The 130,474-nt window shown below is 43.8% G+C and overlaps 4 protein-coding genes across 7 annotated transcripts in view; all 4 read left to right on the top strand.

Annotated features, from left to right (window-relative positions):
• The first annotated feature begins 19,703 nt into the window (after positions 1–19,703).
• LOC115413833 (leucine-rich repeat-containing protein 57) lies at positions 19,704–28,034 on the top strand. 3 transcript variants are annotated; one of them, XM_030126946.1, is made up of 7 exons: positions 19,704–19,843; positions 21,337–21,384; positions 21,529–21,621; positions 22,069–22,204; positions 22,599–22,867; positions 23,701–23,908; positions 23,940–23,998. In XM_030126946.1, exons 3-7 carry the CDS (start codon positions 21,538–21,540, stop codon positions 23,981–23,983), a joined length of 741 nt encoding a protein of 246 aa, XP_029982806.1. In that variant the 5' UTR covers positions 19,704–19,843; positions 21,337–21,384; positions 21,529–21,537; the 3' UTR covers positions 23,984–23,998. The 3 variants fall into 3 exon arrangements, with proteins under 3 accessions (XP_029982806.1, XP_029982807.1, XP_029982808.1); XM_030126947.1 differs by having other exon boundaries at positions 21,337–21,480; XM_030126948.1 differs by lacking the exon at positions 23,940–23,998 and adding an exon at positions 27,482–28,034 and having other exon boundaries at positions 21,337–21,621; positions 23,701–23,886.
• Positions 28,035–29,697: 1,663 nt separating this feature from the next.
• tyro3 (TYRO3 protein tyrosine kinase) lies at positions 29,698–70,491 on the top strand. The gene is made up of 19 exons (XM_030126945.1): positions 29,698–30,046; positions 35,580–35,763; positions 57,483–57,583; positions 57,704–57,874; positions 58,633–58,719; positions 58,949–59,064; positions 59,153–59,333; positions 61,415–61,557; positions 61,647–61,785; positions 61,874–61,997; positions 64,350–64,444; positions 65,223–65,318; positions 65,607–65,687; positions 65,970–66,062; positions 66,147–66,268; positions 66,895–67,004; positions 67,275–67,434; positions 67,880–68,016; positions 69,203–70,491. The coding sequence occupies exons 1-19, from the start codon at positions 29,983–29,985 to the stop codon at positions 69,606–69,608; spliced, it is 2,610 nt and encodes an 869-aa protein (XP_029982805.1). The 5' UTR covers positions 29,698–29,982; the 3' UTR covers positions 69,609–70,491.
• An 8,434-nt stretch (positions 70,492–78,925) lies between these two features.
• Positions 78,926–119,385, top strand: mgaa (MAX dimerization protein MGA a). Its single transcript, XM_030127207.1, has 26 exons — positions 78,926–79,780; positions 87,564–88,691; positions 90,862–92,653; positions 93,816–93,936; positions 96,217–96,315; positions 98,118–98,234; positions 98,532–99,439; positions 102,219–102,495; positions 102,887–103,014; positions 103,095–103,187; positions 105,713–105,755; positions 106,311–106,615; positions 106,705–106,968; positions 107,052–107,436; positions 107,516–107,788; positions 108,005–108,654; positions 111,072–111,194; positions 111,891–112,002; positions 112,093–112,307; positions 115,208–115,278; positions 115,954–116,053; positions 116,633–116,744; positions 116,859–117,236; positions 117,450–117,581; positions 117,733–117,813; positions 118,329–119,385. The coding sequence occupies exons 2-26, from the start codon at positions 87,637–87,639 to the stop codon at positions 118,943–118,945; spliced, it is 8,451 nt and encodes a 2,816-aa protein (XP_029983067.1). The 5' UTR covers positions 78,926–79,780; positions 87,564–87,636; the 3' UTR covers positions 118,946–119,385.
• Positions 119,386–120,290: 905 nt separating this feature from the next.
• mapkbp1 (mitogen-activated protein kinase binding protein 1) overlaps positions 120,291–130,474 on the top strand; it is a 26,713-nt gene continuing 16,529 nt past the window's right edge. For both annotated transcript variants that reach the window (XM_030127209.1, XM_030127208.1), the window contains exons 1-4: positions 120,291–120,701; positions 123,356–123,447; positions 129,534–129,596; positions 129,927–129,984. In XM_030127209.1, coding sequence (XP_029983069.1) covers positions 120,579–120,701; positions 123,356–123,447; positions 129,534–129,596; positions 129,927–129,984 — 336 coding nt within the window. In that variant the 5' untranslated portion in view covers positions 120,291–120,578. The remainder of the gene's footprint in view (positions 120,702–123,355; positions 123,448–129,533; positions 129,597–129,926; positions 129,985–130,474) is intronic.

Here is a 130,474-nt window from a genome sequence, read left to right as displayed (position 1 = left end):
CAAAGCAGAAATTAAAGCCGCAAGCGGCATCTAAAGGCCCTCGCCAAGGGCACATCGAGTGTAAGTATGCCCATTGTTCTGCAGGTGGCGCTCTAGCACCAAATTTCAGTTTCTTCTGATGAGTGGGTGTAGGCCTGGGAGATTGACAACTGATTCAAATTTGAGGGAAATCATTGCTCGTATGTCCGAAGTAAGGACATTTTTGTATAAGTAAATCTGTAGGGGGCGCTATGCAGCTAAAATTAAAATTCTTCAATTGAATGGGTGTAGGCCTGCAAGATGTACCACTGAGTCAAATTTGAGCCAATTCAGTGTTCATATGTCTGAGTTGATGCAATTTTCGTGAAGGTGAATTTGTAGGGGGCGCTAGTTAGCGAAATGGATATTTCTTTTGATAAATGGGTGTAGGCCTGGGAGATTGACAACTGATTCAAATTTGAGCCAAATTGGTGTTCGTATGTCTGAAGTGAAGTAATTTTGTAGAGGTAAATATGTAGGGGGCGCTATAGGTCCAAATTTCAAATTTTCCTGATAAATGGGTGTAGGCCTGAGACATAGACGTCTGAGTAAAATTTGAGCAAAACTGGTGTTCGTATGTCCGAACTGAAGCAATTTTAATTAAAATTTTTTTTAAAAAACTTGTAGGGGGCGCTGTAGCGCGAAATTTCAGTTTCTTTTGACAAGTAGGTGTGGGCCTGGAAGACAGATGCCTGAGTCAAATTTGAGCAAAATCAGTGTTCGTATGTCCGAATTGAAGCAATTTTAATAAAATTTTTTTTAAAAAAACTTGTAGGGGGCGCTGTAGTGCGAAATTTCCCTTTCTTTTGACAAATAGGTGTAGGCCTGGGAGTTGGACGTCTGAGTGGAATTTGAGCCAAATCGGTGTTCGTATGTCTGAGCTGAAGCAATTTTTGTAATGGTAAATTCACAAAGAAACTTTGCAGAGGTTCCAACGTCGTCACACAAAAACAGTGACACCAATCCAAAAAATTCGGCTAACTTTTGATGCCCCACTTCTCTAGATACTGTTCACCAATTTTGAGCTCATTCGGCCAAACGGCTAAGGAGGAGATAGTTAAAATACGAGGTCAGAAAAAAACACTGACTCAGCATTTTGGAAATTTCAATCCAATATGGCCGACTAAGGGTTGGTTTTGGGGCGTGGCCATAATAATATTTTTTGTTTGTCTCCTCATGATGAGTCTGTGTACCGATTTTCGTGGCTCTACAACAAACTTTACGTTGGACATGCTCCCATTGGCATAATGTATTTCCACTTTTCAAGGGGGCGCTGCGGCAATATTTCTTTCCCGACATCTACGAAACCTATATGTAAATTAAATTTCTCGCATTTCTGAATTTTAGGCAAAATTTGGTAAGTTTTCGTAAATGTTCAGGGGGGAAAATTTGAGCTCAAAGAGCAGGAGAAGAAAAAATTAAAGCCGCAAGCGGCATCTAAAGTCCCTCGCCACGGGCACGTCCAGTAGAAGTATGTCCATCGTTCAGCAGGTGGCGCTCTAGCACAAAATTTCAATGTCTTCTGATGAATGGGTGAAGGCCTTGGAGATTGATTACTGATTCAAATTTGGGGCAGATCTTTGTTCGTATGTCCAAGAAATTTTTGTATAAGTAAATCTGTAGGGGGCGCTATGCAGCAAAAATTTAATTTCTTCAATTGAATGGGTGTCGGCCTGCGAGATGTACGACTGAGTTAAATTTGAGCCAAATCGCTGTTCGTATGTCTGAATTAATTCAATTTTTGTGAAGGAAAATTTGAAGGGGGCGCTACTGAGCTAAGTGGCAAATTTTTTTGATAAATGGGTGTAGGCCTGGGAGATTGACAACTCATTCAAATTTGAGCCAAATTGGTGTTCGCATGTCTAACGTGAAGTAATTTTCATAAAGGTAAAATTGTAGGGGGCGCTACGGCACCGAACATCAAATTTTTCTTATAAATGGGTGTAGGCCTGGGAGATAGACGTCTGAGTCAAATTTGAGCGAAATTGGTGTTCGTATGTCCGAACTGAAGCAATTTTAATAAAAAAATATTAAAACATTTTTTAGGGGGCGCTGTAGTGAGAAATTTCAGTTTCTTTAGACAAGTTCGTTTCGGCCGGGGAGACAGATGTCTGAGTAAAATTTGAGCCAAATCGGTGTTCATATGTCCGAACTGATGTCATTTTTGTAAATGTAAAGTTGTAGGGGGCGCTATAGTACGAAATTTCAATTTCTTTAAATAAATGGGTGTAGGCCTGGGAGATAGACGTCTGAGTCAAATTTCAGCCAAATCGGTGTTTGTATGTCTGAGCTGAAGAAATTTTTGTGACGGTAAATTTTTGAAAAAACTTTGAAAAGTTTGCAAACTCATCGCACAAAAACAGTGATGCCGATTCAAAAAACTCGGCTAACTTTTGATGCCCCACTTCTCTAGATACTGTACACCGATTTTAAGCTCATTTGGCAAAACGGCTTAGTAGGAGATAGTTAAAATACAACATCAGCGAAAACGCTGACTCAGCATTTTGGAAATTTCAATCCAATATGGCCGACTAAGGGTTGGTTTTGGGGCATGGCCATAATAATATTTTTATTTTGTCTCCTCATGATGAATCTGTGTACTGATTTTCGTGGCTCTACGAAAACTTTATGTTGGACGCGTTCCTATTGGCGCAATGCATTTCCACTTTTCAAGGGGGCGCTGCAGCAACATTTGTTTACCGAAATCTACGAAACTTATATGTAAATTCAATTTCTCGCACTTCTGAATTTTGTGCAAAAGTTGGTGAGTTTTCGTAAATGTTCAGGGGGTCAAAATTGAGCTCAAAGCGCAGGAGAAGGAAAAATATGACAAAATTACAGCCGCAAGCAGCATCTAAAGGCCCTCGCCACGGGCACGTCCAGTAGAAGTATGTCCATCGTTTAGCAGGTGGCGCTCTAGCACCAAATTTCAATGTCTTCTGATGAATGGGTGTAGGCCTGGGAGATTGACAACTGATTCAAATTTGAGGCAGATCTTTGTTTTTATGTCCAAACTAAAGAAATGTTTGTATAAGTAAATCTGTAGGGGGTGCTATGCAGCTGAAATTAAATTTCTTCCTTTGAATGGGTGTAGCCCTGCGAGATGTACCACTGAGTCAAATTTGAGCCAAATCGGTGTTCGTATGTCTGAATTAATGCAATTTTCGTGAAGGTAAATTTGTAGGGGGCGCTACTGAGCGACATGGCAATTTCTTTTGATAAATGAGTGTAGGCCTGGGAGATTGACAACTGATTCAAATTTGAGCCAAATTGGTATTCGTATGTCTAAAGTGAAGTAATTTTCGTAAAAGTAAAATTGTAGGGGGCGCTATGGCACCGAATTTAAAATGTTTCGGATAAATGGGTGTAGGCCTGGGAGACAGACGTCTGAGTAAAATTTGAGCCAAATCAGTGTTCGTATGTCCGAACTGAAGCAATTTTAATAAAAAAATATTTTAAAATTTTGTAGAGGGCGCTGTAGTAAAAAATTTCAGTTTCTTTTGACAAGTAGGTGTAGGCCGGAGAGACAGATGTCTGAGTCAAATCTGAGCCAAATCGGTGTTCGTATGTCCGAACTGATGTCATTTTTGTAAATGTACATTTTTAGGGGGCGCTATAGTGCGAAATTTCAATTTCTTTTAATAAATGGCTGTAGGCCTTGGAGATGGACGTCTGAGTCAAATTTTAGCAAAATCGGTGTTTGTATGTCTAAGCTGAAGCAATTTTTATGATGGTAAATTTTCGAAATATCTTTGCAAAGTTTGCAACCTCGTCGCAAAAAAACGGTGACACCGATTCAAAAAATTCGGCTAACTTTTGATGCCCCACTTCTCTAGATACTTTACACCAATTTTGGGCTCATTTGGCCAAACGGCTTAGTAGGAGATAGTTAAAATACAACGTCAGCGAAAACGCTGACTCAGCATTTTGGAAATTTCGATCCAATTGGCCGACTAAGGGTTGGTTTAGGGGCGTGGCCATAATATTATTTTTTGTTTGTCTCCTCATGATGAATCTGTGTACCGATTTTTGTGGCTCTACGACAAACTTTATATTGGACACACTCCCATTGGCGCAATGCATTTCCACTTTTCAAGGGGGCGCTGCCACAAGATTTCTTTACCGACATCTATGAAACCTATATGTAAATTCAATTTCTCACACTTCTGAATTTTAGGCAAAATTTGGTGAGTTTTCGTAAATGTTCAAGGGGTCAAATTTGAGCTCAAAGAGCAGGAGAAGAAAAATAAATAAAATTAAAGTCGCAAGCGGCATCTTGCAGGCCCTCGCCAAGGGCACGTCCAGTGGAAGTATGCTCATCGTTCAGCTGGTGGCGCTCTAGCACCAAATTTTGTGTCTTCTGATGAATGGGTGTACGCCTGGGAGATTGACAATTGACTCAAATTTGAGACAAATCAGTGTTCGTATGTCCCAACTGAACAAATTTTTGTATAAATAAATCTGTAGGGGGCGTTATGGAGCAAAAATTCAATTTGTTCCATTGAATGGGTGTAGGCCTGCAAGATGTACCGCTGAGTCAAATTGGAGCCAAATTGGTGTTTGTATGTCTGAAGTAAAGTAATTTTCATAAAGGTAAAATTGTAGGGGGTGCTATAGCGCCAAATTGCAATTTTTTCTGATATATGGGTGTAGGCCTGAGAGATCGACATCTGAGTCAAATTTGAGCCAAATTGGTGTTCGTATATCTGAAGTTAAGTAATTTTCGTAAAGTTAAATTTGTAGGGGGCGCTATGGCACCAAATTTCAAATTTTTCTGATAAATGGGTGTAGGCCTGGGAGATAGACATCTGAGTCAAATTTGAGCCAAATCGGTGTTCGTATGTCCAAACTGAAGAAATTTTAATAAAAAAATATTTAAAAATTTTGTAGGGGGTGCTGTAGTGCAAAATTTCTATTTCTTTTAATAAATGGGTGTAGGCCTGGGAGACAGATGTCTGAGTCAAATTTGAGCCAAATCGGTGTTCGTATGTCCGAACTGAAGCAATTTTAATTTTTAAAAAAATTAAAATTTTTTGTAGGGGGCGCTGTAGTGCAAACTTTCAGTTTCTTTTGACAAGTACGTGTAGGCCTGGGAGACAGATGTCTGAGTCAAATATGAGCCAAATCTGTGTTCGTATGTCCGAACTGAAGCAATTTTAATAAAAAAATATTTAAAAATTTTGTAGAGGGCGCTGTAGTACAAAATTTCAGTTTCTTTTGACAAATAGGTGTAGGCCGGAGAGACAGATGTCTGAGTCAAATTTGAGCCAAATCGGTGTTCGTATGTCCGAACTGATGTCATTTTTGTAAATGTACATTTGTAGGGGGCGCTATAGTGCGAAATTTCAATTTCTTTTAATAAATGGCTGTAGGCCTGGGAGATGGACGTCTGAGTCAAATTTTAGCAAAATCGGTGTTTGTATGTCTGAGCTGAAGCAATTTTTATGATGGTAAATTTTCGAAATATCTGTCATATCAGTACTTGGACTCTTGTATGTTTTGTCTGTCTTGTGTGTCATTTCCCAATTTTATTTTGTTAACCCTCCTCTTGTGTCATGTCTGGTGTCTTTGCTTCCTCTCCCTGATTGTTTCACCTGTGTTGATTACCTGTCTCCGCCCTGATTTGTTCCACCTGTGTCTCATTGTCTTCCCTCCCTTCTGTGTATATAAGCCCTGTGTTTTCCCCTGTCCTGTGCCAGTTCGTATTCCTTCCTAGTGTTGTGATACCTACCAGCGATTCTCTGAACCTGTTCGTCTGCCTGTCTGTTCGTTCCTGACCCGGTTTGTTTCCTCGTTTCCTGAGCCTGCCTGATCCCCTCCTGATACCTCTGCCTGATTCTGCCTCACTGGTTTTGAGCTTTTGCCTGGACTCATGGTTAGTACTGTGCCTTTCCCCCATGTACCGTTGCCTGTTTTTTGGACTTCCCGTGTATGACCTGGTCTGTCCCCTGACACTTCTCTGCTTGTTTCTAGTCGGGTTCCCCTCGTGTGCTCCCGACCCGGGCAGAGAGCTCCCTTTACTGGATTCGGACGTCGTGACGAATCCACATAGACTAACCAGCGAGGATTCATTCAAAAAACCTTTTTGTGAACTGTTTTTCCTGTCCGTGTTTAATAAACACTCATTAACTGTATTCCTGTCTGTGGGTTGTGCATTTGGGTCCAAGTCTTGTGTCTCTGGTTCTAACAATATCTTCACAAAGTTTGCAACCTCGTTGCAAAAAAACGGTGACACCGATTAAAAAATTCAGCTAACTTTTGATGCCCCACTTCTCTAGATACTTTGCACCAATTTTGGGCTCATTTGGCCAAACGGCTTAGTAGGAGATAGTTAAAATACAACGTCAACGAAAACGCTGACTCAGCATTTTGGAAATTTCGATCCAATATGTCCGACTAAGGGTTGGTTTAGGGGCGTGGCCATAATAATATTTTTTGTTTGTCTCCTCATGATGAATCTGTCTACCGATTTTCGTGGCTCTACGACAAACTTTATGTTGGACGCGCTCCCATTGGCGCAATGCATTTCCACTTTTAAAGGGGGCGCTGCCGCAACATTTTTTTACCGACATCTACGAAACCTATATGTAAATTCAATTTCTCGCACTTCTGAATTTTAGGCAAAATTTGGTGAGTTTTCGTAAATGTTCAGAGGGGCAAAATTGAGCTCAAAGCGCAGGAGAAAGAAAAATAAGACAAAAATTAAAGCCGCAAGCGGCATCTAAAGGCCCTCACCACGGGCACGTCCAGTAGAAGTATGTCCGTCGTTCAGCAGGTGGCGCTCTAGCAGCAAATTTCAATGTCTTCTGATGAATGGGTGTAGGCCTGGGAGATTGACAACTGATTATAATTTGAGGCAGATCTTTGATTTTATGTCCGAACTAAAGGAATTTTTGTATAAGTAAATCTGTAGGGGGTGCTATGCAGCTGAAATTAAATTTCTTCCTTTGAATGGGTGTAGGCCTGCGAGATGTACCACTGAGTCAAATTTGAGCCAACTCGGTGTTTGTATGTCTGAATTAATGCAATTTTCGTGAAGGTAAATTTGTAGGGGGCGCTCCTGAGCGAAGTGGCAATTTCTTTTGATAAATGGGTGTAGGCCTGGGAGATTGACAACTGGTTCAAATTTAAGCCAAATTGGTGTTTGTATGTCTAACGTGAAGTAATTTTCGTAAAGGTAAAATTGTAGGGGGCGCTATGGCACCGAATTGAGAATTTTTCATATAAATGGGTGTAGGCCTGGGAGATAGACATCTGAGTCAAATTTGAGCCAAATCGGTGTTCGTATGTCTGAACTGAAGCAATTTTAATTAAAAATTAAAGCTGCAAGCGGCATCTAAAGGCCCTCGCCACGGGCACTTCCAGTAGAAGTATTTCCATCGTTCAGCAGGTGGCACTGTAGCACCAAATTTCAATGTCTTCTAATGAATGGGTGTAGGCCTGGGAGATTGAAAACTGATTCAAATTTGAGGCAGATCTTGGTTCGTATGTCCAAACTAGAGAAATTGTTGTATAAGTAAATCTGTAGGGGGCGCTGTGCAGCAAAAGTTAAATTTCTTCCGTTAAATGGGTGTAGGCCTGCGAGATGTACCACTGAGTCAAATTTGAGCAAAATCGGTGTTCGTATGTCTGAATTAATGCAATTTTCGTGAAGGTAAAATTTTAGGGGGCGCTATTGAGCGACATGGCAATTTCTTCTGATAAATGGGTGTAGGCCTGGGAGATAGACGTCTGAGTCAAATTTGAGCCAAATCGGTGTTCGTATGTCCGAACTGAAGCAATTTTAATAAAAAAATATTAAAAATTTTTGTAGGGGGCGCTGTAGTGCAAAATTTCAGTTTCTTTTGACAAATAGGTGTAGGCCTGGGAGACAGATGTCTGAGTCAAATTTGAGCCAAATCGGTGTTCGTATGTCCGAACTGATGTCATTTTTGTAAAAGTAAATTTGTAGGGGGCGCTATAGTGTGAAATTTGAATTTCTATTAAAAAATGGGTGTAGGCCTGGGAGATGGACGTCTGAGTCAAATTTCAACCAAATCGGTGTTTGTATGTCTGAGCTGAAGCAATTTTTGTGATGGCAAATTTTCGAAAAAACTTCGCAAAGTTTGCAATGTCATCGCACAAAAACGGTAACACTGATTCAAAGAATTCGGGTAACTTTTGATGCCCTACTTCTCTAGATACTGTACACCGATTTTGAGCTCATTTGGCCAAACGGCTTAGTAGGAGATAGTTAAAATACAACGTCAGCGAAAACGCTGACTCAGCATTTTGGAAATTTCAATCCTATATGGCCGACTAAAGGTTGGTTTTAGGGCGTGGCCATAATAATATTTTTTGTTTGTCTCCTCATGATGAATCTGTGTACCGATTTTCGTGGCTCTACGACAAACTTTGTGTTGGACGTGCTCCCATTGGCGCAATGCATTTCCACTTTGCAAGGGGGCGCTGCCGCAACATTTCTTTACCGACATCTACGAAACCTATATGTGAATTCAATTTTGAACATTTCTGAATTTTGGGCAAAATTTGGTGAGTTTTCGTAAGTGTTCAGGGGGTCAAAATTGACCTAAAAGTGCAGGAGAAAGAAAAATAATAATAATAATAATAATTAAAGCCGCAAGCGGCATCTAAAGGCCCTCGCCAAGGGCACGTCCAGTGGAAGTATGCTCATCGTTCAGCAGGTGGCGCTGTAGCCCCAAATTTTGTGTCTTCTAATGAATGGGTGTAGGCCTGGGACATTGACAATTGATTTGAGACAAATCAGTGTTCGTATGTCCGAACTAAACAAAATTTTGTATATATAAATCTGTAGGGGGCGCTATGAGCAAAAATTCAATTTGTTCCATTGAATGGGTGTAGGCCTGTGAGATGTACCAATGAGTCAAATTTGAGCCAAATCGGTGTTCGTATATCTGAACTGATGCAATTTTCGTGAAGGTAAATTTGTAGGGGGCGCTACTGAGCGAAGTGGCAATTTCTTTTGATAAATGGGTGTAGGCCTGGGAGATTGACAACTGATTCAAATTTGAGCCAAATTGGTGTTCGCATGTCTAACGTGAAGTAATTTTTGTAAAGGTAACATTGTAGGGGGCGCGATGGCGCCGAATTTAAAATTTTTCTGATAAATGGTTGTAGGCCTGGTATATAGACATCTGAGTCAAATTTGAGCCAAATTGGTGTTCGTATGTCCGAACTGAAGCAATTTTAATAAAAAATATTTAAAAATTTTGTAGGGGGCGCTGTATTGCAAAATTTCAGTTTCTTTTGATAAATCGGTGTAGGCCTTTGAGACAGATGTCTGAGTCAAATTTGAGCCAAATCGGTGTTCGTATGTTCGAACTGATGTCATTTTTGTAAATGTACATTTGTAGGGGGCGCTATAGTGCGAAATTTCAATTTCTTTTAATAAATGGGTGTAGGCCTGGGAGATGGACGTCTGAGTCAAATTTCAGCCAAATCGCTGTTCGTATGTCTGAGCTGAAGCAATTTTTATGATGGTAAATTTTCGAAAAAACTTCACAAATTTTGCAACCTTGTCACACAAAAACAGTGATGCCGATTCAAAAAATTCGGCTAACTTTTGATGCCCCACTTGTCTAGATACTGTACACCGATTTTGAGCTCATTTGGCCAAACGGCTTAGTAGGAGATAGTTAAAATACAACGTCAGCGAAAACGCTGACTCAGCATTTTGGAAATTTCAATCTAATATGGCCGACTAAGGGTTGGTTTAGGGGTGTGGCCATAATAATATTTTTTGTTTGTCTCCTTATGATGAATCTGTCTACCGATTTTCGTGGCTCTACGACAAACTTTATGTTAGACGCGCTCCCATTGGCGCAATGCATTTCAACTTTTCCAGGGGGCGCTGCCGCAACATTTCTTTACCGACATCTACGAAACCTATATGTAAATTCATTTTCTCACACTTCTGAATTTTAGGCAAAATTTGGTGAGTTTTCATAAATGTTCAGAGGGTCAAAATTGAGCTCAAAGCGCAGGAGAAAGAAAAATAAGACAAAAAAAAAATAACAATAATAATAAACATTAAAGCCGCAAGCGGCATCTAAAGGCCCTCGCCAAGGGCACGTCCAGTGGAAGTATGCTCATCGTTCAGCAGGTGGCGCTGTAGCCCCAAATTTTGTGTCTTCTGATGAATGGGTGTAGGCCTGGGAAAATGACAATTGATTTGAGACTAATCAGTGTTCGTATGTCCGAACTGAACAAAATTTTGTATAAATAAATCTGTAGGGGGCGCTATGAGCAAAAATTCAATTTGTTCCATTGAATGGGTGTAGGCCTGTGAGATGTACCACTGAGTCAAATTTGAGCCAAATCGGTGTTCGTATGTCTGAACTGATGCAATTTTCGTAAAGGTAAATTTGTAGAGGGCACTACTGAGCGAAGTGGGAATTTCTTTTGATAAATGGGTGTAGGCCTGGGAGATTGACAACTGATTCAAATTTGAGCCAAATTAGTGTTCGCATGTCTAACGTGAAGTAATTTTCGTAAAGGTAATATTGTAGGGGGCGCTATGGTGCCGAATTTAAAATTTTTCTGATAAATGGGTGTAGGCCTGGGATATAGACGTCTGAGTCAAATTTGAGCCAAATTGGTGTTCGTATGTCCAAACTGAAGATATTTTAATAAAAAATATTAAACAATTAAACATTTTTGTAGGGGGCGCTGTAGTGCAAAATTTCAGTTTCTTTTGATAAATCGGTGTAGGCCTTTGAGACAGGTGTCTGAGTCAAATTTGAGCCAAATCGGTGTTCGTATGTCCGAACTGATGTAATTTTTGTAAATGTACATTTGTAGGGGGCGCTATAGTGCAAAATTTCAATTTCTTTTAATAAATGGGTGTAGGCCTGGGAGATGGACGTCTGAGTCAAATTTCAGCCAAATCGGTGTTCGTATGTCTGAGCTGAAGCAATTTTTATGATGGTAAATTTTCGAAAAAACTTCACAAAGTTTGCAACCTTGTCACACAAAAACGGTGGTGCCGATTCAAAAAATTCGGCTAACTTTTGATGCCCCACTTCTCTAGATACTGTACACTGATTTTGAGCTCTTTCGGCCAAACGGCTTAGTAGGAGATAGTTAAAATACAACGTCAGCGAAAACGCTGACTCAGCATTTTGGAAGTTTCAATCAAATATGGCCGACTAAGGGTTGGTTTAGGGGTGTGGCCATAATAATATTTTTTGTTTGTCTCCTCATGATGAATCTGTCTACCGATTTTCGTGGCTCTACGACAAACTTTATGTTGGACGCGCTCCCATTGGCGCAATGCATTTCCACTTTTCAAGGGGGCGCTGCCGCAACATTTCTTTACCGACATCTACGAAACCTATGTGTAAATTCAATTTCTCACACTTCTGAATTTTAGGCAAAATTTGGTGAGTTTTCGTAAATGTTCAGAGGGTCAAAATTGAGCTCAAAGCGCAGGAGAAAGAAAAATAAGACCAAAAATAAAAAAATAAAAATAAAAAATTAAAGCCGCAAGCGGCGTCTAAAGGCCCTTGCCACAAGCACGTCCAGTGGAAGTATGTCCATCGTTCAGCAGGTGGCACTCTAGCACCAAATTTCAGTGTCTTCTGATGAATTGGTGTAGGTCTGGGAGATTGACAACTCATTCAAATTTGAGGCAGATCTTTTTTCGTATGTCCAAACTAAAGAAATTTTTATGTAAGTAAATCTGTAGGGGGCACTATGCAGCTAAATTTAAATTTCTTCTGTTGAATGGGGGTAGGCCTGCGAGATGTACCACTGAGTCAAATTTGAGCCAAATCGGTGTTCATATGTCCAAATTAATGCAATTTTTGTGAAGGCAAATTTGTAGGGGGCGCTACTGAGCGAAGTGGCATTTTCTTTTGATCAATGGGTGTAGGCCTGGGAGATTAACAAATGATTCAAATTTGAGCCAAATTGGTGTTCGTATGTCTGAAGTGAAGTAATTTTCGTGAAGGTCAAATTGTAGGGGGCACTATAGCTCCATTTTTCAAATTTTTTTGACAAATTGGTTTAGGCCTGAGAGATAGACGTCTGAGTCAAATTTGAGCCAAATTGGTGTTCGTATGTCCGAACTGAAGCAATTTTAATAAAAAAATAAAAAAAAACTTGAAGGGGGCGCTGTAGTACGAAATTTCAGTTTCTTTTGACAAATAGGTGTAGGCCTGGGAGACAGATGTCTGAGTCAAATTTGAGCCAAATCGGTGTTCGTATGTCTGAACTGATGCAATTTTCGTGAAGGTAAATTTGTAGGGGGCGCTACTGAGCGAAGTGGAAATTTCTTTTGATAAGTGAGTGTAGGCCTGGGAGATTGACAACTGATTCAAATTTGAGCCAAATTGGTGTTCGCATGTCTAACGTGAAGTAATTTTCGTAAAGGTAACATTGTAGGGGGCGCTATGGTGCCGAATTTCAAATTTTTCTGATAAATGGGTGTAGGCCTGGGATATAGACGTCTGAGTCAAATTTGAGCCAAATTGGTATTCGTATGTCCAAACTGAAGCAATTTTAATAAAAAATATTAAAAATTTTTGTAGGGGGCGCTGTAGTGCAAAATGTCAGTTTCTTTTGATAAATAGGTGTAGGCCTTTGAGACAGATGTCTGAGTCAAATTTGAGCCAAATCGGTGTTCATAAGTCCGAACTGATGTCATTTTTGTAAATGTACATTTGTAGGGGGCGCTATAGTGCGAAATTTCAATTTCTTTTAATAAATGGGTGTAGGCCTGGGAGATGGACGTCTGAGTCAAATTTCAGCCAAATCGGTGTTTGTATGTCTGAGCTGAAGCAATTTTTGTGATTGTAAATTTTCGAAAAAACTTTGCAAAGTTTGCAACCTTGTCACACAAAAACGGTGATGCCGATTCAAAAAATTTGGCTAACTTTTGATGCCCCACTTCTCTTGATACTGTACACCGATTTTGAGCTCATTCGGCCAAACGGCTTAGTAGGAGATAGTTAAAATACGACGTCAGCGAAAACGCTGACTCAGCATTTTGGAAATTTCAATCCAATATGGCCGACAAAGGGTTGGTTTTGGGGCGTGGCCATAATAATATTTTTTGTTTGTCTCCTCATGATGAATCTGTGTACCGATTTTCGTGGCTCTACAACAAACTTTACGTTGGACGTGCTCCCATTGGCGTAATGCATTTCCACTTTTCAAGGGGGCGCTGCGGCAACATTTCTTCACCGAAATCTTCGAAACCTATATGTAAATTCAATTTCTCGCATTTCTGAATTTTGTGCAAAATTTGGTGAGTTTTCGTAAATGTTCAGGGGGTAAAAATTGAGCTCAAAGCGCAGGAGAAAGAAAAAAAATAATAAATAAAAAAAATAATAATAATCTGAGCAAGAACAATATAGGCGTTTCCTTGGCAACCACGTATTTGACTGTATTTGAAAGCTCTCGAGGTCCCCCACATGTCTGTGGGGTCAGATGTCACGTGTCGTGCACTTACACCCGCGTGACTGACCCTGAGTGGGCGTGTCCCGTTGACTCCCATTCATTCAGAGCAGGTGTAAATATGCGACTTGTACACATGTCATGTACATCGTCGGAAAGGTCTCAGTGCCGTGAATGTGAATATGTGTGAGAGTGGCGACAGTGGCGAAAGGCGACCGCGTCACTGGCGATTTCGTCCCCATGCGCCCACTGCAGACTCAATAGGCCCTGTGCCGGCTTTACTCGGCTCGGGCCTAATAAAAATAAAAATAATAATAATCTGAGCAAGAACAATATAGCCGTTTCTATGGCAACCACGTATTTGCCCTTTTTTGAAAATTCTCGAGGTCCCCGAGGTCGGGGTCAGATGTCACCTGTCGTGCACTTACACACGTGACTGACCCCGAGTGGGCGTGTCCCATTGACTCCCATTCATTCTGAGCAGGTGTAAATATGCGATTTGTGCACATGTCATATACATTGTCGGAAAGGTCTCAGTGCCGTGAATGTGAATATGTGTGAGAGTGGCGACAGTGGCGAAAGGCGACCGCGTCACTGGCGATTTCGTCCCCATGCGCCCACTGCAGACTCAATAGGCCCTGCGCCAGCTTTACTCGGCTCGGGCCTAATAATAATCTGAGCAAGAACAATATAGCCGTTTCTATGGCAACCACGTATTTTCCCTTTTTTGAAAGTTCTCGAGGTCCCCCACATGTGTGTGGGGTCAGATGTCACCTGTCGTGCACTTACACACATGTGACTGACCCCGAGTGGGCGTGTCCCATTGACTCCCATTCATTCTGAGCAGGTGGAAATATGCGATTTGTGCACATGTCATATACATCGTCGGAAAGGTCTCAGTGCCGTGAATGTGAATGTGTGTGAGAGTGGCGACAGTGGCAAAAGGCGACCGCGTCACTGGCGATTTCGTCCCCATGCGCCCACTGCAGACTCAATAGGCCCTGCGCTGGCTTTACTCGGCTCGGGCCTAATAATAATAATCTGAGCAAGAACAATATAGCCGTTTCTATGGCAACCACATATTTGACCTTATTTGAAAGCTCTCGAGGTCCCCCACATGTCTGTGGGGTCAGAGGTCACGTGTCGTGGACTTACACCCACATGACTGACCCCCAGTGGGCGTGTCCCATTGACTCCTATTCATTCTGAGCAGGTGTAAATATGCGATTTGTGCACATGTCATATACATCTTCGGAAAGGTCTCAGTGCCGTGAATGTGAATGTGTGTGAGAGTGGCGACAGTGGCGAAAGGCGACCGCGTCACTGGCGATTTTGTCCCCATGCGCCCACTGCAGTCTCAATAGGCCCTGCGCCGGCTTTACTCGGCTCGGGCCTAATAATAAGAATCTGAGCAAGAACAATATAGCCGTTTCCGTGGCAACCACGTATATTGCCTTATGTGAATGCTCTCGAGGTCCCCCACATGTCTGTGGGGTCAGATGTCATGTGTCGTGCACTTACACCCACATGACTGACCCCGAGTGGGCGTGTCCCATTGACTCCCATTCATTGTGAGCAGGTGTAAATATGCGATTTGTGCATATGTCATGTACATCTTCGGAAAGGTCTCAGTGCCGTGAACGTGAATATGTGTGAGAGTGGCGACAGTGGTGAAAGGCGCCCGCATCACTGGCAATTTCGTCCCCATGCGCCCACTTCAGTCTCAATAGGCCCTGTGCCGGCTTTACTCGGCTCGGGCCTAATAAAAATAATAATAATCTGAGCAAGAACAATATAGCCGTTTCTATGGCAACCACGTATTTGCCCTTTTTTGAAAGTTCTCGAGGTCCCCCACATGTCTGTGGGGTCAGATGTCACGTTTCGTGCACTTACACCCATGTGACTAACCCCGAGTGCGCGTGTCCCATTGACTCCCATTCATTCTGAGCAGGTGTAAATATGCGATTTGTGTACATGCCATATACATCGTCAGAAAGGTCTCAGTGCCGTGAATGTGAATATGTGTGAGAGTGGCGACAGTGGCGAAAGGCGACCGCGTCACTGGCGATTTCGTCCCCATGCACCCACTGCAGACTCAATAGGCCCTGCGCTGGCTTTACTCGGCTCGGGCCTAAAAAATTAAAAAAATTAAAGCCACAAGCGGCATCTAAAGGCCCTTGCCAAGGGCACGTCCAGTAGAGGTATGCTCATTATTCAGCAGGTGGCGCTCTAGCACCAAATTTCAATGGCTTCTAATGAATGGGTGTAGGCCTGGGACATTGACAATTGACTCAAATTTGAGACAAATCAGTGTTCGTATGTCCAAACTGAACTAATTTTTGTATAAATAAATCTGTAGGGGGCGTTATGGAGCCAAAATTCAATTTGTTCCATTGAATGGGTATAGGCCTGCGAGATGTACCACTGACTCAAATTTGAGCCAAATTGGTGTTCGTATGTCCGAACTGATGCAATTTTCGTGAAGGTAAATTTTTAGGGGGCACTATTGCATGAAATGGAATTTTCTTTTGATAAATGGGTGTAGGCCTGGGAGTTTGACAACTAATTCAAATTTTAGCCAAATTGGTGTTCGTATGTGTGAAGTAAAGTAATTTTCGTAAAGGTAAAAATGTAGGGGGCGCTATAGCTCCAAATTTCAATTTTTTCTTATATCTGGGTGTAGGCCTAAGAGATAGACATCTGAGTCAAATTTGAGCCAAATCAGTGTTCGTATGTCCGAATTAATGTAATTTTCATGAAGATTCATTTGCAGGGGGCGCTATTGAGCGAAATGTCATTTTCTTTTGATAAATGAGTGTAGGCCTGGGAGATTGACAACTGATTCAAATTTGAGCCAAACTGGTGTTCGTATGTCCAAACTGAAGCAATTATCTTAAAGGTAAAGTATTAGGGGGCGCTATAGCACCAAATGTAACATTTTTCTGATAAATGGGTGTAGGTCTGGGCGATAGACGTCTGAGTCAAATTTGAGCCAAATCAGTGTTCATATGTCTGAACTGAAGCAATTTTAATAAAATAATTTTTAAAAACTTGTAGGGGGCGCTGTAGTGCGAAATTTCAGTTTCTTTTTACAAATAGGTGTAGGCCTGGGAGACTGATGTCTGAGTCAAAATTGAGCCAAATCGGTGTTCGTATGTCCGAACTGATGTCATTTTTGTAAATGTACATTTGTAGGGGGCGCTATAGTGCAAAATTTCAATTTCTTCTAATAAATAGGTGTAGGCCTGGGAGATAGATGACTCCTTCAAATTTCAGCCAAATCGGTGTTTGTATGTCTAAGCTGAAACCATTTTTGTAATGGTAAATTACCGAAGAAACTTTGCAAAGTTTGCGACATTGTCACAAAAAAACGGTAACACCGATCCAAAAAATTCGGCTAACTTTTGATTTCCTACTTCTCTAGATACTGTACACCAATTTTGAGCTCATTTGGCCAAATACCTTAGTAGGAGATAGTTAATATACGACGTCAGCGAAAACGCTGACTCAGCATTTTTGAAATTTCAATCCAATATGGCCGACTTCCGGTGGGTTTAGGGGCGTGGCCATAATAACATTTTTTGTTTGTCTCCACATGATGAATCTGTGTACTGATTTTCGTGGCTCTATGACAAACTTTATGTTGGACGTGCTCCCATTAACGTAATGTATTTCCACTTTTCAAGGGGGCGCTGTCACAACATTTCTTAACCGGCATCTACGAAACTTATATGTAAATTCAATTTTGCGCATTTCTGAATTTTAGGCAAAATTTGGTGAGTTTTCGTAAATGTTTATGGGGTCAAATTTTGGAAATTTCAATCCAATAAGGCCGACTTCCGGTGGGTTTAGGGGCGTTGTCATAATAACTTTTTTTGTTTGTCTCCACATGATGAATCTCTGTACCGATTTTCGTGGCTCTATGACAAACTTTATGTTGGACGTGTTCTCATTGACGTAATGTATTTCCACTTTTCACGGGGGCGCTGTCACAACATTTCTTAACTGGCATCTACGAAACCTATATGTAAATTCAATTTTGCACATTTCTGAATTTTAGGCAAAATTTGTTGAGTTTTCGTAAATGTGTAGGGGGTCAAATTTGAGCTCAAAGCACAGGAGAAAGAAAAATAAACATTAAATTTAAAAAAATAAATAAATAATAATAATAATAATCTGAGCAAGAACAATATAGCCGTTTCTGTGGCAACAACGTATTTGACCTTATTTGAAAGTTCTCGAGCTCCCCCACATGTCTGTGGGGTCAGAGGTCACGTGTCATGCACTTACACCCACGTGACTTACCCCGACTGGGCGCATCCCATTGACTCCCATTCATTCTGAGCAGGTGGAAATATGCGATTTGTGCACGTGTCATGTACATCTTCGGAAAGGTCTCAGTGTCGTGAATGTGAATATGTGTGAGAGTGGCGACAGTGGCGAAAGGCGACCACGTCACTGGCGATTTTGTCCCCATGCGCCCACTGCAAACTCAATAGGCCCTGTGCCGGCTTTACTCGGCTCGGGCCTAATAAGACAAAAAAATAAAAATAAAAATAATAATAATCTGAGCAAGAACAATATAGCTGTTTCTCTGTCAACCACATATTTGACCTTATGTGAAAGCTCTCGACCTCCCCCACATGTTTGTGGGGTCAGATGTCACGTGTCGTGCACTTACACCCACATGACTGACCGCGACTGGGCGTGTCCCATTGACTCCCATTCATTCTAAGCAGGTGTGAATATGCGATTTGTGCACATGTCATGTACATGTTCGGAAAGGTCTCAGTGTCGTGAATGTGAATATGTGTGAGAGTGGCGACAGTGGCGAAAGGCGACCACGTCACTGGCGATTTTGTCCCCATGCGCCCACTGCAGACTCAATAGGCCCTGCGCCGGCTTTACTCGGCTCGGGCCTAAAAATAAAAAAGAAAGAAAGAAAGAAAGAAAGAGAAATAATGAGAATCTGAGCAAGAACAATATAGCCGTTTCTATGGCAACCACATATTTGGCCTTATGTGAAAGCTCTCAAGGTCCCCAACATGTCTATGGGGTCAGATGTCACGTGTCGTGCACTTACAACCACATGACTGACCCCGTGTGGGCGTGTCCCATTGACTCCCATTCATTCTGAGCAGGTGGAAATATGCGATTTGTGCACATGTCATGTACATCTTCGGAAGGTCTCAGTGCCGTGAATGTGAATATGTGTGAGAGTGGCGACAGTGGCGAAAGGCGACCGCGTCACTGGCGATTTCGTCCCCATGCGCCCACTGCAGACTCAATAGGCCCTGCGCCGGCTTTACTCGGCTCGGGCCTAAATATCAGGTCCATTCTATTAGATAATAAATGTCCAAACCTGGTCTGTGTTGGTGGAAGAAGGTTCATCTTCTGTATATTCACCAAGACTAGTTAGTGTAGAAGTCAGATTAATACAGAAAAGCCCAAAGGTCTGGTGTAAGTGCATCCCAAAAACAGTGTTATGGGTACACGACAAGACTGACTTCAATGCACTAATGATTTTCTTGTGAGATAAAATAAATAAATAAATAAATAAAAATGGTTTCAATGTCAAGTCAGTGAGTCATTTTTTTGGTGGCGTATGCACTGAACAAAAAACATCTTTCATCTTTAACATGTTCAACTCTGATATAGAACAATTCCACATCCTCCAATCATGTATTATATGGACGATACCCCATATTTTGTGTTTTCTTAATAAATCAAGTGGAGCCATGTATTAAATCTGTCACTGAAGAGGTTAAAATCCTTAAAATTAATGAACGTGGTAGTTTTGAGCAGAGTTGAAGTAGTTTAAGAGATTTATGAAGAAAAAACAAAATAGAAAATAAAATCACATAAGTTGATTTTATATCAGACGGTGCAAACAGTGGTGTATGATAAACCTGTAATTTTAACTGATATTAGATTAAAATATGTCAAAACAAACAGTACAGTACAAATCTGTGTCATAATCTGTAACAGACAAATTAATCGGCAAATATACAAATAAATCAACAATAATGTACTAAATTGGGCCAATGGGCCATTAAGGGTTAAACCTAAACTTTTATGAATTGTTTGCTATTATTATTATTATTATTATTATTATTATTATTTGCCGTATTTCCATTATTTTTACTTTTTAAATAGAAAATAATCCAAGAAAATAATCCACAGTAAAACCTTTAAAAATATCAACCAATGAACACAGTCAGAGATCATGACGTAATGCCGCGGGCTGTTCCCATTGGTTGTCCATCCTTCCGTCCCTCCGCTCCGCAGGAACAGGAGGTGGTTACTCCCAGCTCCGTGTTTCGATTTTTAATCTGAGTTTTTAAACTTTTAACATTCGGCTTTGGCGCATTTTACCGACAGGAGACGCGTTCGTGTGGACGTGGAGGTAGGTAAACCCGCGCTTTTGGGAGGTCGTCTCGTTGTTTTGACGGTTCTGTGCGGCTAATGTTGCTATGCTAACGATGCTAACGCTAATCGACGCCCATAAACAGAAACACCGAACTGTCCGTTAAGTTAGCATCAAGTTAGCATTAGTAAAGGGTCAAAGGTCAGCTGGGTGCCTCTGTTGTTTAAGACGTGACCCTGAGGGTTGGTCTGAGTCTGAGGTCGGGGTTTGTTGACTTCCTGTTCAGGGACCCGAACCTCGGACCCAGACCTTTCAGACCCTCTAGACCCTGGACCCAGACCCTCTAGTCCCCGGACCCAGACCCCCTAGGCTCCGGACCCAGAACCGTCAGACCCTCTAGACCTTGGACCCAGACCCTTCAGACCCTCTAGTCCCCAGACCCCCCAGACCCTCTAGACCCCGGACCTAGACCTGTCAGACCCTCTAGTCCCTGGACCCAGACCCTCTAGACCCTGGACCCAGATCCTCCTGACCCCCTAGACCCCGGTCCCACACCCGTCAGACCCTCTAGACCCTGGACCCAGATCCCCCAGACCCCCTAGACCCTCTAGACCCTGGACCCAGACCCCCCAGACCCTGGGCCCAGACTCTCCACACCCCAGACTCAAACCCTCCAGACCCTCTAGACCCCGGACCCAGACCCTCCACACCCCAGACCCAGACCCCCCAGACCCTCTACACCAGGGGTGTCAAACTCATTTTAGTTCAGGGGCCACATTCACCCCATTTGATCTCAAGTGGGCCGGACCAGTAAAATACTAACAGTGAAACAAGTAAAATTATATTATGATCAGGTTTACATCTACATAGTTTCCTTAAAAATCTGAATAACATGAACAGCTTGAATTGTCTTGAGAAAAACAAGTGCAATTTTAACAATATTATGCCTAATAATTGCATTTACTTTTCTTAAGACATTTCCGTTTGTTCATATTTGTTCAGGTTATTCATGTTTTTGTACAAGTATAGTTTGGTAATGCAAACATTTTCATGTAATTTTACTTTTTTACACCAAAAAACACAAAGAGAGAATTTAGGGTTGTCATTATATATAGGTTATTGTGATAATATTTTACTGGTCTGACCCACTTGAAATCTAATTAGACTGTGTGTGTCTGTATGTGGAACCTGAATTAAATTGATTTTGACACCATTGATTGTTAACATCTTCAGTGTAATATTTGCATTCCACAGATTCATCCCGCGGGCCAGATTGGACCCTTTGGTGGGCCGGATTTGGCCACCGGGCCGCATGTTTGACACCTGTGCTCTACACCCTGGACCCAGACCCTTCAAACCCTCTAGACCCTGGAGCCAGACCCTCCAGACCCTGGACCCAGACCCCCCACACCCCTCAGACCCTCCACACCCCAGACCAAGACCCTCAAGAACCCCCTGGACCCAGACCCTCCAGCCCCGGACCCAGACCTTCCTGATCCCAGACCATCCTGGTCCTGTATATATCTTTACAGTGTGTTGCCCGGCCCCTCCCTCCAGTTCTGACCCGTGGACCGTCCCAGGTGCGTTGGCCCCTCCCTCCTCCAGTTCTGACCCGTGGACCGTCCTAGGTGCGTCGGCCCCTCCCTCCTCCGGTTCTGACCCGTGGACCGTCCCAGGTGTGTCGGCCCCTCCCTTCTCCGGTTTTGAGCCGTGGACCGTCCCAGGGGGTGGACATGGGGAACAGTGCCCTGAAGTCCCACCTGGAGACGTCCCAGAAGACCGGGGTGTTCCAGCTGATGGGGAAAGGCCTTCAGGAGGTGACTACGCCCACAGACACGCCCCCAGCATCATGTGACCATCACATTATTACAGAGTGAAACCGGCCCATTGGGTCAGAGATCAGGACAGTCAGTTTATGTCCACTTCAGGACCTGATTTAAGAGTCCCTAATGCACCACAGTGGACCGATTTACAGACCACTACAGAGTCCCTAAAAGCATCACAGTGGACTGTTTTACAGACCACTACAGAGTCCATAAATGCACCACAGTGAACCGATTTACAGACCACTACAGAGTGCATAAATGCACCACAGTGGACACTGGAGGACAGAGAACAGTTTCCTGCTTTTGTTTCATCGTTTTGGTTTCCTGTTTCATTTTCCTTTTTCTGTTTCCTGTTTCAGTTTCCTGTTTCAGTTTCTTGTTTCCTGTTTCTGTTTCCTGTTTCAGTTTCTTGTTTCCTGTTTCTGTTTCCTGTTTCAGTTTCCAGAGGAGCTCCAGAGGCTGACATCCAACCTTCGAACCGTCGATCTGTCCAATAACAGGATCGAAGTACTTCCTGTTTCCATCGGGAACTTCCTGCAGCTGAAGAGTCTGACGCTCAACGGCAACAAACTGAGTGAGTGTCCACGCCCACCAGGAGGTGGGGTCAACTGACCACACCCAGTTGTGTTGTGTTGAATCTGTCGCATAAACAGTCAAACCAACAGTCAAACATCCGAGCAGGTACAAGTGCACAGTTGTGTGTAGAAGTACGTGTTCAGTTCATCTGTTGAATGATCTGACACATTTAAACTGAACAAAGATGAAAAAAATTAAGAAGTACAAAAATAATAATAATAGATAAATACACAGAAGAAGAAGGAAAACCCATCAACCAATAAAAACACATTCCATTCACAGTGCGTTCACTGTTGGTTTGAAAATCGTGAAATCTGAGGTCGGGCTCTGGTCTGGTCCGTGAGGCAATTTAAGGACCACCCTCAGCCATGGGTCTTTGTCTCCCCCCACAGCGTCTGTCCCTGCCGACATCGGGAAACTGAAGAAACTGGAGACTCTGAGTCTGAATGGGAACCGGATCCAGGTCCTGCCCCCAACCCTGAACCAGCTCAAGGCCCTGCGGACCCTCAGCCTGGCCGGGAACCAGATCCAGGAGTTCCCCCCTGGACTGGGAGCCCTGAGACACCTGGACCTGCTGGACCTGTCCCGGAACCACATCCAGAGCGTCCCCGCCGAGGTGGCCGAGCTGCAGGCCATCGAGATCAACCTCAACCAGAACCAGGTACCGAACCGGGGTCAGTGGGCGGGACCCGAGCCCTACCGTCCCAGTCCTGGTCCTGCCGTGTCTGTGGGCGTGTCCTCTCCCCTCCCCTCCTCAGATCTCGTGGGCATGTCCTCACCCCTCTTCTCCCCACCTCACTGTCTGTGGGCGTGTCCTGACCCCTCCCCTCCTCTCCCCTCCTCACTGTCTGTGGGCGTGTCCTGGCCTCTCCCCTCCTTAGATCTCCTCGTTCTCTGTGGGCGTGTCCTGACCCCTCCCCTCCTCAGATCTCCTCGATGTCTGTGGGCGTGTCCAGACCCCTCCTCTACTCAGATCTCCTCGCTGTCTGTGGGCGTGTCCTGACCCCTCCCCTCCTCTCCCCTCCTCACTGTCTGTGGGCGTGTCCTGGCCTCTCCCCTCCTTAGATCTCCTCGTTCTCTGTGGGCGTGTCCTGACCCCTCCCCTTCTCAGATCTCCTCGATGTCTGTGGGCGTGTCCAGACCCCTCCTCTACTCAGATCTCCTCGCTGTCTGTGGGTGTGTCCTGACCCCTCCCCTCCTCAGATCTTTTCGCTATCTGTGGGCGTGTCCTGACCCCTCCCCTCCTCAGATCTTTTCGCTATCTGTGGGTGTGTCCTGACCCCTCCCCTCCTCAGATCTCCTCGCAGTCCATGGGCGTGTCCTGACCCCTCCCCTCTTCTCCTCAGATCTCCTCGCTGTCTGTGGGCATGTCCTGACCCCACCCCTCTTCTCCTCAGATCTCCTCGCTGTCTGTGGGTGTGTTCTGACCCCTCCCCTCCTCAGATCTCCTCACAGTCCATGGGCGTGTCCTGACCCCTCCCCTCTTCTCCTCAGATCTCCTCGCTGTCCGTGGGTGTGTCCCGCTGTCCCCGTCTGAAGGTCCTGCGTCTGGAGGAGAACTGCCTGGAGCTGGCGTCCGTCCCTGTGTCCATCCTCGCCGACTCCCAGGTGTCTCTGTTCTCCGTGGAGGGAAACCTGTTCGAGGTCAAGAAGCTCCGTGACCTGGAAGGATACGACAAGGTGAGGATGCTGCCTTTGGGGCCTGCGGGGTGGGGCCTTCGGGGCCTTTGGGGCCGTGGGACGAGGCCCTCAGGGTCCCCGCTGTTCCGAGGTCTAACAGGAAGGAACGTTCAGATGTAATATGAGAACGTGGTGACGGAGAACAAAGGAGATACGGATTAGGAAGAACAATGGAGCCGTCTACGTATTTATAATATGATTATTTTATATTTACTATGTATTTATTTTATATGTAGTTTATTTTTATTTTACATTTATATTTATTCTATATTTATTTTATATTTAGTCATTAGTTATTTATATTTATTCTATTCATTCATTCATTATCCACCGCTTTATCCGGGGCCGGGTCACGGGGGTAACAGTCTAAGCAGGGACGCCCAGACTTCCCTCTCCCCAGACTCCTCCTCCAGCTCTTCCGGGGGGACCCCGAGGTGTTCCCAGGCCAGCCGAGAGACATAGTCTTGAAAGCGTGTCCTGGGTCTTCCCCGAGGTCTCCTCCCGGTGGGACATGCCTGGAACACCTCCCCAGGGAGGCGTCCAGGAGGCATCCAAAACACATGCCCGAGCCACCTCAGCTGGCCCCTCTCGACGCGGAGGAGCAGCGGCTCTACTCCGAGCTCCTCCCTGGTGACTGAGCTCCTCACCCTATCCCTAAGGGTGCTCCCAGCCACCCTGCGAAGGAAACTCATTTCGACCGCTTGTATCCGGGATCTTGTCCTTTCGGTCATGACCCAAAGCTCATGACCATAGGTGAGGGTAGGAACATAGATTGACCGGTAAATCGAGAGCTTCGCCTCTCGGCTCAGCTCCTTCTTCACCACGACAGACCGGTACAGCGACCGCATCACTGCAGACACTGCACCGATCCGTCTGTCAATCTCATGCTCCATTCTTCCCTCACTCGTGAACAAGACCCCAAGATACTTAAACTCCTCCACTTGGGGCAAAGAGTCCTCACCGACCTGGAGAGGGCAGACCACCTTTTTCCGGTCAAGAACCATGGCCTCGGATTTGGAGGTGCTGATCCTCATCCCGCTCGCTTCACACTCGGCTGCAAACCGCCCCAGGGCACGCTGAAGGTCCAGGTTCGATGAGGCAAACAGGACAATGTCATCTGCAAAAAGCAGAGACGAAATCCTGTGGTCCCCAAACCGGACCCCCTCCGGCCCCTGGCTGCGCCTAGAAATTCTATCCATAAAAATTATGAACAGAACCGGTGACAGAGGGCAGCCCTGCCGGAGTCCAACATGCACCTGGAACAGGTCTGACTTACTGCCGGCAATGCGAACCAGGCTCCTGCTTCGGTCATACAAGGACCGGACTGCCCTTAACAGAGGGCCCCGGACCCCATACTCCCGAAGCACCCCCCACAGGATATCACGAGGGACACGGTCAAACGCCTTCTCCAAATCCACAAAACACATGTGGGCTGGTTGGGCGAACTCCCATGAACCCTCGAGCACCCGATGGAGGGTATAGAGCTGGTCCAGTGTTCCGCGACCAGGACGAAAACCGCATTGTTCCTCCTGGATCCGAGGTTCGACTATCGGTCGGATCCTCCTCTCCAGTACCCTGGAATAGACTGGAGGCTGAGGAGTGTGATCCCCCTGTAGTTGGAGCACATCCTCCAGCCCCCCTTCTTAAAAAGGGGGACCACCACCCCGGTCTGCCAATCCAGAGGTACTGTCCCCGACTTCCACGCGATGTCACAGAGACGTGTCAGCCAAGACAGTCCCTGCACATCCAGAGACTTAAGGTACTCCGGGCGAATCTCATCCACCCCCGGTGCCCTGCCACCGAGGAGCTTGCAAACCACCTCGGTGACTTCAGCTTGGGTGATGGATGAGTCCACCTCTGACACCTCAGCCTCTGCTTCCTCTATGGAAGACGTGGCAGTGGGATTGAGGAGGTCCTCGAAGTATTCCTTCCACCGTCCGACAACATCCCCAGTCGAGGTCAGCAGCCCCCCACTTCCACTGTAAACAGTGTTGATGGGGAACTGCTTACCCCTCCTGAGGCACCGGACGGTTTGCCAGAATTTCCTTGAAGCCGACCGATAGTCCTTCTCCATGGCCTCCCCAAACTCCACCCAGACCCGAGTTTTTGCCTCAACAGCCGCTCGGGCTGCAGCACGCTTGGCCTTCTGGTACCCATCAGCTGCCTCCAGAGTCCCACGAGCCAACAAGGCTCGATAAGACTCCTTCTTCAGCTTGACGGCATCCCTTACTTCCGGGGTCCACCACCAGGTTCGGGGATTGCCGCCACGACAGGCACCGGAGACCCTGCGGCCACAGCTCTGAGCAGCCGCTTCGACAATGGAGGTGGAGAACATGGTCCACTCGGACTCAATGTCCCCAGCCTCCCCCGGGATCTGGGAGAAGCTCTCCCGGAGGTGAGAGTTAAAGACTGCGCTGACATCGGGTTCCGCCAGACGTTCCCAACAGACCCTCACAACACGTTTGGGCCTGCCGAGTCTGTCCGGTTTCCTCCTTTGCCAGCGGATCCAACTCACCACCAGGTGGTGATCGGTTGACAGCTCTGCCCCTCTCTTCACCTGAGTGTCCAAATCACGTGGTCGGAGGTCTGATGACACGACAACAAAGTCGATCATTGACCTCCGACCTAGGGTGTGCTGGGGCCAAGTGCATTTATGGACATCGTTGTGTTCGAACATGGTGTTCGTTATGGACAAACTGTGACTAGCACAAAGTCCGATAACAAAACACCACTCGGATTCAGATCGGGGAGGCCGTTCTTCCCCATCACCCCCATATTTATTCTATATTTATGTTAAATTTATTTTATTTTATTCTATATTTATTTTATATTCTATTCATTTTATTTTTATTCTGTATTTATTCTACGTTTATTTTATATTTGTTCTATATTTATTTTATATTTATTTTATATTTTTTCTATATTTTATATTTATTTTATTTTACATTTATTCTATATGTATTTTATATTTTCTGCAAGTATTTTTATTTTCTGTATATATTTTATCTTTTCTGTGTATATTTTATATTTAATTTATATTATATTTATTTTATTTTCATTCTGTATTCTATATTTATTTTATATTTGTTCTATATCATTTTGTATTTGTTCTATATTTTATATTTTTTCTATATTTATTTTATATTTATGCTATATTTATATTCTATTTATTCTATATTTATTTTGTATTTATTCTATATTTATTATATATATATATATATATATATATATATATATCATATTTTCTGTATATATTTTAGCTTCTCTGTATATATTTTATATTTTTTGTATATATTTTATCTTATCTTTTATGTAAAGTCGTGGTTTCTTCATCACATGCGTTTCTCAAACACGGCCTAGTTTTCGTGTATTTTCATGGTTCCCTGTCATTCATTCGTTTGTTGGTTGGTTTGGGGTTCCATGCTCGTAAATGCAGATCCTGTCATTCGCTCATTCACTGGTTTGTGGTTTCGTTGGTCTTAAATGCAGATCCGTCTCCAGATTCCAGTCTGGAGTCGTGTGTGTGTGTGTGTGTGCGCTGCTGAAATGCATCCTGGGAGCTGTAGTCCGTCATGTGTGTGCTCTGTCATTTCAGTACATGGAGCGATTCACAGCCACCAAAAAGAAGTTCACCTGAGGACGCTACAATGATCTGCAGCTAAGAGTGCTGCCGCGAGGAGGCGGGGTCAGCCTAGACTCCGCCCACCACTGCCGACAGATGGACATTTAAGCCCCGCCCTTCCTTCCCCTCCCCATCCCTCAGCGAAGGGACCAGACGCCATTAACAAGGAAGAATGTAACCTGTAGACGCTTTGTACAAACACTGACGAAGATGAAGACGATGACTCAGGGACAAACATGTTTAAAGCTTCTTTGTGTTTGAACATCTTTATTTCGCTGAAACGTTAAAGCACTTGGACAGTGTTAGAAGAAGAGTTGAGTTTTCCCTGCAGTCAGTGAATGCATCGCCAGGTAAATCCGTTAATTTACCAAATTAAACCCTGACGAGTGTGAACGCTGAGTTTGGATCTGATCGTGTGTCATCTTTAACATGTGGTTTTTGTGTCGAATTAGCTTTTTCTTGTTGAAATGTTAAATAATTAAAGAGGCTGAAATTGAAAAAAATAAATAAAATAATAATATATGGATGTGATTTGTTCAAGGTCTGCTCTGTTCTCATGGATTTACTTTAGTCTGAAAAAAAAAAAATGTTCATGTCAGACCTCGTGACTAAACCCCAAGCTGTGATTGGACGTTTGACTCCAGGGTCTGACGTCATCGAACAGCCGCTGATAAGTTAAAGCATGTGGATGACGTCACTGATCAGTAATCAAACATCAGACCTTTTCTGAGCCGGTGGGAGGCCCACAGGGGGCACACATGCGCAGTAAGTCTCTTCACATTCCTGAGATGGTGAACGGCCGGTTAAATCACAGTCGGCGCATGCGTCACTTCCGGTTATTTACCAAAATAAAACCTTAAAATAATTCAATGGATCCTTTTTAGATTGAACAGAATAAGTCACGTGTTTTTTTGTTTTTGTTTTTTTGTTTGTTTTTTTATAAATCTGATCTGATTCTGTCTGTACTTTTTTAAATCTCATTTTACAGTAAAACTATTTTACACGAAACTGCAGAGAATTTATTAAAGGAAGGTTTGGTTTTTGAAGTAGAATCCTAGTCAGTGTTCATTAATTAATTTGTCCTTTTATGGACTTGTTTAAATATATCAGCGTTAATCCATCTGACAGGACTTAGGGGACTTTAATAAAGACCTGCAGAAAAACCAGCATCTGTTCATATGTCAAATATCAAACAGACCATGATTCAAACCCTGTGACTCAGATCCTGGTGTTTTTCACAGATTTAAACTGAACAGTGAAAATAAACCACAGTGTTCATGTTTGGATTCTGTTCAATGTAAGAATCTGCTCCTGACCGAATTTTCTGTGTGTGTGTGTGTGTGTGTGTGTGTGTGTGTTTTCTGCATTTTTTTTTCTTTGTTTTTCTTGGATTTTCTGTAAAAGTTGGACTTGTCACATCCAGGTTAGTTTCTTCTGTCTGTCTGTCTGTCTATCTATTTAACAAAAGACACAAACAGTACACAAAGAACACATATGTGCCAATGGTACCATACATGACATAAAAGGTCATATATGAGACAGAAATCAAATGTTATAAGTACCTTTTCATTTGCTGAATTGATAATGAGCTGAAAATAACGTCCTGTTTCTTTTTGGAAAACAACAAAACAAAGGGGGGTGGTTCTTTATGAATTTATTTAGTTATTTTTTAAATTTTTTAATCATTTTAAATTATACACCACATAAACATGTACTTATACATAAGGAACCACACAGACTATATATATATATATATATATATATATATATATATATATACACACACACACACACACACACACACACACACACAAGCAACCTCCAAACCTATTAAACCCCCCAAAAAAGAGAAAACAAAAACCACAACAAAGGAAAAAACCCACAACAACAAAAACAAATAATATTTTCAACTCCTCTTTTCCAATGCTCAGAGTTAACAGAATATAAATAATAGAATATAAATGTATTTATGAATAAGACATTATGCCAAAAACACATTTATTCAAAAATAGCATTTTCCTTCTCTTTTAGTGTAGTTATGAAAACTAAAAAACATTTTCCCAGAGTCAAATTAACTCTTAGATGATCAGGGTGAAATCTGCCTCCAGTTGTTCTTCAGGTTGGTTCTGTGGTGCTTTTATTTTGTAGGAGTTGTACTTCTGGTCTCTCGTGCCTCTTTGTCGTACACTTTCCGCTTTTGTTTCAAACTCTGCCAAACTCTCAGTGTCGGACATTCACTCCGGAACCTTCTGGAATCTTCTGTCGGTCGGTTCGGGTCCAAACCCACGGTCCTGGTCCGGGTTTCTTTCGGACCGGATGTTCGTGGACCGGCTCGGACGGTCCGTGTCCGCTCCGTCTCCTCCTGGTCCCCTCCGGTCCCCCCCCCCCCCCGGTTCTGTTTGTTTGGATGAAATGAGTCCGGTGAGCGGGTAGGATCCAAGCCGAACCGGTCCGGTCCGGGTCTGGACGGGAAGATGAACCGGATCCTGTTTGTTTTTCTGGTTTTTCTTCGGTTTCAAGACGCGGAATGTGGAAGCGGTGAGTTTGAACGGATTTCAACTGAACCGGTCCGAGATTGAAGTGGGTGGAAACAGTTTTTTTCTGTTTTTTTTTTTTTGGTAGTTTTCTGTTTTTGTTTGTTTGTTTGTTTGTTTTTTAAAGTTTTCTGTAGTTGTTTGTAGTTTTCTGTATTTTTTGTAGTTTTCTGTAGTTGTTTGTAGTTTTCTGTATTTTTTGTAGTTTTCTGTAGTTGTTTGTAGTTTCATTGTAGTTGTTGGTAGTTTTCTTTAGGTTTTTGCAGATTTTTTTTTGCAGTTTCCTTTGTTTTCTAGTGTTTTCTAGTTTTTGTTGTTTTCTGTAGGGTTTTGTAGTTTTTTTTGTAGTTTTCTGTTTTTGTTTTGTTTTTTTCGATTTTTTTTTTGTAGTTTTTTGTCGTTTTCTATAGTTCTTTGTTGTTTTTTGTAGTTTTTTTGTAGATTTCTGTAGTTTTTTTGTAGATTTCTGTAGTTTTCCGTAGTTTCATAGTAGTTGTTTGTAGTTGTTGGTAGTTTTCTGTAGTTCTCTGTAGTTTTTGTAGTTTCATAGTAGTTATTTGTAGTTGTTGGTAGTTTTCTTTAGGTTTTTGTAGATTTTTATTGTAGTTTTCTGTAGGTTTTGCAGTTTGTTTTCTAGTTTTCTGTAGTTTTTTGTTGTTTTCCTTAGGTTTTTGTAGATTTTTTTTGCAGTTTCGTATAGTTTTTGTAGTGTTCTGTAGTTTTTGTTGTTTTTTGTAGGGTTTTGTAGGTTTTTTTGTAGTTTTCTCTATTTTTCTGTTGTTTTTTTAGGTTTTTTGTCGTTTTCTATAGCTCTTTGTATTTTTTGTAGTTTTCTGTAGTTTTTTTTAAAGTTTAATAGTACTTGTTTGGAGTTGTTGGTAGTTTTCTTTAGGTTTTTGTATTTATTTATTTATTTATTGTAGTTTCCTGTAGGTTTTTGTAGTTTTCTGTAGTTTTTTAGGCTTAACTCGGTTCTCCACTACAGTTCGGATTCACCCGGTTTGACCCGTAAGAAAACCCACGATTAATGGATAAAAGTTCAGGTACAGTTTATTCTTTCTGAGCTGAACTCAGTGTTTCCAGTTGGTGTCAGGTCCAGTTCGGTTCTGTTTGTCGAATAAACGGAGAACCGTTCAGGTGGTCCTGGGTTCGGTGCGGGCAGAGGGCAGCGGGTCAGTACCGGGGAAACATGAGGGAATGTGGGTCTGATGGATCCAGAATCCTCTGACCTCAGGCTGTTTATCAGCTCCAAGGACTGGAATCAGGACCAGGACCTAGACCTAGACCTGATCCTGGACCAGGACCAGGTTGAATCCAATTCCCTCTGGACTCAAAAACCTGTCATAAAAACTTTATCCGTTCATATATTTTCTACCTAAATGTCATAAATATTTTCAGGATTTGAACTTTTTAACATCTGTTTGGAGTCGATGATAGAAAAACATCAAATGTAAAGTAGAGTTGAAAGTAGAACTAAGTAGAATTTCAGTAGAATTTCAGTAGAATTCAAAGTGTCTCAAGAGTTTTAAAGAAAATACAATCAACTGTGTCACATGTGTGAACATTTAGAACAAAGAACCAGGGGCCTCATGTATAAAGCGTGCGTACGCACAAAAACCTGGCGTACGCCCTTTTCCACACTCACGTTAAGATGTATAAAGACTGAAATGACCGTGGAAATGTGCAGTCCCTCACGCCAAGTCCATAGCTGGCGTACGCACGTTTCTAGTGCTTTGGAACCTTTGGCGACACTTAGAGGTGACACTGGGAAACTGTTAATAATGTGACAAAGGTCATTCCTCTGATTGATGGGCACATCAGAGATACACAGATGAACAATGAACACACCAGCATGTCATCCTACTGCCAGAGCAGCACATCCACCACCAGAACCAGAACCAATTAGACCCTGTATCCATCAATGCCAATCCTGCCTGGGAAGACATTAAGCAACAACAACTATATATAAAAAGAGACAAGGACCCAAAAATCATTGGTTGATAAATGCATTTAATGTACTGTTCATGTCTGTGAGAAAATTTATTTGTTGGTCCAGTCGCTCATTGACTCCGCAGATTGTCCTCATGATGTCCTAATGTGACTCGGGTCAGCACAGACCCATGCCGGTGTTGTGGACACCGGCCAGACGGGCATCAGCAGTGGGCTGTGGTGGACCCGAGGACCGGCTAATGCCGGGGAGGCAACAGGAAGCCTCTGTGACAGGAGGATGATACAACGTCTGACCGTCTTCTGTCTCATTGTTGGAAATTAATAATTTGAGTGATTAAACATGAGTCAAAGTCTTTGATTTCCTCTTTGATATCCTGACATGATTACGCGTGAACCTTTGTCTTGTTTAGCTGTGATCAGACTGTGTATGACCTGTAGAATAAACTAATGTGTAACTTACACAAATACTAAATATATATTTACTTTGGGGGGGATCCGCGTCAGCCCTGTGAGTAAAGTGTCACCCACAATATCGTCGACTTCCTGCTCAGTCTCAGTTCGTCTCTTTTCTTCTTCCGCCTGTTTTGGCCTCCGCTTCGCGTCCACCTTGACGCCATCATCTGATCATACAGACAGGGGAATCCCAGAGGGAATCCCACCTGCAGACCCCGTTTATACTGATTTGCATATTTAAATGTGGGCGTGGAGAGGGAGGAGTCAGGTCTCCAACATATGCGCTCAATTCCACGCTGATTGAGATGTATAAAGGAAGTGTACTTGGATTCGGGCGTACGCTCAGTTTTATTCATCTGGATTTTTTTTGTGCGTCCGGACTTTTCTGGATTTGGGCGTACACCAGGTTTCAGTATGAAATCCACGCAAGTCTTTATACATGAGGCCCCAGGTCCTCATCACCTCAGTGACTCCTGACTCCTCCTCTCCTCTCCTCTCCTCTCCTCTCCTCTCCTCTCCTCTCCTCTCCTCTCCTCTCCTCTCCTCTCCTCTCCTCTCCTCTCCTCTCCTCTTCCTCCTCCTCTCTCCCCTCCTCTCTTCTTCCTCCTCTCCTCTTCCTTCTCCTCCTTCTCTCCTCCTCCTCTCCTTCTCCTCCTCTCCTCTTCCTTCTCCTCCTTCTCTCCTCCTCCTCTCTTCTCCTCCACTGTACTTTGTCCTGATTGGTCATCCCCTTGAACATCAGCCTCTCTGCCTCATCATGATGATGTCATCATGTACAAACGATGACATCATTGCCAGCGGAGCTGATGATAATGTAAGTAAGTAATGATGTCATTGCTGCAGTGATGACCGCGTCACTGTTAGCGGGAGGTCATGTGACTTTCTGGTGATTGGCTGTTGCTGGGCCATGACATCATCACTCAGCCTGTTGTTTTTCCCAGAATGCTGTTTGGCTGTTTTTGCAGTCAGTGGGATGATGATGATGATGAAGGTGATGATGATTAAACCTGATCAGATTAAACTTATTGATCATCATTCCACTCAAACAGCTGGACTGTGTTGCATTCGTTGACTTCATTTCCCATCATGCCCCTTTTCTCTGTGGCCCTAATTTTCTGTATTTTTTATGTTTTGTAGTTTTCTGTAGTTTTTTTTTTTTTTTTTTTAAGTTTTTTTTTTGTAGTTTTCTGTAGTTTTTTTTTGTTTTTTGGAGTTTTTCTGTAGTTTTTTTTTAGTTTTTTGTAGTTTTCTATAGTTGTGTGTAGTTTTCTAGTTTTCTTTAGGTTTTTGTAGTTGTTTGTAGTTTTCTGTATTTTTTGTAATGTTTTGTAGTTGTTGGTAGTTTTCTTCAGGTTTTTGTAGATTTTTTTGTAGTTTCCTATAGTTTTTGTAGTTTTTTTTGTAGTGTTCTGTAGTTTTTGTTGTTTTCTATAGTTTTTTTTTGGAGGTTTTTTTGTAGTTTTCTTTATTTTTCAGTTGGTTTTTGTAGATTTGTTTGTAGTTTTTTGTAATTTTCTGTAGTTTTTTTTTGTAGTTTTCTGTAGTCCTGATCAGTTTAAACTTATTGATCATTCCATTAGAACAGCTGGACTGTGTTGCATTCATTGACTTCATTTCCCATCTTGCCCCTCTTCTCTGTGGCCTGTGTTGTTACCATGGCGACTCTGTTCTGGTTCACATGGTGTAAACAGTTCTGGTTCTGGTCGTCGGTACCAAACCGACCCGATCGTTAATCGTTTGTTTTTATTTTTGGCGAAGGGGTGTGGTTTCACCAAGGGCTGTGCAATTAATCGAAATTCAATTACGATTTCGATTATTACATGCAACGATTACAAAAATTATGTAATCGAGAAAAAACGATTATTAATTTTGAGTTGTTTTAATTCACGCGCAAGCAAGCTCCCATGAGCTGCTCTGCCCCGCCCCCCTCTAAGCTACTGCTGCCAGCTAACCGGCAGGTCCACCCCAAGAGGACAGTTGTACCTAGCGGTCTGGAAAAATGGCAAGAGGATCACAGCAGAAGTGCTTGGTAAACAAAAAAGGCAAGTCAAATTCAATTATATGGAATCACTTTGGGTTTGATGAAGAAGACGAAGAGCAAAAACACATCACGTGCAAAAAGTGTTTCGTAGTTGTGTCCGCACCGACCGGTAACACAGCAAACCTTTGTAACCATCTAAAGTTTAACCACCGCCACCTTTATCATATTCTTTATCTTATGAAAAACTAAAACGCATAAAAACAACTTCGTCCGCAATGCAATCTTCAGTCTCCGAATCTCTTTACGCTGCAACTTATTAACGTATTAACCTAACCCGTATAACCCTAACGTGCGTTTTCTACAGGGTGTCCCATAAGTCTCCATACATCGGAAAAATAAACGTTTCTTGACATAAACCATTTTTATTTATATAATATGCTCTATATGACTGCCATTTTGTCGGGAACACATTTCAATGCGTGTCTTCCACTGCTGAAGAACTATAAAGAAGAAACATAAAGAAATACATGTTAGAACCACATGTATTATGTCTTCTATGTATGGAGACTTATGGGACACCCTGTAGATGGCTGATGTATACAGAAGGCCTGAACTGAAACCTCACAGCACGCCACTGAATTTACTATGTTTCATACTACATTGAACATACTTGAATTTATAAATTGCACTTTACGTGAGGTTTTTTTTTTTTTTTTTTTTTATTGCTACAGTTCTATGGCAAGTCTATAGCAGTTTAATTCCAGTGCACTATTTGTTTACAAAAGGAAACATACTTGAATTTACAGTACACTTATTTGATTTCAAAGATTTTTTATTTTCGTACAAAAGTGAAAATACTTTGTTTTAGTGGTTAAAAGCTTTATTTATGTTTAAAGAGTATATTTTACATTGCTTTGCAAGAAAAAAATAAACAACTTTAAGGTTAACAAATAATCGTTTTTAATAATCGTGATTTCAATTATTGCTAAAATAATCGTGATTTTTTTTTTTTTCTATAATCGAGCAGCCCTAGTTTCACCTGCTGTTCCCCATCGGTCCGTAAATGTTAGCGTCAGCTGACGTTAACGTGTCACATGTTCCCGTTGGGCCTCAGGCTGACGTTAGCGTGTCACATGTTCCTGTCGGTTCTCAGGCGTCCACTTCACCAAACACCCGTCCAACCTGACCGTCTCCCAGGGCAACGGCGTCCGTCTGGGCTGCGCCGTCCAGGGGGTCAGCGAACCAGAGATCATCTGGATGAAGGACGGAGAGAGGCTGTACAGCATGGACCAGATGTTCCTCACCCTGGGAGAAGAGCACTGGGAGACCTTCCACAGGTAGAACCACACACGGAACACGGAACCCAACACACACACACACGGAGAAGAGCACTGGGAGACGTTCCACAGGTAGAACCACACATGGAACCCGACACACACATATGGAGAACACTGGGAGACGTTCCCCAGGTAGAACCACACACACAGAACACACACACACAAACACACACACAAGCACTGGGAGACGTTCCACAGGTAGAACCACACACACACACACACAAGCACTGGGAGACATTCCACAGGTTGAACCCAAAAAACACAGAACACACACACGGAACAGACTCAGAACAGACAGGGGACAGAGTGGCATGGATGGACACAAGAACATGTGTTTTCTGCGTGTTCCTTGTGTGTCTCTACACGTATGTTAGAGGCATGTTCTCCATTTTAGTGAACGAGCCAAGGTCTGGTCCAGATCTGGACTGGTCCAGGTCTGGTCCAGCTGTTGTTTTTGGGTTTGATCTCAGTGTTTTTAACCGATTTGTGTTAGAAAATGGTGTTAGATGTTCTGAAACCAGATGATTGTTTGGGGTTGACCCTGAACCTGAACCCTGAATCTGAACCCTGCAGAGTCCACTAGATGAATATTAGTCCGTTCCAGGTCGGTCTCAGGTCTTTCTGCTGCTGTTTGTGGTTAAACAGTGGTTCTACTGTAAATATGGGCATGTGCTTCAAAGGCAGCGCCTCCGTCTGCCCTCAGCCTCTAAATCTGATCCAACAGCCTGGACTGTCCTTCAGACCAGTTCAGACCAGTTCAGTTCCTGGACTGTGTCCTCCAGACCAGTTCAGTTCCTGGACTGTGTCCTCCCGACCAGTTCAGCTCCTGGACTGTGTCCTTCAGACCAGTTCAGCTCCTCTAAACACTCCGGCCTCATCTCCCATAATCCTCGGCAGCCTTTTACAAACACGGGCACGGTTAAACCTGATCCAGGACCAGCAGGGCCAGCGAAGGGGGGCGGCTCCGTAATCCACTTCAGAGACCTGGGGCCTCATGTACAAAGGTTGCATACACACAAAAACCTGGCGTACGCCCTTTTCCACGCTCCTTTTCAGATGTACAAAGAGTGACATGACCGTGGAAATGTGCGGTCCTCCACGCCAACTTCAGAGCTGGTGTACGCACGTTTCTAGTGCTTTTGAACCATTGGCGACACTTAGAGGTGACACTGGGAAACTGTTAATAATGTGACAAAGGTCATTCCTCTGATTGATGTGCACACCAGAGATACACAGATGAACAATGAACGCACTGGCACGTCATCCTACTGTCAGAGCAGCACAGCCCCCCCCACCAGAACCAGACCCTGGACCCATCAATGCCAATCTTGCCAACTGAATAGGATGTGATTTCAACCATATGAAGAGACAAGGACACTGTTATGGAAATGTTCAACTGATAACCCACACACAAAGAGGAGGAGAGAAAGTTAGAGTTAAAATAAATAAATGCATTTATTGAGAAGTCAATCACAGAGAAACTCTGTAAGTGAAGTCTGCCTAAACAAGAGAAAACTAAAGATTATATAGAACCAAATCCAACCCCCTCAAACTATGATGTCATTCCTTACGTACATCATACCACTCCCTACTACTCCTTCTCTGCTCCGTGAAGAGGTCATGATGACCTCTCCACTCTAACCTTGCTTGGATCCAATCTGGAGTGCAGGCACCATCCTCTATCTACACATTCAGACATTTAGGTGTTTGGGTTTTAACTCAAGGCAAGAACTCCGTTCCTGGGTTGGGGGTGTTACAGAGTGGTAAACATCACACATAATGAATAATGACTCAGCATTAAAAGAAGATGTACTAACAGTATAAAATATAAAGAGTATAAAATATAAAAAGTAAATTTTTCCACCACATTTCCTCCCTTTTGATTATTCAACCGAATCAATCATGCAAAAACATAAAATTTACGTACGAGTATCAATAAATGATTATAAATGATTATCAACCCATAGACAACCTAATTAAGCCATATTTCTCCAGATAAAAATTATATGTAGCCAAATTTCCAGACTTTGTTTCTTTTTTCTTTTTAGATCAGGTTTGACATTGGAGGACAAATAGCAAAATACTATGGAAAAAATACTATAAACATCCACCCATGATCTATCTGCTTTTGGACATCAGTCAGAACAGTAATTTCCAGCTTCACAATTTTTGTTAATTTGACAGGATTACACGTTGCTTTCTTCATACACCATCAAATCATCATCAAGATCATCTAAGTCATCAAAATCATAATCATCAATCACTTCATGCTATACCATACTAAAAGTACCAATCACACTGCTAATCATTGAACGTATTATTGGAATGATGCAACAGGATAATACGAGGAGTAATACAAACACACCAAAAATCACAGCAATAATTTTCATCAACATTGCCTTCCATCCCCCAGACAGCAGCCAGCCCCAAAAATCCCAGCCTGTTGTAGTGTATGCAGTGTTTTCCTCATGTAGGACTCGTCTAGGGTGATCAAACTGATTGTGGAAACATCAGGTACATAGGTACAACACTGGTCGCCAATAAGATGACAGACACCTCCCTTTTCAGCCAATAGGAGATCTAAAGCTGCCCTATTCTGTAATGCGACAGTGCAGAGAGCTTTCATCTCACTGGTCATTAAACCCCTGTTCAACAGACGCAGTGAGATTCTCTAGCTCCACAGAAAGTTCTTCTATGTACCAAGCTAAACAATCAGGGCCGTACATGGGAATAATACTGATTACAAACTTATGGCCACCTGAAATCCGATCCCGTTTTACACGGGTGTGAGGCGGTGACATAACTGGGCTGATGGTCAATTTGGAGATAGCTGGAACCAAATAAGAGAGGTGACATGTACCTGCCCATCATGCTGGGAGATACAAATAAGAGTGTTGACCACACGTCCACACCATATCTGTAGGACAGCCATACCCATAATCAGAAGGAGTTAGAGCTACGGTGGCGTTATATGTGGTAGTAACATTAAAAATAAAATAAAATAACATAAAATAAAATAAAATAAAATAAAAATATGAGGTCTTAGCATCATAATGTGTCAGTGGGGATGGTGTACCTAGTAATGCCGTGAGATTGTAAAGGACTATAACTGGAGAAAAGTAAATTTATCAGCCCTGTTTTCACAATTTGCTAACCCACATGCTACCTTGAGAGTAATGTTACACCCAGATGTGTGTCCCAAATTATACTGTGTGTGTTCTGTGACTGGGGAATGGAAGCACAACTGTGGAATGAAAAAAAGATTAGACAGATCTCTGAGCCGAAAAACAACATTTTTCTGTACCATAGTAATATTAGTGTCTCTAGAGAAATTTCTTGGATTTCTGAAGGAAGGTCACGTTGGGTCTCAACCCCAGCCAGGGGTACGCCGTGACAGACGGCCACTGTCCACTTTATCATTGTCAATAGTGTGTGATTGATCGAGAGAGGATAAGGAGCTAACAGAGTATCCTCATGTGAGCTGTGTGGCATCAAACTACACACATAGCACGATTGATTAGTGACACGTCGTGTCAGATCACGTGTCACTCGCCACCATGTGTTATCGCTATAGTCGTGGTGATCAATGAGGTGGAGGTCATGTCTGTGACGTCCCCGAAGCTCCTCTGACCCTAGCTGTCCTCCGACAGACCAGGGCACAACAGGAATGTGATGCGGTGGTGAAGGATCAGATACCTGATAGAATGTGTCCATGTACCACATGTACAGGCACAGGAGGGTGATGCAGATGACAGCTGACCCTTTGATCACCTCCATCGTCGTCGAATCAGTGTATGCGTGGGGCAGGGGGTCTTCAGTCACTCGCCAGTGACCAGGCAAAGGATAAGTGTATATGAGACGTCACTGGGGTCGTTACCACCGCTAGGTTTCAACCAGTGAGTCTTGTGAGTGTGGGTGCGTGATACAGCTGTGTCCAGCTCCGGTGTCCAGTCGTTCAGTCTACGCTGTCGATCGATGCTCTGGCCCGTCCTCAGCTGCAGCAGTTGGCGGTTCTCCCAGAAACCGCTTACAGTGGATCGCGTGGATCCACATGGCACGTTCAGCAACCTTGACCGCTGTGTGCGTCATCAGGAGCACCTGGAAAGGGCCTCGCCACCTGCGCTGTTTCCAGTGCTTTCGTCTGAAGTCCCGAACCAGGATCCAATCCCCCGGCTGCAGCGGATGAAGCAGCCCCTCTGCAGGAACCGGTAGTGCTGATTTCACCAGTACCTGTACTTGAGATAGTTCAGAGGAGAGTTTCCTACACTAAGACAACATGTCATGCTCCAACAATGATGTCAACCCGGTTGGTTGGGGGCCTGGAGACCTGTATATGGGGTCTCCCAAACATAATCTCAAAAGGACTCAGCCCACTTCGACTCCTACGTCTCATTCTCATTTGCATGAGAACCAGAGGTAGGGCCTTGACCCAGTTAAGACCTGTTTCCTCACAACATTTAGCCAGTTTTGATTTTAGGGTGCTATTTTCCCTTTCAATAGCCCTCCCTGATTGTGGATGGTATGCACAGTGTGTTTTGAGGTCAAAACCTAGCATTTCCCCTAACTCAGTTAGTGCTGTGTTCACAAAGTGGGACCCATTGTCTGATGAGATCCTCTTTGGGATCCCCCAACAAAAACAAAACAAAATGTCAGTTACCAAAGCCTTAGCCCCTACAGAGCTGTCTGCATGTTTTACAGGAAACATTTATCTAACATTCCTCCCTTAGACACATGATCTACGCCATGTGTCAGCTTAGCAAACCAAGGGAAGAAATGTTTGGGCAGACAAGGTCGTCCATCAGCTGCCTCAAGTGAAACAAAAGACACAAGCCTGTGAAGAAGGACAACAAAGGAGAAGGTCATCAACATACTGTAAAGGAGCAACACCTGGTGGGAGGTCAAGGTGGGACAGCGAGTCGGCCAAAATCGAATTGTAAATGGTTGGGGCCTCGCAATACCCCTGAGACATGTGCATCCATGTGTACATTTTGTTTTTGAACTGAAACACGAACCAATACTGGCTATCAGCATGCACGGGCACGGATGTGCATGCGTTTGAAAGGTCAATAACAGAAAAGTGAGATGCAGACGGCGGAACTTGTGACAAAATCATGTGTGGATTTGGGACCGTGGGTATGCGTGGAACCACGGCTTTGTTTACCGCTTGTAGGTCTTGGATGAACCTCCATGTGTCTGGGTCAAGAGGGGTTCGCACTTTTTTTCACAGGAAAAATTGGGGTCCTGACCGGTGAATCAGGACATGGAACTATAATTCCCACATTCAAATAAGCTTCGAAGTTGGACTGTTTTTGACATGGCCTGTAATCAGATCGCGGGGTAATGATGACCGGTGGACAGTTTCGGACGAGACCCACATCATGTGGACCAGTAGCCCAGACACCAGGTGGGATATCAGCCAGTTCGGGTGGCACGGAGACGGGTGAGAGGCCTGTGGGAGATGTAGACATACAGGTGAGCTGAGCACTTCATCATTTAACAACTGTACAGTTTTCTGACAGTGAAACACTGATATCATGCTCTGTCTGTATACCCCCAGTCGGGGAGTGAACATGATGGCCGGGTCAGAGGTGGGACACAAATCTGACACCTGCAAGGCCTTTTCCACAAACGGGCCCACGTCTTTCCAATCTGCATGGCATGGTTTGGAAAGAGCAACATGCGTGGTGCAGCACCAAGCCTGTAAAAAGAATGTTGGTTATCAGTCAGTGACACAGACAATGCACAAAAAAATATGAATCCCAAAACATGTAACCAGTTGTGAGCTTATCAGACTCTGTGTGAAAAAACTTTTCCTCATATGTGGGGTCAGGGCCTCCAGGACTGAAATGAGAAGCACAATATAAATCATTTGGGGGTGAGACATAAGCGCCAGACTGAAGTCTGCTGTCACTTAGCTCGACCCATTTTTCTGTAATTTGGGGGGAACAGATTTTCCAGTGGTATACAGAATCTGGTAACCCAGCAGCATACCTAACCATTGTGTGTGCGTACACAGAATGTGAGTGGAGATCTGTGCCTGCGACTGTGTTTCGTTGAGTTATCGTTAACCCCTCTGGACCCGATTCAAGTTTTACCCCCAATTTGCACATCAAATCCCGCCCACACAAATTAATGGGACAGACGGGTGCGAGTAAAAAAAGAATGTTAGAAAGTACATTCTTGTGAAACACATGTCAACGGAACTGTTACGTGCCAGGAGGTCTAGGGTACTGACACATAACAAAAACAAAAAAAAAAAGAAAAAGATGGTCCGGGAGACCGCAAAGGAGAAGCATGGAGAGCAGGTCGGTTGTAACTAAAAGACAGAAAATTTATTACAAAAAAAAAAAAAAAGTACATGGCCACAGTCACTTAACACAAAAGAGATTAACATCAGTTAAACAAAAAGCGAACTGCACGAACGGCAGCGATGAACCCCGTCTCCCTCATTGTGGTTGGAGTTCAGGCTTTTATAGGCTGGTGATTGAAGTCAGGTGTTGATAGGCCAGTGATTGAAGTCCGGTGTTTCCAGTCAGCCGAAATGGGAAGGCGGAGACAAGGAAAAGAAAAAAACAACAGCCAACGGCCCCAGCCGTAACAGGAACAGTAAAGCTCTCTCTGTCCTGTTTACCACCAGCCGACACAGAAATAATAGTTTTTCCACTCAACTTTAGTGTAGGTGTTAAGTCTACTTGTCTGATCACAGAGTATGTAGCTCCACTATCTACTAAAAACAATAACTTAAACCTGCTTATAGTAAGATCAACCACAGGGAGCTTCTGATAGGAGTCAGTACACAGCTGAGCGTGTGTGTGTGTGTGTGTGTCTGATGTGTGTGTGTGTCACCTCCTCCTCCCTTGGGCAGTGCAGCAGAAGCTGTAGTGGGTGTGGAATCCGTGTCTGGAGACCCGCCCTCCAGGGCCGCGAGCCAATCCCCTGCCCCGTTCCCTCCACGTGGCTGTCTCCGCCCCGCCTTCTCTGTGGGCAGTCCCTTTTCCCATGTCCTGGTTGGCCACAGAGGTGGCCCACCCCTCCACATGTCGGACCACCCCTTTCCGGGTGTAGATGGGCCTCGAATGTTCTCCGGTCCCCGCCCACGCTGTTCCCCGGGGGGGGTCGGGCGGACCAGTCCGGAGTGTCTGATGAAAGTGACCCCTGCCCTGCGTCTGGAATCTTCCACTGTCTCATCAGGCCTGTTTCAGGTTTGTCCATGCAGACAGAAAGCCTCAGGTGGGAAAAAACGTCCGGCAGAGGCTAGGGGTCATCTGTGCAGCCAGAAGCCGCCTGAGTTCGGACCCGGTGGGTCTGTGTTCATTGCAGAAAGTCCCTCGGATGGATCAGGTAGATGTTTCAGCGAATGTCCATGCCCTGAACACCACAACAGGACCGTCTGGTCCGCTGACTTCCACCATGGGCATTTGTGCAGCTGTGCCAGAAGTCAGTCCTCCCCCCTGCCTGCAGCATCAGCAGCGGGGGTGGAGTCGGGTTGTGTGGAGTCTGGCTCCGGTGGTGGAGAAGGCCGGGGATCAGCAGACCTGGGGGGCCTGCTGGGGGCCCCATTGACGTTTGGCCGGTTCTGGAATTACGGCTGAGTGTTCCGGGAGGGGGGGGGGGGGGCGGGTTCTCGCAGCGTCTTTGTGGGCAGGCGTCCAGACCCGGACACCAACTTCGCTGCCTGCACAGAAACACAAGGGGGGGGCATATGGTATATGGTAAAGTGGCGGAGCTCAAGCTCCTTGACAATCGAAAATGTAACTGTTTAATCTGTATAATCTGTTTTATATCTGTTTTTATAACCAGCAGCATAATTTACCAGATCTTACAGACGTAGCACAGACGTTGCACAAAAATACAAGGGAAGTATAAAGTTATGAATACAAAGAAGTGGTTTAAATATTCTAACAAATTAGGCATAAAAGGGAAAAAAACACAGCTAGATGGTGTCATCTACGGTTACAAATGCCTCAGTTTGTTTTTGCTTCATTCACCACATCTCAAAACATTTGTTACAAGTTTCCTATTGTTTAAATTCCCTGACCTTGTTTTTTCTCTCTTTGCCTCCCTTTAACTCATTCAGTTTTTGCACACTCAAAGTTGGCGTTCTAGGAAAAATACCCATGTTTACCCAATAATCAGCACATTCAAGCACAATTTCCCCATATTTTCTTTTTACCCATGGGTTTTGGAATAGGGGCCTCTCTGTCCACACCCCCGTCACTGTGCCCCGGCCGGTTTCCCATTTTTACACTTAGAACGTCTTCTAAGTGGTTTTTGTTCCTTGGCGAACAAAATACTAAAAAACCCTGATTTTTCTTTTCAGTTGTCAGCGAAAAAATCACCTAAAACACTTTCAAGTTTGTTATAAACTTTACTCTACTGTATTTACATACAGTAGCAACCTTATACGATTTTTCTTTTTGGTTGAAGGCAGGCGAAAAAATCTCCCAAAAACGCCTGTACTCTATTGCATTTGCATACACTAGCAACTTTATACGATTTTCTTTTTGGTTGAAGGCGAAAAAATCTCCCAAAAACGCCTGTACTCTATTGCATTTGCATACAATAGCAACCCTATACGATTTTCTTTTTGGTTGAAGGCGAAAAAATCTCCCAAAAACGCCTGTACTCTATTGCATTTGCATACAATAGCAACCCAACTCAGGTTTATATATATATATATATATATATATATATATATATATATGTATATTTTATCCTTTTTTTTCCCTTTTTTTTTTTTTTTCCTTTTTCCCCCTATATAAACCTGAATTGTATACCACTGTTACAGTGGTCACCAGTGACGTGAGTTTGGAACACAGAGAGTAAAAGCCCCAACACCCCAAACTGTAACTTTCTCACCGTGTGTGGCGTTGAACTCAGTTCTGATTCCAGTGGTGAGACGGGCGGGGCTCGGGGCCGGTCCCCCGTCTGCGGTGTCGTTTTACCACGGGGCTACAGCCGCTTTTTGGCCCATAGGATGATCAGTCCACCAACCTCCGTTCCCCGCCCGACAGCACACATGGAATCCTGCCGACAACACCAATTTGTTATGGAAATGTTCAACTGATAACCCACACACAAAGAGGAGAGAAAGTTAGAGTTAAAATAAATAAATGCATTTATTGAGAAGTCAATCACAGAGAAACTCTGTAAGTGAAGTCTGCCTAAACAAGAGAAAACTAAAGATTATATAGAACCAAATCCAACCCCCTCAAACTATGATGTCATTCCTTACGTACATCATACCACTCCCTACTACTCCTTCTCTGCTCCGTGAAGAGGTCATGATGACCTCTCCACTCTAACCTTGCTTGGATCCAATCTGGAGTGCAGGCGCCATCCTCTATCTACACATTCAGACATTTAGGTGTTTGGGTTTTAACTCAAGGCAAGAACTCCGTTCCTGGGTTGGGGGTGTTACAGAGTGGTAAACATCACACATAATGAATAATGACTCAGCATTAAAAGAAGATGTACTAACAGTATAAAATATAAAGAGTATAAAATATAAAAAGTAAATTTTTCCACCACAACACGGAATTCACTTGTTGATAAATGCATGTAATGTAATGTCAATGTCTGTGGGAACATTTATAAGTTGGTCCAGGCGCTCATTGACGCTGCTGATTGTCCTCACGATGTCCTCTGGTGACTCTAGTGAGCACAGGTGAGGACATGGCCAAGGACGGGCATCAGCAGCTGGCTGTTGGATCGGAGGAATCCCACAGTCTGTGACAGGCTGGGACTGCATCTGACCATCTTCTGTCTCATTGTCTTTTGGGAAATAATAAATGGAATGATTTAACATGAGTCACAGTCTTGGATTTCCTCTTTGATATTCTGACATGATTACACATGAACCTTTATCTTGTTTGGCTGTGATCAGACTGTTGTATGACCCGTAGAATGAACTAATGTGTGAGTTACACATATACTAACTAGAAAAGCACACGAAGAGCGCAGAACTTTGCTAAGGCCGATCACCAAAATTTAGTCATTTGTTCTTTTTGAGTTATCTTGCACACGGAGAGATAGATAGACAAACCAACGCTGGCAAAAACATAACCTCCTTGGCAGAGGTAAATATTTATTTAATTCAATTCAATTCAATTTTATTTTATTTGTATAGCCCAATATCACAACAAGGTTATCTCAAAGGGCTTTACAGAGTCAGGTGGATGTAAACAACAACAGTCAAATAAACAGCAAGAAAATGAGTAATGTCCAGGGCATCCCCCGTCCTTAGACCCTCCTTCTCGGCAAGGAAAAACTCAAACCCAGTGGGAAAAGGGAGAAACCTCGGGGAGAACCACAGTGAAGGAGAGATCCACTCCCATAGACGGACAGGCTATAGATGCACCAGGACTGACCATTTGCAGATGAAGTTCCAGTCTGCAAGGATTTGCAGACTGGATTTGGATCCCTATTTACCTTAGGGATAATTCGAGTCACCCCTGTGAGACCAGTGTCACTCAAAATAGCGGCGACTCTGCTCAAACGGGCTGAGTTCTTCCTCTTTTCTGCTTTTGCCTTTTTTGGCCTCCGCTTCGCATCCACCTTGACGTCCTCAACTGATCACGCAGACAGGGTAATCCCAGAGGGAATCCCACCTGCAGACCCTGTTTATACTGATTTGCATATTTAAATGTGGGCATGGAGAGGGAGGAGTTTGGTACTCCAACATATGCGCTCAATTCCACGCTGATGGGGATGTACAGAGGAAGTGTGCTTGGATTCGGGCGTACGTACAGTTTTGTCCATCTGGATTTTTTTGTGCGTACGGACTTTTCTGGATTTGAATGTATGCCAGGTTTCAGTATGAAATCCACACAAGTCTTTGTGCATGAGGCCCCTGGACCTGGACAGACCCGGACCCAGACAGACCTGGACCTGGACCCAGACAGACTTGGACCCAGACAGACCTGGTCCAGGACAGTCCCTGGACCTGGACAGTCCTGGACCCAGACAGACCTGGACCTGGATAGACCCGGACCCCGACTGACCCAGACAGACCCGGACCATGACAGACCCGGACCCATACAGACCTGGACCCTGACAGACCTGGACCCTGACTGTCCCAGACAGCCCCTCACCATGACAGACCCGGACCCGGACAGACCTGGTCCCAGACCCATAAAGACCTGGATGGTCCAGTACAGTCTGGTTCTGTATGTGTGACCAGTCCAAGTAGGGCTGCTCGATTATATAAAAAAAAAATAATCACGATTATTTTAGCAATAATTGAAATCACGATTATTAAAAACGATTATTTGTTAACCTTAAAGTTGTTTATTTTTTTCTTGCAAAGCAATGTAAAATATACTCTTTAAACATAAATAAAGCTTTTAACCACTAAAACAAAGTATGATCACTTTTGTATGAAACAAAAAAATCTTTGAATGCAAATAAGTGTACTGTAAATTCAAGTATGTTTCCTTTTGTAAATAAATAGTGCACTGGAATTAAACTGCTATAGACTTGCCATAGAACTGTAGCAATAAAAAAAAAAACCTCACGTAAAGAGCAAATTATAAATTCAATTATGTTCAATGTAGTATGAAACAGTAAATTCAGTGGCGTGCCGTGAGGTTTCAGTTCAGGCCTTCTGTATACACCAGCCATCTAGAATACGCATGTCAGGGTTATACGGGTTAGGGTTAGGTTAATATGGAAGTTACAGCATAAAGAGATTCGGAGACTGAAGATTGCACTGCGGACGAAGTTGTTTTTATGCGTTTTAGTTTTCCATAACATTACGATAAAGGTGGCGGTGGTTAAACTTTAGATGGTTAAAAAGGTTTATTGTGTTAGCCGTCGGTACGGACACAACTACGAAACACTTTTTGCACGTGATGTATTTTTGCTCTTCGTCTTCTTCATCAAACCCAAAGTGATTCCATACAATTGAATTTGACTTGCCTTTTTTGTTTTACCAAGCACTTCTGCTGTGATTCTCCTGCCGTTTTTCCAGGCCGCTAGGTACAACTTTCCTCTTGGGGTGGACCTGCCGGCTAGCAGGCAGCAGTAGTTTAGAGGGGGGCGGGGCAGAGCAGCTCATGGGAGCTTGCTTGCGCGTCAGTTAAAACAACTCAAAATTAAAGCCGCAAGCGGCATCTAAAGACCCTCGCCAAAGGCACGTCCAGTGGAAGTATGCTCATCATTCAGCAGGTGGCGCTCTAGCCCCAAATTTTGTGTCTTCTGATGAATGGGTGTAGGCTTGGGACATTGACAATTGACTCAAATTTGACACAAATCAGTGTTCGTATGTCCAAACTGAACAAAATTTTGTATAAATAAATCTGTAGGGGGCGCTATGAGCCAAAATTCAATTTGTTCCATTGAATGGGTGTAGGCCTGCGAGATGTACCACTGAGCCAAATTTGAGCCAAATCGGTGTTCGTATGTCTGAACTGATGCAATTTTCGTGAAGGTGAATTTGTAGAGGGTGCTATTGTGTGAAATGGCATTTTCTTTTGAGAAATGGGTGTAGGCCTGGGAGATTGACAACTGATTCAAATTTGAGCCAAATTGGTGTTCGTATGTCTGAAGTGAAGTAATTTTCGTCAAAGTAATATTGTAGGGGGCGCTATAGGTCACAATTTCAAATTTTTCGGATAAATGGGTGTAGGCCTGACAGCTAGGTGTCTGAGTCAAGTTTGAGCCAAATTGGTGTTTGTATGTCCGAACTGAAGCAATTTTAATAAAAAAATTTAGAAAAAACTTGTAGGGGGTGCTGTAGTGCGAAATTTCAGTTTCTTTTGACAAGTAGGTGTAGGCCTGGGAGACAGATGTCTCAGTCAAATTTGAGCCAAATCAGTGGTCGTATGTCCGAACTGATGTCATTTTTGTAAATGTACATTTGTAGGGGGCGCTATAGTGCGAAATTTAAATTTCTTTTAGTAAATGGGTGTAGGCCTGGGAGATTGACAACTGATTCAAATTTGAGCCAAATTGGTATTCGTATGTCTAACGTGAAGTAATTTTCGTAAAGGTAAAATTGTAGGGGGCGCTATGGCACCGAATTTCAAATTTTTCTGATAAATGGGTGTAGGCCTGGGAGATAGACGTCTGAGTCAAATTTGAGCCAAATCGGTGTTCGTATGTCCGAACTGAAGCAATTTTAATAAAAAAATATTACAAATTTTTTTAGGGGGCACTGTAGTGCAAAATTTCAGTTTCTTTTGACAAATAGGTGTAGGCCTGGGAGACAGATGTCTGAGTCAAATTTGAGCCAAATCGGTGTTCGTATGTCCGAACTGATGTCATTTTTGTAAATGTACATTTGTAGGGGGCGCTATAGTGCGAAATTTCAATTTCTTTTAATAAATGGGTGTAGGCCTGGGAGATAGACGTTTTAGCCAAATCGGTGTTTGTATGTCTAAGCTGAAGCAATTTTTATGATGGTAAATTTTCAAAAAATCTTTGCAAAGTTTGCAACCTCGTCGCACAAAAACGGTGACACCGATTCAAAAAATTCGGCTAACTTTTGATTCTCCACTTCTCTAGATACTGTACACCGATTTTGAGGTCATTCGGCCAAACGGCTTAGTAGGAGATAGTTAAAATACAACGTCAGCGAAAACGCTGACTCAGCATTTTGGAAATTTCAATCCAATATAGCCGACTGAGGATTGGTTTAGGGGCGTGGCCATAATAATATTTTTTGTTTGTCTCCTCATGATGAATCTGTGTACCGATTTTCGTGGCTCTACGACAAACTTTATGTTGGACACGCTCCCATTGGCGCAGTGCATTTCCACTTTTCAAGGGGGCGCTGCCGCAACATTTCTTTACCGACATCTACGAAACCTATATGTAAATTCAATTTCTCGCACTTCTGAATTTTAGGCAAAATTTGGTGAGTTTTCGTAAATGTTCAGGGGGTCAAATTTGAGCTCAAAGAGCAGGAGAAGAAAAATAAATTTAAAAAAAATTAAAGCCGCAAGCGGCATCTAAAGGCCCTCGCCACGGGCATGTCCAGTAGAAGTATGTCCATTGTTCAGCAGGTGGCACTCTAGCACCAAATTTCAATGTCTTCTGATGAATGGGTGTAGGCCTGGGAGATCGACAACTGATTCAAATTTGAGGCAAATCTTTGTTTGTATGTCCGAACTAAAGAAAGTTCTGTATAAGTAAATCTGTAGGGGGCGCTATGCAGCTAAAAATAAATTTCTACCATTGAATGGGTGTAGGTTTGCGAAATGTACCACTGAGTCAAATTTGAGCTAAATCAGTGTTCGTATGTCCGAATTGATGCAATTTTCGTGAAGGTAAATTTGTAGGGGGCGCTACTGAGCGAAGTGGCAATTTCTTTTGATAAATGGGTGTAGGCCTGGGAGACTGACAACTGATTCAAATTTTAGCCAAATATGTATTTGTATGTCTAACGTGAAGTAATTTTCGTAAAGGTAAAATTGTAGAGGGCGCTATGACACCGAATTTCAAATATTTCTGATAAATGGGTGTAGGCCTGGGAGATAGACGTCTGAGTCAAATTTGAGCCAAATCGGTGTTCGTATGTCCGAACTGAAGAAATTTTAATAAAAAATATTTAAAATTTTTGTAGGGGGCGCTGTAGTGCAAAATTTCAGTTTCTTTTGACAAATAGGTGTAGGCCAGGGAGAGAGATGTCTGAGTCAAATTTGAGCCAAATTGGTGCTCGTATGTCCGAACTGATTTCATTTTTGTAAATGTACATTTGTAGGGGGTGCTATAGTGCGAAATTTAAATTTCTTTTAATAAATGGGTGTAGGCCTGGGAGATAGACGTCTGAGTCAAATTTGAGCCAAATCGGTGTTCGTATGTCCGAACTGAAGAAATTTTAATTAAAAAATATTAAAAATTTTTGTAGGGGGCGCTGTAGTGCAAAATTTCAGTTTCTTTTGACAAATAGGTGTAGGCCGGGGAGACAGATGTCTGAGTCAAATTTGAGCCAAATTGGTGCTCGTATGTCCAAACTGATTTCATTTTTGTAAATGTACATTTGTAGGGGGCGCTATAGTGCAAAATTTCAATTTCTTTTGACAAATAGGTGTAGGCCGGGGAGACAGATGTCTGAGTCAAATTTCAGCCAAATCGGTGTTCGTATGTCTGAGCTGAAGCAATTTTTGTAATGGTAAATTCACGAAGAAACTTTGCAAAGTTTGCGACATCGTCACACAAAAACGGTGACACCTATCCAAAAAATTCAGCTAACTTTTGATGCCCCACTTCTCTAGATACTGTACACCGATTTTGAGCTCATTCGGCCAAACGGCCAAGGAGGAGATAGTTAAAATACGACGTCAGCGAAAACGCTGACTCAGCATTTTGGAAATTTCAATCCAATATGGCCGACTAAGGGTTGGTTTTGGGGCATGGCCATAATAATATTTTTTGTTTGTCTCCTCATGATGAATCTGTGTACCGATTTTCGTGGCTCTACAACAAATTTTACGTTGGACGTGCTCCCATTGGCGTAATGCATTTCCACTTTTCAAGGGGGCGCTGCGGCAACATTTCTTTACCGACATCTACGAAACCTATATGTAAATTAAATTTCTTGCACTTCTGAATTTTGGGCAAAATTTGGTGAGTTTTCGTAAATGTTCAGGGGGTCAAATTTGAGCTCAAAGAGCAGGAGAAGAAAAAAAATAAAGAAAGAAAGAAAGAAAATTAAAGCCGCAAGCGGCATCTAAAGGCCCTCGCCAAGGGCACGTCCAGTGGAAGTATGCTCATCGTTCAGCAGGTGGTGCTCTAGCACCAAATTTTGTGTCTTCTGATGAATGGGTGTAGGCCTGGGACATTGACAATTGACTCAAATTTGAGACAAATCAGTGTTTGTATGTCCGAACGGAACAAAATTTTGTATAAATAAATCTGTAGGGGGCGCTATGAGCCAAAATTCAATTTGTTCCATTGAATGGGTGTAGGCCAGCGAGATGTACCACTGAGTCAAATTTGAGCCAAATTGGTGTTCGTATGTCCGAACTGATGCAATTTTCGTGAAGGTGAATTTGTAGGGGGCGCTATTGTGTGAAATGGCAGTTTCTTTTGATAAATGGGTGTAGGCCTGGGAGATTGACAGCTGATTCAAATTTGAGCCAAATCGGTGTTCATATGTCTGAAGTGAAGTAATTTTTGTAAAAGTAAAATTGTAGGGGGCGCTATAGGTCCAAATTTCAAATTTTTCTGATAAATGGGTGTAGGCCTGAGAGATAGACGTCTGAGTCAAATTTGAGCCAAATTGGTGTTCGTATGTCCGAACTGAAGCAATTTGAATAAAAAAATTTAAAAAAAACTTGTAGGGGGCGCTGTAGTGCGAAATTTCAGTTTCTTTTGACAAGTAGGTGTAGGCCTGGGAGACAGATGTCTGAGTCAAACTTGAGCATAATCGGTGGTCGTATGTCCGAACTGATGTAATTTTTGTAAATGTACATTTGTAGGGGGCGCTATAGTGCGAAATTTCCATTTCTTTTAATAAATCGGTGTAGGCCTGGGAGATGGACGTCTGAGTCAAATTTGAGCAAAACTGGTGTTCGTATGTCTGAGCTGAAGCAATTTTTGTAATGGTAAATTCGCAAAGAAACTTTGCAAAGTTTGCGATGTCGTCACAAAAAAACGGTGACACCGATCCTAAGAATTTGGCTAACTTTGGATACCCCACTTCTCTAGATACTGTACACCGATTTTGAGCTCATTCGGCCAAACGGCCAAGGAGGAGATAGTTAAAATACGACGTCAGCGAAAACGCTGACTCGGCATTTTGGAAATTTCAATCCTAAACTGAAGCAATTTTTGTGATGGCAAATTTTCGAAAAAACTTCGCAAAGTTTGTAACCACGTCGCACGAAAATGGTGACACCGATTCAAAAAATTCGGATAACTTTTGATGTCCCACTTCTCTAGATACTGTACACCGATTTTGAGCTCATTCGGCCAAATGGCTTAGTAGGAGATAGTTAAAATACGTCAGCGAAAACGCTGACTCAGCATTTTGGAAATTTCAATCCAATATGGGCGACTAAGGGCTGGTTTAGGGACGTGGTCATAATAATATTTTTTCTTTGTCTTCTCATGATGAATCTGTGTACCGATTTTCGTGGCTCTATGACAAACTTTATGTTGGACGAGCTCCCATTGGCGCAATGCATTTCCACTGTTCAAGGGGGCGCTGCCGCAACATTTCTTTACCGACCTCTACGAAACCTACATGTAAATTCAATTTCTCGCACTTCTGAATTTTAGGCAAAATTTGGTGAGTTTTTGTAAATGTTCAGGGGGTCAAAATTGAGCTCAAAGCGCAGGAGAAAAATAAGAATCTGAGCAAGAACAATATAGCCGTTTCTATGGCAACCACAGCAACCACATATTTGGCCTTATTTGAAAGCTCTCGAGCTCCCCCACATGTCTGTGGGGTCAGATGTCACGTGTCGTGCACTTACACACAAGTGAACGACCCCGAGTGGTCGTGGCCCATTGACTCCCATTCATTCAGAGCAGGTGTAAATTTGTGCACATGTCATATACATCGTCGGTAAGGTCTCAGTGCCGTGAATGTGAATATGTGTGAGAGTGGCGACAGTGGCGAAAGACGACCGCGTCACTGGCGACTTCGTCCCCATGCGCCCACTGCAGACTCAATAGGCCCTGCGCCGGCTTTACTCGGCTCGGGCCTAATAATCTGAGCAAGAACAATATAGCCGTTTCCGTGGCAACCACATATTTGGCCTTATTTGAAAGTTCTCGAGGTCCCCCACATGTCTGTGGGGTCAGATGTCACGTGTCGTGCACTTACACACAAGTGACCGACCCTGAGTGGTCGTGTCCCATTGACTCCCATTCATTCTGAGCAGGTGTAAATATACGATTTGTGCACATGTATGTACATCTTCGGAAAGGTCTCAGTGCCGTGAATGTGAATATGTGTGTGAGTGGCGACAGTGGCGAAAGGCGACCGTGTCACTGGCGATTTCGTCCCCATGCGTCCACTGCAGACTCAATAGGCCCTGCGCTGGCTTTACTCGGCTCGGGCCTAATTAATAATCGTTTTTTCTCTATTACATAATTTTTGTAATCGTTGCGTGTAATAATCGAAATCGTAATTGAATTTTGATTAATTGCAGGTCCAAGTAAACTTAGGTCCAAGTTTATTTCTCTTTGGTTCTGTTTGTTCTTTCAACTTCCATTTGTTTGTTTCATATTTTATCAGTTTTCTTTTACTGAGGTTCTGTAGAACTCCAGTCCATAATCCTGCTTTAGTTCGCTGTTCTTTTTGGGTTCTGGTTCTGCTGTTGGTTCTGTTCTTTACCCTCTGTCCTCAGTTATGGTTCTTTTGTTGGTTCTGTTCTGGTTCTGTTTCCGGTTCCAGGGTTCTCACTAGTGTCATTGAACGTCAGGGCCCTGACGCTGAGATTTGACCCGCGGCGCTGTCTTTCAACCAGCGTAGTGGTGTTTTTTTGTGTGTGATCGTCCAGCGTAATGATAGAGCTGCACGATTAATCGATTTTAAATCAAAATCGGATTTTTTAATTAGGACGATTTTTAAAGAAGGGAACTCGTAAAATCGATTTCATCTTTCTCGCACCTCTGTGCCGCACGCTTGTGGGCTACCGTAGACTCCTCCCATCTGTGACAGCGGTCTGTCACAGAAGTCTGTGTAATGACCATGGACGTTAAATCTGTTCATGAGCCCACAGTACTTACAGCAGTATAAGCCGTGGCTTCACACACGGGTCCCACAACTGAAATATAACTGCATGCGGATCACTCATCGTCCGTTGTCCTGGATCCGTACCGTACTGTCTTCTTCCGATCCGGGTCCAGGTCGCAGGGTCAGCAGCCTCAGCAGAGGAGCCCAGACAGCCTCTGCCCAGACACATCCACCAGCTCCAGGGATACAATCCCTCCAGCGTGTCCTGGGTCGGTCTCTTCCACTCACAGATCCCCCAGTTTAAATAGAACCACATGGGGATCACTCATATTATGTGGTCCATGCATGCACACACGCGCACGCATGCACGACTGATTCCTGTCACTGACTTACATTGGTATCACTTCTGTGGGCCCAGATACCCCAAAAAGGAAAAAAAAACATTTTTTTAATAATTAATTTAGTTCTCTTACTTGCTGAATTTTTCATTCACAAATGTAAGTTCTGTAACACAAAACCAAAAATTATTCATTTTTTTGAAAGTTGTTGAACTTCATTCAAAGCTGTTTGATAAATCTCGAAACAAAAAGGCTGTAAAAACCATCAGTATTTGCTCTGATTTGGACATTGTATTGTAGTGTATTCCCCCTGGCAAACTTATGTTATTTTCTTGTTGTATACATTGTTTTTATATTCTACTTCATTCAATAAAGATTTAATGAAGAAAAATAAAAACTTCTGTGGGTTCATCACGTGATACCATCACAGATTTGAGGTCGGAGCAGTGCCTTGCATTGTGGGCTGCTCACGAAACGACATGCTGACTTCTGTTGTCTTTTGTAGTTTTACCCAAAAATCGAAAATCAAGTTTTTAGAGGAAAAAAAAATCAGGATTTTTTTTTTGGCCAAAATCGTGCAGCCCTACGTAATGATAATGAGATTTTAATTTGAAAAAATATAGTCCTTTGTCTTGGCGCAAAGTGCTGCAGACAGGAAATGAGGACAATATAATCAACACCGCTTTGTGTTTCTTGGTATTGTCTGGTGCCCGCCAAGCAACATCACTTGCCTTACACTCATTGGCTGACAATGAGGCTTCAATCAATTTATCTTATTTAAACGGACCGATCACCCGTGGAAAATTATATCTAAAATTTAGCCTGTGCGTGCGTGTAGTGTGAGGGCCGCTCCGATTATCCCTGAGTACCAATTTGTGTCAATTTCCCATATGGAGTAATTCCCATCAATAATTACCATATACAAACTCAAAAAAAAAACAGTTTTTGCTTTTAATCATTGTTGTAACAAAGTCAGAAACTTGGCTTCATTCCTCAAAATTTGCCCCTCAAAACGCAGGAAATAGTGTTTCAGAGAGTTATAAATTTCAAAATTTACCCCCTACAAAACTTGTGCCATGTATGCGGAGCGCGCCGCATACATGGTGCCCCTATGCTGTGAAAAAAAATCCTAGTGAGAACCCTGGGTTCTGTTCTGGTTCTGTTGTCAGTTCTGGTTCTGTTCTTTACCCTCTGTCCCTGGTTCTGTTGTTGGTTCTGTTCTCGTTCTAATGTTGGTTCTGGTTCTGTTGTCGGTTCTGGTTCTGTTTTTTACCCTGTGTCCTCGGTTCTGGTTCTGTTGTTCGTTCTGTTCTTTACCCTCTGTCCTCAGTTCTAGTTCTGTTGTCGGTTCTGGTTCTGTTGTTGGTTCTGTTCTGGTTCTGTTGTCATTTCTGGTTCTGTTCTTTACCCTCTGTCCTCAGTTCTGGTTCTGTTGCTGGTTCTGGTTCTGTTCTGGTTCTGTTGTTCGTTCTGGTTCTGTTCTTTACCCTCTGTCCTCAGTTCTGGTTCTGTTGTTGGTTCTGGTTCTGTTGTCAGTTTTGGTTCTGTTCTTTACCCTCTGTCCCTGGTTCTGTTGTCGGTTCTGGTTCTGTTGTTGGTTCTGTTCTGGTTCTGTTGTTGGTTCTGGTTCTGGTTCAGTTCTTTACCCTCTGTCCCTGCCTCTGTTGTTGGTTCTGGTGCTGTTGTTGGTTCTGTTGTCAGTTCCGGTTCTGTTCTTTACCCTCTGTCCTTCTGGTTCTGGTTCTGTTGTTGGTTCTGTTCTGGTTCGGTTGTTGGTTCTGTTCTGGCTCTGTTGTCGGTTGTGGTTCTGTTGTTGGTTCTGGTTCTGTTCTTTACCCTCTGTCCTCGGTTCTGGTTCGGTTGTCGGTTCTGTTCTTCACCCTCTGTCCTCGGTTCTGGTTCTGTTGTCAGTTCTGGTTCTGTTCTTTACTCTCTGTCCCTGGTTCTTTTGTTGGTTCTGTTCTTTACCCTCTGTCCTCAGCTCCGGTTCTGTTTTTGGTTCTGTTCTGGTTCTGCTGTTGGTTCTGGTTCTGTTCTTTACCCTCTTTCCTCAGTTCTGGTTCTGTCGTCGGTTCTGGTTCTGTTGTTGGTTCTGGTTCTGTTCTTTACCCTCTGTCCTTGGTTCTGTTGTCTGTTCTGGTTCTGTTGTTGGTTCTGGTTCTGTTCTTTACCTTCTGTCCTCGGTTCTGGTTCTGTTGTTGGTTCTGGTTTCTGTTCTTTACCCTGTGTCCTTGGTTCTGGTTCTGTTGTCAGTTCTGGTTCTGTTGTTGGTTCTGGTTCTGTTGTCTGTTCTGGTTGTCTTCTTTACCCTCTATCCTCAGTTCTGGTTCTGTTGTTGGTTCTGGTTCTGTTCTGGTTCTGTTGTTGGTTCTGGTTCTGTTCTTTACCTTCTGTCCTCGGTTCTGGTTCTATTGTTGGTTCTGGTTTCTGTTCTTTACCCTGTGTCCTTGGTTCTGGTTCTGTTGTCAGTTCTGGTTCTGTTGTTGGTTCTGGTTCTGTTGTCTGTTCTGGTTCTCTTCTTTACCCTCTGTCCTCAGTTCTGGTTCTGTTTTTGGTTCTGGTTCTGTTCTGGTTCTGTTGTTGGTTCTAGTTTTGTTTCAGTTCTTTACCCTCTGTCCCTGGCTCTGTTGTCGGTTCTGGTGCTGTTGTTGGTTCTGGTTCTGTTCTTTACCCTCCGTCCTTCTGGTTCTGGTTCTGTTGTCGGTTCTGATTCTGTTCTTTACCCTCTGTCCTTCTGGTTCTGGTTGTAGTGTGAGGTCGGTCCAGCAGCAGGATGCGGGTCAGTACTGGTGTGAGGTGGACTTTCATGGCCGGACCTTTTCCTCAAATCGGGCCTGGATCACGGTAGAAGGTGAGGACCCTGAACACAGTGCGGCCCCTGAATGGCTGGTTACTTGATTGACATGTGTGTTTGTGTGTAACCCCACTCTCTTTGTCTGGGTTTGTCTCTAACCCCGCCCTTTTTGTCCAGGTGTCCCCCACTTCGTCCACGAGCCTCAGGACGTGGCCTCGTTCCCTGGCGTCCCCTTCAACCTGACCTGCGCCGCCGTTGGACCTCCAGAACCCGTAGACATCCTGTGGTGGGTGGGAGGAGTCCAGGAGGGACAACCCGGGCCGTCCCCCTCCGTCCTCCACATCCCAGGTCAGGAACCCGACCAGAACCAGACGGGTTTTAAACCTGGACCAGTTTTTATAAGGTCATCCATGGAACTGATCCAGGTCCGAATTGACCGGCTCGGTCCGTAAAGGATTAACCCAAAAACTAATCAGAACATTAGACCCGATAAAGAACAGAACCAGACGGAACCAGAACCAACCACATGACTCTGACCAACAGAACCAGACAGAACTAGAACCAACCACACGACTCTGACCGTCAGACCCGGTAAAGAACAGAACCAGACGGAACCAGAACCAACCACATGACTCTGACCATCAGACCCGGTAATGAACAGAACCAGACAGAACCAGGTTAATCTAAGCCATAAAGGCTTAAAGCTTTGATTATTCACCCATGAACAACCCATGAGATCCACACAGACCAGGGGTTCTGGGTCCTGGGTCATTGGTCCTGGATGGTACCAGATCCATGTGGCCTAGGTCCTGGATGGTACCAGATTCATGTGGCCTGGGTCCTGGATGGTACCAGATCCATGTGGTCTGGTTCCTGTGTGCTGGATCAGACTCATCCATAGTCTGATTTGTTTTTGTATCATTTGACTAAAGAGGAGAAGAAGTAGAACTTCTTCATCTCCATCATCCACAGACAATCTGGACCAGACCAGACCATCTGGACAAGATCAGACCAGACCAGATCCAGGAGAAGACCTGGACTGAAAAAGTAGAACCAGTAGAACTTCAGTGGTCTTGATCTTCATGAATACGGTTGTTCTGTTTCAGGTGTGAACAGCAGCGTCAAGTTTTACTGTGAAGCTAAAAACACCAGAGGGATCAGTGTGTCCAGAACCGGAACGGTCCACATCAAAAGTGAGTCCACGGGAGGCACAGGGGTCCGGCTCACAGGGGCCGCTTCACAGGGGTCCGGCTCACAGGGGGCCTGGTTACAGGGGGTTGGGTCACAAGGGTCTGGGTCACAGGGGCCCGGGTAACACTGAACCAGGGCTGGATGATCTGGTGGAATGTTTAATGTCTGGAACCTGTGAACCTCCCAGTGTCTGTGTCTCTGTCTGTGTCTCCATCTCTGTCTGTGTCTCAGTTTTACCTTCAGCTCCGGTCAGTCTCCATGTCCTCAGGATGGTTGACAACAACGTCACGTTGTCATGGAAACCGGGGTTCACAGGTCACTCAGAGCTGTCTAGGTGCATCATACAGGTAACACACAGACCAGAACATGGACCAGAACCTGAGGACACAGGGACGTTAACCTCTGTGGTGGTCTTTTTATCGTCCTCTTCATCAGCTGTCCAGGCGATCCGTCCGCAGGTGGGACCTTCCTCAACAGGACGTCCACGTCCCTCCTCATGTCCACATGTTGTCTGGTCTAAGGTGTTACTCCAACTACAGCGTCAGGGTGTCGTGTGTTAACGAGGTGGGAGCATCGCCCTTCTCCCCGTGGATGCATTTCACCACACCGGAGTCAGGTAGGAACTGGGATGTAAGAACCAGGATGTAGGAACCAGGATGTAAGAACCAGGATGTAGGAACCAGGATGTAAGAACCAGGATTAAGGAACCGGGATTTAGGAACCAGGATGTAACAACTGGGATTAAGGAATCAGGATGTAAGAACCAGGATGTAAGAACTGGGATTAAGGAACCGGGATGTAAGAACCAGGATGTAGGAACCAGGATGTAAGAACCGGGATTAAGGAACCTGGATTTAGGAATCAGGATGTAAGAACCAGGATGTAAGAACTGGGATTAAGGAACCGGGATGTAAGAATCAGGATGTGGGAACCAGAATGTAGGAACCAGGATTAAGGAACCGGGATTTAGGACACCAGGATGTGAGAACCTGGATGTAGGAACCAGGATGTAGGAACCAGAATGTAACAACCAGGATGTAGGAACCAGGATTAAGGAACTGGGATTTAGGAACCAGGATGTAAGAACTGGGATTAAGGAACCGGGATGTAGGAACCAGCATTAAGGAACAGGGATTAAGGAACCAGGATGTAAGAACCAGGATGTAGGAACCAGGATGTAAGAACCGGGATTTATGAACCAGGATGTAGGAACCGGGATTAAAGGTGGGGTCTGAAATGTTTTTCTGGAGCATTTGTTACTATATTCCTTAAAATCCCCTTCACACCCCAGTTACAACTAATTAATTAAATGCTCTAACACAGGGGTGTCAAACTCATTTAATTCAGAGGCCACATTCAGCTAAATTTGATCTGAAGTGGGCCAAACCAGTAAAATAATACCATCATAATATAGAAATAATGTCAACTCCAAACTTTTCTCTATGTTTTAGAGCAAAAAAAGTAAAATTACATTATGAGATGGTTTACATCTGCAAACTATCCTTTCAAACAATGTGAATAACATGAACAAACTGAAAAAATCAGTGTAATTTTAATCATATTCTGCCTCAGTTTATCATTTACACATGTACATTAGAACTTACAGATAACAGTGGATCTACAAATACACAAAACACTTAGTAACAGGCGGAATATTGTTAAAATTGTACTTAAGACATTTCAGGTTGTTCATATTTGTTCAGGTTATTCACATTTTTTGCAAAATTAAACTTTGTTTTAGTGTAAATACATGGAAATATTTACATTTACAAAGAGAAACATTTGGAGTTGTCATTAATTTTATGTTATTATGATAGTATTTTACTGGTCCTGCCCACTGGAGATTGAATTGGTCTGAATGTGGAACCTGAACTAAAAGGATTTAGGAACCAGGACGTAAAAATCAGGATTAATGAACCGGGATGTAAGAACCAGGATTAAGGAACTGGGATGTAAGAACCGGGATGTAGGAGCCAGGATGTACTGGTGCATTCCAGAGTCCTGGCAGATGGACAGATGGTCAAATGCTTTAGAACATCTGCCCAAGCAGGAGGTTCTTGTTCCAAAGTGGGATCAGTTTGAAGAACAGATTCAGAGTTAGGACCTGGTTTTCTGGAATACCCCTGTGTGTGTGTGTGTGTGTGTGTGTGTGTGTGTGTGTGTGTGTGTGTGTGTGTGTGTGTGTGGTCCAGTCCGTACAATCAGCTTTTGTCTCTGACCTCGATCCACATGAAGCTCTGAGCCATCGACCTGGTGCACAGCACCTCCTGCAGGAGGACGACAACAACAAAAACAACAACAACAACCACCACCGCTGTAACAACAATGACAACCACCACAACAACAATGGCACACAAACACACACAACCACACACTACCACAGAAACACACATTACTACACAAACACACAAACATACACTACCACACATACACTACCACAAACACACACTACCACAGAAACACATATTACCACACACTATCACACAAACACACACTACCACACACAAACACACACTACCACACAAACATACACTACACACAAACGCTGCTTTGTGTGTGTGTGTGTGTGTGTGTGTGTGTCGATTCAGGTCCACTCTGTCAGACATCACAACTGTCCAATGAGAGGACAGACTGTTTTCACAGACAGAATGTGGACAATAAAGGTGTGTGTGACCTTTGACCTCCTCCTGTTCCTAGTGCCCTCCGCCCCCCCCAGGAACCTGACCTTTGACCTGTCGGAGACACAGTTGTCTCTGAACTGGGCGGAGCTTCGGGAGGAGGAGCTCCAGGGTAAACTGTTGGCGTACAAGGTGCAGTGGACTCTGGGAGGAGAGCAGCAGGTAGGCGGTGACCTTTGACCTCTGACCTCCCAACCGAGCAGTCAGTCAGAGCCCACGTGTGGTGAGATGTCCTGTCCGTGTGTTTCCAGGAGCCGCTGCTGTTTAAGGAGAACGCGGCTCAGCTGTCAGGAGGAGGGCGCTTCTTCAACGCCTCCTTCCAGGTGTCGGCCTGCACCGCCGTGGGATGTGGACCCTGGAGTCCACCAGTCCTGGTCCTGCCCGCCTCAGGTACATCCGCCTGGACACACACCTGGACACACACCTGCTGATCAGTTATTGATCCTGGGTCCTGATCAGTGTGTTTATGGATGTCCAGTCCAGGTGCAGGTCCAGCGGAGCCACATGTGGGTCGGGGTTCTTCTGGGTCTGCTGGTGGCCACCGTGGTGGGTCTGTTACTGACGGTCCTGGTCCAGCGCCGAGGAAAGGAGACGCAGTTTGGGTAGGACACTGGTCCCCTTTGGAGGACCACAAACCTCCAGCCCCCCCTTTGGAGGACCCTAATCCTCCAGTCCCCCTTTGGACCATAAACCTCCAGTCCCCCTTTGGAGGACCATAAACCTCCAGTCCCCCTTTGGAGGACCGTAAATCTCCAGTCCCCCTTTGGAAGACCGTAAACCTCCAGTCCCCCTTTGGAGGACCGTAAACCTCCAGTCCCCCTTTGGAGGACCGTAAACCTCCAGTCCCCCTTTGGAGGACCGTAAACCTCCAGTCCCCTCTTTCGAGGACCGTAAACCTCCAGTCCCCCCTTTGGAGGACCATGGCAGTAGATTGGTTTGGTGTCCGTCCTTTAAATGAGTCCAGGGTGTTCCAACCATCAAACATTAGGCCCTTTTCCACCAAAAGCCCAGGAACTTTATTACCAGGAACTTATTTACCAGGAACTTATTTGGGGTAAAAGAGTTCCTGGTAATTATGTTTCTACCGCACCCCAAAGTTTAGGGTAATTTATTCAAATCAGGTTGATGATGTATGAGGGAGCAGTAACAGCAACTGTAGTCCAGTTCATGTACATTCACAAACTAACCTCTAGTTCAATAAAATGACACAGTACTTAAGTGGACAGGTTGGGTTTAACATTTTACTGGTTGTTGAATCACTTAATCCTTCTGGAATACATTTTAAATGAAGTTAACCATCATTACATATCCTTAATTTGTATTTAAAAATGGTAGAACATGTATTTTCAACTTCTCATTCCTTAAACTCAATCACATCTAACTTTAAGTGTGATGGATGGTTCTTTTTCATTTCTATTGTTTTATAGATATAGTCCAGGTTCAACCCTAAAGTCAGACACATTTACTCAAATGTCTGCATTTAATTTTACTGCATATTACTGATAAAAGTACTTATACTCTACTTATATTTTGATGCCTTGTAAAGGAGCAGACGGTATTAGGTTAGAATTTTTTAAATTAAAAATTGAAACAAAACAAAAGGTGCAAAAAACAAGGTGCTTTGAGATTAAAAGGGAATTAAACCTGTGTGAAAGGTTCGGGCTTCTGGACCCGCTGGACCAGCTGGTCCAGGACAGCCAGTCTGGAACTCCATGGTCCCGGTCCCTTTTTTGCTTTCCTACAGGAAAAGGAATAAAATTGCTGAAATGAATAACAGAACACATGATAGATTCCTACTACTATGATGTGACATGTCTGACCTGGGCTGTTGTAAACAGCAGGAGACGATGGACAAACGCACAAAGGAGCCGCAGGTTCGGTAAAAGAGGCGGGTCCTTCCGGTCCATTTTGGGTGGAAATCACAAAACATACAGAATAAATCAGTGTTCAGCTCACGGCGACAACACAAATACATCCAGTTCTCTGATTTAGGTTTAGTGTCAGACTGTTGACCAGTTAGTATTAGGTTAACTGGACTTCACTTTTGTCTTAACAGCTGATGTGCCGCTGACTACTGTAACAGCATGGAACCAACTGAGCAGTGAATATTTCTGTGATATACATACCATTGGTTTGTTTGGATCCCCTGTGACCATTGTGGTCCTTTAGTTTCTTTTAATCCTGCATAAGTTTCTTCGGCTTTTCTTGTATTTCTTCAGGCTCGTCTTGCATTTGGCTCCAACAGCTTTAACTCGAACCTTGCTTGTTTCATGTTGGCGACTCAAAGTCCGTCTGAATTTCCTTGTCGCCCGTCCACTTGTTGTAGCTTCTCTTTTGATCCATTTTCCAAATTATCAAAATACAGAGCTTGTGGAAATTAAATGAGTTAAATATTGGCGGATGAACAGAATGCGGAAATGCTGCCAGTGTAGTCCACCACTCAGTGTTGTGCAGTGCACAGCCCTGCCCCTTAGAGTTCCTGGTAATGGCTTACCTGGCATACCAGGAACTTCTTCAGGGTAAATTCGGGGCCAGGGGAAAGTCATTTACCCGGGTAATTTTCGGTGGAAACGCACCTGGAACTTTGAAAGTTCAGGGTAGTGCACAAAGTTCCTGCAAAAGTTCCTGCGATGGAAAAGGGCCTTTTAGTTCCACCTCATACATGTTCTAACCTGAAGAACACAAACACACCCAGGAATAAGACAGTTCCATTGTCCTTCTGTTCAGATTTGGTCCAGTTTTAGATGGTACCAGTGACTCTCAGGTACCATCTAAAACTGGACTGAATCTGAACAGAAGACAAAATGAACGTCATTATGGACACCCAGGACTGATCCCACAGTTTGACAAACACTGGGGTAGGAGGACACGTATTGATCACCTGATCCAGTATTGATCTGCTCTGTGTGTTTTCTGTCACTGATCAGTACCTGGTATGTGTCCTTGTGTTCCAGTTCGGCCTTTAAACCTGCAGGTCCAGAGAACTCTGTGTCCTTCACAGCTGCTCGATCGTTCAACAGAAACACCTCTGATCTGCACGAGTCCACATGTGAGTCACCTGTCCACCTGTTCTTCAGTCTATTAGTCCATCTGTCCATTATTCCATCAGTCCACCAGTCCATCAGTCCACCTGTCCATCTGTCCATTAGTCCATCAGTCCATCAGTCCACCTGTCCATCTGTCCATTAGTCCATCAGTCCATCAGTCCACCTGTCCATCTGTCTATCTGCTCAGACTAATCCTGACCCCTCCTCCTCCTGCTCAGACTAAACCTGACTCCTGCTCCTCCTCAGACTAAACTAGACACCTCCTGCTCAGACTAAACCAGACACCTTCTGACTCCTCCTGCTCAGACTAAACCAGACTCCTTCTGACTCCTCCTGCTCAGACCTGCTCCTGACTCCTCCTGCTCCTCCTCAGACTAAACCTGACTCCTCCTGCTCCTGACTCCTCCTGCTCCTCCTCAGACTAAACCTGACTCCTCCTGCTCAGACTCCTCCTGCTCCTCCTCAGACTAAACCTGACTCCTCCTGCTTCTCCTGCTCAGACTCCTCCTGCTGCTCCTCAGACCTGCTCCTGCTCCTCCTGCTCAGACCTGCTCCTCAGCGTCTGTTTCCAGTAAACACACACACCTGTATTGACTGAACTCATCCTCTATTTACCTGCCGCCTCTCAGCCAATCACAGCTCAGTCTGATCTGACTCATGCAGACAGGTCCTTAGTTCTGGTCCAGACCAGATCAGGTCCAGAGCGGATCAGGTCCAGCAGGTCTGAGGGCTCTGTGTTGAACCGCTGTGTGTGTGACCTGGTCCTGTGTCTCCTTCTAGTGGACAGTCTAGGCATTGACCACGATCTGAAGAACAAACTGGAGGACGTCCTCATCCCAGAGAGACTGCTGACACTGGGACACGTGTTGGGAAAAGGTGACACTGGGAGCGATAAAAATACACAAACAAACAGACACAAACACACACACAAACACACAAAACAACACACAAACACAAACAAACACACGAACAAACAAAAACACACACAAACACATGAACAAACACACACAAACACACGATGCATTTAAAGAGTGTTCACTGACCTCATCCTGACCAATCTGATTCTGACCACTGAGTGTGTGTGTGTCTCTGTGTGTGTGTGTGTGTGTGTGTGTGTCTCTCTCTCTCTCTTTCTCTCTCTGTGTGTGTGTGTTACCTATGCAGGTGAGTTCGGTTCGGTGCGTGAGGCCTTCCTGAAGGCTGAGGACTCATCTGTGCAGAAAGTTGCCGTCAAAGTCCTTAAATGTGAGTGTTTATTCTGGAGATGAGGTTGTGCTTTGGTTTTGTTGCCATAGAAACAGAATGTGTGTTACCATAGCAACAGAATCTGGTCTCATCAGCGCCCCCCCCCCCCCCCCCACAGTCACCTGTGTTTGGTCCGTGTTCTGTATCCATTCCCGACACAGAAACCCAACAGGACATCCACCATTTTGACTCTTGTTTTCAGCGTTTCCAGCCATTGTCATAATGATGCAGGGTGCAGTAGTCCCACCTCCTCCTGACTGACAGCTTTGTTTGTGTTTCCAGCCGACATCACATCTTCAGGTGACATCGAACAGTGTCTGAAAGAAGCCGCCTACATGAAGGACTTCCACCACCCCAACGTCATCCAGCTCATCGGTAAGTCCCGCCCTCGGGCTCAGAGGTCATGCCGTCGCCCCACACCCCCCTCCCTCCCAGTGTTTGACGGTGTTCTGTCCATAGGAGTGAGCCTCCAGCGCCGGCCCACCCAGCGCCTGCCCGTGCCCATGGTGGTCCTGCCCTTCATGAAGCATGGAGACCTGCACACCTTCCTGCTGCTGTCCAGACTGGGCGAGCAGCCCTTTGTAAGGCCACGCCCACCGCCATAGCCACACCCACCAAGCTGCTGCAATCAGAACAGACTGTGCTGTTTTAGTTTCATCTGCTTCCATTTGATTTGGTTCAAGTTTTTCTGTCATGTAGTTTTTTTGTGTTATTTTCTAGTTTGTTGAGGTTTTCTCTTGCTCTGGTTTTTCTTGGTTTTCTTCATGTTCTTTATTCTTTATCCCACGCCTCCTCACACCTCCTCACTCCTCTTCACGCTTCCTCACTCCTCCTCACACCTCTTCACACCTCCTCACACCTAACACCTCCTCACACCTCCTCACTCCTCTTCACGCCTCCTCACTCCTCCTCACACCTCCTCACACCTCTTCACACCTCCTCACATCTCTTCACACCTCCTCACACCTCTTCACACCTCCTCACTCCTCTTCATGCCTCTTCACACCTCCTCACGCCTCCTCACACCTCTTCACGCCTCCTCACTCCTCCTCACTCCTCTTCACACCTTCTCAATCCTCTTCACGCCTCCTCACACCTCCTGACACCTCCTCATGACTCCTCACTCCTCTTCACACCTCCTCACACCTCCTCACGCCTACTCATACCTCCTCCTCACATGTCCTCTCCTCCTCTGCTCCTCTTTCAGGAGCTGTCTCTGCAGACCCTGGTCCAGTTCATGTTGGACGTCTCTCGGGGGATGGAGTATCTGAGCAGCAGGAACATCATTCACAGAGACCTGGCAGCGCGCAACTGCATGTGAGTCCACGGAACCTGGTCCCAGTCGAGTCCAGGTCCAGGTCTCAGCTCAGATAATGTGGTTTTTCTTGAATGTCTGTGACGGTGGAAAACACACACAGTTTCACCTCAGGGACAGTTTTTATTCACCCTTTGAATTGACTGATGGTCCAGTTCTGTTGAATTGTTGGTTCTGGAGTCGATGGAGGAGAACACTGGGAGGTTCTCCAACTCCAGCAGACAGGATTATCCTAGTTCCTCCATGTTTTGTCCGTATTTCTCTCTCATCAGGCTGGATGAGAACATGGTGGTGTGCGTGGCGGACTTCGGTCTTTCCAAGAAGATCTACAGTGGAGACTATTACCGACAGGGTTCAGTATCCAAACTGCCGGTCAAGTGGATCGCACTGGAGAGTCTGGCAGACAACGTGTACACGAGCCAGAGCGACGTGGTAACAAACACACACTGAACACACACTCTTCACTGTGGTTTTGTTTCCATAAACATCTACAGAGATCAGAGTCTGAGCTCTAAACCAGGACCAGGACCTAAAGGGTCCAGGTCTGGACTCTGGGGTCCAGGTCTGGCTCCACCCCTGCAGTAATTATCCAGTAGGAGACTCCACCCCTGCAGTAGTCATCCAGTAGGAGGCGTCGCCCTGCAGTAATCATCCAATAGGAGGCTCCACCGCTGCTGTAATTATCCAGTAGGAGGCTCCGCCCCTGCAGTAGTTATCCAGTAGGAGGCTCCGCCCTTACAGAGGCTCTGCCCCTGTTGGCTCAGTGCTGTTTGTGACTGTAGTTGCTTTTATGTTTTCAGTCTGAGTTTTAACAATGTGTGTGTGTGTGTGTGTGTGTGTGTCTCTGTGTGTGTTTGTGTGTGTCTGTGTGTGTCAGTGGGCCTTCGGTGTGACCATGTGGGAGATCATGACTCGAGGTCAGACTCCGTATCCTGGTGTTGAGAACTCAGAGATCTACGAGTATCTGATCAAAGGAGAACGACTGAAGAAACCAGCAGAGTGTAGAGAAGACATGTAAGGACACACAGAGAGAGAGAGAGAGAGAGTCACACACCCACACACAATAATGTCACATTTACTTGTTGTGTTTAGAACCAAATCTGTTCATGAGGTTTTCACCCTGAACTGAATACGTCTCAATTAGTTTTTCTTCCGCCACGCCACAAATGTTAACACGAGGGTGAAAAATGCGTTCTCTGCATCTGGTTTCATCATTTCTGTCTCCTAGCCACTTCCATGTGTGTAATAACACATCCAAACGGTTTGCACCTCCTTTTCAGATGTGTTAAATATAGACTCAGTTTCTATGAGCAAAATTGCTTTCGGGTTTGATAAATCACTTTGTGTGTGTTAAATTAATATATTTACATTTTCCCCTCCCAGCACACACACAATTGTGTGTAAACGCTCCATATGTCATATTCATTGTGGTAAATGTACTAACTGGAGGCAGATGCGCTATTTTGGACCTTTGAAAGTCTCAACCCTTAGTGCGCACTGATAGTAAATCAGTTTATACAATTTTTTGCATGTGCAATGAGTTTTAATACATGCAAACCTTTAGTAGGTCCGGCCCTATGTCCTGCGGTCACCCCGGTGGCCACGCGAAAATAGCGGGGGGGCATCTCTGCTGAAATCTGGCTTCATCATGTCAGTGATGCAAACTCATAAATGTCCATTTCTTCTAAACTGCCTCCCCTCAGATCAGTTTATTTTATTGAATTTCTCTGCAGAATTTCTTTAGTTGTACTCCATACATGTCATGGTCTGTTCTGTATCCAATGGTTCAATAAATCAATCATTAAGAAATATGACATGATTTTTCAATGAAGTATATAAACAATATTTAGCTTTTATTCTTATAGACCCTATTGAAAGAGAAATTCATATTCTCAGAAAAATCACCGCTTATCAATTAATCATTAATTGATTGATAAGATCAACAATCTAATGATTAATGGATTAATCGATAATTTGCATCCCTAGTTCTCACTGTGTTCTTTGTCTTCTTCATCTGTTCTTCTGTGGTGGTTCTTCTTCTGTGGTGGTTCTTCTCTTTGGTGGTTCTTCTGTGGTGGTTCTGTGACGGTTCTCCTTCTGTGGTTCTTCTTCTGTGGTGGTTCTGTGATGGTTCTTCTTCTGTGGTGGCTCTGTGACGGTTCTTCTTCTTTGGTGGTTCTTCTATGGTGGTTCTCCTCAGATACGAGCTCATGCACAGCTGCTGGAGTCCAGTACCTAAATGTCGTCCCAGTTTCCAACACCTGGTCGACCAGCTGGAGGCGCTGTGGCTCAGCCTTAGCCCCGCCCCCCCGCACAAGGAGCCCTTGCTGTACGTGAACCTGGAAGGGGAGGAGCCTGCGGCAGCGGCAGAGGAGGAGGTGGCAGCGGGCGCGGGGTCAGGGTTGAGCTGGAACGTCCCGTGGCAGAGTCATGACGAGGAGAAAGACTGGCTGATGGTGGGTTCAGGGGCAGCGCTCGCCATCGGAGGAGATTATAGGTACATCATTGGACCCTGTGGGGAGGAGGAGGAGGGGGAGGGGGGAGGGGGGGGCGAAGCCAGGAGCCGGGACTGCGATGACGAGGATGACACCGTTATTAACGTCTGAACACAGGGGACCAGTCAGAGACGGACGCCGAAGGCACCAGCTGAACATGCCTACAGTCAGTGAACGCACTGTCCATCACATTGTAAACACAAAACATGTGTCAGAACCAGAACCGGATGCACACGGCGACCAGTCACATCAGACCAGTTCAAGTCCAGAGGGTCGGGGTTCAAGCAGACGCCGATCGGGTCCGACGGTCGATGACGTCACGGCTGAAGCTCACAGACGGACGCGGTTCTTCTGTTCTTCTTCTGTGGTGTTTAGGCCTGGTTTCTGAAACGAACCTTCAGAACCAAACTTCGTTGGCTCCGACAACCAGAAGACAAACACAAGTCCAACATCCCGGACTAGGTCTACCACTTCCTAGGACGACGGAGGACATGGCGTCAACAGAACCTGAACCTGAACGGTTCAGGGTCTGCGGGTTTAACGGGATTGTTCACCAGCTTGAACCTGAGCGTCTGCGTTTGGACCCAGTTCCACTGCCTCTGGGATTCCTTTTGGTTCTGGGTTCTGATGACAATGTGTTCAAAGGCTGACGATGCGTTCAAATGCTGATGATACGTTCAAAGGTGAAGTGAATATTTGTGTTTTTAACAGGATGTAAATGTTGTGCCAATGCGGCGGTAGAACCTGGGTTTGGATCCACTAACGTCCACTCATCTGTTCACCTCCGTGTTCTGATCCAACTTTAAGTAGAAACGACCAGTTTTGAATCTAGTGATGAAATGTTTTCCACGTTTGTCTTGTTCCATTAAAGTTGTTAAAGTGTTTTTTCTAACTGAAACTGTGATAAAAGTGTAATTTAATGAACCAAACTAATGACTGTAACTGTCTGACACTGAAACTGTGATTACTGAATAAAACCTTGACATGGAATTCATCTGCTTGTGTCGTCAACACATTTACTGCGTGTCCTTTGACCTCTGAGGCGTCTGATAAACACCATATAAGTCTGAAAATGGCTCAGGTTTTGGTACAAATCCATTTTTATTTTCCGCAGTACGCACCAGTCTCTTGTGGTGCCTACTGCAAAACACTTTAAAGGAAAAAAGTGTTTTTATATATATATATATATATATATATATATATATATATATATACATATATATATATATATATATATATATACATCAGTGGCGATTTCTCATAGACTGCAAGGGAGGCCCGGCTTCCCCTAAAATTACGAAAATTAAATGTTCAAATATGTTCGGTTGTGTTGACATTTTATTGACTACAAATGTGTTAGAACACGTTCATCTCACAAGTGAGTTTGTTCAGAATCAGCTTTATCACAAACCAACGGACGCGATGTTGTTCACTTCTCATACGTTCCCGTTGCGCTGTTTTCTCATACATCTCTGCTCAGTGCATTTGTCCGTAGACTGTGGGTGTCACTGGGCTTCAATGGGACTGAGTGGAAGTTTTTTTTCATTGCGTCAAAACTGGACGGTAATTGGATAAATGCCACAATGTTGTCCCGCCCCCGGACGCCGGGCGTCTCTGGGGGTGAATGGAGCTGTGGGCGGAGCTCGGCCGGGCTGGACGCCAGAATCCCACGTGCTGATTGGAGGATCAGTCGAAAGGCTGAACCCCGTTTGATTGACAGCTGTTTTCAGATCTACTCCTTCACTGACACAGTTCAGTTTAATACCGTCACACATTCTGCTGTGAAATCAAGAGAGAAACTACGACGAAATTACTCGTTCATTTCTTGCACTGTAAATAAAACACACTCATTGTACTTCCTTGTTTCAATTTAACATAATTTCAGCGTTTTCTTGTTTCAGTTACATAATTTAATCATTTCTTGTTCGAGTTTAATATCGTTTTGTAGATAGTTAAATCAATCAAACTGTCGGCTAGGTCGGAGTGAAAGGAGCATCTGTAGTTTAAAAAGGCTGAAGTCTAACACCTGCAACACAATGGGCCAAGGCTGTCTAAGCAGCCCAGCTCTGCTGGACATTCAGAGGACACTGATCCAGTCCCTGGAAAAGACACCTACTTGGTACAATAAGGTCACCTGAGCATTTTCTTAATATTTTTTTTTGTTTATTTTTTTAAATGTAAGCCGACAATGAGCTTCCCCTGTCTAAAAGATGAGCGGCCGCCACTGATATATATATATATATATATATATATATATATATATATATATATATATATATATATATATATATATATATATATATATATAGTGACATTCAGGTAGGGTCAAGTCACAGGAGAGGGAGCTTGGTTTGCACTTCCCGCGCCCCAATACACCGCATGACTACGAGAAGGCAGTTTTATTGACTATTTGTTTTTAACAACAACACATGTGAAATACAGCACATACCCTATTGCCACAGCACAGACCTTTCAGTCATGGTGTCAAAACTAAACATTGCCTCCACACACTCAACTCAGCTGCTCTCCCCCCCAGGCACAACATAAGTCCCATAACTGTGCAACACAAAACATGAACTAACTTTTAACGCATAATTTCAACATGTAATGTAGCACACCATCACATAACACAGTAACACTGCAAACCACATGAGTCACATGACTCGGCATAAACCAATCAGTGTAGCTCGCTACTATATATATATATATATATATATATATATATATATATATATATATATTTACATACAGGGGTTGGACAAAATAATGGAAACACCTTCACCTCAAGATGATAATGCCCCAATCCATACAGCCAGAATTGTTAAAGAATGGCATGAGGAACATTCTAATGAAGTTGAGCATCTCGTATGGCTGGCACAGTCCCCAGACCTCAACGTTATTGAGCATTTATGGTCAATTTTAGAGATTCAAGTAAGATGTCGATTTCCACCGCCATCGTCTCTTAAAGAGTTGGAGGGTATTCTAACTGAAGAATGGCTTAAAATTCCTTTGGAAACAATTCACAAGTTGTATGAATCAATACCTCGGAGAATTGAGGCTGTAATTGCCGCAAAAGGCGGACCTACACCATATTAAATTATATTTTGTTGATTTTTTTAAGGTGTTTCCATTATTTTGTCCAACCCCTGTATATATATATATATATATATATATATATATATATATATACACATACATACATATATATATATATATATATATATATATATATATATATATATATATATATATATATATATATACACAGGCCAAAAGTTTGGACACACCTTCTCATTCTTTGCATTTTCTTTATTTTCATGACTATTTACATTGTAGATTCTCACTGAAGGCATCAAAACTATGAATGAACACATGTGGAATTATGTACTTAACAAAAAAGTGTGAAATAACTGAAAACATATCTTATATTCTAGTTTCTTCAAAGTAGCCACCCTTAGCTCTGATGACTGCTTTGCACACTCTTGGCATTCTCTTGATGAGCTTCCAGAGGTAGTCACCTGAAATGGTTTCCTAACAGTCTTGAAGAAGTTCCCAGAGATGCTTAGCACTTGTTGGCCCTTTTGCCTTCACTCTGTGGTCCAGCTCACCCCAAACCATCTCGATTGGGTTCAGGTCCGGTGACTGTGGAGGCCAGGTCATCTGGCGCAGCACTCCATCACTCTCCTTCTTGGTCAAATATCCCTCACACAGCCTGGAGGTGTGTTTGGGGTCATTGTCCTGTTGAAACATAAATGATGGTCCAACTAAATGCAAACCGGATGGAATGGCATGTCACTTCAGGATGCTGTGGTAGCCATGCTGATTCAGGTTGCCTTTAATCTTGAATAAATCCCCAACAGCGTCACCAGCAAAGCACCCCCACACCATCACACCTCCCCCTCCATGCTTCACGGTGGGAACCAGGCATGTAGCATCCATCCGTTCACCTTTTCTGCGTCGCACAAAGACATGGCGGTTGGATCCAAAGATCTCAAATTTGGACTCATCAGACCAAAGCACAGATTTCCACTGGTCTAATGTCCATTCCTTGGGTTTCTTGGCCCAAATAAATCTCTTCTGTTTGTTGCCTCTCCTGAGCAGTGGTTTCCTAGCAGCTATTTGGCCATGAAGGCCTGATTCACGCAGTCTCCTCTTAACAGTTGTTGTAGAGATGTGTCTGCTGCTAGAGCTCTGTGTGGTATTCATCTGGTCTCTAACCTGAGCTGCTGTTAATTTGCGATTTCTGAGGCTGGTGACTCAGATGAACTTATCTTCAGCATCAGAGGTGACTCTTGGTCTTCCTTTCCTGGGGCGGTCCTCATGTGAGCCAGTTTCGTTGTAGCACTTGATGGTTTTTGCGACTGCACTTGGGGACATATTCAAAGTTTTTGAAATTTTCTAGACTGACTGACCTTCATTTCTTAAAGTAGTGATGGCCACTCGTTTGTCTTTACTTAGCTGATTGGTTCTCGCCATAATATGCATTCTAACAGTTGTCCAATAGGGCTGTCAGCTGTGCATCAACCTGACTTCTGCACAACACAACTGATGGTCCCAACCCCATCAATAAGGCAAGAAATTCCACTAAGTAACCCTGACAAGGCACAGCTATGAAGTGAAAACCATTTCAGGTGACTACCTCTTGATGCTCATCAAGAGAATGCCAAGGGTGTGCAAGGCAGTCATCAGAGCTAAGGGTGGCTACTTTGAAGAAACTAGAATATAAGAGATGTTTTCAGTTATTTCACACTTTTTTGTTAAGTACATAATTCCACATGTGTTCATTTATAGTTTTGATGCCTTCAGTGAGAATCTACAATGTAAATAGTCATGAAAATAAAGAAAATGCGAAGAATGAGAAGGTGCGTCCAAACTTTTGGCCTGTACTGTATATATATATATATATATATATATATATATATATTTATATATATATATATATGAAGACACACACACACACACTACGGGTGAAAAGTTTTAGAACACCCCAAACTTTCCAGTTTTGTATTGAAATTCAAGCAGTTCAAGTCCAATGAACAGCTTGAAATGGTACAAAGGTAAATGGCGTATTGCCAGAGGTAAAAAAAAAAAAAAAAAAAAAAAAAAGGTAAGGTTAAACAAAACTGAAAAAAAATGTACATTTCAGAATTATACAAAAAGGCAAACAAGAAATGGGTTAACAACTTAAAGCAGTTCTGCAGCAATGGAGGTTGATCAAGCCTCAAAAGTTGGTGCTACCAATTCCTCCAGGTGTCCCAAGGTTTCTGAATTCCTTCCAACCCCCTCTGTCTGCATAAAAGTAGTGCTGGAACACACTTTGGTACCATACCATTGTGAGCATTGTTTGAACAGTATTGTACTGCAGAAAGTAGTGTGTTACTATAAAAATGGAAACGCGGAAGAGGCAATTAACGATAGAAGAGAGACAGACCATCATAACACTTAAAAATGTAGGTCTGTCCTACAGAGAAATTGCCAAGAAAGTCAAGGTGTCAGTAAGTCCAGTTTCCTTCACCATCCAAAGGCACTCAGAAACTGGGGTAAAGGCTGACAGGAAGAGGTCTGGCAGACCCAAAGACACAACAGAATCAGAAGACAAGTTTCTGAGAGTCAACAGCTTGAATGATAGGCGACTCACAGGACAACAGCTTCAAGCACAGCTCAATAGTGGTCGTAGTAAGCAAGTCTGAGTTTACACTGTGAACAGAAAACTTCCAGTTGCAGGTTTGATGGGTCGAGTTGCAGCAAGAAAGCCACTGTTGAGACTTCAGAATAAAAAAAAGAGGCTTACCTGGGCCATGAAACACCGCCAGTGGACTACTGAAGACTGGAAGGTGTTATGGACTGATCAAACCTTCAACTGGACGTCTTCTCTTCACAGTGTAAACTCAGACTTGCTTACTACGACCACTGTTGAACTGTGCTTGAAGCTGTTGTCCTGTGAGTCGCCTATCACTCAAGTTGTTGACTCTCAGAAACTTGTCTTCTGATTCTGTTGTGTCTTTGGGTCTGCCAGACCTCTTCCTGTCAGCCTTTACCCCAGTTTCTGAGTGCCTTTGGATGGTGAAGGAAACTGGACTTACTGACACCTTGACTTTCTTGGCAATTTCTCTGTAGGACAGACCTACATTTTTAAGTGTTATGATGGTCTGTCTCTCTTCTATCGTTAATTTCCTTTTCCACTTTTCCATTTTTATAGTAACATACTACTTTCTGCAGTACAATACTGTTCAAATAATGCTCCCAACGGTATGGTACCAGAGTGTGTTCCAACACTACTTTTATGCAGACAGAGGGGGTTGGAAGGAATCCAGAAACATTGGGACACCTGGAGGAATTGGTAGCACCAACTTTTGAGGCTTGATCAACCTCCATTGCTGCAGAACTGCTTTAAGTTGTTAACCCATTTCTTGTTTGCCTTTTTGTATAATTCTGAAATGTACATTATTTTTCAGTTTTGTTTAACCTTAACTTTTCTTTTTTTTTTTTTTTTTACCTCTGGCAGTTCACCGCTTACCTTTGTACCATTTCAAGCTGTTCATTGGACTTGAACTGCTTGAATTTCAATACAAAACTGGAAAAATTGGGGTGTTCTAAAACTTTTGACCAGTAGTGTATATATACACATATATGTGTGTGTGTGTATATGTATATGTGTGTGTGTATATATATAAAGGCTACTCTTCTTCACTGTAGTAGTACTGTAGTAGTACTACTACTACCACCAGTAGTAGTACTACTACAGTAGTAGTACTACTACAGTAGTACTACTACTACCACCGCTGTAGTACTGCTACTACTACCACTATAGTAGTACTACGACTACCATCACTGTAGTACTACCACTATAGTAGTACTACCACTACTACTGTAGTACTACTACTACCACTATACACACACACATATATGTGTGTGTATATATATGTACACATATGTATGTTTATAGACATTCATATTGGAACACAAACATTTAAAGAGTTCAAATGCTTCCTCTGGTTCTGGGTTCTTTCCTTGGTTCTGCAGAACATGTTTAGATGGAGAACCTCCTGGGTCTGGGTTCTCCTGTCGTTCTGTCCTCAGTGACTCACCTCCACAGTAAACAGGTGGAACATATCCCCCCCCCCCCCCCCCTTGGCCCCCCAGGGGCTGAATCCGGCCCTGACGCTGCTTCAGTTCCACCTGTTTAACTGAATCTGAGTCCATGTGAACCCACCTGGTCCAACCTGTTGTGGGACGCTGTCAGCTGGTCCACATGTCCTCTGACCCATCTTTCCTTTAGTTCTTTGTCCTTCTGTTTCATTCTTCATTTGTTTGTGGTTTTTCTTTTTTTCTGCACTTCATTGTTTTTTGTTACTGCTGTTAAACTGTGAAATTTCCCCACAGTGGAATACAGTTATGTCTCATCTGTCCTTCTGCCTGTCCCTGTCTCATCTGTCCCTCTGAAGTTTCATTTCCTTCCAATTCAAAGGGTTTGATTCACCTGAAAAAAAAACAAAAAAAACAATGTCCAACAGGAGCTCAGGGTTAGTCCCAGAACATAGAACCTGTCCACTCTGTCCTTAATTGAATGATCTTTGTCCTACTCAGAGTTCCAGTCAAATGTTCTGTTTGGTGGATCAGACTGGGTTAGTTAACCCACTGGTTAACTGACTAGTTGAAGTTCAGCTCAGACTAACCCACTGGTTAACTGACTAGTTAAAGGTCAGCTCAGACTAACCCATGACAATGGGTTCATTGTGTTTGTCACATGTGAGGGTTTGCGGATCTGCACAGTGGATATTAGTATTTAAATGGCTTCATCCTGTAGTACTACTACTACCACTGCAGTACTACTACTACTACAGTATGGTACTACTACTACTATTAGTACTACTACTACCACTGTAGTATTACTACTACTACCACCACTATAGTACTACTACTACCACTATAGTATGGTACTACTACTACTACTATCGTATAGTACTACTACTACCACCACTATAGTACTACTACTACTACCACTATAGTACTACTACTACTACTGTAGTACTACTTCTACTACTGTAGTACTAATGTACTAATACTACCACTACAGTAGTACTACTACTACCACCACTGTAGTACTGCTACTACTACCACTATAGTAGTACTACCACTATAGTAGTACTACCACTACTACTGTTGTACTACTACTACCACTACAGTAGTACTACAACTACCACTGTAGTAGTACTATTGCTACTACTGTAGTACTACAACTACTACTACCACTATAGTAGTACTACTACTACCACTGTAGTAGTCCACCTTTAACCCTTAAAGACCCAAACGTCCCCCTTTAAGTATGCTCTGTAGTTACCGTGGAAACACCTTCATCTTCTCCAACATTGATTCCCCTGTCAAACCCAAAATACAGAAGATAATTTTACGATAAAAAGTGTGAAATCACTGAATATAGGTTAAACATACAGAACCTGTCCTTTGTGAACTGACCCTACAGTGGCTGTGGGTCTGTGGGGGTCAAAGGTCAGTGTTGGACCAGCGGCTCCTGCTTCATCTGTTTTCTGCTTTTATTGATTTCCGATCCACCGGGGTCCACGAACCCACCATTGGACAACACTGAACCCCGACTTCAAATCTAGAGTGAGCTCCGTTAGACCCACAGTCCGAACCCTCTGCACACCGGGCTGGATCGAACCGACACCGGGGCCGTGACCGGACATGTTCTGGCCTTAGACGGTCACGTGGTCCGTATTCTCACCGTGCCACCTGGCTAACGGACGGCCCCGTTCACTTACACTGGGATGTTAGCAGCATTAGTCCGGGAACTAACGGCCCGTTGAGACATAACGGGACAGCGGCTTTAACGGAAAACTCAATAAAAACAACCGCACGGGCCTCCGCCGCACCGCGCATGCGCATTGCTCCGCGTCCCCTCCCCCGCGGCTAAAAATGCACACGCAGCCAACAAAAGGAACAATAAAAACGGTTTTACATCAAATATTGATCTGTTATTAGTTTATTTCCACCGGTAACGCGGTACACATCACATACAGGAAACATTTAACAAACAGCTTTTTTAAGTGAAAATCCGACCGTTAAAACGAGTGTTGGCGTCTTTTCTGTGCATTCGAGTATGTTTTGTTTTTCCTTCATTAAACTGCAGATTAAAGATCATCTAAAACCAGATCAGACCTTCATTAAATCCATTCATCTCAGAGGTTTAACGGAACAAACACCCCATGAACCCACAAAGGTGTAGTTAAAACAGGCTTGGACCGGTTTATTCACAGTAACATGGTTTGGATCAGATTCAATGTTCATTCAAATCTGGTCTAAAAACAGCCTTTGCAATCATTCTGTTGGGTTTTTCACCGGAATCAACCTGACAATTAAAAGGGAGACTGACTGAACCTGACATTAGTTCCATTTATCAGGAACATGTTCAAAACCATTTATTACACCATTCACTGCAGCTTTAAACCCCGTTTTCTCCTGTTTTTGTCTGTTTATCGGCGTATTTTTTTGTATAGTTTATTCCGTGTTAGATGGGACTGAATGTTTCCCTAAACCCTGGTCCAGATCCTGACCGGGTCCAGGTCCAGTTTCGGGGGTTTATCTGATCAAACCGGGCCCGTTAATGACCCGTTTTCCGTCTCTACCTGCGGACCTTCATCATCCTCATCTTCCTTTGTGTGATTCCAACATGGCGGATGAAGAACCGACAACCGGAGACTAACGGAGACGAACAGAGCCATGAACCGACCTCCGTCCCCGGTCCCAGCCCGTTAACCCCGGCTTTAACCCTTTATTAACCCGCCACGTCCATTTTAAGCCCCGTCGTCCTTTCGTCCTCCTGCGGCTGTTGGTCCGGAATCAACCCGGGCTAACTGTCCGTTCTCCCGGGTTAAATGCTCCGTTTGGTCCTGTTCCTGTTTTCGTCCACAGAACTCGGACTCAACCCGAACCCGGTCCACAAACCCCGGGACATGTAGAATCTGTCCACGGAGCCGGAGGGAGACCCAGCTCGGCTCGGCTCAGTTTGAACCAGGTGGCGGCAACAAGATGGCGGCCGAGGGAGGCTGCGCAGAACCGGGAAGAACAAGAAGAAGAAGACGAAGACGGGCGGTGACGTCCAGGGTAAGGGCACCACCGCATGCAGCTCCCCCCCCCGCACCAAACACCCACCAGGCCGGAGCCACGGGCCGCCGAGCCCCCTGAAAACACACCGGAAAACCCCACCGGTCCGACCGCACTAACCGACACCGTCGAACCGGTCCACGAGTCCGACCGAGGAGAAGGTAAACGGGAGCACATGGTCAGAGCCGGATCCGGGCCTGTTCCGTTTAGCTTATACCCGGGTTAGAGCCAGCAAGACCACCAGGGGATCCGGATCCGGACTCGGTGCCGGTAATGTGTTTTTTCCTTGATGCTAATGCTAACAGCAGTTTTAGCTAAAGTCATTGGGTCAGGGTCCAAACGTGGGACTTCTTAGGACGGGTTAAGCACGGGTCCACGTAGTAGAGCCGGGTGTGTAGAATGGAACAGGTCTAAGTTTAGTCCGGGATGCCGAACCGAACCCTGTGGTTAAAGGTAGGTGGTTTTCATGTGTTCTGTTTGAAAAGGGAGCCGCCGCCATGTTGGAAAAACCAACTGGATCCAACATTAGAGAAAAAAGACCCACATCAGTTTAATAAAAATAGAATATTAGACTGAAAACGGACTGAAAACAGCAGAAGAACCAGAACCAACAGGAATCTGCAACAGCAGCACATTTTACAAAACCGGAAACATTGGTAGAAAAGACTGTGATGGAGGCCAATGGACAAAAACAATAGAAAGAAAGAAAGAAAATTTTACCTTCAGTCGACGGTTTAGGATTGATCCACTCTTGTTATGAATTGGATGTACTCATAATATCAGTTATGGTAGATTTCCATCAGTAGGGTTAGGGTTCACCCAATGGGATCCCATAACAACCACTAAATGGCATCCACATGTCCTGGTTAGTAGGGCTGTGTATCTGCAAGAATCTGGCGATATGATACAAATCACAATACTAGGATCACCATACAATATATCATGATACTATTAAAAAGGCAATTTTTTGTTTGTTTCTTTTTTAAAAATGATTATTTCCCAAAAGAATTGAATTACACCAGAAGTCTGCACAAATACTAAACACATTTTTATTTGATCACAACAGGATCTAATGCTATATGATTAAATGTTCCTGTGTTCAAACTGAAATTCTGTTTTACAGACATTACAGTTTAAGATCCTGTTCAAATGTTCATATTCTATTAGTTCAGAACTAACATCAGAACAGTATTTTTGTTCGATGCCAAAAAAGGAACCAACATCTGCCTCTCTGATAGTAAGAAGTGGTTTTAAGATTTAATAAAATAGTGTTAAATAATAATTAAGACATAAACAATAAAAAAATCTAAAAAAACAAAAAGGGACCTCCACAATATTTGCATTTGAATAAATACCTAAAAATATTGATGCAGTACTTGTTAATATCGATACTGTATTGTGAAATGAAATATCGCAATATATTGCAAAATCCATATTTTCTTACAGCCCGGCTGGTTAGTGACATGAATCTGTTAGTGTTGAATATTTGAACCCAGTGATTATTTGTACAGTTCCAATTCTCTGCAGCCTCTTGTATGTGAACTAGTGCATCGACCCGTGGAGAACCACAGGTTCTAGATGTGGTGGTTCTGATGTTGGGCAGAGCTGACTTTACGGTAGAGCTGCAACTGATTAATTGATTAGGTGCTTGAAGCGAATGCAAAAACTCACGATTTGATTACACAACTCGAATTGATTGAAGGGAAGTATTCTATTGCAGTTTTCCTGTATTGAAGATTCTTTGTGCGTCACAATAAGCGTCCGTGTGAAACACAACAGTGGAACCAATGTTTAACAGCAGAGAAATGAAGGAAACAAAGCTTTGATTCAGGAGAATTGTGGTTGAATGATTTTTTTTGGATCATGTTGAGTCAATTAATCGGTCGCAGCTCTAAAATAATAGTAAATAAAATATAAACAAAAAAAGAAAAATATAAATGAACCTCCACAATATCTGCATTTGAATAAATACCTAAAAATATCGATACAGTACTTTTTAATGTTGACACAGTATTGTGAAATGAAATTTCGTGATGTATTGTAGAACCGATATTTTCTTACAGCCCTACTGGTTCGTAACAGACCTGCACCCATGAATCTGTTAGTGTTGAATATTTGAACCCAGTGTTTATTCGTACAGATCCAATTCTCTGCAGCCTTTATAGGTGAACTAGTGCGTCTACCCGTTGAGAACCACGGGTTCTGATGCTGACTTTAGGGAAAAGTTGTTTGTCTATATTTTATAAGTACTGACATAAAAACTGTTTGTTAAATCATTCTGTAAAATTTAAACAACAGTTAATATGTTAATACTGATATCTAGGGACTGCAGTCGGTAAATGTGGTGTTCTCTTTTTTTTAACTCCATTTCCCATCGTGCACCGTGGTACTGCGCTTCTGTGAGTCCACTTCTCTTTTAGAATATAATTAAGTATAATTGTGGATCAAACCTGAGGATTCCATCTCAAGCTTTAGGAAACACTTCGCTATTTACTGACATTTTATAGATCAAACAATTAATCAGTTAATCACTTGAGCAGATGATAAATAATGTCAATAATCATTACATGCAGCTCTAACATGCACAACATCATTATCGATAGGAAACAGGCGCTAATGTTAATGTTAACTCGCTTTATTAACCATCCAACATCCATCCATTTATTCATCCATCCATTTAACCATCCATACATCCATCCATTTATTCATCCATCCATTTATCCATTCATACATACATCCATATATTCATCCATCCATCCATCCATCCATTTATTTATCCATCCATTTATCCATCCCTCCATCCATTTATCCTTCCATTCATTTATACATCCATTTTTCCATCCATCCATTTATCCATTCATTTATCCATCCATCCATTTATCCATCCATTGTTCTTTTATCATCCATCCATCCAGTTCACTTTATTATCCCTGTTGGTAAATTCAGTCCTGTTTTTTACCCATAACACACACAGTACGTAGCGTTAGTATTAGCTTCAGTAATTAGCTCTCATTAGCAGTGAGCTGCTGTTGAAGGCGCCCTGGGCTTGAAAGAAAGACACTATCCGACCGCATGGACCCACACCTGCCTGGACATTTGACCTGCTTGGTCAGATGACCTTTCCATAGTGGTTTTCATGCAGGGCTTTGTACACACACTGTTTCCTGTAAAGCCGACTCATTAAATTCAGCCTTCAATCGCTCATTTGTCTTACTTTGTGTTGCCACTGCTAAGCTAATGGCAGGTATGGACACTGTTTTCAGTAACTGTCAGTCACCACTGAAGGCCTGGACTTCAACCAAGTGTAGAAGTGTGTGTTTGGTTCATTCACACATATTGTTACAGAAATGCAAACAATCATTAAAGCTTCAAGCTTCCTCTTTAAGGCCAAAACACTCCTTAAATGTTAGCAGACTTGAGTCCAGGGGCCTCATGTACAAAGGTTGCATGCGCACAAAACATGATGTATGCCCTTTTCCACGTTCATGTACAGATGTACAAAGAGTGACATGACCGTGGAAATGTGCGGTCCTCCATGCCAACTTCATAGCAGACACATGCCCGTTTCTAGTGCTTTTGAACCATTGGCGACACTTAGAGGTGATACGAAGAAACTGTTAATAATGTGGAAAAGGCCATTCCTCTGATTGATGTGTACATCAGAGATACACAGATGAACAATGAACACACCGGCACGTCATCCTACTGCCAGAGCCGCACCCCATCACCACCACCACCAGTACCAGACCCTGGACCCATCAGTGCCAATCTCACCATCCGAATAGGATGTGATTTCAACCACATGAAGAGACAAAGACACAGAATCCACTTGTTGATAAATGCATTTAATGTAATATTAATGTCTGTGGGAACATTTACAAGTCGGTCCAGGCGCTCATTGATGCTGCTGATTGCCCTCACGATGTCCTCTGGTGACTCGCGTGAGCACAGGTGAGAACACGGCCGAGGACGGGCATCAGCAGCTGGCTGTTGGACCAGAGCAATCCCACGGCCTGTGACAGGCTGAGACTGCATCTCACCGTCTTCTGTCTCATTGTCTTTTGGGAAATAATAATTGAGTGATTAAACACAAGTCAAAGTCTTTGATTTTCTCTTTGATATCCTGGCATGATTGCGCATGAACCTTTATCTTGTTTGGCTGTGATCAGACTGTTGCATGACCCATAGAATGAACGAATGTGTGAGTTACACAAACACTAAATACATATTTACCTTGGGGGTGATCCGAGTTGCCCTGTTAGACCAGTGTCACTCACAATAGTGGCGACTCGCTGCTCAAATTTTCTCCTTCCGCCTGTTTCGGCCTCTGCTTCTCATCCACCTTGATGTCATGTGATCCTGCAGAGAGGGTAATCCCAGAGGGAATCCCACCTGCAGACCCTGTTTATACTGATTAGCATATTTAAATGTAGGCTTGAAGAGGGAGGAGTCAGGTACTCCAACATATCAATTTCAGTCTGATAGGGATGTACAGAGGAAATGTACTCGGATTCGGGCGTATGCTCAGTTTTGTTCATCTGGATTGTTTTGTGCGTAGGGACTTTTCTGGATTTGGGTGCACGCCAGGTTTCAGTATGAAATCCACACAAGTCTTTGTACATGAGGCCCCAGGTCTTCTGTGGTTCTTCTGTCAGTGGTGGATTCACTGTTCACCTGCTTAACATTATTGGACTCAATAACAGATGCTTTTACTCTTGGTTTTTCAGTTTTCCCTCCTATTGTTTCAGATTGACTAGTGTGGTGGGACCTCTGTACGTAGATCCCAAACTCTTTAAATGGGAGACAATGTCCGCTATGTTTCAGACACAGAGGAACCAAGGTTGTTCTTGTTAACGAAAGTTAACGAAATGCCGAAAACTAGAATTGAAAAAACATTTTCGTTAACTGAAATAAATATAAACTATAATTAAAAGAAAAAAGGATAACTAACTGAAACTGTATTGTGTGCTTACAAAACTAACTAAAACGGAAAAAAATTATGGATAAAATTCCCTTCGTTTTTGTCTATGTCAGTGTCGGATTGATATGAAATCGATTTATTTTGCTCTAGCAGTTTTAGCCAGCGGCATCATATGACACTTCATGGTCCGTCACTTGTCATCACTTGTGGTTTACAGTCATCTTCTGGTCCCCACTCTACCTGGAAACATGGAGACTAAAGTTGGGAGAAAGCAGCAGAGTCCTGTCTGGGATTTATTTGAATACGACTGAGAAGAAGAGAAAAGATATTTTAAAAATAAAACTAAACTAAAACTAAACATTTAGAAAAAAAACGAAAACTAATAAAAACTAGCAAGCCTGCTCTAAAAACGAATTAGAGAAAAAAAGTCAAAACTAAATAAAACTGAACTGTAATGAAAAATCCAAAACTATTATAACATTGAGAGGAACCAGGTGTGTTAAAGGTCAGCATCGTCAAGCTCCGACTTCAAGAACATCCCTTTTTTTTAGGTCCTAGTTTATTCGATGCTTCTGTACTGTGGTTGTTCATGTTTTCAACTTATTTCTACACTCAGAAACTCTCACCTGGTTCAGGGACAGTACTGCCAACATTTTTAGACTGTTATGAACCATTTTGGACCACCTTGATCACATTAATGTAAAATCAGCTGTAGGAGTGTAAGCAAATATTGGTTCTGCAATATATTGCGATATTTCATTTCACAATACTGTATTGATATTAAAAAGTACTGTATCAATATTTTCAGGTATTTATTCAAATGTAGATATGGCGGAGGTTCATTTTTGATTTTTTGTTTTTCTTTTTTGTTTATATTTTATTATTATTTAACACTCTTTTATTCAATAATGTTAGTTCCTTTGTTGGGATTGAACTAAAATACTGTTCTGATGTTAGTTCTGAACTAATAGAAGATGGACATTTGAACAGGATCTGAAACTAATGTCTGTAAAACAGAATTTCAGTTTGAACACAGGAACATTTTGTGATATAGTATTAGATCATGTTGTGATCAAATAAAAATGTGTTTAGTATTTGTGCAGATTTCTGCTGTAAATCAATTCTTCAAGGAAATAATCATTTTTAAAAAAGAAACAAACAAAAAATTGCTTAACAGTATCGTGATGTATCATGATATTTTGTATCGTGGTCCTAGTATTGGGATTTGTATCGTATCGCCAGATTCTTGCCAATACACAGCCCTATACAGGGGTTGGACAAAATAATGGAAACACCTTCACCTCAAGATGATAATGCCCCAATCCATACAGCCAGAATTGTTAAAGAATGGCATGAGGAACATTCTAATGAAGTTGAGCATCTCGTATGGCCGGCACAGTCCCCAGACCTCAACATTATTGAGCATTTATGGTCAGTTTTAGAAATTCAAGTAAGATGTCGATTTCCACCGCCATCATCTCTAAAAGAGTTGGAGGGTATTCTAACTGAAGAATGGCTTAAAATTCCTTTGGAAACAATTCACAAGTTGTATGAATCAATACCTCGGAGAATTGAGGCTGTAATTGCCGCAAAAGGCGGACCTACACCATATTAAATTATATTTTGTTGATTTTTTAAGGTGTTTCCATTATTTTGTCCAACCCCTGTATATGACATAGAAGAGTAAAAAAAACAGGAGTCCTTAAAAGTTTGCATTTCCTTTTAGAAACAGCATTTGGATTGGATCATGTATCATTGTGTCATTTCAGAAGTGAACATACATTAATTACCAACTGGTTCTGATTCAGTTTTCGGACAGCGTAGCCTGGTGTAAACACAAATAACCTGTAACAATAGTTTTCTACAGACTTAAACACATTTTTAGCCTCTTTTACTGTTATCATGATTCTTTTGTTACCAATGCAGTGTAATGTAGTTTAATGTTGACCAGTAAACTGTGTTTTCATCTGTATCAACATCCCTAATAAACTTCTTGTAAAACACTGCGTTAAACACCAGAAATAGAAGAAGTCATTTGATTTGCATCTCCAGTCAGATTGAGCACATGAACCATCAGGTGAAGGTGAACTGGAGTCAGCTGGGATCTTAGTTTGTGGGTTGAATGTTATATTGTCGTTGCGGTATTTAATAATGTGGTGGATCACAGATTTCCTTTATGTTGTACATGTCTTAACGCAGACAGTGTTTTTTATTGGAATAAGAGACTTGTCTTGAATGCTGAAGTTCTGCAAAAAGCTTTGAGATCGTCTTATTTTGCATTTCTTCCACTCAGATGGACTTGATTTTCTCTCGGTTTAATCATCGGTTCATTGAATGAGCATCATGACGACATTCTGTCTGAAATAAAATTAGAATTTCATTGTTCTTAAAGCTGTGGGAGGCTTTCGTGACCAATTTTTCATTAAATCTGTCAAACCTCAGTCATGTCCTCAGTATCATGAATCTGTAAGTCTGTCTGTGATTATTCACCTGAATCTCTTCCCTCATGGTGAAGTTTCTTTGTGCCATCCACCAGAAACAAATCATGTGTTTACAAACAGAGCCGGGAGGTCACTCGGGCATCTTCGGAATTTTGTTGCGACGTGCATTGTGGGAAATGGAGGTTCGCACAGCTGCCTGGCAGCAACCATATGATATTATATGGATGAAACAAACACGACACGGAAACGCTGTTTCGGCGTTTCAGACGTTTCCGTGCCAAAAAGGCAAACGTTTCCGCCTCGTGTCTGTTCCAGCTGCCGCTGCGTGAACCTCAGTTTCCCCCAATGCACGTCACGAGAGATTCAGATGAGTAATCACAGAAAGACTTACAGATTCATTATGCTTAGGCTATGACTGAGGTTTTGCAGATTTGATGAAAAATTGGTCACGAAAGTCTCCTGTGCCTTTGATGTTATACCTGCGACTTGTAAAAGTAAGAAATGTAAGTTTCTACTGTACCTGATGTCCAACAGATGAACTTATGTTCGACTGAGTTAATAGTATGAATTCTTGTGTTACAGGATGCTGACCTGAAGCATTGCCGATGTTTAAAAAGTGGATCTCTGCCGTTGTTTCGATGTCTCTGACCCGTTCATGGCCTCTAAGAAGAAGCAAAAAGGCATGGTATTCCGTCAAGAAGGGGCATCCACCCCTGCAGCTGCCAACCATCCTCCTGGACACTTCAGGATGGAACAGGGCAGCCAGGTCACCAGTGTGGATGGAGGCGTCCCGGGTAAACCTAACATGCATCCGGCAAAGGAAGCCCGACTTCCTGCTGGGAATCATCCATCCAGCTCAAGTGTCCAATCAGAAAACCTGCCCCCTGAGAGCACCTCCAAAGGCATCACTGTCATTCTAGATAACAACAGTATGTGGAACGAGTTCTTCAGGTGCAAAACAGAAATGATTTTGACTAAACAAGGTAGTAGAATGTTCCCCTACTGTCGTTTTCGCATCTCCGGCTTACATCCATCCAAAAAGTACTGCCTGGTCATGGACGTCCAGGCTGTGGACAACAGTCGGTACAAATGGACCGGGAAAAGCTGGCAGGTTGCAGGAAAGGCCGACGGTCACGTGAAGAGTCCGCCTTTTGCACATCCAGAGTGTCCTTCAACAGGTCAACACTGGATGCAGAGTCCGGTGTCCTTTTATAAGCTCAAACTCACTAACAACACTTCAGACCAAGACGGGAACACTATCCTGCATTCGATGCACCGCTACCTACCCCGACTACATGTCGTCCAAACTGAAAAAGCTGCTGAAGACATTAAACTAAATTCACCCAGCGTGGTCACGTTCACTTTCCCTCAGACCGAGTTCATGGCTGTCACTGCATACCAGAACACACAGTTTACCCAGTTGAAAGTGGATTACAATCCGTTTGCTAAAGGACTGAAGGAGGACGGTTCTAGTTCATGGAGCCTGAAGCCGAAACTGAATTCTAGCAAAGACACCAACCAACCCGCCAAACAAACAACGACCGCTGAGCAACATCCTGTTAAAAAGAGCTTGAAGTCTTTACTCGCAAACCATAAGCCCAGGAGCTCAAAGGCAGCAGAGCAGAAACCGACCGTGACGAGTGACTATAAGAAGAATTCAGCTACCAACAGTGACCAGTCAACTGCCAAGATCAGTGGGGAAACATCATGGTAAGAGTTCCAGTAAACAGGTCTGTCAGAAAGAGGACAGAAGAATGAAGATTAACCTCTACTCCATGTCCATTGGATTTATTTACCAAAAAAAAAAGACATCACTACTGTTGTATTTACTGTTTGTACGTATTTTAACCAGACAAGGTCTTATTAGTGGTAGCATCTCTGTTACATTCCTTAACAAATGCTGCCGAGATAAATCTGGAGACCTAGTGGTGGAGATGTTTAATAATTCAATGGTTGACTGTTTGACATAACTTTCATATAACATACAGAAATCGTACAATAGGTTTTGTTTTGAAGTTTTACTTATATTCTGCAATAATCCAAAAGCCAAATGATAAATACCACTGGGTTTCTGTTTGTCAGCTTCTGGGTAAGACTACAAGAGATGTCATGTGTGGTATTGCTGCTCTGCATCACCTTTAAATGTCTTTAAATATATTTTATGACAGTTGTTGGATGAGTGTAGAACTTGTGATGTTCTTCCCTGTAATTCCGTGTTTCCACTACGTGGAACCAGCTCGACTTGGCTCAGCTCAACTCGACTTGGGTACCAGATACTCTTCCTGGAGACCATTTCCATTACAGGATGCTACCTACCTTACAGTATGCGGACGTCATAGCGATGCGGCGCATTACTTCCATGTCATTTGCTCAGAGAGTTGCTGATTGAGAGTTGCGTTTTAGTATCTGGTCCCCAGTCTTGGAATTTCGGCAGAGGTGATACCAAAAAAGTAGTACAAGGTACTACCAGGTAGGGCTGTGCAATTAATCGAAATTCAATTACGATTTCGATTATTACATGCAACGATAACAAAAATTATGTAATCGAGAAAAAACGATTATTAATTTTGAGTTGTTTTAATTCACGCGCAAGCAAGCTCCCATGAGCTGCTCTGCCCCGCCCCCCTCTAAGCTACTGCTGCCAGCTAACCGGCAGGTCCACCCCAAGAGGACAGTTGTACCTAGCGGTCTGGAAAAATGGCAAGAGGATCACAGCAGAAGTGCTTGGTAAACAAAAAAGGCAAGTCAAATTCAATTGTATGGAATCACTTTGGGTTTGATGAAGAAGACGAAGAGCAAAAACACATCACGTGCAAAAAGTGTTTCGTAGTTGTGTCCGCACCGACCGGTAACACAGCAAACCTTTGTAACCATCTAAAGTTTAACCACCGCCACCTTTATCATATTCTTTATCTTATGAAAAACTAAAACGCATAAAAACAACTTCGTCCGCAGTGCAATCTTCAGTCTCCGAATCTCTTTACGCTGCAACTTATTAACGTATTAACCTAACCCGTATAACCCTAACGTGCGTTTTCTACAGGGTGTCCCATAAGTCTCCATACATCGGAAAAATAAACGTTTCTTGACATAAACCATTTTTAGTTATATAATATGCTCTATATGACTGCGATTTTGTCGGGAACACATTTCAATGCATGTCTTCTACTGCTGAAGAACTATAAAGAAGAAACATAAAGAAATACATGTTAGAACGACATGTATTATGTCTTCTATGTATGGAGACTTATGGGACACCCTGTAGATGGCTGATGTATACAGAAGGCCTGAACTGAAACCTCACAGCACGCCACTGAATTTACTATGTTTCATACTACATTGAACATACTTGAATTTATAATTTGCACTTTACGTGAGGTTTTTTTTTTTTTTTTTTTTTTATTGCTACAGTTCTATGGCAAGTCTATAGCAGTTTAATTCCAGTGCACTATTTGTTTACAAAAGGAAACATACTTGAATTTACAGTACACTTATTTGATTTCAAAGATTTTTTATTTTCGTACAAAAGTGAAAATACTTTGTTTTAGTGGTTAAAAGCTTTATTTATGTTTAAAGAGTATATTTTACATTGCTTTGCAAGAAAAAAATAAACAACTTTAAGGTTAACAAATAATCGTTTTTAATAATCGTGATTTCAATTATTGCTAAAATAATCGTGATTTTTTTTTTTTTCTATAATTGAGCAGCCCTACTACCAGGTCTTTTTTTGTAATGGAAATGCAAAAAAGTCGAGTTGAGTTGAGCCGAGTCGGTACCACGTAGTGGAAATGTGGCTTTAGGCCCACCCAATTTGGAGAAATGAATAGTTCTGTAACAGGTGTGGCACTAATTTGCTGTATTGTTTGATTTCCTCCATCAGCAGTTCACGTCCTGCGCAGAAGTTGTTCTCTGAACTCATTCGAGAGGCTCATGTCACACTGCAGAGATGCAACCTGGAGCAGCTGGGATTGAATATCACTCCTTGCATAACTGAGCAAACCAACACTAAGAAAGACAATCTACCAAACCAGGCTACAAAGGGCAGTCCATCGGTCAAAACGCTGCCTGTAAAGAAAGGTGACACGGTTGTCACAAGAAGGAAAGCTGGTAGAGACAAGCAGCCTTCCAAGGACAGTCCAAGGACCGGCTGTATGAAGGCCAACAGTCAGACCGCTGCTCCAAAAGTATTGCACAAAACCTCTGTGGATTCTGACCGAGAATGTAAACATGAAGCTTCATCAGAAGTGAAGCTTCAGAAACGTCCAGCCCCACTTCCTCTACCAGCCCTTGCTCTTTTTTTGAAGCAGCATTCAACGAAATCTAAGAAGGCCAAAAGCAAATCAGAGTCTCCACACTCTCTGCTGGAAGTCAAACCAGAACTTTTGCCTGAAAAATTAAACTCTCCTTCAGCTTCTACATGTCGACCCTCTAAAACTGGTTCCTTAAAGGATCTCAGTGGTCCTATTGAAAAACAAACCACAAATCTTCATTCAGATGACTCTGCTCTGGTACAAACAGATCAGCTGTTCAGTCCACTATATCAAGATGCAGTAGAACCTACAGAACCACAAAGAGCTACAGCTACACATCATATGGAATCGGTCATAGTTCCTGAAAGCCACGTTCCAGAGCCATCAGTGCCCAATGCTACACCAGTGTTACCCAACTCAGATCAGCCATTTTGTGCCCTTGGTACATCTATGTCCACCATTTCACCAACTCCTGCTACCTCTTCCACATCTCCAGTGTCGTCAACACTGCTCGACAGTACAGTATTAACCACGCCAGATATTCCACAAACAGACCTCACGGAGTCAACCACACTACCCCCAGGTTCCCCCTCAATGACTTCTGGGACCTTACTTCCAGACCCTGAGTGTTCACCTTTTGGGTTTGAGCCTTTATCACCTGCAAGTTCCCCAGAATCCTTACCTTCCCTTCCAGCTTCGATAGCTTTGGAACTGGACTCCACTCCTTCAGAGCCCACTTCCAAAGCAGAAGCAAATGTAGAGGAACCGCAAAGCAAAGACCCTGTCGAAGCTGGATCTGTGTTCAAATGGCATACAGTGTTGCCTCCACCCGAGCCATACATGCCCCCATCATTTACAACATTTCAAGCCACATCACAGCCCCCCCCATTAGCATCCATCACACCGTCTTTAATGCCTTCTCAGACTTCCTCTGACCCTGTAACGCAAACTCTTGACACTTCCGCATCTGCCCTCCCTCCTGACCCTCCTCCATCTTTTCAAGAGAATGAACAGTCATTGCCTTTTCCAGCTGAACTGTCCCCTCTGGCACTTCCATTACCGCTTTCTCCAACCTTTTCCTCCTTGGGTGGAGACGGTTTGTCGCCCACGCCTTCGATCACAGATCTGGTTCATTTCTTCTCCACCGAGGACGATCTTGGAATCGAGGTGGAGTTTTCGAACCCGGAGGTGGCGACCGATTCCTGTCCGCCTCCTGTTACTGCAATAGAACTGCACGAGCACGCTTCTTCTCAAGTGCCGCAAGCTCCAGTTAACAAACACTACAAGTGCAAGAAGAAGTCACAAAAACAAAAGGTTACCAAGGTCAATGGCGGTAACAAGGCAAACAACTCGTCCTACGCCAGCATGAAGCCGAACCTGGAGGAAGTGGAGGAGCAGTTATTTATCTCATTCACGTCGAAGGTAAAGGTTAAAGGACCACATGGAACATATGACAGGTTTACGTTCAAACATATCAGATGTATCAGACATTTTAAACACATTTAACACCATGTTTCCAAGCAGTATCAGTGGTGTTGGTTCAAGTACTTGGTGCATATTAAAACCTGTAGTGGGTGCATTAACTAATACCAACAGAGGGGTAGTAACCAACGTTGCGCCACCATTTTGTTTCCATTTGCTGGGGAGGGCTCCAACATTAAACATTAAAGAGTTATGCTGCATTCCAGGCAACCCGTAACTCCTGTTTTTCCAGCCTTCTGCTGGTGAAAATGCACTCGAATGTCAGTCAAACCTGTGACTGCCCACCCATGACTAGATCCATGTTCTCCCAGTTCCAAGTTCTGACGTCATGTAGCAATGGCGCCCCCCCATGGATGTGGTGTTTATGCCAATTGTTTATTAAAACAAGGTATTGCGCTGACATTATTTATCTGCAAATGTTCTGCATAATCAGCAGCTGCTCGAGCATTAGCTAGTTTTCAGTCCAATGAGTGCAAGAATAAATTAATACCAAATGCGAATCCAAATATACAAATAACATAAAAGGTAGAACAGCTTCTCTTGCCTTATGTACTGTTTTTCCTCCTCTGTTTCCCTCAAATAAGCAGAGAACAAACACCTCTGGGATAGAAATGATCATAAATGAACATAATGTACGGTCCACCATGTTGGTTTGTTTACATCTAACTCCCACAATTCCTTGCGCTCAGGCAGTTTGGCGTGACTTGACTGGAACGTTACAAAGTTGTGAGTCATGGTTTGAAGTCATGACTTACGGGCTCAAAAAATGGCCTGGAACGCAGCATAATTACCCACTAAACACAAACCACAGAATGGACAAAACTAACACTGAGGGTGGGGCAGGGACGGTATTGAATGGGTCACGATCTGCATGGAAAACACTTGTGTTTGGAAGTGTCAGGGCAAAATTCACAGACTCTAGAAAGCAGTTGTCTTGTTAAAGCAAAAGGGTTCAGTGCATTGAAAGCAAAAATGTAAAGTGGATTCAGGTTGAAGATGTCAACAAACACAGGTTTGACCAATAACACCAGCCTTTAGAACAGCAGGTGTTGATCATACACAGTCAGTCTACAAAGAGTAAATATCAAACCTGGTATTTCAGGAGGCTCTTCAACTCCATATCGGCGACTCCTCTGACGGCGTGGGACCAACAGTCCAACCCCCACAACCTCAGACGTCACCTGAAGACGAACCGCAGCAAACGACCCCAACAACTGCCAACGGTAAATACACGACGTCACAGTCATATGTCACCCGTTCATTGTGTTAAAGGACAGGATAGAACCAGAGGAGGTAGAACTATGGGACATGTTGGGCCCAAGGTTCTAATAGTTTTGGATTTTTCATTCTAGTTTAGTTTTTAGTTTTGACTTTTTTTCTCTAATTCAGTTAGTTTTAATTCTTTTTAGAGCAGGTTTGCTAGTTTTTATTAGTTTTCATTTTCTTCTAAATGTTTAGTTTTTTCATATCTTTTCTCTTCTTCTCCGTCGTATTCAAATAAATCCCAGATAGGACTCTGCTACTTTCTCCCAACTTTAGTCTCCATGTTTCCAGGTAGAGTGGGGACCAGAAGACGACTGGAAACCACAAGTGATGGACTGTTAAATATCATATGGTGCCAGCAGCTAAAATTGCTAGGGCAAAATTAATCGATTTCATATCAATCCGACATTGACAAAGACAAAAACAAATGGAATTTTGTCCATTATTTTTATACGTTTCAGTTAGTTTTGTAAACACACAATACAGTTTCAGTTAGTTATCATTTTTTTTCTTTTAATTATAGTGTTTATTTATTTCAGTGAACGAAAATGTTTTTTACAATTCTAGTTTTCGTCATTTCGTTAGTTTTCGTTAACGATAATAACCTTGGCTGGGCCTCTTTTAACCTTTGATACCTTAAAACAGAGGACTCAAACATGCGGTCCAGGGGCCAAATCCGGCCCGCCAATGGGTCCAGTCCAGCCCCTGGAATGAATTTGTGAAATGCAAAAATTACACCGAAGATATTAATCATTTTAGTTCAGGTTCCCAATTTAATCTCATCTGGGTCGGATCAGAATAACCCATAAATACTCACAACTCCAAATTTTTCTCTTTGTAAAAACTGTCATGTCATTTTACTGTATTTACACTAAAACCAACTATAATTTCACAAAAATGCAAATAACCTGAACAAATATGAACATTTTGAAATGTCTGAAGTGCCAGTTTTCCAATATTCTGCCTGTCATTAAATGTTTTATGTATTTGTAGATCCACTGTGATCTGTAAGTTGTAATTTACATGTGTAAATGATAAACTGAGACAGAATATCATTGAAATTGCACTTAGTTTTCTCAAGAAATTTCAGTTTGTTCATGATATTCACCTTATTTTAAAGGATAGTTGGTAGATGTAAAATTTTGATCGCATAATTTTATGTTTTTCACTCTAAAACATAGAGGAAAGTTTGGAGTTGATATTATTTCTATATTATGTTATTATTTCACTGGTCCGGCCCACTGCGGATCAAATTTGGCGTAATGTGGAACCTGAACTAACACGAGTTTGACGTCCCTGCCTTCAAAGAACCCCACCGGCCTCATTTCTACCATGAACATATGACAGTCACTCAGACATCCACAAATAAGTACCTGACCCTTGATAGCCTCTATTTTGCTGTTAATTGTCTAGTTGAATGTTTAGTTAGTATTATCGTTCAGATCTGCCTTAAGCATCTGGACCCCAGTTACTTTGTTTCCAAAAATAGCTCAAAGATGCTAAATTAATGTTAGCTACAAGTATGTTTAAGATGTTTTCTTTCTATTTGGCATTACAATAATGATAATCATACGTATTTTACAAGTTGTAACTATGACAGTATTAGCTACTAGCTAATGTGATTAGCATTATGTCAGTGTCTGGTAATGATCAAGTGCTGACCTGTTCTGAGGGAAATGCTCGCACGTGCTGATTCCAGCACAGTTTCTGGGATTTAAATCAAATGGTAATTTTAATTTTACAACACTTTTTATTTTATCATAGTATTTCTGCTCAAATTGTCAAATCAGTTAGCAATAGCTAGTAAACTAACAATAGCAAATATTAATTACTGACTGAATAGCTACTAATACAAAGTTGAAGTAATTTTTGTTGTTTTTTAAATGAAGTCTTAAAGATTTTGGCCTTTTGAGAAAACAGTTGGGGCTTGATATTCTTTACAAAATCAGAAAAATGTGTGTTTATTTAATACACATCTTTGTTTTCATACCACCAAAGATCGTGACTATATTAACGTTATTAGATTAGCTTTAGCTGTGACTAAACTAGCTAGTACCCAATATATTTTACTGTATCTAATTTACAGGCGCGTAAATGGATTCAGTTTTTTTTTTAAGCTAGGCTAGCACTTTCTACTGGTCCCTAGTCTTTTTCATAAGCAAAAGTCTAAACATCCCTACTTCTTTTTTTTATGTACCGTCTGACTTTTGTTTATTGATAATTGATTGATTCATCCGCAGAGAGTGTGACGCAGAGAATCGCTGCCTTTGAAAAGATTCTCCTGAGAGACATGAAGCTGATGAAACACCGACAGGTCATCCATCCCGTGTTACAGGAAGGTGTGTGCTAATGCTAATGCTAATGGACAAAAACACTGGAAGGTGTGTGCTAATGCTAATGCTAATGGACAAAAACACAGGAAGGTGTGTGCCATTGCTAATGGACAAAAACACTGTCGTTTAGTTTACAAACTGTGGCTTTGTGTAAATGAACTTTTTTTAAAACTTGTATTTTATTGTTTCATTTTTGAAATTTTACAACAAACATTTTGAGCATAGTGTCAGTTGTCGTCTTGTGTATTCTCTATTTTTTTCCATCGATCTTCACAAGTTGCTTACTGTAGTCTTATGATATACGCATGTCTGTCCATGTTGTGAATTTCTTCCACAATGTCTCTCCAATTATTTAGGGTACCAGGGGGGTCCTCTTTACACCATTTTCGTGTGATGGCTTTTTTAAACGATGCCAAGAGGATTTTAATCAAATATTTATCCTTACTTGGTTTGTCTTTTCCTGATAAATGACCCAAATATAACAAAGAACATGTCCTTAGTAGTTCGTATCCCAATATTTTTCCAAGCTCTTCGCTGATATTATTCCACTATTGGGATAGTTTTGTGCACTGCCATGAAACATGCGCATGACCTACATCCTGCTCACCGCACAACCTCCAACAGGGCTGAGGGAATGATAGTGAAGCCTTTTGGATCTGTGATGTTAGAAAAAAATCTCATGTTTTTCCGACAAAATATTTTCCAATTTCTGGAATTAGATGTTGTCACTTGAGTTTATGAATTAACTTTTTTAACAAAATAAAGTCAGGTAAATCTGAACTGAACTGGTCAACATCTTCAAATACAAATATTATAGAGCAAAATGTATTAGAATTTAGATCCTAAAACAAAGCAGGTTTTTGGTTTCCTTTTTCACAAACCCTACAGATTTGTCTTTAGCTTTATATATAATTGCTGTTAATTTTGAACTAATGTCTTTACTCCATAGATGTCCGATGTAGACGACTTTATTGCACATCAGAAGGTTTTATAATGATTCACCAACTTTGTAAAAGTGGTGATGAGCGACAGTGTTGACTGTTGTCAGTTTTTGAAATATGTGACATTTAGGGATGTAACGATTACCGGTATAACGATAAACCGTGGTAAAATTGCCGACGGTTAGTATTACTGTTTAAATTCTAATTATCATGATAACTGTGTTTTTGATTGCTGCACTGTTCCGCAGAAAACGCCTATGTAAAGATCTGCTTTATGTCAAATATTTGAGTATAATTTTAATTTATTACAATTTTGATTTTATATACCTAATATTTGGAACCAATATTCACTTTTAAAGTCTTTGAAAAGGTTCGTTAAGCATCTTTGTGTTATTTATGCAATAAAGTATATGCATATTTAAAATTGGATTTTACATTTTTTGTGTGTTTTCTCGCCTTTTGTGTTGATATAGTAGGTTAAAGTGAAAAAAATAATAGGCAGATGATATAGATGAAGTTGTGCTGAAAAAAAGATCCCAAACATGGGTATAGTAGACATTTGTTTATATAGTATATAAAGGCAAAACCAAAAGGACTGAAAAACAGACAAATTAGGCTCAGACCACTAAGGGTTAATATTTGAATGTTTCTGTAACAGAAAGTACATTGTACCAATTATTTTATTTTTAAATGCAACTTGGTTAAATTATTTCAGTGTGTGTATAAGTACTTTTTGAACATTTTGAGCACAATTTCAACAGTACAGTGATAATAATGATAACTGTGATAATTTTGGTCACAATAACCGTGATGTGAAATGTTCATATGGTTCCATCCCTAGTGACATTTGTGTTGTTTTGTGCTCAGTGGGTCTGAAGATGAACCTCCTGGATCCCACTCTGGCCATCGACCTCCAGTACCTGGGAGTCCGTCTGCCCCTCCCCCCACCTGGACTCCACCTGGAGCCACCTGCGCAAAATCAGAGTGAGCATGCTCAGAAACACCTGAACCACGCCTCATTCGTGTCCACCTTTCTGAGTGTAGAAGATGAGTTCATCATATTCACATGTACAAGTGTTTATGCAACAAAACAGAACGAATGGATGTGGTCTGTTGGAGAACATCTGGAACGTGTCAAATTCTGTAGCTCCCAGAAGCTTTAAAATAGAAGTTCAAGGGTTTTTTGGGGTTTTATTGCACAGGATACGTTCTGTGTGGATTATGTCACTGGTTCTAAAATAGACTTGTAGTTCAGTGTGGGTTTGTTTGGTTTGTTTTTAGGCGTTTCTGCTGCATTCGTGTCCAGAACCGGAAAAACCACCGATGTGACTCAGATTAAAGGCTGGAGGTCGAAGTTCAGTCCGTCAGAGGCTCCGCCCAACCCTGAAAGTTCCGTTCAAATCGCCGCTGATACAGAGGTACCGACGCACACGGACAGGCTCCAGCCCGCCGTCACATCGTGCCCTGCGGCCGGGCCCAGTTCAGAACCACCGAAGAAGAACCTGTCTGCGTTCTGCAGCGACATGTTGGACCAGTACCTAGAGAATGAGGGGAAGCTGATCGACGAACGCGCTGCCTCCTTCTCTCAGCCGGTGCCTGAACCTGTGGCGTACGAACTGCCGACGCACAGCACCAGCTACGTGCGAACCCTGGACAGTGTCCTGAAGAAGCACGAGGCCCCCTCCCCCACCGCTGACCTCATATCTGGGTTCATCCCCCCCTCAAAGAGACCCCGGCTGACCCCCAAGGACCTGAAGGCCTCCAGGAGAGGAGAGAGGAAGCAGAACCCGGTCAAAGCCACCAGACACAGACCTAAACCCAACGCCACCCTGACGCCAACCCCCCCGAAGGATCACACCATCTACAGCTTCCCAAGAACAAAGAAGAACCCCCTGAAACTGAAGCTGGCACCAGACCTGTTGATGAACCACACGGAACTGGGACCTGGACTCATGAAGAGGAAACTGAAAACTAGGGCCCGGTCCCGGACCCTTGGCCTGTCCACAGGGGGGGTGGAGGACACGCCTCCTGGGGGGGGCGACTGTGAACCCACATCCAACCCTCTGATGACCCGAGCCCTGCTGAAGCAGAAGGACCTGGAGGACGGCGTGATGTGGGGAGGGCGACCCAAGACTTTCATCACTGAGGAGAGGGCGAGCGTGGCCCTGACGTCACTCTTCACGTTAATGGTACGAAAACAAACCTGGTCACCTGACACCGACCGCGCCACCGTAGCACCAAAACCATACACCCATTAGCCTCCTTAGAATGTAGAACACATCTGCAGATACACATACATGGAAGGATGTTCTTCTAAGTCACTAATGGAGAACAGATCCACCTCATCTTTGTTCTTCTGTTCCTTTGGGCGGTTCCCTTCAGGCGTGGCCACAGCCAATCACGTTCCTCCATTTAACCCTGTCTTCTGCATCCTCTTCTTTCGCACCAGCCACCTTCATGTCCTCTTTTGCTGCGTTTCCACTACGTGGTATCGGCTCGGCTCGACTCAACTTGGCCTTTTTTTTGTTTCCGTTACGAAAAAGGGCCTGGAATCTGGTACCCGGTACTAGTTTTTTGGTATCACCTCTGCCGAGGTTCCAAGACTGGGGACCAGATACTAAAACGTGACGTGTAAACACTGCAGACCACTGATTGGTCAGACAGTTGTCTCTGTGACCTGCTGTTTTACAAAAAACAGATGTGGAAGTTCACAGTAAATATAGCGGTAGGTTAATCCAAATCAAATCAAATTTTATTTATATTGCGCCAAATCCTAACAAAAGTTATCTCATGATGCTTTACATATAGAGTTGGTCGAAACCAGACTCTAAATCAATTTACAGAAACGAACAGAATTCTCCAGGAGCAAACACTTGTGATTGGTGACAGTGGCGAGGAAAAACTTCCCTTTAGCAGGCAGAAACTTCAAGCAGACCCAGACTCCTGGAGGATGGCTGTCTGCCTTGACCAGTTGGGATTAAAGAGAGAGAGTAAAGAAGGAGAAAAAGAGAGAGCGATAGAGATAGTGAGAGACTGGGGGAGAGGGGGAAACTAGGGGGAGACACATGAATGCAGTTGATGCACAGATAACTGAACTAGAACTGTCAAAAGTAGATCAGCTGGTATAATTACTAGAAACTAGAACAAAGGTCCATGACTGTTAATACTACTACTACACATACAAGTACTAACAGTGGGTATACTACTGTTACAACAATTAGTACAAATATTAGAAACCATCAATAATAGATACCATCTATGGAACTATATAATAAACACTATCGTAACTATATGGATAAGTGAGTGATGACAATGGAGGAGGAGAGAGGCAGGACCACAGAAGCAGGTCCAGAGATGATCGAGGGAAGACCTGTGATGATTCTGGGAAAACCTGTGATGATACTGGGAGAACCTGTGAGGCGATAAAGCACAGAGACTCCGGGGAAGAGGTCAAGTCAGTAACATGTATTCATTGGGGCGTAAATAGAAGAGAAAATTAGGAGAGAAAAGGTCAGGGAGAAAGAGGAGCAGAGAGGAGGTCATTGAGGAGGAGGAGCAGAGCAGAGCTCAGTGTATCCAGATGAGTCTCCCAGCAGACTAAGCCTGTAGCAGCATAACTGAGAGCAGCCTGTGCCGCCGATTCATCAAAAAGGAACATTTTTTACCTACTCTTAAACATAGAGAGGGTGTCTGCCTCCCAGACTGAGGCAGGGAGGTGGGTCCACAATCTTGGAGCTTGATAGCTGAAGGCTCTGGCCCATGTCCTACTTTTTGAGGTTCTAGGGACCACCAGTCCACATGATGACAGCCCGAAAAACTACACCATGGTTTGTCCAGGAGGTTCAGACGTAAAAATTCAGCATGAGCTTGACGAGACAACACGCAACGAGTGAGTTTATCCGTAACTCTGAGCAGACAACATGGAAGTAACGGTCTGCATCACTATGACATCCAGGTACTGTAAAGTTATGTTTACAGACACTACAGTTTCAGATCCTGCTCAAATGTTCATATTCTATTAGTCATGAAAAGAATGCATAGTTTACAGTCCCTGAATCATCCAGCATCATAACACTGTTTTTGTCCGATCCCAACAAAGGAACTAACATCTTTCTCTCTGACAGTAAAAGGTGCTTTTAGGATGATTGAAATAACCATTATTTAATAAAACAGTGTTACCAGTTAAAAAAAAAAAAACTACATGCATGACCTGCAATATCACAATACTACTTTTTTAGTACAAACAACAGAGTAAAATACCCATGTGAATATAGAAATAAAAGAGCTTGCAGGATTACCAAAAATATAATGAAAAACAAAAACATGAACCTCCGCCACATCTCCATTCGAACAAATACCTAAAAAATATTGATACAGTCCTTTTTAATATCGATACAATATCATGAAATGAAATATCTTGATGTATTGCGAAACCAATATTTTCTCACAGCCCTACCCAAACATCTACAATGTGCTGTTCCTCTGATAACCTCCCTCCTGATCCGGTCCATCCTCGTCCCTCTAACAGACCCGGATCATCTGAACCTGTGCTCCTCCAGCTCCGCCTCCTGTCTGATCCTCAGTTCCTCTGTCTCTAACTCGTCCAATATGGCTGCTCTCTCCTCTGTCTTCTACACCTGTCCTTTCATTCTTGTTGTCACTCTTTGATCACACACACCTGACACTCTTATCCACTCATTCCAACCTGCTTGCACACACACACACACACACACACACACACACACGTATGTGTATATATATATATCTCTTCCACCATTTTGACTTCTGCTTTGCCCTGTCCTCTTCGTCTTCCACCATTTTGTCTTGGGTTCAGGTTCCGTCTCTACCTTACTGACCTCCGGTTCTGTCCTCTGGGTTCAGGTTCCGTCTCTACCTTACTGACCTCCGGTTCCATCCTCTGGGTTCAGGTTCTGTCTCTACCTTACTGACCCCCGGTTCTGTCCTCAGGGTTTCGTGAGTGAGAACCCAACAGCGCCCATCCCGGTGGTCCGCCGCAGAGCTCCGCCCTGTCTCAACGCCTTCTGCCGCCTGGGCTGCGTCTGCTCCAGTCTGTCCCACTCCTTCAGTGTGAGTCACTGTGGACGGCCTCAGTGCATGCTGGGATGCAGCTGCCTCAAACAGAAAGTGGTTCTGCTGAAGAACCTGGAGGGGCCGGACTCCAGCCCCTCCCATCACAGCCCAGGAAAGAGGAAGAGGAGGAAGAGGAGGATGAAGATGGCCTACGGTGAGTGGCTGCGGGTCGTCAAAATCCAAAACTATTATAATTTTGGTCTCAGTGGAAGTATCTCGGAAGAACACCAAGTGGCTTCCCTTTTTTTGTGTTTTCCTTTAATGTCTAAACTTTTTGCTATTATGAAGCATAATTTTAGATGTTTATCGCATAATTTAATGCACATCATTGTGATAAAAAGCTAATAAATAATCCTGAGAGTATGTATTCCTGTAGATGTGGATTTGACCCCAGTGATAAGGTGAAAGTGACCCTTAAAAGGGCTTGAACTGGACCTTGAAACGTGTCCACATCTCTGAATGAGCTTTGGTTATGTTTTATGGGTTCTAAAGTCATGTTTCTACTGTTTTTGCTTGAACTCCGTTCTTTCCTGTCATATTTTTAGTTCTGAAGGAGGCGGACCACGTTTCCCAGCCTGCCGAGCGGGTCCGGACTCTGTGGAAGAGGGCCGGTGGTGATTTTGATCCAGACCCGGTCCATGCTCCAGAACCAGCACCCTATTCTCTGTCTGCTGTAAGACCTAAGGTTCAGTGACCATAACAGAGTAGATCTGTTAAACAGAAGCAGACGTTTGACATATTGTTTGATTCCAGGAAAACACCGGAAATGGAGGAAACGGTGGAAACAGCGGAAATGGCAGCTGTGCCCGAGTCCGAGGGTTTCCAGCCCAGAAACACAAGCAGAAGGTAGAACATGTTCAGTCTGTGCAGGACCAGGATACGGGTCAGAACCAAGAACTACCAATACAAAGGCTGAATATGTGTCTGTGCAGGAGGAACGTACAGCAGCTGACTGTACAACCAGAGTTACAGATGTAATTACGGATCTATGAATCCCAGATGATCGCCAGAGGGTGGTGCTGAAGCACTGAATGTTCCCTTCGTGCATGCACAGTCTGAGTAGTAGTACCAAAAGAGTCAGACCTGTGACCTTGGAGGATGCCCTGGAGGTAACATATACCTTCTCGCAGAAATACAAGGATTCTGAGCGACAGAGAATCTCTGGCAGTCATCTGGGATTCATAGAACCGTAGTTACATATGTAACTCTTGTTTTATTTCATCCCTCCTGACCTCCTGACAGGGCGGTGCTGAAAGCACTGGATGACTAATACAGACGATGTCACAAAGAATCCTGAGTACATATCTCACTGAGAAGACCCAGAAGATCCTTGTAGAAGATCTTGGCCAAGAGGATGAGGAGTGGCCACATTGACGTTGTAGAATCTGGTGAACATGCTCAGCGAAGCCCATGATGCAGCAGGACATATGGTTTCCAAAGGCAGGGCTCAAAATTAACTTTTTGACCTAGGAGCACTGTGCTCCTAACCCTAAAAAGTTAGGAGCACTGTGCTCCTAACCCTAAAAAGTTAGGAGCACTGTGCTCCTAACCCTAAAAAGTTAGGAGCACTGTGCTCCTAACCCTAAAAAGTTAGGAGCACTGTGCTCCTAACCCTAAAAAGTTAGGAGCACAGGCTAAAATCTAGGCGCACCACTATTATATAAAAAATTTGGAGAACAAGCAAAACTCTTGGCCATACCAAGTAATATTCCTATATGTATTTAAGCAATGTTAACAACCTAGAATAAAGTATTTGAATAGAGTATGAAAGAAAAAGCTTACATTGACACAGGTGCAAAACAATTGTCAATGTGTGGTATATACTTTAGTTGGTTCTTGGAGAAGAAAGACGAATCACACCATTATTTGCAACAACCAACTTTTTTATTTCATGGCCTAAAGGCCCTTAGGGGCCGTTTACACGGCGTAGGATTCAGTTGACTCCGGGAAGATTTCATCGCGGATTAGCCTTCTGTTAACATGGAAACGGTGCCTAGAGTGCCTGAATCCGGAAACTTTTGATACCAGGGTCCAGGGTGGAACGTTATCGATACGCTCCGCATTCCAACTCCGTGTTAACGCGAGTCGGAGCATTCCGGGGTAAAATATGACGTCACCGCATGCGCGCGCAGCCAAGAACCGCCAGTTAACCCACTCCGGGCCAGTTGGTGGCGGTAATGCGCCTCCAAGCTGGTTTGCCAGCCTCTGACACAATAAAGCTGCAGAAAAAGAAGGAACAACCACAACAACAATGGCCGGTTTCAGAACAACATACGTGCTGCTAACTGTGCTCAGTTTGTCTGTCCAGACAAAGAAGTCCTGCGTCTTTGTACGACCACTCGCCATTGTTGTTTGTAAATAGTGTTGTCCGCCTCCTCCTCTTCTTCTTCTTCTTCTCCTCATTTAAAGGCTGTCTAAACCGGAAATTGTTTGTGCGCAGGCGCCTGTTTTACCACCACTGTTTCACTACAGCTCTACATCGCCAGCTACTGGTCTGGCATGGCCACTACAGCGTATTCAGCCGTCCTCGCGGACTCATGTTAACGCAGATCGTTATCATAGCGGCGGCGTCTTAACGCGGAATGATTTTATAACGCAAAGGAGAAATCTTTGCGGAGTGTTGCCGTGTAAACGTACCCTTAGTCACTGTGGTCTACACCACGCCTGAAGTCAGGAGATTGTTTCAAACGTTGGTGGAGTTATTTGATCCTTTTGTTTATGCCGCCTGCGCACGCGAGGGGCGGGGACTAGATTTTCCGCTTCAGTCAGTGGGGCGTGGAGCTTGTTTATTTTCAGCTGACGAGTTACTTCTGCAGCCATTATTCTAGGCGCACGTATTAATTTTCGCTCATTTTTTTTTATTGGCGCACCGTGCGATCGTAATCTCAAAAACAGTCGCACTACCGAAATTCTCAGGCGCATGCGACCGTAATTCAGTCGCAGTCACGAGCCCTGAAAGGAACCCCTGTCATAGCCACCCATGAAGTGGAGATGCTCAGTAACTGACTGGGCTGCTGATGAGAAAATGTCTTGCAATGAAAAGTAATCCAAGGTATCATGGCTCATGCCCTGCTGATCGAACTGCATGTGAGAAGAAGAAAGGAGCAGAGTCACGGATGAAGTAGGAATAATTAACCTCTGGGGTGTCATCTGGGGTCACAGGGGTCACTCTTTTGGTACTACTACTCAGACTGCACATGTGCAAAGTGAACATTCAGTGCTTTCAGCACCACCCTCTAGTGGTCAGGAGGGATGAAATGGAACTGCAGATCGAAGTAGAACGTTAGAATCCGTATGTTCTAAAGGGATTTAGGAGTTTTCAGATGATGATGATGAAACCAGCTTTATTAACTGTGACGTTTTCTCCACAGCAGAAGAAGAAACATCTGAAGAACGGCAGCCAACGTCCATCAGGTGAGGACTGAACCTGGACTGAACCTGGTCTAAGACAGAACCTGGTCTGAGAGTGAAACTGGACTGAACCTGGACTGAGACTGAAACTGGACTGAACCTGGTCCAAGACAGAACCTGGTCTGAGATTGAACCTGGACTGAACCTGGTCTGAGACTGAAACCGGACTGAACTGAACCTGGTCTGAGACTGAAACTAGACTGAGACTGAACCTGCTCTAAGACAGAACCTGGTCTGAGACTGAACCTGGTCTGAGACTAAAACTAGACTGAACCTGGTCTGAGACTAAAACTGGACTGAACCTGGTCTGAGACTGAATCTGGTCTAAGACAGAACCTGGTCTGAGATTGAACCTGGACTGAACCTGGTCTAAGACAGAACCTGGTCTGAGACTGAACCTGGACTGAACCTGGTCTGAGACTGAAACTGGACTGAACCTGGTCTGAGACTGAAACTGTACTGGACTGAACCTGGTCCGAGACTGAACCTGGACTGAACTTATTAAATTTATAGTAAAACATTTCCCTCCTCTCTTCCAACTCCTTGTAATCCATTCAGGTGAAGCCCTGCCTCCTCCAGAGGACCCGCCCCCGAAGCCGTCAAAGCGCCTCATCATTATGGCTGAGTGTAAGTGGGTGAGCGACGGTGACAGAGACCAAGTCCTGATGCGACTCTGCGAAGCCATGGCCCAGGACCAACTGGACCGGACCTTCTACCTCCAGAACTACCTGATTGAGCCCCTGGGTCAGGTGGTGGATGATGACGATGGCAGCCGCTGCATCCAGTACAAGGTCCGCATCTCCAGACCCAGAGCGGACCCGGAAGAACCAGCACGACCAGGACCAGGGTGGAAACACATGATGGTATTGATTTGCCGATAGTCACCACCAAATCAGAAGTGGAAATCTGGAATAAGAGGTCGGTTTCCTCAACTCTAATGTTTCCTCTGCAGGAGTTCAGTGAGGCGGAGCATGTGTTAGACTGTCATGACCAGGGGGAGGGACATGTGGGGGAGGCAGAGCCTTTGGAGGACTGGCAGCGAGAGGTAGAGGATGACGTGGAAGAGGACCAGGTGCATAATGGGAAGGAGACAGACGGGGGTTCAGAGGAGAAGGAGGTGGCGAACACGGCGCTGCCATTCCTCACAGGAATCAGCCCCGCAGGGTTCCTGTCAGCCAATAAGAAACAGCCGGGGGGGACGGACCATGTGATCCAGGTGAGCTGTCCATATAGGGTCATCAAGGATGTATAACTGTCTCAACACTGACCCGTCCACTGAACAAACGTGTGAATGTGCAGGTGAACGGGAAGCTGTACCCTCTGGCCAAGATCCAGCTGGGGAAGATGGGAGCGCTGCATCCAGCCAACCGCCTGGCAGCGTACCTGACTGGACGAGCAGGGACCAGCAGGAGGAACCAGGGCTCGGCTCCGCCCACGGCAAAACCTGTGGAGGTCCAGTCCTCGTCCTCAGCTTCATCTGAGCTCTCCAAACTCACCACTGAAACCACACCCAAGCAACCACCACCACCCCAGCCCACATCTGCCCCAAAACCCACATCTGCCCCGAAGCCCACATCTGCTCCAAAACCCGCATCTGCTGCGAACCCCACACCCGCCCTGAAGGCCACATCAGCTCCGACGCCCACATCTGCCCCGAAGCCCACATCGGCTCCAAAGCTCCCAGGTAAAGAGAAGCCCTGCCCCTTCTGTTGAGTCGGTGAAGGAACAGTGTGTGTCCTGAAGTGTCCTCATCTGTGTTCCAGACCCTCAGGTGCTCATCAGAACGCCGGCCAAACAGGTGCTTATGATTCAGGTCCCCGGTCTTCATGGGAAGGTCCCCCTCCAGCTCCCAGTGCCCCGCCCCCTGGCCCCACCTTCCACAGGTCAGAAGGTTTTGTTGCGGCCAGTATCGGGTCAGACATCGTCCGAAGTCAAGCTGTTCCGTAGATCTGATGGAAAACTGGTGCAGCTGATCCCTGTGACTCAGCTGAGGCCCATCCCACCTGCCCCACCAAACCCTTTGAGACCCGGTCCAGGTGAGTCCGCCTCAGGTCTGTTTATCCATCATCTGATTGGTTTGCAGAGTTGATCCTGAACTACCATCCTAGAGCCACCTGGACCCCTTTATGCCCCCTAGTGGAAGGGTCAACGTGGACTGTTTATTTCTTTATTTATTGTTTATGTATTTGTTGGTTCTGTTAATGTTCTGATACAGTCTTTCACTGCTCCTGGTTGCTCCTCCTCCTCCTCAGGCTCCTCCTCTTCTCCTACAGTCCTTCCTGCTGCTTCACTCCCCTTCATCACCAGTAAACAGTTGACTCTAACAAATGCTCCTGGCCCTGCCCCCTTGTCTGGACTCCAGTCCTTCACAGTGTCCCCTGGCTCCGCCCCCCTCCAGTCTGAATCAGGAAACTTGTCTCAGAAGGGAGCCTGCACCTTTAAGGTCCTCCCGTCTAAGTCAGTGGTCCTTGCTTGTTCAGAGAGTTCAAAGCCCAGCGCTGCGCTAGCGCCGGGTGCCTTCACCCCCCCAGCCCCGACTCCAACCTTGACCTCAAACCCCACCCTCTTTTCTCTGAAGCCCTCTAAAGGTCCGGGGGCGGAGCCTGGCATCCAAACCGTGATGGTGGCAAGCCACAAACCTACTCGTTCTCGAGAAGACCCTGACGCGCCAAAGACTCAGGCTCTGCCCCCAGTCACTCCCCTGGGGTCAGAGGTCAGGCAGGAGCTGGCCTGTGACCTGCAGGACCTGGACATCATCTGTGTGGACGAGGATATGCTGGACCATGTGGAGAACAACGACGTGGAACCGGTAGACTCGTCCAGCGAGGAGACAGAGAACTCATCAGATTTCAGCGACGAATCCGACAGTGAGGACAAGAAAAACCAGAGGCCACACCCCCCGGTAAGAAGTGAAGCTGATCTGTTTTCCACGTAGTGTCGACAGGTCTGATCCACCTGGACGATAAAGTCAAACAGGTAAAGTCACATGAATCACATTGACTAGTATGAGGCTCCGCCTCCTGGAGAAGATGAGGCTACGTTCCCTGGATTTGAACTCAGTAGACTCTTTATATAACGTGGAAAAAAGTTGTCTGACGCCTCTAAAAATGTATACAATCTCAAATATTATTATGAAATATTTGCAAATATTTGAAATCCTCTTTTTTGAAACTTGTGGCTTCATCAGGCAAACAGAGACTGATATTTGATATTAACTGTTCACAAGTGAAACTAACCAAACTAAATCCTGCTCAGTTTCATTATCTCAGTACCATCTGTCAACAGTACTGAGCATGTGCAGAAGAAGCATGTGGGTTTAATGGATCAATACTGGGCACAGTTTGATGACTTAATAGTCAATCAATTTTTTATTTTTATAATTTTTTTTCAGTTTATTTCAAATATACAACAAGACAAAGTACCGTAAAGTCCGGACTATAAGCCGCTACTTTTTTCCCGCGCTTTAAACACTGCGGCTTATACTCCGACACGGCTTATACGACGATTTTACCTTATTGCCTGCCACACCCCAGGGGAGAATCTATTGTTACCAGGTATATAGGAATGGATAACATTAACAACTTAACCTTTATAAAGTTAATATTAACACACACAAAAGGGAAACTTTTAAGGAAAAATAGTAAACCTTGAAATGTTAATGTTGTTTCACAAATATACAAAATAAAATTCTGAATGAAAACACCCAATAAAGCTCTCCAGAGACCGTCATAAATTTAAAGCATCTCAGAATTAATGCGCACATCGTGAGAGACAGCGAGTGCATATTGAGGCACCGACACCGCCGGTGGCTCACTTCCGGTACCACGGCTCGGTGCCGCGGCACCTCGGCTCAAGGTGCCGGTGGTGCCGCGGAACTGGTGGCACTGAGCTGTGGCACTGCGGTGCCATGGCACCCAGCACCAAGCCCTGGTACTGCGGTGCCACGGCACCTGGCACTGAACCGTAGTACTGCGATGCCACAGCACCTAGTGTTGGTTGGGCCGCGGCACCACCGCGGTGCCACGGCACCTGGCACCGTGGGACCATGGCTCAGTACCACAGCTCAGCTCAGTACCATGGCTCGGTACCAGGTACCACAGCATGGTGCTAAGTATTGTGGTATCTCATCCCTACTGCATGTCATGCGTAATGTTAAATGAAAGTGATATTACAACAGACGTAATTACTTGTTTTTAATCTTTATATTTTAAAAATAAATTACAAGTCCTACTCTAACGAAAAACAAAAATTTGTTCACTTTCAAGTGTCTTTCAAGTCATTTTAAGTCCGTGAATCCATAGCCGGCGCAAAAGCAAGTCAATCCCGTATCAGCATGAATCCAAAGGAAACCCAATAAGTCCACCGACAAAAAAAAAGAAAGAGAAAATGTGCTTTTATTACTATCCTTTTATTGCCTCGTTTTTTGCCTTTTGTTTTTTAATCATCATATTAACAACGAATCAACCTATAGATATGACAGCAGGCTCACACATATCATACCCATTTACATACAGGGAATAATTTCATTTGAACTCAAAGAAAACCTTTATCCAATTACCGTCCAGTTTTGAAGCAATGAAAAAAAAAGTTCTCCTCGGTCCCATAGACTCCCATAGAAGCCAGGCTTCAACGGGGAAATGCAATGACCATAGATCGTATGAGGAAACAGCACAACGGGAATGTATGAGAAGTGAACAACATCGAGTCTGATGATTTGTGATAAAGCTGATTCTGAACGAACTCGTCTGTGAGATGAATGTATTTTAACACGTGTAGTCAATGAAATGTCAACACAACCAAACATATTTAACCATTTAATTTTCGTAATGATAGGGGAAGCCGGGCTTCTCTTGCAGTCTATGAGAAATCGCCACTGGTGGACACCCGCAGCTTATAAACCGGCGCAGCTTATACGTGTACAAAATTGATTTTCTTTCTAAAATTAGGGTCTGCGGCTTATATTCAGGTGCGGTCTATAGTCCGGAATTTACGGTAATCTTACTTAGTCCTTAGAAATAAAACTGGTTGTAAGAAGTCATGGAAAAAAAACTTACACATGACTTCATTTGCACATTTGAAAAGGACCCCTTCTCCACACAACAGTCTATCCTTTAGCTTCTATCAGCAGAATATCTGAACAGTCCAGTCCCTTAGATCTGTTGTAAGTAATGAACCTCACTTATTATCCTCACATACACATACATATACAGCCATACTGACAAACCATAAAATACATAAATAAGTACACAAGACCCTTCCATGGGTCAGTACTGTCAGTGGACGTTAAATGATGCTGAATGTCATGTTTTTATGCTGCAGCGTCGTGATCACAATGAGTCGGAGCGGCAGCGGCGGAGGCAGATCCGGAAGCTGTTTGACGGTCTGAAGGCTGAGGTGGGACTGACGGACAGCAAAACGTCCAAGGTCTCAACTCTACAGAAGGTGAGTGTCTAGACCGAACCAGAACCACAGGCACCTCAGGAGGCTGGTTTTATTCAGCATCAGTCCAGTCAGTGCTGAAGCTGTGGGGTCAGTTATCAGCGCTGGTACAGGGGCTGAAAGCCTGGAAATGGTGTGTTTTCAAGGTCTGGAAAGGGCTGGAATTTGAGTTGAAGCGCTTGGAATTCTAACTGTGTTGTGATTTATGTGTTTAATTTCAATATTAACTCCAGCCAAAGCTACTTACAACCAATAGTCAATTAGAATCCTCACTGATTGGTTAGTGTCTGTCAGGTTTATCTGGCTGCTGATTGGTCGACTGAATGTCCTGGGACTTTGCTCTGATCGGCTGCTGGTTCAGTGTCATGTGACCTCCAGACAGCTGATGGGTTTCCTTAAACCTTAGATTCTGTGATTAGTTTTGTATATTATGGTCTGTCTTAGTGTTTACCTGTTGGTGTTATCGTAGTGGATTGTACTGTGCATGTGCAGAAAAGGCAGAGTTCTGTGGGAGAACACAGTGGGTTCTGCAGGATGTGAGTGTGAGGAGCAGCAGAACCAGGCTCCAACAGAACCAGGGTCTGTGTCTGTGTCCAACAGAAGGTGGACGAGGACTGTGTCCGTCATCCCGTTGTCTTCACCTGTGGACCATTTCCTGTTTGTGTTTGTTGTTGTTTACTCGTGTGTGTTCGGTTCCAGGCCATTCTGGTGATCCAGCAGCTCCGAGCCACGGAGGCGGGTCTGAAGAGGAGGAAGAAGAGTCTGATGAAGCTGAGGAACACCTACCTGGACACTCTGACCGCACCCACAGGTGACACCTGCAGCAGGGGGGCAGGGGCAACGGGGCGGGGTTAGTACGTACTGGTCGCCAGGTTCTAGCGTCAACATGATGTTTATGCAGATGAACAACAGGTGGAGATGCCGAACCACAGAGGGGGCGGAGCCAGAAGGAGGAGGCAGGCCGACATAGATGTGGTGGAGGTGGTGGATCTGCTCAGCGAATCAGAGCAGATGGAGAACCCCTGCAGTGAGGATGCCGCCGCCGTCACCAAGGCCACCGGCATTGCCAAGGTCACCAGCGTTGCCAAGGCAACCAGCATCTGGTCTTCGAGCAGTGTAAGGCGTCAGAGGACTGTGGTCAGGGTTCCCACAGGGTCTTAAAAACTAAAAGTCTTTAATGTACAAATCTGTCTTTAATATGTTCAGTCTTTCAAAAGTGTTAAATCTGATACGGTCGGTCTTCAGTTTGCTTTCCATAAACCTCTTGGCTGTGTTTAAATGTGTCCAAACTGCAAAGACAGTAACGTCAGTCGACTTGGTTCCACTTGTTCCAACCTGACAATTTATATAGAAATTTGGAACCAATTATCTGTAACTTTGCACAAACGATCCCAGAACATTCAGCCCAACATGTGCAGATGTTATTTGTGAATAGGGATGTAACGATATGAAAATTTCACGTCACAGTTTTTGTGACCAAAGTTATCACGATTATCATTATTATCACAGTATTGTTGAAATTGTGCTCAAAATGTTCAGAAAGTACTTATACACACACTGAAATAATTTAGCCAAGTTGTATTTTGAAAAAATAATAATAAAATAAATGGAACAATGTACTTTGTCTTGGCAGAAACATTCAAGTATCAATCCTTAGTGGTCTGAGCCTGTTGTCCGTTTTTCAGTCCTTTTGATTTTTCCTTCATATACTATATAAACAAATGTTTACTATACCCATGTTTGGGATCTTTTTTTTTTTTCAGCACTTTATCTTTATCATCTGCCTGTTATTTTTTCTCTTTAACCTACTTTAAAAACATAAAAGGACAAAAAAACACAAAATATATATAAAATCTGATTTGAAAAATGTATATAATTTATTGCATAAATCACACACAGATGCTTAACTCTTTCAGTGCCATGGGCCGATTAAATCGGCTTTACGAAAACCACCTGTAAAGTGCCACGGGCCGATCAGATCGGCTTTGGAGAACATGCCACATTTGTGTACAAACAAACCATCCACCCCCATTTCTTTCTCACATTTCGATGACGTTCTTTCTGTGTCCCCTTTTTGAGACCAAGCAGACGGGAATTTGAGGTCACGCGACCGAATAATATTTTTATATCTTTTTAATGTTTCTTATTCTCCGGTGTTTCATCAGAGGGAGCCCTCCATGCCGGGGGGTGGCTGTGGACTCCGGGGGCTGTGGCGCCTTCTCTCACTGGGGTCCGCTCCTTTCTGGTGGGTGGGGGTCCCAGTTGGCCCTCTCCCACTAGTTGGGATGCGGGGCTGTGTTGCTGGTGCCTGGTCGCCGGGGTCGGCGGCTGCCTCCTGGTGCGGATGGCTCCCTGAGACAGCGCCTCCTAAATTGATGTTTTACTTTTACTTGTACATTTTTGTTCTGGTCTACCCGTGCTCAGTCAGTCTTCTTAAGTATGTATGAGCTTGTGGGTTTGCATGTATATGTGTGTGTGTGTGTGCGGGTGAGTGGGTGGGTGTGGGTGGGGGGCGGTACTGATTTTTAAACTGATATGTAAAGCACTTTGTGCTACAGTTTTTAATGTATGAAAAGTGCTATATAAATAAAGATTATTATTATTATTATAAATTATGCAAATTACGATCAATAATGAATCGGCTGCGTCCGGTGCGTTTTGGATCTAATCAGCAATCGGTCGGATGTTACCGAGCGGTTTTCTGCAGGATTCTTCAAATATTATAAAAACGACGCGAAATACTGAAAAACGGCCAAATTCTGTGGCACTTTTAAGGCTTATTAGCCCCTTAACTGTCTGGCACTTAAAGAGTTAAGGAACCTTTTCAACGACTTTAAAAGTGAATATTGGTTCCAAATATTAGGTATATACAATTAAAATTGTAATAAATTAAAACTATCCTCAAATATTTGAAATAAAAGCAGATCTTTACATAGGGTTTTTTTTTCCCTAAAAATGTGGTAATCAAACACAGCTATCATAATAATTAGAATTTAAACTATAATACTAACCATCTGCAATTTTACCGCGGTTTATCGTTATACCAGTAATCGTTACATCCCTAGTTGCGAACGTTGCCAGAGAAAGCTGAGTTAGGGAAAGCAAGTGAAAAGTAAGCATGTGGAAGTTTAATGATGCCCGGTCAGAGGACAGGTCTAACTCTACCTGGTGGACAGGAGTGTCTGAAGTTCACTGCACCTTCACCAAGGAATCAGTTCAACCTGGAACGGCGGGAATCGAAGGGAGCGGAGTCAATAAATACGTTTTCCTAAATTAATATCTGATAATAATAATATCTGATAATATCTCGTTTAAATATGAATATATATGAATATATTACCATATTACTATAAAGGACAATATAGAATATGTATTTATATTACATATGTATATTTGTTTTTGTTTGTTTTGTTTTATTTTGTTTTTTTGTTTGTTTTTATTAATATCTGGTAGGATAAGTTGTAAATGGGCATTATCATATTGGTGTATATGGGAAAAAGGATGTGTGATATTGTTCTACTACTACTATTATTATTATTATTATTATTATTATTATTATTATTATTATTATTAAAATGTTGATATTCATACAAAATAATAATTGCTATATAGTGATCGTAAGGAATAAAAATTGGGGTAGGAGTACATAAGTTTTTACTTCTTCCTACTCCTTTTCAAGCATGTATAATTTCATTTCATTTGTTTTATTTATATTATTATGTATTTATTTATTTTTGTTGTTTGTTTGCTTATCAATTATTTATGTACCAGTACTTATATTTTGTTGGTTGATTTTTGTTTTGATTTCACTGTCTACATGTTTGAAATAAAAAATTCATTCATTCAAATTCTAGGAGTGACAAATTGTTGCCAGTTTGGCTGTGAAATAGGTATCAAATTCTGTTCTTAAGTATTTATAAAAATTCTTAAATGTCAGTGGTGTGAACGCGCAGGAACCCTGTGTGATGTTTGGACAGAGGTGAGGAAATGCTGACCAGGGTCTGTGTGTGTTTCAGGAGGACGAGCAGAACTTCAGCACCAAACTGCAGAGGAGGATGAGGAGGATGATGAAGGACGTGGACGCACAGTAAGGCCCAATCCCACTTCACCCATTGGCCCCTCCCCCTTTAAACTAAGGGTGTAAGAAAATATCAGTTCTGCAATATATCGTGATATTTCATTTCACAATACTGTATCGACATTTTTAGGTATTTATTCAAATGCAGATATTGTGGAGGTTCATTTTAGTTTTTTTGGTTTTCTTTATTGTTTCTGTCTTATTTATTATTATTTAACACTGTTTTATGAAATAATGGTTATTTGAAGCATCCTAAAAGTTCTTTTTACTGTTGGTTCCTTTGGAAACGAGGAGAATTAGAAAAATGTTGTGATATAGCATTAGATCCTGTTCTGAAATAAAAATGTGTTTAGTATTTGTACACATTTCTGCTGTAATTCAATTCTACTTTAAAAAAATAAAAGAAACAAAAAATTGCCTTTTTAACAGTATCATGATATATCGTGATATATTGTATGGTGATCCTAGTTTTGTGATTTGTATCGTATCTCCAGATTCTTGCAAATACACAGCCCTAATTGGACTGAATTATGGCAGATTTCTCTGGTGCAACCTGTGGGAGGGGCCACTGGGTGAAATGGGAGTGGCCTCTGACTGGTTTTACTTCAGACTCTGATGGGAACTGGGTCTGACTCTGTCCTCATGTGTCCTCTGTGTCCTCATGTCCTCTGTGTCTTTGTACAGAAACGGTCTGAACTCCAGGTTGGACGAAGCTGCAGCCTTCGACACCCTTGGCTCAGTCCTCAACGTCCAAACGTCTGAGAAGCATCTTCTGTTGGACAAGGTAAGACCCAGAGTCCACAACCAGGACACGGACCTTCACACGCAGAGTCCATGTCCATTCTGACGAAGGACAGGGGACATTTCAGACGCTGTAGCTGTAGCTGGACACGGCACTGTCACTTTGTCCTTTTACAAACGTAGGATGGACATAAGACCACAGGACCATCTCCAGGGTTAGAAACTGGAGGACTGTGTTAGAACAGAGTCTGATTCCAATGGCAGGTATTTATGTTTATGTAGATGATGAAACGCAGATGACAGTCTGCTGGGAAACAGCTGGGACATCTGTGGACCAGTAATGAGGCCAGGTTCCAGACGGTGGTTCTGCCTTGTACTGACGGTAGAACAGCAGGTGGGAAAAGAAAGGAACCGAAGGAAAGGAAGGGTTTGGGTTTGGATGGACACATTTGCACACAGTGGACGCATTAGACACAGTGGACGCATTAGACACAGAGGACGCATTAGACACAGAGGACAGACAGAGCATCATCAGAGTGTCCATGTCCAAAGGCAGTGTGAGTCCAGCTGAAGGGTGTCCTTAGTTTTGACAGTAGATGTGTTGGTGTGTTCTGTGTTGCAGGCATGTACAGAAGTGGAGGTTCTGCACAGTCTGATGGAGAACCTGAAGAAGCAGAAGTACAGACTGAAGCAGGACAGAGACGCTTACGTCACACAGATCTCACTGCACTCAGGTCAGTCACACACACTACAACTCCCAGGATGCATTTCAGTTTGTACACAGTGAACTCTGAAACTTGACAGCAGCTGAGGCTCATGGGTAATTTAGTGTCTGTGTTTGTTCTCAGGTAAAAGTGAGCAGACCATCCTGCGGAAGCTGCACCACCTGTCGTCCAAACAGAACAAACTGGAGAAGCTTAGAGCGGCCAATCAACAGTCAGCGTCGGGAGGGGGTGGGGCCCACATTCAAGACTCTGCCTCAGTTGCGCGTCCACAGACTTCACAGGTTCATCCCGCTCAGGAAATCTCAGTCACGCCCACCTGTTCGCCTCTCGTCCAAACCAACGCTCAGTGTGTCGTGTCCGTATCGAAGCCGACGCCTGCTCATCCTGTTGTTTCCCACAATGCAGCGGTGTTTAGGGACCGCCCAAGGACGATCCCCAACATCCTGAGTCGCAGTAAGAACCCTCTGCGCTCCACCCCCCCCACTGTGAAGACTGACACTGGTTAGTAATCACCACTCAGGGGTTCCACAGGGCTCCGTCCTCGGTCCTCTGCAGTTCACATATAAGTTAGTGATGATGAGGGTGATGATGGTGAGGAGGAGGAGGAGGATGATGATGATGATGAAGGTGGTGATGATGATGAAGGTGATGATGAGAATAATGATGAAACCTGCACCTTAATTCCATTTCCTCTTGGTCTCTGGTGGTTTTTAGCTCTGCCCATCCAAACTGTGGCACCAGCAAGTGTTCTTTCATTGGTCAGCACAGCGTTACCGGGGCAACAGGTCCTTGCCCTAGGCCCCCTGGTGACAGGACAGACGGTGCTGCAGACCACGCCCACACCAGGTAGGAGGTCTTCGGTGCACTGGGACAATACTAAACTAATGTGGTGATGATGATGATGACGATGATGGCGGTGGTGGGGGTGGTGATGATGATGACGCGTCCACAGATCAGCTGACTCAAACCACTTCCTGTCTGTTTCCTTTCTGTGCAGACATGACCTCAGTGACCCTGAACATCCCTAGTCTGACCAATCAGCAGATCCATCTGACTTCAGTACCCCACCCCCCGCCTGGTAAGATCTACAGCTGCTCCCCCCCAGCTGCTCACTAATGGCACAGGTAACAAACCGATTCAACCACTAATGACCCTGCAAACACGTGGATCAGTACGAGGGCTAGGGTCAGGATGAGGATCTGGTCCAGGTCCAAGGTCAGAACCAGGGTCAGGACCAAGACCAGGTTCAGGGTCAAGACCAGGTCCAAGGTCAGCACCAGGGTCAGGGTCAAGACCAGGGTCAGGTCCAGGACCAGGGTCAGGATCAGTTAATGCAGGTCTACAGTAGTTCAGGTTTTACCTCCAGACCTGGACCACGAGCCCCTGTTGAACTGGTTTTACTGATTTAACTGGGTTACTTTAAACCCAGTCTGTAGATCAACAGGTCCCAAAGTGGGTCATAGATCTGCGGTTACTGGCCCTGCCCCCTAGAGGCGGGAACATTATAGAGTTAACTGACCTGAGTTAATGAATGTAGCCGAGCCTCAGTCACATGGCCTTCAGTCACATGACCATCCTTGTTTGTCTGTGCAGATGCAAATGTCAACCACCTGCTGCAGCTGGCTCCGCCCACAGTCCTGCCCACTCCTGCACCTGTACCTGTGTCCACCTATCCGACGCTACCAGATCTGCCTCCATCAGCCCCAACTCCGCCTCCTCCTCCTCCTGCTGCTCCGGTGGTCTCTGGTGGATCCAGTCTCACCTCGGACCAGGATCAGGCCCCTCCTCCTCAGAGCAGTGGGCAGGGCCTGGATGACTCCTCTAAGGACAGTCTGACGTCTCTTCTGAATGAGATTGTCTTCCTGAACCAGCAGCCCGTCTCCACGGTGACAGAGGAGGAGGAAGAGGGCGGGGCCCAGGAGCAGGGCCGTGCCCCCGACGGCCCCTGGCTCCTTCACCTGGACGAGGACTCGGAGGGGGAGGAGCCAGGGGCAAATGGACACCTGTCTGAGTCGGCCCAGAGCTCTAATGCGGCTGCTTTAGCCCCGCCCCCTCTGCTGCAGATGCGGGTAGGGGGCAGGGCAAATGAGTCAGCAGCTCCGCCCAACAGTAGCATCAGCTCATTGGAGCGGGAGGAAGGGGGCGTGGCCTGGAGGCCGATGCCGAGGCTGGTTCCTTTGGGTCTCAGAGGAAATCAGAACCAGGTCTGAGCTCCCCTCGTCTGTAACCACGGCAACGGACGGATACATGACCAACGGTGGTTGCCATGGAGATGTGGAGGTCACATTTTCAGACAAAACATTGGACTCAAAACCACAAAACGATCCAAAGATGTGAATGTTCAGAACCGGGTCACGGACCCAGAACTGAAGAATGAAACCATGACAACGAACGAAGTCGAAGCTCAGACAAAACAGAATGACGCAGAAAAACCTTGGAGTGTTTGTTTTCTGTCAGATGTCGTCGAGTTCGGTCTCCAGAGCCCTGAAGCTCATTGGACATCGAAGCGGGTTACGTGACCCGGCAGAAGACGCTGCTGTTTGTTTTTGTTTTTTTAGGACTTGTTTGTATTTTTGTACGAGTTGAACTGATGTAAATAATGTGAAGACGACACTGATGCAAATAAAGATAAAGAACGAGGCTTCGTGACGGCATCACTTTATTAGTGTTTGATTGAAATAAGACGTGTCTAATGTCCGATGAAATGACGTCAAATATGTAAAGGAAACAAAGGAAGATGCGTTTCAATGTGTTCATTTTCCCAAAAACCCAAAAGGAGCTCTGAAGTGTTTTTATTCATTTGAATTATGGAATGAATATTTACTGACTTTAGTGAAGAAATGACACCAAGAAAAAAACATGGAAAAAAACAAGAAAAAAAAAAAAAGATTCAAACTGGAGTAGTTCTCATTTATTACATGAAATTTATTTACATTCAATTCAAATATGATGAATCTGATATTTAAGGGTTAAATGTTGAAAATGAGTTTTATTTGAACTTAAATTCATTTTATCATCCAACTTTACAGGATTCACCTGTTTTTAATGTTCAACAATTAAATGAATCAAACACATAAGTATATGAATATTTCTAAAGGGTCTGAAAGACACAAAAATATAAACATCTGATTGGACTTCTGTATCATTTGTCAGACATGAAAATCAAAGCAGCTGGTTTGTTCTTCATGCAGTTCATGTTTCTGACACCGGAGGGCGCAACGGGACGAGTCAATTTATGGAAACAGGAAAAGAAAAGGTTGAACCGTCAAAATAAAAGCTGAGCAGTTTGAGTTTAAGTATGTACCTAATTATGTCTTTTTTGTTTCATCTGAACTTGATTAAAATCTGAATAATTGGAAAAAGAGAAAGAATAATGGAGCAGCAGAAAAATCAAGAACAGTCATTCACTTTATACTTATAATCTGTTTCTGAGGAAACTAAAGGTTCACCTTCCTGTTTCAGTCTGAACTCTGGGAACATTCAGACAAAAAATATCACATAAACGTCACATAGCGCATGTGGTCTTTTATTGTGAAAGTCCGTTCCGGATGTTCGTGTGACGTCGTATGCGTGCTTTACGCCGGTCCGTGCGTGCCTCAGTTCGCTCTGACTCCGCGGTGAAGCCGCTGCATTTCTTCTTCTGCGGCAGAGAAATGAGATGTGGAGCCGCGGAACCGGAGCCTGCGACCTGGATCAGCCCAGAATCACAAGCAGAACCGGAGCCGGACCCTGGACAGTTGCACCCCGTAGCACGGCTCGGCTCGGCTCACAGACGGCATGACAGCGGCGGCGGCGCAGCTCCGGTAGTCCGCTGAAGCAGCAGTTAGCCGCGCAGCTAACGCGATGAACGCGGACGGCGGAGGCGGAACCATCCGCAGCCGCATCAAGAACCTGCTCCGGTCCCCGTCAATCAAATTGAGGAGGCGGAGCGGCGCCGCGCGGCACAAAGAGGACCTGAGCGACAAGGTGAGCACGCGCACTGCGCCGTGTTCTGTTAACGGCGGAGAAGGAGACCCGGAATCTGAATGAAGGAATGTCTGCTGTTTGTATTGTGTTTATTGGTTTGTTGTTTTCATTGTGTTTGGTTTATGTTAATCAGTTACCTGAGATATAATCAATTTTCTGTAGCTCATTGATCTAATGATCAAGCATTATTATTATTATTATTATTATTATTATTATTATTATTATTATTATTATTATTATTATTGTTGTTATTATTATTGTTATTATTATTGTAACTGTGTTCCAGTGGTTGGACCAGTTGAACAGGTTTGGTCCAGTTCTCTTTAAACCTGCAGTAAAAGTAAAATCAGTTGAATGATGACGATAAAGTGATTATTGATCCTTTTCAGAGGCTTCTGTCTTTTTCTAGTCGATCTCATTGATTTTTTTGTCCAAATCGATGTTGTTTCATCCGTTATTTCTGTTTCATAGATTCTGTTTAATTGAGTCTGTGTTTGGAGACATGAGGACGTCTGTCCATCTGTGTCCACGTCTGTCATCTGTGTCCATGTTTGGTCCTGGTCTAGGTCCAGGTGTGTTTATATGTGTAGATTTGAGACTCCACAGGTCACATGACCCATTGTCCCGTGGGTTCTTCTGATGTGGATCCACCATGGATCTGCATCAGTCCACCTGCTGGTCCAGAATCCTGTTGACATGGATCTGCATCAGTCCACCTGCTGGTCCAGAGTCCTGTTGACATGGATCCGCATCAGTCCACCTGCTGGTTCAGAGTCCTGTTGACACATGGACCAGTTTGACAGAAGAACTTGAAACCGGATCTGAACAAACATCTGAAACATGTTCAGAGTCCGGTTCGACCGGTTTAACTTCGTCACAGAGACGAAAACTGAGATGAAGCAGTCACATGACCCTGGGCCTGGACCAGGACCAGGACCTAGAGGTTCTGAGTTCTCTGGTTTTAAGGAGGTGATGTCTTTAAACCCATCTTAGATCCAGGTCCAGAATCTGACCTGTTCTGTTGTGAAGAGGTTCTGGTTTGTAACTAAGCTGCATTAAGATGACAACAAGGACAGAGCGCTGGTGTTTACGAGTCCCCTGAATGCGTCCTTCAGCCTCTTGGATCTCACACTTGAAAACTGTGCTTTGAGCCTGTTTTATTTTTAGGTCCAGTTCAGTTCTGTTGGACCTGGACAGAGACCAGCTCCTGTAGGTCAGAGTCTGAAACAGGATCAGGGTTAGTTTAGAACAGGGGTGTCAAACTCAGATCCTCGAGGGCCGGTATCCTGCATGTTTTAGATGTTTCCCTCTTCCATCACACCTGGAAGCCATTACATCGTTATCAGGCTTCTGCAGAGCATGATAATGATCTGATCATTAATTGAACCAGGTTTGGAAGGAAGAGGGAAAAATCTAAAACATGCAGGATACCGGCCCTCGAGGACCGGAGTTTGACACCTGTGGTTTAGAACATTTCAGATGTCCCACATAGGGTCTGTCTTTGATCAACACGTCCACTTCCCTGATACCGGTCTGGGTCTGATACCGGTCTGGACCTGAAACCGGTCTGGGCCTGATTCTGGTCTGGGCCTGATACCGATCTGGGTCTGATACCGGTCTGAGTCTGATACTGATCTGGGTCTGATACCGGTCTGGACCTGATACCGGTCTGGACCTGATACCAGTCTGGACCTGTTTCAGTTCATCCAGGTCTAACCATGTGGTACAACGTGTCCTCACAGACTGAGGTTAAAGTGGATCAGGTTTGTTCTGGATCAGGACTTCATCAAAGGGCAGAGTCTGGATCAGCCAGACTTCCTGCTGGTTTTTGTGGTTCTGGTTCAGTTCTGTTCAGTTTCTCAGATGGATTCATGTATTAATTACTAAGACCCAGGGGTGTGGATCCATGGTCCAGGTCCTGTGTCCTGGTCCTGGTCCTGGTCCAGATCCAGGTCCTGGTCCAGGTCTTCAGTATAAGTAGGAGGTCTTAATCCAGTGAAACATAAAGAGTTTGTTTCTCTGGAGTTGTGTCATATGATGAGAAGAGACGGAGCAGAACACGCTAACGCTAACAGACTAAAGCTAACAAGCTAATGCTTACAGCTGTGCTAACAGGCTGATTATAACAGGCTAATGGGACAGATTCAGGTCTCAGGTTTCACAGCAGAGATGTGACTGGACTGGAGGTCAGAGGTCATCTTCGTCAGAATGGAGGAGGAAGTAAGACTGAGTTTAAATCCACAGGTTGAACCTGTTTATTGGAGCTGGACTCCTTCTAGACTGAACTAGGGTGTGTTTGTCATGTGACCCACAGTCATGGGATCATGTGACCCTGGTGGTTTTCATGGGACCATGTGACCCTGGTGGTTTTCATGGGACCATGTGACCCTGGTGGTTTTCCTGCTCTTTGCTCTTGTCTGGTGTTATTTCTGTCTCGCTGTTTGGATTAAAGTTCATGTGAGTCGTCACGGAGATGCTCAGATGAAAACTATGAAAATAAAGAAGAAACGACGTGAACGTTCACAGAAACCGGTCCAAACAGATCCAGATTGGTCTGGTTCTGGTTTTACTCTGATCTGGTCTCGTGTTTCAGGGACATTTTTGCTTCTGGTGTTAACTGAACTCACTGTTGATCTCTGATCTCTGACCCCCAGGTGACGCTGGAGAAGGTTCTGGGGATCACGGCTGCAGGAAACCGGGCCCTGGCCTCGGACCCTCGGACCGGACTGGTGGCATACCCTGCAGGGTGAGTGTGACACAGGTTAACCCGGCAGACCGGGTCCAGGATCTGGTTCTGTTGATCATCTCAGGAGGTTCTGGCTCCAGGTTCTGGTTTCTGGACTTGATGGGTTCAATATGGTAGGTTCCAAACTCCGCCCCCTTCACTGCGTCGACGCCCACGGGACTCAATTTGACACTTTAACATTATAGAAATCATGATGTGGACACACCCAGAGGGGACGTGTCTGAAGTGATCTGATTGGTTCTTATCAGTCACTGTGTACCCCTCCCTCCCTGATTGGTTCAGGCGTCGTTGGATTCAGGTTTTTATTCCGTCGTCACCTGATCCTGGTCACATGATGTATATTTCAGTTATGGATGGGTTTTAGAACCCAGTAGTTTCATCAGATGTGATGTCTGGTACCGCCGTGGTACAGTACCACTGCAGTACGGTACTATGGTGGTACCGCAGTGGTACCGCCGTGATACCGCCGTGTTCAGATTCTTGTGTTGGTCTGTGTCCAGGGGAATGTGATCCGTGTTCTGTCGCCACCGGCGCCGTTTCAGACTCGAGGACTTTAACGACTAATGACATGATGAGATTAAAGGATTAAACGTGTCATGTTTCTTCACATGATGGCGTCCACCAGTCCATGTTGGTCTGACCCATGGTCACATGACCCACGGTCAGGGTCCTCAGGGGGTCCAACATACGGCCCACATCCCAGAACTGGACGCCAACGGGTCCGACCCCCCCACGGGAAGAATTTATGAAACACCAAAATGACACTGAAGATGGATGGTGTTGAACTGATGTCAGTTCTGGTTCCACATTCAGACCAGTGGGTTCTAAAGTGGGTCAGAACCAGATCAGTCCTCATAATAACCAATAATAACAATGACTAATGTTTGTTTTAGTGGAAGAAGGAAACGAATGTGAACCTGAAACATCCAAAGAAAATCCAGTGCAGTTTGATCATCATGTTGTTCAACCAGAACAGATTCTGGTTCGACCTGTTTGGGATCAGATGGGCTGAATGTGGAACCTTGTGTGGGTTCTACAGGGTCCTGTTCTGGGTCCGTGGACCCCTCAGGGTTCAGTTTGCGGGTCTGTGGGGTCAGGAGTCAGGGTGGGTTCTGGTCCTCTGAGGTCATGTGTCTGCCCTCTGGGTGAGTCCAGTCCAGTGGAATGATGGGAATGTCTGAGGGCTGCACACGCCCACGCTGGGCGGAGCCTGGCCTCCTACTGGACAAGCCTGGCCTCCTATGGGAGGAGCCTGGCCTCCTATTGGACGAGGCCTTGGTCACACCAAGTCCAGATTTAACGGATGAAGAGACGGACATTCAAGAGAAAGAGAAAGAAAAGGAGGTCAGTGGGTCAGCGAAGAAAGAAAAGCACAGAACAAAGAGGAGGAGGAAGAAGAAGAGGAGGAGAAACTCCCTCCTGACTGAATCCATCAGATTAAACTCGTATAAACTCACTGTTTTTATATTATGTCTATTTATTTTATTTTTAAGCCAGAGCCGAGTACTGCTGGTGCAGGGCCTATTGAGTCTGCAGTGGGCGCATTGGGACGAAATCTCCAGTGACACGGTCGCTTTTCTCCACTTTCTCCACTCTCACACATATTCACATTCACGGCACTGAGACCTTTAAGAACATGTACATGACATGTGCACAAACCACATATTTACACCTGCTTAGAATGAATGGGAGTCAATGGGAGACACCCACTCAGGGTCAGTCACGCGGGTGTAAGTGCACGACACGTGACATCTGACCCCACAGACACGTGGGGGACCTTGAGAGCTTTCAAATAAGGCCAAATATGTGGTTGCCATGGAAACGGCTATATTGTTCCTGTTCAGATTTTTTTTTTTTTTTTTTCCCTTCTCCTGCGCTTTGAGCTCAAATTTGACCCCCTAAACATTTACAAAAACTCACCAAAATTCAGAAGTGCGAAAAATTGAATTTACAGATATCTACAGTTTTGCAGTTATCAGTAAAGAAATGCACCCCCTTGAAAAGTGGAAATACATTACGCCAGTGGGACCATGTCCAACATAAAGTTTGTCGTAGAGCCATGAAAATTGGTACACAGATTCTTCATCAGGAGACAAACAAAAAATATTATAATGGCCATGCCCCTAAACCAACCGGAAGTCGGCCATATTGGATTGAAATTTCCAAAATGCTGAGTCAGCGTTTTCGCTGACGTATTTTAACCATCTCCTCCTTGGGTGTTTGGCCAAATGAGCTCAAAATTGGTGTACGGTGTCTAGAGAAGTGGGGAAACAAAAGGTAGCCAAATTTTTGGGATCGGTGTCACCGTTTTTGTGTGACAAGCTTGCGAACTTTGCAAAGTTTTTTCAAAAATTTACCATTACAAAAATGGTATGGCTCAGACATACGAACACCAATTTGGCTCAAATTTCAAACAGACGTCTATCTCCCAGGCCTACAGCCATTTGTTGAAGGAAATTTTAATTTCGCACTATAGCACCCCCTACAAATGTACATTTGCGAAAATGACATCAGTTCGGACATATGAACACCAATTTGGCTCAAACTTGAATCAGTTGTCAATCTCCCAGGCCTACAGCAATTTATTGGAAGAAATTAAAATTTTGCACTATATAGCCCCCTACAAAGTTACCTTTACAAAAATTGCTTCAGCTTGGACATACAATCAACAATTTGGCTCAAATTTCACTCAGACGTCTATCTCACAGGCCTACACCCATTCATCTGAAAAATTTGAAATTTGGCTCCATAGCGCCCCCTACATATTTAATTTTACTAAAATTGTTTCAGCTTGGACAAACGATCACCTATTTGGCTCAAATTTGAATCAGATGTCAATCTCCGAGGCCTACACCCATTTATCAAAATAAATTGCCATTTCGCTCTATAGCGCCCCCTACAAATTTACCTTTAAGAAAATTGCATCAGTTTGGACATACAAACACCGATTTGGCTCAAATTTGACTGAGTGGTACATCTCACAGGCCTACACCCATTCAATGGAAGAAATGGAATTTTGGCTGCATAGCGCCCCCTACAGATTTACTTATACAAAAATTTCTTTAGTTCAGACATACGAGCAAAGATTTCCCTCAAATTTGATTCACTTGTCAGTCTCACAGTCCTACATCCATTCATCAGAAGGACATTAAATTTGGTTCTAGAGCGCCACCTGCTGAATGATGGACATACCTGTACTGGACGTGGCGAGGGTCTTTCAATGCCGCTTGCAACTTTAATTATTGTTTGGTTTTTGTCTCATTTTCAGATCAAACTGAAAGTGATTGAACGTCTTTTCTGTCGTTTTATGCAGTTTTTGAAAATAAAAACATGTAGGATTAAAGCTGTGGTCCAGACCACTGCCCCCCACCTCCACCCTCCAGACCGCAGCCCCCCCCGCACCCTCCAGACTAATACCCCTATCCCCAGACCACTGCCCCAGACCACTGCCCCCCACCCTCCAGACCACCGTCCCCCCCATCCTCCAGACCACTGCCCCCCACCCTCCAGACCACTGCCCCCACCCTTCAGACCACCACCCCTCCACCCTCCAGACCACTGTCCCCTCCCCCACCTTTCAGACCATTGCCCCCCTCACCCTTCAGACCACTGCCCCCCCCCCCCCCCCATGTGACCTGGGTCACATGCCTCTGTTCTGTATCATGTCATTACAGTGTGGGCCGGTCAGGTGTAGCTCCGCCCACTCTGCAGATCTCAGCTGCTGCATTGCAGATGTGGATGGGGTGGGGGGTGGGGGTGTCTGAACACAACAGAGGACTTCATGGTCCAAACACAGACTGAACCTGAATCCAACTGCATCCATTAAATACAGAAAAGAAACTAGTTCTGCTGGTGTCATTCAGTCCGGTTCCGTTAGTCCGGTTCCACTTTCCTTGTATTCCCCTGTGTGTGTGTTTTCTTAAAGGGGTGGGTCCAGGTCCAGGTTTCGTCACCTTCTGTTGTTTCATTTCAGTCTCATGTAACGTGTCCTTAAATGGGTCGGGACCCGGTCGGACCCACAGACCCGGTCCCTGGTGGTCTGATCTAGTCTGGTCACGGTGGTCTGGGCTGGTCCTGGTGGTCTGGTCTTGGTGGTCTGGTCCTGGTGGTCTGGTCTGGTCCTGGCGTTCTGGTCTGGTCCTGGCGGTCTGGTCTTGGTGGTCTGGTCCTGGTGGTCTGGTCTGGTCCTGGTGGTTCTTGTCCTGGTGGTCTGGTCTGGTTTGGTCTGGTGGTTCTGGTCCTGGTGGTTCTGGTCCCTGGTGGTCGGGTCTGGTCCTAATGGTTGTGGTTCTGATCCACCAGGTCCTGGTCCTGGTGGTCTGGTCCTGGTGGTTCTTGTCCTGGTGGTCTGGTCCTGGTGGTCTGGTCTGAATCTGGTCCTGGTGGTTCTGGTCCTGGTGGTCTGGTCTGGTCCTGGTGGTTCTGGTCCTGGTAGTCTGGTCCTGGCGTTTGTGTTCCTGGTGGTCTGGCCCTTGTGGTTCTGGTTCTGGTGTTTGTGGTCCTGGTGTCTGATGGGTGTGAATGGGGTCATGTGACGCCTGTGGTCAGAGTCACATGATCCAAACGTCCTGGTTTTTCTTCTTCTTCTGTGTCTGAAACTCACACCTGACGCCTGCAGCGCTGTGTTCTGATTGGACTCAGAGATGGAGATGATGTCATAGCCTGGAGGAGATGATCACCGGTGGAGAACAGAGCACCTGAACGCAACTCGACACAACAACAGAATGGAATACAACAACAACACAATAAATACACACAGCAACAACAACAATACAATAAACACACAAACAACACAATAAACACACACAACAACAACAGCACAATAAACACACACAACACAATAAACACACACAACAACAACAGCACAATAAACACACACAACACAATAAACACACACAACAACAGCAACAATACAATAAACACACAACAACAACAGCACAATAAACACACACAACAACAATACAATAAACACACAAACAACACAATAAACACACACAACAACAGCACAATAAACACACAACACAATAAACACACACAACAACAACAACAATACAATAAACACACAACAACAACAGCACAATAAACACACACAACAACAACACAATAAACACATACAACAACACAATAAACACTCCAATAACACAATAAACACATACAACAACACAATTAACACACACAACAACACAATAAACACACGCAACAACACAATAAACACAACAACACAAACACAACAACACAATAAACACACACAACACAGTAAACACACAACAAAACAATAAACACACACAACAACAACACAATAAACACAACACAATAAACACATACTATGATCGAACATGTCGTTGTTTGTTGTGAATAAACATCCTTTCATTCTGTTTTTCTCCAAGGAGAAACTGAAGAAACAGGTCAAAGGTCAGCAAAGAAACATACAACAAACAAACAAACACAACACACAAACACACACACAGACAAACTGAAGAACCAGAATCAGCTGATGTTTGTGTTTGTGTTGAACTAATGACTCACAGACGACAACCATTCAGTTTAATGAAACTGGGACAAAAAACACAAACAACCACTGGTTTGTTTGTTTTCATGCAAATGTAGATGTTTATTTGTTTACTGTTGTTTGTTGCCAGGCAGATGTTGTTTATCTCTTTACTGTTTGTTGTCAGGCAGGTGTTGTTTATTTGTTTACTGTTTGTTTTCAGGCAGGTGTTTATTTGTTTACTGTTTGTTGTCAGGCAGGTGTTTATTTGTTTACTGTTGGTTTTCAGGCAGATGTTTATTTGTTTACTGTTTTTCAGGCTGGTGTTTATTTGTTTACTGTTGTTTGTTGTCAGTCAAGTGTTTATTTGTTTACTGTTTGTTTTCAGGCAGGTGGTTATTTGTTTACTGTTGTTTGTTTTCAGTCAGGTGTTTATTTGTTTACTGTTTGTTTTCAGTCAGGTGTTTATTTGTTTACTGTTTGTTTTCAGGCAGGTGTTTATTTGTTTACTGTTGTTTGTTTTCAGGCAGGTGTTGTTTATTTGTTTACTGTTTGTTTTCAGGCAGGTGTTTATTTGTTTACTGTTGTTGGTTTTCAGGTGTGTCGTCGTCCTTCTGAATCCACGGAAAAACAAACAGCATCACATCTTCAACAGCTCCAGGTAAAGACGTCGGCCGATCAGCTCTAAGGCTCCACCCCCTTTACCATAACCAGACATGTACAGGACTCGTGGCTGAAACAACTCCAACTCCCATGATTCATAGTCACAGAACAAACAGAATCAGTGAAGAAATAATACACAAGGGTTTCACATCAGTTGGAAATAAAACCACCCAGTGTTTAAATAACACCACCCAGTGTTGAAATGACGTCAAATCCAACTGATATTGAATCAATAAACACAGTGTCATCGATCAGGACAATCAATGTGGAAATGATTGACAGGTCTGTCGTTGAACGCCGCCTCGTCCTTGTGTGTGTGTGTTTTCAGGAAAGCCATTACGACGCTGGCCTTTTCTCCAGACGGAAAATATGTGGTTACAGGGGAGGTGAGTCCACCGAGGGGGAACTAAGTAACTAAGTAAATAAGTAACTAACAGGAGAGGTGAGTCCACCGAGGGGGAACTAAGTAACTAAGGAACTGAGTAACCAAGTAACTAACAGGAGAGGTGAGTCCACCGAGGAGGAACTAAGTAACTAAGTAAATAAGTAACTAAGTAACTAACAGGAGAGGTGAGTCCACCGAGGGGGAACTAAGTAACTAAGGAACTGAGTGACCAAGTAACTAACAGGAGAGGTGAGTCCACCGAGGGGGAACTAAGTAACTAAGTAAATAAGTAAATAAGTAACTAACAGGAGAGGTGAGTCCACCGAGGGGGAACTAAGTAACTAAGTAACTAACAGGAGAGATGAGTCTACCAAGGGGGAACTAAGGAACTAAGTAACTGAGTTACTAAGTAACTAGGTGAGTCCACCGAGGGGTAACTAAGGAACTAAGTAACTAGGTGAGTCCACCAAGGGGTAACTAAGGAACTAAGT

This window comes from Sphaeramia orbicularis, chromosome 22 (genome assembly GCF_902148855.1).
Source record: "Sphaeramia orbicularis chromosome 22, fSphaOr1.1, whole genome shotgun sequence".
In the NCBI taxonomy this organism is placed as follows: Eukaryota; Metazoa; Chordata; class Actinopteri; order Kurtiformes; family Apogonidae; genus Sphaeramia; species Sphaeramia orbicularis.
Note: the sequence above shows the minus strand (reverse complement) of the source record. Positions and strands in the feature narration are given on the sequence as shown.

Coding starts and splice junctions, on each gene's coding strand:
- LOC115413833 (XM_030126946.1), top strand. CDS start 21,538: ATGGGGAACAGTGCCCTGAAGTCCCACCTGGAGACGTCCCAGAAGACC. Junction 22,868..23,700: donor TCAACCTCAACCAGAACCAG/GTACCGAACCGG, acceptor TCTTCTCCTCAG/ATCTCCTCGCTGTCCGTGGG. Junction 23,909..23,939: donor GAGGATGCTGCCTTTGGGGC/CTGCGGGGTGGG, acceptor GGGCCTTTGGGG/CCGTGGGACGAGGCCCTCAG.
- tyro3 (XM_030126945.1), top strand. CDS start 29,983: ATGAACCGGATCCTGTTTGTTTTTCTGGTTTTTCTTCGGTTTCAAGAC. Junction 58,720..58,948: donor CGGAACGGTCCACATCAAAA/GTGAGTCCACGG, acceptor TCTGTGTCTCAG/TTTTACCTTCAGCTCCGGTC. Junction 67,435..67,879: donor ACACGAGCCAGAGCGACGTG/GTAACAAACACA, acceptor TGTGTGTGTCAG/TGGGCCTTCGGTGTGACCAT.
- mgaa (XM_030127207.1), top strand. CDS start 87,637: ATGGCCTCTAAGAAGAAGCAAAAAGGCATGGTATTCCGTCAAGAAGGG. Junction 103,015..103,094: donor CACCCTATTCTCTGTCTGCT/GTAAGACCTAAG, acceptor GTTTGATTCCAG/GAAAACACCGGAAATGGAGG. Junction 107,437..107,515: donor ATCGGCTCCAAAGCTCCCAG/GTAAAGAGAAGC, acceptor TCTGTGTTCCAG/ACCCTCAGGTGCTCATCAGA.